This window comes from Malus domestica, chromosome 07, assembly GCF_042453785.1.
Source record: "Malus domestica chromosome 07, GDT2T_hap1".
NCBI lineage: Eukaryota > Viridiplantae > Streptophyta > Magnoliopsida > Rosales > Rosaceae > Malus > Malus domestica.
The window spans coordinates 32,890,957-33,030,749 of NC_091667.1; the positions used below are offsets into that span (position 1 = coordinate 32,890,957).

General features: G+C 38.2%; 11 protein-coding genes, 5 long non-coding RNA genes and 2 pseudogenes across 38 annotated transcripts in view; 15 read left to right on the top strand and 3 right to left on the bottom strand.

The window, feature by feature from the left end:
• Window positions 1–12,715: 12,715 nt before the first annotated feature.
• LOC103440088 (disease resistance protein RPM1-like) lies at window positions 12,716–20,125 on the top strand (annotated as a pseudogene).
• A 1,464-nt stretch (window positions 20,126–21,589) lies between these two features.
• On the top strand, window positions 21,590–24,690 carry LOC114825804 (uncharacterized). 3 transcript variants are annotated; one of them, XM_070824947.1, is made up of 7 exons: window positions 21,590–22,249; window positions 22,526–22,690; window positions 22,856–23,018; window positions 23,132–24,085; window positions 24,297–24,350; window positions 24,457–24,535; window positions 24,627–24,690. In XM_070824947.1, the coding sequence occupies exons 1-4, from the start codon at window positions 22,078–22,080 to the stop codon at window positions 23,196–23,198; spliced, it is 567 nt and encodes a 188-aa protein (XP_070681048.1). In that variant the 5' UTR covers window positions 21,590–22,077; the 3' UTR covers window positions 23,199–24,085; window positions 24,297–24,350; window positions 24,457–24,535; window positions 24,627–24,690. The 3 variants fall into 3 exon arrangements, with proteins under 3 accessions (XP_070681048.1, XP_070681049.1, XP_028960647.1); XM_070824948.1 differs by having other exon boundaries at window positions 24,297–24,338; XM_029104814.2 differs by having other exon boundaries at window positions 24,457–24,539; window positions 24,627–24,663.
• A 7-nt stretch (window positions 24,691–24,697) lies between these two features.
• LOC114826154 (uncharacterized) lies at window positions 24,698–26,724 on the top strand. 2 transcript variants are annotated; one of them, XR_011582915.1, is made up of 6 exons: window positions 24,698–24,839; window positions 25,068–25,121; window positions 25,209–25,267; window positions 25,800–25,850; window positions 25,926–25,988; window positions 26,230–26,724. It is a non-coding gene; the product is annotated as an uncharacterized lncRNA (long non-coding RNA). The 2 variants fall into 2 exon arrangements; XR_003775047.2 differs by lacking the exon at window positions 25,800–25,850 and having other exon boundaries at window positions 24,702–24,839.
• Window positions 26,725–27,893: 1,169 nt separating this feature from the next.
• On the bottom strand, window positions 27,894–34,528 carry LOC103439673 (LRR receptor-like serine/threonine-protein kinase ERL1). The gene is made up of 27 exons (XM_008378249.4): window positions 34,060–34,528; window positions 33,433–33,571; window positions 33,228–33,299; window positions 33,061–33,132; window positions 32,900–32,971; window positions 32,741–32,812; window positions 32,485–32,556; window positions 32,214–32,285; window positions 32,066–32,137; window positions 31,900–31,968; window positions 31,721–31,792; window positions 31,531–31,602; window positions 31,380–31,451; window positions 31,219–31,290; window positions 31,068–31,139; window positions 30,900–30,971; window positions 30,738–30,809; window positions 30,586–30,657; window positions 30,433–30,504; window positions 30,265–30,336; window positions 30,095–30,166; window positions 29,940–30,011; window positions 29,799–29,869; window positions 29,554–29,685; window positions 29,127–29,465; window positions 28,663–29,033; window positions 27,894–28,531 (listed from the first exon to the last, which is right to left on the bottom strand). Exons 1-27 carry the CDS (start codon window positions 34,163–34,165, stop codon window positions 28,163–28,165), a joined length of 2,964 nt encoding a protein of 987 aa, XP_008376471.1. The 5' UTR covers window positions 34,166–34,528; the 3' UTR covers window positions 27,894–28,162.
• Window positions 34,529–42,402: 7,874 nt separating this feature from the next.
• Window positions 42,403–44,875, bottom strand: LOC103439674 (cysteine and histidine-rich domain-containing protein RAR1-like). Its single transcript, XM_008378250.4, has 6 exons — window positions 44,629–44,875; window positions 44,202–44,204; window positions 44,020–44,102; window positions 43,660–43,814; window positions 42,829–43,064; window positions 42,403–42,720 (listed from the first exon to the last, which is right to left on the bottom strand). Exons 1-6 carry the CDS (start codon window positions 44,731–44,733, stop codon window positions 42,631–42,633), a joined length of 672 nt encoding a protein of 223 aa, XP_008376472.1. The 5' UTR covers window positions 44,734–44,875; the 3' UTR covers window positions 42,403–42,630.
• A 690-nt stretch (window positions 44,876–45,565) lies between these two features.
• LOC103428540 (K(+) efflux antiporter 5-like) lies at window positions 45,566–57,398 on the bottom strand. 2 transcript variants are annotated; one of them, XR_003775048.2, is made up of 20 exons: window positions 56,920–57,398; window positions 56,763–56,806; window positions 56,488–56,555; window positions 56,274–56,358; window positions 56,085–56,146; window positions 55,692–55,767; window positions 55,443–55,517; window positions 54,819–54,890; window positions 54,596–54,679; window positions 54,433–54,501; window positions 54,252–54,329; window positions 54,037–54,125; window positions 53,766–53,862; window positions 53,616–53,669; window positions 47,268–47,363; window positions 46,851–47,039; window positions 46,686–46,763; window positions 46,444–46,488; window positions 46,173–46,342; window positions 45,566–46,010 (listed from the first exon to the last, which is right to left on the bottom strand). XR_003775048.2 is itself a non-coding variant. In XM_029106124.2 (20 exons), exons 1-20 carry the CDS (start codon window positions 57,140–57,142, stop codon window positions 45,966–45,968), a joined length of 1,725 nt encoding a protein of 574 aa, XP_028961957.1. In that variant the 5' UTR covers window positions 57,143–57,398; the 3' UTR covers window positions 45,566–45,965. The 2 variants fall into 2 exon arrangements, 1 of the variants encoding a protein (XP_028961957.1); XM_029106124.2 differs by having other exon boundaries at window positions 46,247–46,342.
• Window positions 57,399–58,979: 1,581 nt separating this feature from the next.
• Window positions 58,980–60,467, top strand: LOC103428541 (embryo-specific protein ATS3B-like). Its single transcript, XM_070824949.1, has 3 exons — window positions 58,980–59,261; window positions 59,350–59,457; window positions 60,001–60,467. Exons 1-3 carry the CDS (start codon window positions 59,073–59,075, stop codon window positions 60,370–60,372), a joined length of 669 nt encoding a protein of 222 aa, XP_070681050.1. The 5' UTR covers window positions 58,980–59,072; the 3' UTR covers window positions 60,373–60,467.
• A 1,011-nt stretch (window positions 60,468–61,478) lies between these two features.
• LOC103428542 (DEAD-box ATP-dependent RNA helicase 7-like) lies at window positions 61,479–66,136 on the top strand. Its single transcript, XM_008366652.4, has 14 exons — window positions 61,479–62,206; window positions 62,407–62,541; window positions 62,622–62,762; window positions 62,858–62,969; window positions 63,356–63,426; window positions 63,562–63,716; window positions 63,829–63,940; window positions 64,183–64,284; window positions 64,358–64,418; window positions 64,517–64,685; window positions 64,760–64,856; window positions 64,957–65,051; window positions 65,250–65,383; window positions 65,570–66,136. Exons 1-14 carry the CDS (start codon window positions 61,745–61,747, stop codon window positions 65,773–65,775), a joined length of 2,052 nt encoding a protein of 683 aa, XP_008364874.2. The 5' UTR covers window positions 61,479–61,744; the 3' UTR covers window positions 65,776–66,136.
• A 533-nt stretch (window positions 66,137–66,669) lies between these two features.
• Window positions 66,670–76,958, top strand: LOC103428543 (disease resistance protein RPV1-like). 16 transcript variants are annotated; one of them, XM_070824951.1, is made up of 14 exons: window positions 66,670–67,440; window positions 67,782–68,889; window positions 69,287–69,571; window positions 69,663–70,933; window positions 71,022–71,144; window positions 71,230–71,312; window positions 71,409–71,504; window positions 71,862–72,094; window positions 72,199–72,412; window positions 72,491–72,622; window positions 73,306–73,365; window positions 74,095–74,471; window positions 74,613–75,169; window positions 76,356–76,958. In XM_070824951.1, exons 1-4 carry the CDS (start codon window positions 66,959–66,961, stop codon window positions 70,773–70,775), a joined length of 2,988 nt encoding a protein of 995 aa, XP_070681052.1. In that variant the 5' UTR covers window positions 66,670–66,958; the 3' UTR covers window positions 70,776–70,933; window positions 71,022–71,144; window positions 71,230–71,312; window positions 71,409–71,504; window positions 71,862–72,094; window positions 72,199–72,412; window positions 72,491–72,622; window positions 73,306–73,365; window positions 74,095–74,471; window positions 74,613–75,169; window positions 76,356–76,958. The 16 variants fall into 16 exon arrangements, with proteins under 16 accessions (XP_070681052.1, XP_070681053.1, XP_070681056.1 ...); XM_070824952.1 differs by having other exon boundaries at window positions 74,613–75,119; XM_070824955.1 differs by lacking the exons at window positions 73,306–73,365; window positions 76,356–76,958 and adding an exon at window positions 71,653–71,693 and having other exon boundaries at window positions 74,104–74,471; window positions 74,613–75,237.
• A 2,287-nt stretch (window positions 76,959–79,245) lies between these two features.
• LOC103428569 (uncharacterized) lies at window positions 79,246–79,664 on the top strand. The gene is made up of 2 exons (XR_011582917.1): window positions 79,246–79,498; window positions 79,589–79,664. It is a non-coding gene; the product is annotated as an uncharacterized lncRNA (long non-coding RNA).
• A 1,833-nt stretch (window positions 79,665–81,497) lies between these two features.
• LOC139197476 (uncharacterized) lies at window positions 81,498–82,047 on the top strand. Its single transcript, XR_011582919.1, has 3 exons — window positions 81,498–81,638; window positions 81,770–81,833; window positions 81,916–82,047. It is a non-coding gene; the product is annotated as an uncharacterized lncRNA (long non-coding RNA).
• A 5,552-nt stretch (window positions 82,048–87,599) lies between these two features.
• On the top strand, window positions 87,600–91,291 carry LOC103410362 (DEAD-box ATP-dependent RNA helicase 7-like). Of its 3 annotated transcripts, XM_070824966.1 has the most exons (13): window positions 87,600–87,739; window positions 87,834–87,945; window positions 88,314–88,379; window positions 88,516–88,670; window positions 88,784–88,860; window positions 89,033–89,135; window positions 89,212–89,272; window positions 89,372–89,531; window positions 89,606–89,702; window positions 89,815–89,878; window positions 89,951–90,061; window positions 90,165–90,298; window positions 90,485–91,291. In XM_070824966.1, the coding sequence occupies exons 6-11, from the start codon at window positions 89,085–89,087 to the stop codon at window positions 89,965–89,967; spliced, it is 450 nt and encodes a 149-aa protein (XP_070681067.1). In that variant the 5' UTR covers window positions 87,600–87,739; window positions 87,834–87,945; window positions 88,314–88,379; window positions 88,516–88,670; window positions 88,784–88,860; window positions 89,033–89,084; the 3' UTR covers window positions 89,968–90,061; window positions 90,165–90,298; window positions 90,485–91,291. The 3 variants fall into 3 exon arrangements, with proteins under 3 accessions (XP_070681067.1, XP_070681066.1, XP_070681068.1); XM_070824965.1 differs by lacking the exon at window positions 89,951–90,061 and having other exon boundaries at window positions 90,485–90,865; XM_070824967.1 differs by lacking the exons at window positions 87,600–87,739; window positions 87,834–87,945; window positions 88,314–88,379; window positions 88,516–88,670 and having other exon boundaries at window positions 88,723–88,860; window positions 90,485–90,865.
• A 784-nt stretch (window positions 91,292–92,075) lies between these two features.
• On the top strand, window positions 92,076–95,196 carry LOC103410361 (mitochondrial metalloendopeptidase OMA1-like; annotated as a pseudogene).
• A 7,523-nt stretch (window positions 95,197–102,719) lies between these two features.
• Window positions 102,720–107,300, top strand: LOC103440090 (disease resistance protein RPV1-like). The gene is made up of 5 exons (XM_029106140.2): window positions 102,720–103,348; window positions 103,761–104,581; window positions 104,757–105,046; window positions 105,314–105,610; window positions 105,707–107,300. Exons 1-5 carry the CDS (start codon window positions 102,867–102,869, stop codon window positions 107,285–107,287), a joined length of 3,471 nt encoding a protein of 1,156 aa, XP_028961973.1. The 5' UTR covers window positions 102,720–102,866; the 3' UTR covers window positions 107,288–107,300.
• Window positions 107,294–108,265, top strand: LOC139197834 (protein SUPPRESSOR OF npr1-1, CONSTITUTIVE 1-like; the record flags this gene model as incomplete). The annotated part of the gene is made up of 1 exon (XM_070825821.1): window positions 107,294–108,265. A coding segment is annotated over one exon (834 nt), but the record flags the coding sequence as incomplete, so codon positions are not given.
• Window positions 108,266–108,370: 105 nt separating this feature from the next.
• Window positions 108,371–109,346, top strand: LOC139197475 (uncharacterized). Its single transcript, XR_011582918.1, has 3 exons — window positions 108,371–108,508; window positions 108,626–108,708; window positions 109,209–109,346. It is a non-coding gene; the product is annotated as an uncharacterized lncRNA (long non-coding RNA).
• Window positions 109,347–109,808: 462 nt separating this feature from the next.
• LOC139197474 (uncharacterized) lies at window positions 109,809–119,406 on the top strand. The gene is made up of 2 exons (XR_011582916.1): window positions 109,809–110,305; window positions 118,745–119,406. It is a non-coding gene; the product is annotated as an uncharacterized lncRNA (long non-coding RNA).
• A 14,579-nt stretch (window positions 119,407–133,985) lies between these two features.
• LOC103439681 (disease resistance protein RPV1-like) overlaps window positions 133,986–139,793 on the top strand; it is an 8,524-nt gene continuing 2,716 nt past the window's right edge. For both annotated transcript variants that reach the window (XM_017333433.3, XM_008378266.4), the window contains exons 1-6: window positions 133,986–134,789; window positions 135,559–136,669; window positions 136,937–137,233; window positions 137,332–139,161; window positions 139,280–139,367; window positions 139,465–139,567. In XM_017333433.3, coding sequence (XP_017188922.2) covers window positions 134,116–134,789; window positions 135,559–136,669; window positions 136,937–137,233; window positions 137,332–139,161; window positions 139,280–139,367; window positions 139,465–139,567 — 4,103 coding nt within the window. In that variant the 5' untranslated portion in view covers window positions 133,986–134,115. The remainder of the gene's footprint in view (window positions 134,790–135,558; window positions 136,670–136,936; window positions 137,234–137,331; window positions 139,162–139,279; window positions 139,368–139,464; window positions 139,568–139,793) is intronic.

Consider the following 139,793-nt stretch of genomic DNA (forward strand, 5'->3'; position numbering starts at 1 on the left):
GAAATTCCGTTAAGGTCCATCACTTGAACATTATAGCAATCAGTGATCCGACCATTGGATCATCACTAAAATTTGTTATGTTATAGTACGTGATATTTGAGGACCATAGAAACTGACGGATCTGGAATTCGACGTACGGATCTTCCGGAATTGGATTTGTAAGTTCGTAAAATTAAATGTTGACCGCCACTGAAAATGGTGATTGGCGGAGATCCGACCGTCGGATCGTGGTGAAATTTTAGTATGTTGTTCTAGAAGCGTAATGTGGATCTTTAGAAGTTGCGGATCAGAAATTCGAGTTGTGGATCTTCCGGATTGAATTACTAGGATTGTGGAACGTCCTTGGGGATCTGTTTTATGTAAGTTACGTGGTTTATCACTTGGGTTCTGAGACAAGATTTGGTATTTGTTTTAGGCGACGATTGGACGTGGATGCTTGTCATTCATGCTAGGGAGTTATAGCGCAGACTCCAGGTGAATGACTTTAATATATGTGATATTGGTGATTACCCTATTTTCGTAATTGTTATCCTGTGTGGATATGATTTGGTTTTATAAATATGTTTTCTATTGAGTTGTTATTTTTAATACTTAGCCATCGATTATTTATGAAATGAGATTTGACATGTATATTTGAAATATGGTATGATTTGTATGATTGGCATGTTGTGATGATATGTGAGGGCTAGTAGTGGACCATTAAACCATTGTGATGGGGATTTGTTGCTTCGATATTGTTTCATTTTCCGCTTCGTTGATTCGTTCTAAATTAGTATTTGTGCCTTGTTTCACTTCGTTGAGCTTTTGTAAATTTAGTAACTTGTGCTTGTCTCGTTTCTTTGAGCCGTTATACATTATGGTTGTTGGCCTTCCACTTGGTTTCGTTGAGAGATCCGGAACTGGGTTTCCACTAGGGTTCCGTTGAGTGGTCAAGTTCCCTGCTCCGTCTGGATTCCGTTGAGAGGTCCAAAATCCCTCGTACTCCGCGATTCCGTTGAGTGGTCCGGAATCGTATCCAGCTCGGATTTCATTGAGTGGTTAGATATGCATTGTACTCCGCGATTCCTTTGAGTGGTCCAGAATCGTATCCACTCAGATTCCGTTGAGAGGTTTGGAATCCCTTCTACTCTACGATTCCGTTGAGTGGTCCGGAATCGTATCCTGGTTTGGATTCCGTTGAGTGGTTCGGAATCCCGTTTGGTGTTATGGTTCCGTTAAGTGGTCCGGAACCCGATTAATTGCTTTGTTGATTCTTCGGATTGAGTTTGGATTGAGATAACTTCATAGATGTAGGCTTCGGCCGAACTATGTCGCTCTAGCCCTACTTTTCATTGCGTTGTATGAGTTTATGGTTGTGAGCTTTTGTGACCTGTTTCAGATGAGCCATTGGATGTCTGGGTGACTCATTTGGGATTTTCAGTGACTTGATGATGATTTCATAAAATATGATTTTATATTTGACATTTATAAACCGGATCCATGGTTGGTTTTTATGATTATCACATACGTCGAATTATTGTCACTCACACGAGCTTCGCAACTTATCCGCGTTATTGTTTTCCTGGTGCACCATTGCCATGGTGTACGAGCGATTGTGCAGGTTTTAGTAGATACGAGAAGCTTCGGGGTAGCAGACAGAGTTCATGAAGCTTGGAGTGTTAGGTTACCCCTATACTTTCCTTAAAAAGTTGTGATTATTGTTGTTTTAAGTTTAGTATTTCAATTTGTATTTCCTGGCATCCCCTACAGTTTACCGTCACGTGTCAATTTCGGGCGTATCTCGGGATCGGGGCATGACACGTACTATCATGTTTTATGGTGTTTCAACACGATTAGAACTCCCTAATCACATGGCTAAAGACACTCCAAGCGCTAAACCAAAGTCCCCGGGCAAGTCACCACCTCTATCAAGGAGTTCAACGTTAATGAAACCCACGGCAAGTCAGCTGGCCAAGCAAAATCACTGCCGGAAAGTTCCCTCCAACCGGTTATTAAGGAGGTGCTAATTTTTTTGTCTCAGATGTTTATTTTTGGCTCTAATTATTGGTGTTTTCTCTAACTTGTGCCTTTTTCTGACTCTTGATTACACAGAGTGGCGAAAAAGCTCGGGAAACTTGATGAGAAATCACAGAATTCTCCTCCACCTACGAAACGACAGAAGTTGGAGGCTGGCTATGTACGCAACGTGCACTTGAACATTTTTTTCATTTGATAGTTTTTGCATCTCTGATCTGTTTGATCTTTGCTGAATCGGGTACTTTATTATGATCGATATGAGGTTGTTACACTCAAGTCAAATAGCGTATTTAATCCACCCAGTTGCGATTAACGAAGTTCAATAGTTTATGAACATTTTGTTGGAATTTATTAGGTTTATTTAGGAAACTAATTAGAGATTTGATTTGATTTTGTAGTAGGGTATTTTTGGCATATACGCATTAGGGTTTCTTTGGTTTATTGCTCTATAAATAGAGCTTGTAATTTAGTTAGAGAATAAGTCAGTCACAATGTAGTCTCTAGGGTTTTTGTAGCCGTCTCGGTATTCTCAATTTGTTCAATAAAATTCCTATTATTTTGTAGTCTTATTTGTTCTGCACTCTGATATTCAACTCATTTCATAAGAATTTCTGAAGGCTCTTTGTGTATTTGTGAAGCAGGTTGCTGAACAGCTCGAGCATCAACCTCTTTGGTTAAACAAGGTGCCGAAAAAGGTAACCTACATTTTACGAAAACAAGGTTATGTGCTTTTGATCGTGAAAGAACATTTTTGTTTCATTCGGAATAAGAGAAAAATAGTTTTTCGTGGGGTCGTGCAGGTCAGAGCTGATGCTGCCAGACCTGAAGTTAACGTTCCGAAGGAACCAAATTTGGAAACAGAAAATAGAGCACTAAGACGTAGGTTCATACTCCTTTTAACGCTCGAATTGAAATTGTTCATTACCCTTTTGAACACGTTCTAATTTATACGATTTTGTGATCTTTCGTTTCTTTGATATTTTGGTCTGCAGATTCACAGGGCTCCTCCATGGCCTAGCCCGAAAAAGAGCACAATTCCAGCAACAGAGTTTCAGGTAATTATAGAACATTGTACCGTATTTCGTTGGACTGTCTTTGCAAAGGATGTTGGATATAAGTCAACAATCTGTGATAATTTATATATGCTAATAAATAATAAATGCAATAGAAACTAACAAAATATAAACTAGAATATGAATTATAAAACAGACAACTTGAAGATCGAGACTTGCGTACCGCAATGTCCTTGAAACAGAAATTTCGTCCCTACTCTGTGCTTGTAGTTCTATGGACGTCTGCTTCACCAGGATTCAACGATCAAGTTAAAATTCCAACACCGGAAAATTTAACTTCTGGCGAATTTAGTGTGGTTCTCTCAGTAAGAAGATTTATGAATGTAGAAGATGAAGTTTATTATTTTTGTGTTCTAAATGCTATGCAGAAGTATGTATATATAGCAGATAGATGCCTGTTTGCAACAGGTATGAGAATGGGGTGTGACTGTTGGGAGACATCTCTTCAGAATGGTGCTTTGCTCTATGTTCAGAAAGAACTCTCAGACTTCATCTGAAATGATGAGTCTTTTCATAAAAAAAATAATTAATTAATTAAATTCGAATTTAATTAAAAAATAATTAAGTAAATCCGAAAAATAATTAATTAAATAATTTAATTATTAGAGCCCAAGGCCCATCTTTTGACAATTAAATATATATTAATTATATATTAATTACCAATTAATTATTACACCCCAAAGCCCAACGCCAAGGGTGAGCCCAATTTTAGTCTTCAGGTCTATTACTCCAATCACTTTCTTTAAAGGACAAAACCTTATAAAGTGATAAAATCTTTTGGGAATAGCCAATGTGGGACAAAGAAATTTCTACTCAAACTACTCAAATTTCCAACAGAGAAACCTCGGCAACGCCCCTAGTTAGGCAGCGTGATTCGGATAAGACCAAAATACATAATACTGCCACTCCTACTGAAGTTTTCTCTTAGCAAAATGACTTGCCTTGCGGTAACAAATGCACCACATAACGTTCTTAATTTGATTGTCATCGGATGTTTCGCCTTCGGACGTCAGCGCGAGTTATGCAACAGACATACGATCACCATGCAACCCTCTGAAACTTGTCCGATTATTTGAATTTGAACTTATTAATTTTTGTCAACTCTTACGACGAAATAATAGTCACTGCAGGTAACAAATAGACCTAATTCTAGTTATTTATCAGAAAATGAAACTACAGACAATAGAGATCGAAGGGTAACTATCTCTGCCTTTTAGCTTTTCAAATGAATCCCATCTTTGTAATTTATGTATAGTTTTACCTTGCACTCATGGAATTTTTCCATCTTCAAATTTGATATTTACTTTTAAGGTTAATAATTTCAATAGTAAAAAAAAAGGCGATCCTAAGCCAACAAGACTTTCCGCTTTACGAAGGTCGAGGGAAAGTTTATCGTACGCAACCTTACCCTTACTTTGCAAAGAGGTTGTTTCCATAACTCAAACATGTGACATTTCACTTACAAATAAGTAATATTTCCGTTGCGTCGAGCTCGCCCTCAATAATTCCAATAATAAACCCTTGAAAATCAAGAATCAAAATACATTCGATTCTCGTTCTATGTAAGTAAACATGTCACCGGATGAGAATTGTTGCAGTTATCTAAATGTTGGACAAGGAATGTCTGCCCTCCTTGTTCCCGTGCCCTCCCATGCCCTCTTGTTTGTGTGGTCACAGTTAAGCCACGTCAACATTTTATATTACTATTCATTTTTGTCTTATTATCTCTATAAAAATAACAATATAAAATGTTGACGTGGCTTAACCGTGACCACACAAAACAGGAGGGCATGGGAGGGCACGGGAACAAGGAGGGCAGACAATCCTCGTCCCTAAATGTTTTGATATTACTGTTTTGTACAGGCCAAACTCTGTGTATGCCTTAAAGCAGGAGAAAAGTGGAATGGTTTATAAATGCGTAGCTTGCTCTCTTAAAAATAAGGTAATCTAATTCTGCCTTTTTTTTATTTTTTTATGTGCATAATCTTAATGCGATGCTTTAAATTGTAAGCAGGAATTAAAGTTTGCAATCGACAAGAGATGCCTAAAGGAACCACCAACAGATTCATTTAGTAAGGTAGGAGCAATATCTAAGTTCGCTAATTTTACGTAAAAACTTACATGCAATTTGAACGTCAGGGTGAAAGTATTTCAAACAAATCATTTGATGTTATGTGAGTAAAAGTACAACACATAGTGACGCACGATAAGCATGGAATATCACCACCTGACATCTGGTTTCATGTAAGTTTCGCTTGTCGTTTTAAATTTATTTAAGTTTTCAACTTTTAACTCCTCAATATCTTTTATTTTGACATTTTCCAGGCTCTCCCTTGGATCCGAAGAACAGCATAATACAAAACCTCAGTCAAAAAGTGCCTTTGCCTGCTAAGATTAATCATTAATCTCTCTTCGTAAACGTGATACTGAAACGCCGAAGACACCAAGCTCCGAATTTGTTATATTAATACAAGATTGATTGCTTCCACTAATTGAAATAAGGCCACAAAAGTGAACAGACCAAAGCTCATTTCCGCAAGATCATGAGGTAAATTATAAGTTTATATCATTTAGTATTTTGAGGGCGATCTTTGGCGCAACAGAAAAGTTGCTTCATACCGAAAAGTCGCAAGTTCGAGTCGTGAAAACAGTTTTTTGGTAAAACAAGAGTAAGACTGTATATGATAGACGTTCTCCTCCCGACCCTCGCAAAGCAAAAAGTCTTGTTGGGTTAGGGTCATTCTTTTTATATCATCTAGTATTTTCTTTGTGGCTTACTAATTTTGTTGACGATGTAATCTAACTAAAATTGAATTCTTTTTTATACATAGGGCTCGTAGTCTCGTAGCATCTATATGGTTACCAAACGAGCTTCAAGTCGATGAAAATGACAAATGTCACGAAAGAAAAGTCGGTGGTTAAGTGGGAAGCAGATATATCATTGTTTGAGTAAAAGGAGTGGATTCCTCGATTAGAAAACAGCTGGTGGAAATCTAGATGTTAGCATGATTTTAAAGCTGGTTAATTTATATTGTGGTGCTACAGTTCGAAATGAACCTACAAGTCGACTTTTGTTTTGGAATTATGAAACGAGAAAAAGGAAAAACAAGAAATTTAAATACCTACAAATCTCAATGCACACAATAGAGCCTGGAGGGCATGAACATGGGCTATATAATTTAATTGAAAATGATATACAGTGCAAAAACTAAGGTACCAATTTTCGAACTCTCGGTTTAGTTCTAGGTATTTCAAACTGAAAATTTTGTATCATTTAATTGAAAATGCTAAATCCGTTACATAAATAATCTTTTTTATTATGTTTGATCCCTTGTTGCTCGAACTCCTCACATCAGCTCCGTTATAAGGAGTTGAGATCTTCTTCAGATCTCTGTGTCTAGAGCCGACATATCAGGAATTTCATACTCATTTTAAATCATACGGCCCTCATTAACTCATTCTACTAGTCCACCTCACACAAGTCAAGGGTCTGCATCTCTCTCTTCAACTGCCCAGATCTACTAATCTTTGAGTCATGTGAGTTGCAATGAAGATTCATATAAAATGGGATGCTAGGATGGCATTTCAAATCGATCATACAATGCCATATGGACATAAAGCACATAATGCATAACAAGTTTAGAACATCATCCGTTTCATGTAAGTATCTCTCCTATTCGAGCAAAGATTTTGCCCAATGGTAGCGTCTATTTGAAGGAGATCAAGTTTGGTCCCTCGTGTATAACTTAGTTTGGGTACAAAAACCAAGAACATAGATCTGCCTGTTACCTTGGAAAACCCCACAACTAGCCTCTCAGATAAAAACATTAATTTGATGTTTTTTCAACTTCAGAAATTATAAATTCTCTCGTGAACCCGTTTTCAGAAAGCAGATGCCTTTTCAGACATTCATCCGGAATCTTTGTGGATACTTTCACTTTTCACTTTTCACTTTCACTTTCACTTTCACTACGGTAAAAAGTAAAACATAACCAACCAACCAGAGAGGGATCATGACATAATACGACAAGTAGCATTTCTTCAACAAAATATATAAGTGGTTACAAAAACTAGTTCTTCTTACTTTTCAATCCCTGCTTATACGACGTCGTTCCAAAAGATGTGTCATAACACCTGGTGTTTACATATATTTCGTCTACTGCTACTGGTACTAGCAGATGGACCAAAACTGGGATTTTCCTTCTCAGTCCCCCACTTCATCCAATCTTATATTGTAATTTCAGCTGTTTTAAAAGCAGAGGGCTAATTTGAAGCTTCATTCAAAGCGTGTTCTTGCATATGACTTTGCCGAAGCAGAAGGCTAATTTGAAAATTGATGTGTTGCTCTTTTTGCTTCTAAAACTTTATGCTGAACTTCTATATTATTGCATTTACGAATAAATGTAGGATGTTCAATATAACCAAGATAAAATTTCAGCTTCTTCAAAGTACTGGTAATTATTTTGGATATATATGTTAATCTTCTCTTTATGCTATTTATAGTGGTTGTATAATACCTAGTGGTTGTAACTAACAAGGTCTACAAGGACAATAATAGATGTTGTTCATACAAAATAAACAAATGTGATATCAGTTGTGTTAATGACTTCCGTCCTCAAGACACTTTACTATTATAATTATACTATTAAAATGCTAAACTTGGCTCTGATACCAAATTTGCACAGCAAGGCCCGGTTAAATAGTCGGATGACCATTATAACAACTAGACATAAAACCTTGCACATGGAACTCCGACATGTTTCAGCATGACGGCCACTCACAGTACAAGTATAAGGCCTTAAAGGCTAAACTCAGAGGTACGAAGAACTCAAAGGTACCCTGGTTAATGTCCAGTTATTTGTATGGCAAGCATTCAACTATAACAGAGTACTCGAACAAAGTATGATCGTCAGTTTAGCAGGTTAATAATATAACTACAATAGTGTTTCCCTGTTTTGGACTAGAAGTCTAATTAAACAAACACACTAAAGAAAGAAAAGAAAACTTACTTAAGACTTGAAGATTGCTTGAATATGTACACTTGAACTTTTATTGATATATAGAATGTTTACAAAGATAGTTGTTTATAATAAAGTGTTTACAAGGATGCTATAAAGACTACGAATGCTTGAGAGTATGAAGATGGTGTGAGTGAGTAGGGTGTTGAGATGTTGAGGTATTGAGAGGTTGTGATGTGTGTCTCTGCTGTGTTGAGATATTGAGGTAGTGGTGTATGGGAGGAAAAGCTCCCTTATATACAAATCCTAAAATAAAATAACGTTCAAATATTTACAACTTTTTGGATAGTGACAACACACTGTTTCTGAAAGCTGTCAACACTGTTTCTGAAAGCTAGCTCTTGTCTTTGCTTGAATATCATGTGATTTTGTTGTCTTGGTTGCTGCAATGTTTGCCACATTTTCTTTTGCATGTGAATCCATGTTGTCTTGGTTGTTGCAATGTTTACCACATCATTTGCTTTTGCATGTGAATCCTTGTTTTATGAAAATGTTAGTCTTCCTTTTCTTCTTTTGAATGTATTCCACATGACCTTTACAAAATACTGACCCTATCTTATATGGATCTTTGAAGGGCAGGATCAACATTTTTGCAAAATTTTGTCCTAATGATTAAAAAGAAAATTTTTTGGGGTTTTTGGTTAGTTTTCCATTTAAATTATTCTAATTTACGAATATATAAAATTAAATTTGGTGGAAATTTTTTTATAAATTTTTTTATCTAAGTTGAAATTTTTTATTGTTATCGGAATACTAGTGGTACATCACGTGTTTTTATATAAGTGGTGAAAATTTTTACTCTTTAAGTTATTAACTTTTTAACATACATATTCCACCATTTGTATAATGACACATGGTGTACCACCCTGTGTTCCGGTCATACTGAAAAATCTCTCCTTGATGACAACGACGATAATGAAATGATTATTTATCTCTTTTTTTTTCTTTTTTTTTAATTTTATTATTTTTAGTCCGAATTAATTTCAGACTCTTTTTTCCTAATGTCACATCCCGGGCCGGGGCGGGCCACTTCCCGGGCCCGCTCTACCACCGCAGCACGATATTGTCCACTTTGGGCCCCGACCACGCCCTCACAGTTTTGTTTCTGGGAACTCACGAGCAACTTCCCAGTGGGTCACCCATCATGCGAGTGACCTCGTGCGCTACTCGCTTAACTTCGAAGTTCCTACGGAATCCGAAGCCAGTGAGCTCCCAAAAGGCATCGTGCTAGGTAGGGATGATAATATACATTTAAGGATCACTCCCCTGGGCGATGTGGGATGTTACAATCCACCCCCTTTAGGGGCTCGACGTCCTCATCGGCATACTTCCGACCAGGGATTGGCTCTAATACCATTTGTCCACAAGTAAAACATCCATTGTTGCCCCTCCTACACTCCCCAAAATGTCAATTATTACACCTGCGACATAAGGGAGCACCAGGTCCACCTGAACCACCATAATCTCTCTGCCTCTAGAGGCCCTAAGTTCCAGAGCCAAAGAAATTATGGTGGTTCAGATGGACCTGGTGCTCCCTTATGTCGCAGGTGTAATAATCGGCATTTTGGGGAGTGTAGGAAGGGCAACAATGGATGTAGGCAATTCCTCAGGGAAAACATCTGGAAAATATATGACCACACGAACATCCTCCACACTACTAGGGGCATCATCATTCAACACCACATTCAATCAATACTCTAGCAAAATGACCATGAATATTTAACGTACCCATGATTAAATCTGGATTATTATGGGCATCTTGCAGTGACATGTTGTGGATACGTGCCTGGTTCTGCCAGATAAAGAGGTGGAGTTTGTTATTAATCTACTTCCAGGTATGAATCTCATATCCTTAACTCCTTATAGAATGGCTCATGCTGAGTTAAGGGAATTAAAAGTGCAGTTACAAGAGTTAGTGAGTTTGAAGTTTTGCCCAGTTTCCAGCGCCGGCGACGGTCTCCGGAGCTGGAGGTAGGAGGTGAAGGAATATTCCGTCAAGTATGACGGAATATTCTCACGCCGTCAATTATGATTGACGGTTACCGTTAGGATTTAACGGAATATTCCTGACGCCGTTGAAGGATCCGTCAGGATCCCCTGCGCGTGGCGGCGCGTGCGGGGTCAAAAAATTATTTTGAAAATTTGGCACTCCCAGGATGGATGACCCACTGGGAAGTTGCTCGTGAGTTCCCAAAAATAAAACCGTGAGGGAATGGTAAGCCCAAAGCGGACAATATCGTACTATGGTGGTGGAACGGGCACGAGATGTGGTGGACCCGGACCGGGATGTGACACCTAACCTATTCAACTTTCTAGCCGCAGTTATTTAGGTATTATTATTCACGTGTCAATCGTATTTTTTTCTCATGTGGCACATTGATGACGACCACATCAGCAAAAAGGTGAAACACACATTTATTATGTCATCACTTAACGGTTAATTTGACAAATTAATTAATGGAGGTATGACATTACAACGAATTCGTAAGTTAATGTATGACATTATAATGTTCAAAAGATGAAACATGAGTTTGTTATATGACCCAAATTTGAGGTGGTAAATGTAATTTACCCTTTGTTTGTTTGTTTATTTATTTATTTATTTATTTTGTTTTATGTCAAGTTAACAGTGTTTAATTTGGCGTTAGTTTGTAGGACACTTGTCAGCAAAGAATGCCGGCAGAGGGTGAGCAAAGGAAACTTGGGGCACAGCGAATCTGAGCTCGTTTGTTTAGTGTTACACTCTTAGTTGTTAACCTGACCTATTGCTACTACATCGCAATTCCTAGCTCAGCTATTACGATTGCATTGTTAACCATCTCTCTAGCTCGAATTCTCATTTCTTGTCGTAGGGATAAGAGCGAATTAATCCGCTCATATATCAGCCAAATCTATAATATAAACCAGCACTGATTAATTACTGAAATTGAATCAGAAATATGATTACTTGATGGATTACACAATTAAATTAATTGAGAGCGGGCTTAGAACTAGTCAATGGTTGTTATCACGTCACTTTCAAATTTCAATCACCATGTATTATACAACGGACAAGGATTGTCTGCCCTCCCGTGCCCTTCTGTTTTGTGTGATCACGGTTAAGCCATGTCAACATTTTATATTGTTTTTTTATAGAGATAATAAGACAAAAATGAATAGTAATATAAAATATTGACGTGGCTTAACCGTGACCACACAAACAGAAGGGCATGAGAAGTCACCAGAAGTGGGAGGGCAGACAATCCTTGTTCTTATACAACATATATTAGCCAAAAGACAAATGTTGACATCTCCTTCCAATCTAGAAAGTCGTCTGCAACCTAACCAATTGTTTATCATATAGAGCACAAATCATAGATTTTCTGTACATGTAATACGCCTGCCAAAGATACAAAATGGCAGAATCAGTTGTATGCTTTGTGGCCAAAGATAGAAAATGGCAGAATCACTCCAAGCAATGAAATTGCATATATGAGTAAAAGAAGTTCGTGAATAACGAGTGGGAAAAAAAAAACACATTCGCCCGTTTAAGGGGGGCAAGGGCAAGGCAATGAAATCATTTTTACTATTTACTCTAAACAGTAATTGCATTAGTATAAGTCCACCCATTTAAGAGGAAGAAGGGTAAGAGCAAGGACGATTACCATGCTGATCGCTTGCCCGCTGACCCAAGTTTAGGCTTATTTTGCTCAGGCATTTGGACGGACTTTGCATGGCCCACAATTGCCTTTGCAAAATTGGACCACTAGACGTGATTAAATGGGTTGAAGGACACGTTTGAGTCATTGCCCTTGCCTTCAACCAACTGGTGAACATGCTCTTTAAGTCAAGAAATTACTGTAAAAAGAGGTGGAATAATCCCCATAACTAATATTGTGATGTGGTGGAGTATCTTTATTTATTTATGTAATCTTGGAATTGTTACAAGCTGTACGTAAGAATTTTTGAACTGATAATTTGAAAGGCTTCACGAATCATAGGCCTACCAACTACAAAATGGTGGTTGTTTTGTTACTTTTTAAAAGGAGACTTGGGGAGGTGTGAATGCAAAACCAGAGACAACCCGTTGACTTTGTTAAGGGCAAAGCATGCAATTTGCTAGTCAATCCCAGTTGGTGGCAATGGTTCGTTTGGAGTTTAGATCTGTGGTGCACAAGTTTCCCCTGCTCACTCTCCGTCCGCATACTTCTGCTGACAGTGTTATAGGACACTTGTCAGCAGAGGATGCAAGCACAGGAAACTTCAGCGCAGTGGATCTGAACTCGTTAATTTGGCTTTACTTGTTGACCTGACCTATTGCTACAATATTGCAATTCCCAGCTCAACTATTACGATCACATTGCTAACCACCTTTCTAACTCGAATTCTCATTTCCGGCCGTAGGGATAAGAGCTAATTAATTCGCTCATATAGCAGCCAAATCCACGGTATAAACCAGGTCTGATTAATTAATGAAATTGAATCAGAACAAGTCTGCAAAGACTGCAATATGATTAATTGATGGATTACACAATTAAATTAATTGAGAGCTGGCTTAGACGTAGTCAATGGTTGTTATCACATCACTGTCAAAATTTCAATCAGCATGTCTAAAGCTAAAAAGAAAGGTATCTGAACATTTCAATTCATCAATTCTCCCAATTTGCTTCATTGTTGCTGCTTTTCTTGATACCAAAGCCATCTGTATCACAGCATTCAATTTGCTCCTGCTTCTTGCTTCTTGTTGTTTTCAGATTTCGTTTCTCTACCCTTGATTCCCAATTTCCTTTGTTTTTCTCAGAGCAACTGTTTGCTCACCCAAACCAAACAGCTAGCATATGGTTTGGGGTTGGTGGATGCTCATATTATATGGCAGAACAAATTGTATGCTTTGTGATCGACAAGTTGATTCAACTACTCACCACCACAGAGGCAAACCTTTCAAGAGAAGTACGCAAAGAAGTTAGTTTCATCAGAGGTGAGCTACAGACCATCGGATCATTCCTCAAGGACGCAGATGCTAAGGCGGCAGCAGATGGAGAGAGGACGAATGACTGTGTCAAAACTTGGGTCAATCAAGTAAGAGAAGCAGCTTTTTGCATTGAAGATGTTATTGATGAATATTTGCTCCGTATCACACGGCATCGTCAACACCATAGATTCATTCGTTTTTTCCATAAAATTATCCGGTTGGTTAAAAAAATGAACTTACCCGATGGGATAGTTTCAGAAGTTGACGATATAAAACGATTGGTTCATGACATAAAGGAGAGAAGTGTAAGATACGAATTCAGTTCCACAGACCAGCAAGGTCAAGATAATGGCGAAAAGACTCTTCCGTGGCATGACCCTCGAGTGGATTCCCTTTTCATTGAGGAAGCTGAAGTTGTGGGGATTGAGTCTGACAGAGAAAAGCTAACTGATTTGTTGGTAGGAGGAACGCCGAGACGTGAAGTGATATCAGTGGTTGGCATGGGAGGACTTGGGAAAACCACTCTTGCCAAGAAAGTTTATGACAATCAGACGGAGATGGCGCACTTTGATTGCTACGCTTGGATTACGGTGTCCCAGACATACAGGGTGGAGGATCTTCTAAGGACTGTAATCAAAATGTTTTATAATTCAAGGAAGGAGAATTTCCCAGAGGAAATTGAAACAATGGATGCGGAGTCCCTGATCAGAAAATCAAGAGAGTATTTGCAGCAAAAGAGGTATGTTGTTGTGTTTGATGATGTGTGGAAAATAGATTTTTGGGGGGCTATAGAACATGCTTTACCGGATAATAAAGGGGGACGAATAATGATTACTACAAGGATTCAAGATGTTGCCGATTTTTGCAAAAAATCTTGTTTTGTTCATGTCCATCACTTGCAACCTCTGTCTCCAAACAAGGCATGGGAATTGTTTTGTAGAAAGGCATTTCAGTTTGAATTGGAGGGAAATTGTCCTCCAGAGTTAAAAGATATGTCACAGGAAATCGTTAGAAAGTGTGAAGGACTGCCTTTGGCAATTGTTTGCATAGGTGGTCTGCTGTCAACGAAAGTTAAAGTGGTGTCTGAATGGCAGAAGTTATACAATAGCTTAAGTTCAGAGTTGGAAAGCAATCCCCATCTTACAAGCCTCACAAGAATCATATCCCTCAGCTATCACCACCTACCATATTACCTCAAATCATGCCTCTTGTACTTTGGCATCTTTCCAGAGGACTACTCAATTAATTGCGTAAGATTGATTCGGTTGTGGATTGCTGAAGGGTTTGTAAAATTGAAGAAGGGCAAGACACTGGAAGAGGTTGGAGAGGAATACTTGACTGAGCTAATTCACAGAAGCCTGGTTCAAGTGTCAGAAGTTTACATTGATGGAAAAGCTCGAAGTTGTAGAGTTCATGATCTTTTGCTAGAAGTGCTCCTTAAAAAGGGTGTGGATTCAAGCTTCTGTCATGTGCTATCAGAATTTGAGTTCACTTCTGAATCAACAATTCGACGTCTCTCAATCGACAGCAGTCCATCTGATGCCTTGCGAAGCATTAGAGAGTCTCAAATTCGCTCTGTATTTACTTTCAACCAAGAAGAATGGCCCGAGTCTTTTCTCATTACGTTGAGTGGAAACTTCAAACTTCTGAAAGTATTGGATTTCATGGATGCTCCAATCAATCAACTTCCGAAATATATGGGGGATTTGTATCTCTTGACGTACTTAAGCCTGAGGAATACAAAGGTGGAGTTGCTTCCAGACTCCATAGGCAATCTGCTAAATTTAGAAACGCTGGATCTAAAACAGTCTTTGGTGTATGATATATTGAGAGACCTAACCCAGTCACAATTTAGTTACAACAGTAAATAGTTAGTTGTGGTATTTGTGTAATTAGTTGTAGAAGATAAGGTCACTTATGTAAAGAGTCTTAGTGACTATATATATCTCAATGTACTATCAGTTAAAATATAATGAGAAATATCTTCTTCAACATTTCTACATGGTATCAGAGAACTTTGAGCAGTGGTTTGAAAAAGACCAAAACCTCTTGATTTGGCTCAACTCGACTTTATCCGAAGATCTCATTCCCTTCACGGTAGGGGTGTCCACATCTCGAGAACTTTGGCAGAAGCTTGAACAACGCTTTGGTGGCGTCTCTGAAGCTCACATTCACCAGCTTCGTTCTCGTCTTCAATTGATTCAAAAAGGATCTCAATCGATCTCGGAATATCTACAGCAAATCAAGGAAATTTCGGATTCTCTCAATGCTGCTGGCGCCACTGTATCTGATCGTGATCTCATTGCCGCAACGCTTCACGGTCTTCCTGATGAATTTGAGTCCTTTATTGACTCCATCATGCTGCGGTTGTCTTCTACTTCTCTTGATGAATTGCATGGTCTGTTGCTGACCAAAGAGCTTTCCCTGGCTCGTCGCAAGCACACTCTGTCTCCCACTGCTACGGAGCCCTTTCAAGCTTTCTCTGTTCAGTCTCAAGCACCTTTGCTCCCAACGCCTTTTTCGCAGGCTTTTGCTGCATATAGTCAGCCTCTTCAATCTTCTTCTCGGTATAATTCTAACAGAGGCCGGAACAATCGCAATTTTTTCCGAGGCAATCGAAATGTCAGTAATTCACAAGTCAGCCTCGTACCTTTCATCAAGGCTCCCGATCTAACAACCAAGGTTCTTCATCAAATCATAAGAACACCTGTCAAATATGTGGTTCCACCAGCCACGAAGCAATTGATTGTTTTGATAGGATGAATCCTGAGATCTTTGGCCGGGTGCCACCAGCCAAACTTGCTGCTCTTTGTGCTCACTACTCATCCAAACCATCCCCATCTTGGCTATTGGATTCTGGAGCCACCTCACATATCACGAATGACATTGCAAATCTCTCTGTTGCCTCTCCTTACACTGGTGAAGACAAGGTCTATATAGGAGATGGTAAAGGTCTGCCTATTCACAATATTGGTATCTCTTCTTTAGATACATCTCATACTTCCTTCAAGTTGCGTAATGTCTTACATGTACCTGCTATGAAACACAACTTATTATCTGCCTATCAATTTTTAAAAGATAATAATTGTGCCTTGACTCTTGACCCTGATGGATCCACTGTAAAGGATCGAGTTTCGGGGAAGACGCTTTTGCGGGGACGAGTTGAAGATGGCTTATATCCTCTTCAAGGCTCTAGTCATCCCACCTCCTCATCACCCTCGGCTTTAATAAGTGTCAAAGCTCCTGTCCAAATTTGGCACCGAAGATTGGGTCATCCATCTTCCTCTATTTTTCGCAAGGTTCTTTCAGGAAATAAGCTTGTCGTGCAAGGCAAACCTGCTGGTGATCTTTTCTGCTCAGATTGTGCTTTAGCTAAGAGTCACAAGCTTCCTTTTGGTTCTGCCAGTTCTACAAGTACTCACAGTCTGCAACTACTACACTGTGATATTTGGGGTCCTGCCTCCATCACTTCTCCTAGTGGCTTTAAGTACTACTTGTTGCTTGTAGATGATTTCAGTAGATATAGTTGGTTATTTCCATTAAAGGCAAAATCTGATGCCTATTCTACTTTTGTTGTATTCAAACAATATGTAGAAAATCTCCTTGGAAATAAAATCAAAATTTTGCAGTCAGATTCAGGGGGTGAATTCATTGGTGCTCAGTTTGAGTCTTTTCTTCACACTCATGGTATTATTCATCGTTTAACCTGTCCTCACACTCCTGAACAAAATGGCTGTGCTGAAAGAAAACACCGCCATATTGTGGAAACTGCCCGCACATTACTGGTTGCTTCTAATGTTCCACATCTTTATTGGGTGGAAGCTTTTTCCACGGCTGTGTATCTTATTAACAGGTTGCCAATCTCTGGCCTCTCTACATCTCCTTGGGAATTACTCTTCTTCAAGCCACCTGATTACTCCAGACTCAAAGTCTTTGGCTGTCGATGTTTCCCGTGGCTCAAACCTTATACTCATTCCTAGCTGGACGCTAAAAGCAAAAGCTGTGTGTTTCTGGGGTACAGTTTACAGCACAAAGGTTATAGATGCCTTGATCCAGTCACTAATCGTCTCTACATTTCCAGACATGTGCAGTTTGATGAAGCCACATATCCTTTTCAGTCTTCTCCTACCATCCCTGGTCTGTCTTCAGACTCTGTTACCGCTCCCATTGATCTGCAGTTCTCCGTTTCTCAACATCCTGGTGTTCTTCCTGGCCCTTTGGTTCCAGATTCAAGTCTACACGTTGGCCATACTCCAGAGTCCATTTCTCCTACTGCTGCTCCAAGTACAGATTCTCTGAATAATGCATCTGTATCTTCTCCTGCAACAACTATGTCCCTGCCCCCTTCCAATACTCACCCCATGCTCACTCGCTCCAAAGCTGGTATCTTCAAGCCCAAAGTTTATGCAGCTACCAAACATCCTCTTCCATCTGCTATTGACTTTATTCCATCTACATATCTGCAAGCATCCAAACATGCTCATTGGAGATCTGCCATGCAAGATGAGTTTAATGCATTACAATCAACAGGCACCTGGACCCTTGTTCCTCCATCTTCCTCCTACAATGTGGTTGGCTGCAAGTGGGTGTTCCGAATCAAGAAGAAACCTGATGGTTCTGTTGAGCGCTTTAAAGCTCGTTTAGTTGCAAAGGGGTATCATCAACAGGAAGGTATCGATTTTCAAGAGACCTTCAGTCCTGTGGCTAAACCAGTCACCATTAGAATCCTTTTGTCTCTTGCTGTGCAGTTCAATTGGTTTCTAAATCAGTTAGACATCAGTAATGCCTTTCTTCATGGTGATTTGAAGGAAGATGTGTACATGCAGCAGCCTCCCGGTTTCTCTGATCCTTCTATGCCGCATCATGTCTGCAAATTAAGGAAATCCCTTTATGGTCTCAAACAAGCCCCTCGGGCTTGGTTTGACAAACTGTTTCAAGCTCTTCTTCAGCTTGGTTTTCAGCAATCTTCCTCAGATGCTTCCTTATTTGTTCTCCCTGGTCCTACTCCTGTCATGGTGCTTGTGTATGTAGATGATATATTAGTCACTGGACCTGACTCTTCCTTATGCAGTCTCTTCATTCAAAATCTCGGTACTATTTTTCCAGTCAAGGATTTGGGTCCACTACACTACTTCCTGGGTTTAGAAATTCATAGATCTTCCACAGGTCTCTTCCTCCATCAAACAAAGTATTTACTTGATCTTCTCCGGAAAACTAATATGGCTGGTGCGAAGCCTTGCTGCACTCCCCTTGGCTCTAACAAATTGGATCACAGTGGTCCTCTTTTCTCTCATCCCACTGAGTATCGTTCCATTGTTGGTGGTTTACAGTATTTGACATGGACACGTCCAGATATTTCGTTTGCTGTGAATCAAATCTGTCAGTTCATGCATGCTCCTCGAGACCAACACATGCAAGCTGCCAAACGGATTCTTCGTTATCTCAAGGGTACTGTCTCTGAAGGTCTATGGTTCAGAAAGGGTACCACTAATCTCACAGCCTTCTCCGATGCAGACTGGGCTGGCTGTCTCTTTGATCGCCGTTCTACTAGTGGTTACAATGTCTTTCTCGGATCCAATCTTATCAGTTGGAGTGCCAAGAAACAGGCTACTGTGGCACGGTCCTCCACAGAGGCGGAATACAGATCTCTAGCCCACACTGCAGCTGAACTGACTTGGATCTGTAAAAATTTTCGTGACCTTGGTTTTCCTCTCTCTCAGGCTCCCACTCTCTGGTGTGATAACATTTCAGCCATCTCTCTTGCTTCTAATCCGGTCTTTCATGCCCGAACTAAACATGTGGAGATTGACTATCATTATATTCGTGAGTTGGTCTTAGCTAATCTCATCAAGGTTCACTTTGTTTGTAGTCAGGATCAGCTTGCTGACATACACACCAAGTCTATGTCCAAAAGTCGTTTTGCTGCTCTCAAGTCCAAGCTTCCTCTTGTTTCTTCAATTGATCCCAAGCTCAGCTTGCGGGGGTGTATTGAGAGACCTAACCCAGTCACAATTTAGTTACAACAGTAAATAGTTAGTTGTGGTATTTGTGTAATTAGTTGTAGAAGATAAGGTCACTTATGTAAAGAGTCTTAGTGACTATATATATCTCAATGTACTGTCAGTTAAAATATAATGAGAAATATCTTCTTCAACATTTCTACATGATATACCAGCCAAGATTAATAAGCTTGTTAAGCTGCGGCATCTTTTGGCCTACTATCGTGACTATAACATGGGTTTTTGCGTGAATATGGAAAGAGGAGTGAAGATTCATGAAGGTATTGGATGCTTACAAGCTTTACAAAAACCAGGCCAAGTGGAGGAATCAAACTAATCAAAGAACTGGGAATGTTAAGGCAGCTGCGGAAGTTAGGCCTAAACAACTTGAAAGAGGAAGATGGAAGGGCTCTGTGCGCTTCTATTGACAAGATGAATCACCTTGAATGTCTAGATTTAACTGCTACAAGTGAAGATGAAGTCCTTGATCTAGAATCCATTTCAACTCCACCAGAATTTATTCGGTCTCTGTACTTGAGGGGGCGTTTAGAGCAGTTGCCAAGTTGGATTTCAAATCTTCAACACCTCGTCAAATTGGGGATTTATCTGTCAAGGTTGAGAGATTCCCCCTTGAAAGCCCTTCAAAATCTACCTAATTTGTTGGATCTTCGTTTGGGACAAATGGGATATGATGGCGGGCAGCTGCATTTTGAGGGAGGAGGATTTCAGAAACTTAGGGAGCTAAAACTCGGGGAAATGGAGGGACTAAATTCACTGATCATAGACAATGGGGTTATGCCTCTTCTCCAAGAGTTCCACATTGGACCCTGCCCACAACTGAAGGAGGTGCCATCTGGCCTCCACCATCTCCGAAATCTGAGATATCTTTGGATTTATGGCATGCCGAAGGAGTTTGCACGACAAATGGATCCAAATAATGACCCACAGTATTGGATTGTTAGACATATACGACATGTTGTTTTTAGTTACATGTCTGGCCTGAGATTAGGCGAATAAGAACTCCACTCCCTGTATGATTCCGGCTTTTCATTTTGGTCGAATGCCTGACTCCAACTTGTCAAAAATATTGGTGGGGGGGGGGGGGGGGCGGGGTTAGCTCTGCTATCCTTGTTTATGTGTGGTGTGGTCTTCTTAGCATTTTCCTTGTAATTTTATTGGTGGTTATAATAAATTTTTTTATTATTAAAAATTAAAATAAAAAGCTATCATCACCTCAAACTCGAAATGCTCAAATGACATGATAAAATTTCATTGATTTTTTTATGAATGAATCAAGTTTTTACAAGAGATAAGTGGCAACTATTTACCTCGTATCTTTGCTGTAAAAATGAATAAAAACCCTTCAAATTTTTGTGGGTCTTGTCCCTTGATCAACATTTCAATTAACTGAGAAAAGTAATAAGATTGAAGAACATGATTTAGTAAATTCAACTTAACCTATAGATCCAATTTTTTTTTCTATTTACCAATTCTTTACTATTTTATTTTCTTGATATTAATTTGTAGGATTGTGGATTTTAGAAATTTTGTTAACCAAAGGGTAGATTGTGAATTTTAGAAATGTGGAGTGTTGAGCCTTCTCCTTTTGCATATACATATTAAGTCAGCCACATATATTTAATATAGTTAAATATTCATGTTATGATATATTTGGAATACATAATATGCGTTTCTACATGTATCCTCGCATGCAAATGTAGAAAAATAATTCTTTATGGTTGTCAAATTTGATATACCAGTTTACATATAGAATTAAAATTCAAAAATAAATAAAATAAAATTTGCTTATTGGCTTATTTGGCTTGAATATTACAAAACTTGAGATTCTTATGTCATTTGGTCTGAATATTCTACAATTAACCGGCTCATAGTATCAAAATTCAACCGCCAAAGGTTTAAATGCATCCTATAAGTCTATAGTCTATACCCTTAAAACTCCCATTTAGTTAGGCACAACTAGGGTATAAAATATCGATGATATCAGAAATATCGGTAGTCCAAAAATATGGAAATTTCGATAGAAATATCGGAATATTATCGATATCGATAAAAATTGAATAAAAACCACGGAAATTGTAAGAAAAACTTGGAAATTTTTATTGAAACTTTGCAGGATGTTTATTTAGTTAATTATCTATTAGTTTATCACAAAAAAAATTAGAAGGAAATACATTGCATGATGGATTTAACTGATTTAAGTTGATTATATAGCGAGCTGACAAACATTGTGAGTATATAAAATATGTAGTAATTAATGAAAGAAGTTTAAACACACCATAATCATTTATATATAATGACTTAGTACAATATTTTACACTTCATACATTGCATGGTAAGATACATGAGTGACATAGTATCACATAGAGTTCCTATCAAGATCTAAAATATCGATGATATCGGAAATATCGGTAGTCCAAAAACACGGAAATTTCGATAAAAATATCGGAATAATATCGATATTTTAGACATTGGCACAACGAACGAAAATGTAAGGTGAGGGCCCATAAAACAAGCGTTTGGGGTAGAGGAATGGAGCCCACCATTTCAAAATTCTGAACCGGAGGAACATTTCTCTCAACCTTGGGCGCTAAGAAAGGTCCTCCTCCTCCTCTGTCTTCGTCGTCTTTCCTTTTGTTTCTGAGTTTGCCCTCCTAAAACCAACCGAAATTATCGCCCAAAACAAATATCCAATCTTCCATTTCTTCTTCTTCACATATCACAAATTTCAATTAAGGTTTCACATTAAGCTTTATCAAAATTTCTAAGTACATGCATACACATGTTTATATATAACCTCTCTCTCTCCTCATCTGTTTCGGAATTTTGATTTCCCGGGAAGGTTTCAAACCCGATCGTTTCGTCGGAAGTCCCGAAAGCTTTTTGAGAACGGGAGAATCAGCAATGGAATAAGACATTCCAGAATATTATGATATAAATTACTTTTAAAATTCGCTGGCTCATTTGCCTGAAAGCTGGTTCAGAGGGAGGGGGAGAGAGAGATGGACGAAGAAATGGTGGAGTTCGTTAGGGAGGCTTTCGAGGGGGGAGAAATTGACATGGACCATGAATTTGATGCGCCCAAGTTCTATGATTTCACCCAGCCGGAGACTGGTCGGGAGGCCGAGGAGGCGGAGGAATGGTTCCTGTCAGCAGGAGATTATCAGCCCTCGCGTAAGCGTTTTCAGAAACATTGGTTTGCTGTTCTCCTAGTCATGTCCCAAAACAACGAATTTTTTCATCATTTTCTATGCTTACCACATCAATTGATGATCGATTCTGCTAATTCATTTCAATATCTGTATGTTTAGTTCATGCATCTTAACTATATTACATTGTTTACGTGAACAAGTTAGAGATTAAGAGAATTATAATTATTTGTAATTTGATAAATTAACCACTAACTCTGTTTTCTCTTCGGTTAATTGTCCCTTGTTTTAAATCCATTAGCTTTCCTTGAAAAATTGTTGAATTGGCAAAAAGGGATTCATCCGGAACCTGTAAAAAACTCCGCCGAACCAAAAGACGTTGAAGAAGTTGAAGTTATCAGCTGTATTGACTCAAATAATTGCATGGAAGCGGAGGTCTCTGTAGTAGTAGACGATAATATTAGAGGTACATTTTCATTTTTTACTACTGTGTACTTCTGCATCATCTTCTCATTTCTTATTAAACTTTCGAGGCGATAATATTATTTATGTTTTCTAAATCGGCTTCGCATGAATTAGCATATGAAGTTGTTTCTTACCGTCATGCTTTATGGTGTTTCGACACGATTAGAACTCCCTATTCACATGGCTCAAGACACTCCAAGCGCTAAACCAAAGTCCCCGGGCAAGTCACCACCTCTATCAAGGAGTTCAACGCTAACGAAACCCACGGCAAGTCAGCTGACCAAGCAAAATCACCACCGAGAAGTTCACTCCAACCAGTTATTACGGAGGTGCTAATTTTTTTTGTCTCGGATGATATTTCTGTTGTCATCAATGTAGTTTTGGCTCTAATTGTTTGGTGTTTCCTCTAACTAGTGCCTTTTTCTGACTCTTGATTACACAGAGTGGCGAAAAAGCTCGGGAAACTTGATAAGAAATTGTTGGATATAAGTCAACAATCTGTGATTTAAATATATATATGCTAATAAACAATAAATGCAATAGGAATTAACAGAATATAAACTAGAATACGAATTATAAAAACAGACAACTTGAAGATCGAGGCTTGCGTACCGCAATGTCCTTGAAACAGAAATTTCGTCCCTACTCAGTGCTTGTAGTTCTACGGACGTCTGCTTCACCAGGATTCAACGATATAAGTCAGAAATTCCAGCACCGGAAAATTGACTTCTGGCGAATATTAATGTGGTTCTCTCATAAAGGATATTTATGATTGCAGGAGAAGATTTATGATTTTTATGTTTTCTAAATGTCATGCAGATGGATGTATATATAATGTGATTATACCTGTTCGCAACAGGTATGAGAAAGGGATGCATCTGTTGGGAGACATCTGCTGAAAATGGTGTTTTTGTTTCTGCGTTTTCACACTTCAGACTTCATGCTGAAAAGGGTGTTTTTGTTTCTGCGTTTTCACACTTCAGACTTCATCTGAAAAGATGAGTCTGTTGGTAAAAATAATTAATTAATTTAATTATTAGAGCCCAAGAGGCCCAAGGCCCATCTTTTGGGATTTAATTATATATTAATTATAATTAATTATATATATTAATTATCAATTAATTAATACATCCCTAAGCCCAACCTCAAAGGTGAGCCCAATTTTAGTCTCCAGGCCTATTACTCCAATCACTTTTTATAAAGGACAAAACCTTATAAAGTGATAAAATCTTTTGGAAATGGCCAATGTGGGACAAAGAAATTTCTACTCAAACTACTCAAATTTCCAACAATACCCTACATTTGAGTTGAAATTTCATTCAAACTCCAACAGAAATCACAGAATTCTCCGGCACCTACGAAAAGAATGAAGTTGGAGGCTGGCTATGTACGCAAGGTGCACTCGAACATTTTTTCATTTGATAGTTTTTGCATCTCTTATCTGTTTGATCTTTGTTGAATCGCGTACTTTATTATGATCGATATGAGGTTGTTACACTCAAGTTGAATAGCGTATTTAAACCACCCAGTTGTGATTAACGAGGTTCAATAGTTTATGAATCTTTCATAAGAATTTCTGAAGGGCTCTTTATACATTTGTGAAGCAGGTTGCTGAAAAACTCAAGCATCAACCTCTCTGGTTACACAAGGTGTCGAAAATGGTAACATACATTTTACGAAAACAAGGTTATGTGCTTTTGATCGTGAAAATAACATTTTAGTTTCATTCGAAGTAAGAGAAAAATAGTTTTTCTTCGTGGCGTGCAGGTCGGAGCTGATGCTGCCAGACCTAAAGTTACCGTTCCGAAGGAACCAAATTTGGAAACAGCAAATAGAGCACAAAGACGTAGGTACATTCACCTCTTGCATGATTTTGGTAAAATATTTTGTTTGGTGTATGAAAGTCTACCTAATGAGCTTATAACACTGATTTTCAGGTATAAGGTTAATGCCAAACCAGGAGAAGAATCAAAAGCAAGTTCATACTCCTTTTAATGCTCGAATTGAAATTGTTCATTACCCTTTCGAACACGTTCTAATTTATACGATCTTGAGATCTTTCGTTTCTTTGATATTTTGGTCTGCAGATTCACAGGGCTCCTCCATGGCCTAGCCCGAAAAAGAGCACAATTCCAGCAACAGAGTTTCAGGTAATCATAGAACATTGTACCGTATTTCCTTGGACTGTCTTTGCAAAGGAGAGAAACCTCGGCAAAGTTGCCCTAGTTAGTAGTTAGGCAGCGTGATTCGGATGAGATCAAAATACATAATACTTAACGACAAGGCCAGCCACTCCTACTGAAGTTTTCTCTTAGCAAAATGACTTGACTTGCGGTAACAAATGCACCTCATAATGTTCTTAATTTGATTGTCATTAGATGTTTCGCCTTCGGACATCAGCGTGAGTTATGCAACAGACATACGATCACCATGTAACCCTCTGAAACTTGTCCGATTATTTGAATTTGAACTTAATAATTTTTGTCAACTCTTACGACGAAATAATATTGTCACTGCAGGTAACAAATGGACCTGATTCTAGTTATTTATCAGAAAATGAAACTACAGAGATCTAAGGGTAACTATCTCTGCCTTTTAGCTTGTCAAATGAATCCCATCTTGTGTAATTTCTGTGTAGTTTTACCTTGCACTCATGGAATTTTTCCATCTTCAAATTTGATTTTTACTTTTAAGGTTAATAAGTTCAAAAAGGTCGTACCCAGTGCACAAGGCTCCCGCTTTACGCAGGGTCTGGGAGAGGTGAATGTCGGCTAGCCTTACCCCCATTTATGGAGAGGCTGCTCCCAAGTCTCGAACCCGAGACCTACCGCTCATGGGCGAAGGCACTTGCCATCGCACCAAGTGCGACCTCTTAAGGTTAATAAGTTCAATAGTAAAAAAAAAAAAAGCGATCACAAGCCAACAAAACTTCCTACTTTACGAAAGTCGAGAGAATGTCTATCGTATGCGGTATTACCCTTGCTTTGCAAAGAGCTTGTTTCCATAACTCAAACCCGTGACATTTCGCAAACAAATGAGTAATTTTTCCATTGCGTTAATGCTTGCCCTCAATAATTCCAATAACAAACTCTGCGTATGCCTTAAAGCAGGAGAAAAGAGGAATGGTTTATAAATGCGTAGCTTGCTCTCTTACAAATAAGGTTATCTAACTCAGCCTTTTTTTTTTAATTTTTTTATGTGCATAATCTTAATGCGATGCTTTAAATTGTATGCAGGAATTAAAGTTTGCAATCGACAAGAGATGCCTAAAGGAACCACCAGCAGATTCATTTAGTAAGGTAGGAGCAATATCTCAGTTCGCTAATTTTACATAAAAACTTGCATGCAATTTGAGATGAAGGTATTTCAAACAAAACATTTCATGTTATGTGAGTAAAAGTCCAACACATAGTGACGCATGATAAGCATGGAATATCACCACCTGACATCTGATTGCATGTAAGTTTCTATTGTCGTTTTAAATTTATTAAAGTTTTCAACTTTTAACTCCTCAATATCTTATTTTTTGACATTTTCCAGCTCTCCTTTGGATCCGAAGAACAGTATAATACAAAACCTCAGTCAAAAAGTGCCTTTGCCTGGTAAGATTAATCATTAATCTCTCTTCGTAACGTGATTAGTGAAACGCCTAAGAGACCAAGCTCCGAATTTGTTATATTAATACAAGATTGATTGCTCCCACTAATTGAAATAAGGCCACAAAAGTGAACAGACCAAAGCTCCTTTCAGCAAGATCATGAGGTAAATTATAAGTTTATATCACTTTGTATTTTGAGGGCGATCTTTGGCGCAACTGAAAAGTTGCTCCATATCGAAAAGTCGCAAGTTTGAGTCGTGAAAATAGTTTTCTTGTAAAACAAGAGTAAGACTGCGTACGGTAGACGTTCTCCTCCCAACCCTCACAAAGTAGAAAGATTTATTGGGTTGGGGTCGCTCTTTTTATATCATCTAGTATTTTCTTTGTGGCGTATTAATTTTGTTGACGAAGTAATCTAACTAAATTGAATTCTTTTTAATACATAGGGCTCATAGTCTCGTAGCATTATATGGTTAACAAACGAGCTTCAAAACGATGAAAATGACAGGATGTCACGAAAGAAAAATAGGTGGTTAAGTGGGAAGCAGATATATCATTGTTTGAGTAAAAGAAGTGGATTCCTCGATTAGAAAACAGCCGGTGAAAATCTAGCATGATTTTAAAGCTGGTTAACTTATATTGTGGTGCTACAGTTCGAAATGAACCTACAAGTTGACTTTTGTTTGGGAATTATGAAACGAGAAAAAGGAAAAACAAGAAATTTGAATACCTACAAATCTCAATGCACACAATAGAGCCAGGAGGGCATGAACATGGGCTATACAGTGCAAAAACTAAGGTACCAATTTTCGCACTTTCGATTTAGTTTTAGGTCTTTCAAACTGAAAATTTTATATCATTTAATTGAAAATGTCAAAACCGTTGCATAAATAATCTTTTTTGTTATTTTTGATCCCCTTGTTGCTCGAACTCCTCACATCAGCTCCTTTATAAGGAGTTGACACCTTCTTCAGATCTCTGTGTTTGGAGCCGACGAATCAGGAATTCCGTACTCATTTTAAATCATGCAACCCTCATTAACTCATTCTACTGGTCCACCTCACACAAGTCAAGGGTGTGCATCTCTCTCTTCAACTGCTCAGATCTACTAATTTTTTAGCTCTAAGCAAAGAGATTCGGAGAGGTTTCAGATCATGTGAGTTGCAATAAGGACCCATACAAAATGGGACGCGAGGAAGGCATTTCAAACCGATCATACCAATGCCCATATGAACATAAAGCACATGCATAACAAGTGTAGAACAACATCGGTTTTATGTGAGTGTCTCGATTTTGCCCAAAGGTAGCGTCTACTTGAAGGAGATCAAGTTTGGTCCCTCGTCTGTAACTTTGGGTACAAAAACCAAGAACATAGATCCGCCTGTTACCTTGGAAAATCCCACAACTAGCGCCTCTGATAAAAACATTAATTTGATGTTCTTTCAACTTCAGAAATCATAAATTCCCTCGTGAACCCGTTTTCAGAAAGCAGATGCCTTTTCAGACATTCATCCCGAATCTTTGTGGATACTTTCACTTTTCACTTTCACTTTCACTTTCGCTACGGTAAAAAGTAAAACGTAAACAACCAACCAGAGAGGGATCATGACATAATACGACAAGTAGCATTTCTTCAACAAAATATATAGGTGGTTACAAAAACTAGTTCTTACTTTTCAATTCCTGCTTATACGACGTCGTACCAAAAGATGTGTCATAACACCTGGCGATTTCATATATTATATTTCGTCTACTGCTACTGGTACTAGCAGATGAACCAAAACTGGGATTTTCCTTCTCAATCCCCCACTTCATCCAATCTTATAGTGTAATTTCAGCTGTTTTAAAGGCAAAGGGCTAATTTGAAGCTTTCATTCAAAGCGTGTTCTTGGATATGACTTCGCCGAAGCGGACAAACCACTGAGCGTCGGATGAATGGCTCTCTTGCTGAACTGGCCTCGGCTGTTGCTGCTGCGATTTTGGCCTCTGTTGTTCCTTGTCGGCCACAAACTTGGCGTAGTCAATGCCCTTTGGAATGGAACAATGTTTTGTGGCCGGCGCAGGAAGGAGGGAGACCAGAACCCTTGCAACCTCGTGCATGGTTGGTCTTTCAGTAGGGTTTCGCTTGGTGCACAGGAGGGCGAGCTGGAAGGTCTTCCTGACATGAGATAAATCCATGCAAGTAACCGAAACCTCAGGGTCGACAGACTCCATTACGGTATTGGTATCAGCCTTGGACAGTATCTGAGATAAACAGATCTCAATTTAAAGCAAGCTCAAGAAAATGATACCGAATAAACAAAGTTCGTCATGTAGCAAAATTTTACGTCGAGCAGAGTTCTTTACGTAGCCTAAACTTTGATCTAGAAACATACCAGTTGATGCAAGTTGGAATCCTGTTCCACAGCCTTTTTCCCGGTCAGTAGCTCAAGAAGCACGACCCCAAAGCTATACACGTCAGACTTTTCAGTGACACGGGAGGTTCGGGCATATTCTGGATCAATGTAGCCAATTGTTCCAAGAACATAAGTTGATGCATGAGTCTCTGCAGTTGGGATAAATTTTGCAACTCCAAAATCAGAGAGATGAGCCTCAAAATTCTCGTCCAGCAAAATGTTTGAGGATTTAACATCCCTGTGAATGATTCGGGGGTTGCAATCATGGTGAAGATAAGCAAGTCCCTGTGCTGCGCCAACCGCTATTTTCAACCGCGTTTCCCAGTCAAGTTTAACCTTCTTTGATGGTCCTGCCATGAATATTGGAAACACAGTAAGTATACGAGTACAATGGTATTCTTTCCGAAAAAACAATAAAACATGACAGTTAGAGGAGGGCTAACCGTGAAGCAGATCCCATAGAGATCCGTTCTCCATATAGTCATAGAAGAGTAGATTTCCATGGGGAGACAGTGAATAGCCATGCAGACTGACAAGATTTCTGTGCTTGATTCTGCCAACGGTTTCAAGTTCAGTCTCAAACTCCCGCATGTCATTAGGATACCGAGTGTAGAGTCGCTTAATTGCCATGGGTCGGGAATTCTTTAGTATACACTTGTACACTGTACTAGAAGCACCATAACCTATAATATACTTCTCATTTAGATTCTCAGTAATTCTCATTATATCGTCAAAGGTGTGTACAGCCATATCCATGTGAAGGATTACAAGTTTAGGAGGACCTGGAAAGAAAAACGGATCTTCATAAGGCAGTACGTCAATAATACAAAAACCAAGATAAATAAAAGATTAAAAAAAGGGAGTAAATACCTTGCCCGGACTTGCCAGAACCCATCGTTAAATCCTTTGGTTGGTTGGATTTGTAAACTGCAACTATTACCATGGATAACAATGTGATGAAGCCTAAGGCCATACAAACGACGGCTGTTCTGGAGAATAGAGCTGCAAGTATAAATCCGAAGGATACTTTGTTAAAATTTGGACTAGATATAGGAGGTCAAATACCATAGAGTTCCATTAGCGCAGCAAAATGAGAAAACAGTCTAAACTTTTACCCCTGGATTTTGTGGCAGGACTACATATCGATCCTAACCAGTTGCCACACAACAACGGGTTTCCAGTAAAGCTGAAACAGACATCTTGAATCAGCACTAGCCAATATACAAAACAGCAACTTAGTGTGTTTCCTTGCATACCTGTCTGGCAAAAATCGTGAAAAGTTCCTCATGGGAGGTACAACGCCTGATAGATTGTTGTACGAGAAATTCCTGAAACATAGATGAAACAGCATTAAGAAATGCTTTGGAAAATACAAAAATGAATATGATAAGATTCAAGAAGCAAAACTCACAAGGTGGCAAGACTGAAACAGTTGGTTAGCTGATCAGGTATTGTTCCATTCAAGTTGTTGTTATTGAGTATCCTATTGAAATTCAAACACAAATAGATTCAGCACGATGAATTATGTAGAGCATAAAAACTGAGACATGGCTTGATGAAGAAGGTGGGTAGGGAGCTTACAGTGCTGCAAGGTTCTGCAACTGCCCCAATTCTCCTGGGATGCTCCCGGAAAGATTGTTGAATGACATATCACTGTAAAGCATTCAAATAAAGGCACAAAAAAAATTAGAAAGGCACGAGTTTCTTCTACGAAATTATAAGAACTATAGTGTCCTATTAAAGGCTTACATAGTTTGAACACTCCTGAGGTTCCCAAATTCTGCTGGCAAAGAACCATTAAGATGATTACCACTCAAATTTCTGCATGTAACGATGTGTATTAAGAGTCAGGTTACACACAAAGTGAATATATATAGCAAGAACGTACAAATGTAGACGTACAAGGTCAGAAGGTGCTCAAGATCACCAACCGAAGCTGGAACAGGGCCAGAAAAGTTATTGCTCGACAGATCCCTGAAAATATTGGCAATACAATGTCACTTAAATCTGAAATAGCAGCTTTAAGGCAAAATTAATGACACCTAGAAACTCACAATGTGTCCAGATTGATGATGCGTCCCAACTCAATAGCTATTCTCCCACTAAAATAGTTCCTTGACAAGTTCCTGAAGGTTCAATCAATTGATTTTATCAATATACAATTAAGATCATCTGAAGCACAAGCAATAAACAATGTTTAAAACAGAAAAACTCACAGATAAGTCAAACTCTGCAGATTTCGGAATGTCAGAGGGATGGACCCAGTCAAGCGGTTTCCATGCACATTGCTTAAATAAAACCAGCATTCACATGAAATTTAATCAATATCATAAAGTTACACATGCCATTAAACTCAGGTGGTAGTCATGTGTAAGATATCATACAATTGATTCAAGGCGGTGCAGGAACTGATATCATGTGGAATGGGACCTTCCAGAACATTGTTGGCAAGATTCCTGACCCATAACATTGAAGTAAATAACAATAACACTAGGAACATTAAGGACCAAGAATTCTAGAACAATAAATACTCACAACTCAAACAACTGCTCCAGCTTCCCAAGCTCAGCAGGAATTCTCCCAACCAGTTTGTTGTCGTTCAATTGCCTGCATAGAGAAGTAAATTAAGACATGGAGAGTAACAACACATAGCATCTATGGGTTTGTAATTCTGAATATCATATTAGGCATCTCACAAGTAGCTAAGCTTTGACATATTCCCAAGTTCAGGAGGAATTGACCCAGTCAACTTGTTGCCATGTAGGTATCTGCACCAAAAAAGAAATGTGTCAAAACAAAATTATGAACCACTGAAGGTGACATCATCCCTCAAAGCCAAGAGCTTACAATTTCCCAGTGTAGGATAAATTGCCAAATATTGGTGGGATTGGCCCTACTAGTTCGTTCTCACTCAAATCCCTGGAAGACAGACAAAATCAATGAAAAAGATGAACCTCCGTAACATGCAAGCAAACAACAAACACTACTTCAAAATTCTACTGGAACACATTCTCACAAGATTAAACAAGGCACTTACAGGACAGCAAGAGCCTGCATTAGACCAATCACCTCAGGGATTTTTCCTGTCAGTCTATTCCCTTGAAGGGACCTAAAAGAATCCGCCATAACATTTTAGTATTTTACTAAGCTGAACTCTAGAATAACTACACTAACAGTCACAACAACAACAACAAAGTCGAAAGCAATAAAACTTACAGCGTAGCCACTTGCAAAAACCCAATGTTGTATGGAATTTCCCCTGTGATCTGATTATACGATATATCCCTATCACAGCCACCCAAAACATATTATGAGAATCAAATCCAAAAGCTTCTTTTTTATTAGGGTTGGCATGAATTTAAACTCCAAAACAAAAACTTACAGGATCTCAAAGCTTGTGCAATTTCCAATGTTTTCTGGGATCGTGCCAGTCAGATTATTGCCTCTAACATCACTGTTAAGCAGATCAAGAAAAACTATCAAGGAGAAAGCTCTAAGAGTAGTTGAATCCATGATGCATTAATACTTACAAGTACCACAAGCCTGTCAATTGACACATATCAGGTGACAGTGATCCAGTTAATGAGTTTCCGCGCAATCCACTGTAAAGCCAATTTTTAACAAAGATAATAAGAAACTCGTAGGCTTCTTAATCAAGTGCAATATACTCTTCCCACACCGGAACACATAATGTACACAACTGATGGTATATCAGCCGATACCACCAGATAAAAAACTGGAATGATACATTCAAAACTTGATAAATAAGATGCTTGTTTCCAATATGGTCAACGAACTTACAGGTACTGCAATACTTCATTCCAATATATTAGCCTTGGAATCTCGCCAGTAAGCTCATTCTGAGCAAGATCACTTCAAGAATCAAACCATCATAAAAACAACAAACTGTTAGTGAAAATTCTGCCAATACCAAAACAGATGCAAGTAGTATCCAAAAATAACACAATAATTTTAAGAAACTGAATACCTCCATGTAACATACAAACATATCAAGCCTTAAAACTTAATTCACAGTACAGATTAACAGGGAACTTACAGAGTTTTAAGGTTCGGAATTTGCGTGAGAGTCGTAGGGATGGGACCAGTCAGCTGATTGTTCTTCAAATTTCTGGATAAATAAAATCAGATTAGTTCGTATGGAAATTAAAGAATCAAGGATGAATGCTCACTGGCTTTCAATGATTAAAACACTTACAAAAGCTCCAGCTTCTTAAGCTTCGACACGGAGAATGGTATGTCTCCATACAAAAGATTGTCAGACAAATCCCTACATTGCAATATAAGAGATTAGCTAAAGCAAAACGAATTAAAGCTCCTCACAGCGGTTAAAAAAAAAAAAAGACCAAAAGAACTTACAGATGTATGAGAGAAGCACAGTCGCCAATCTCATCGGGGATTTGACCAGTCAGCTTATTCCCTTGCAAGTCTCTATCAATAACAAACACAAAATCCGTCCATCAAAATCTCTTCAACACTATAGCAGTAAGAAATTACGATGGAACAAAAAAAGAGATGAGGATTACATGTATTCCAAGTTCCCCAGGTCTCCGATGGCTGGCGAAATCTCTCCGCCGAGGTTCAGATTAGACAGATTCCTTCAAACACGAAAAAATCAAGGAACCCCGTTAACAATAAGCATGAACGAGGCAGAGTTAGCTACCATTATCAACGGAGTGTTTATGAAGAACCGGAACAGGTTTAGAGAGAGGGAGGAGAGAGAAAACTCACAAGGAGGCCACAGAGAGGCTGACATTGTCGCAGAAAACCCCGCGCCAAGAACAGAAATCACCGTCATGGGCATCGTTCCAGTCGAGCAACACGTTAGCGACGTTGCTGAACGACGCCTTAATTGACATCAACGCCTTTCCTGTGAACCCCCATTTTAATATCCCAGATAGAATTAAATAACCCCTTTAAATAATACCCAGCAACTTATTAAAAGTAAAATAATGATTTTAAAGTAAACAATAAAAAAATTAAATCTCTTAACATCCCCGGAATGTCCGAAAGAGCCTGTTCTTCGAGATTGATTGGGCTTAGCGTTTCGCTGCTGAGAAAACGTGGGACTAGTTTTCCCTTCCTTTCTCAGAAACAAGTAACCAAGGAAGAAACTTTAACTACAATGCAAAGGGGAAGTTTACAAAAATGGAAAGTAAAACACAAAAAACGCAGGAGGAGAGAGAGCATATTGGACATCGGCTTTTGGTTATTGAGAAAAATGTGGTTACGTTTCCCTAAGTTCTCTGGGCAACCAAACGAGAAGCCAAGGAAGGAACTTTGGGCTACAATAGAATTGAGTGTCTACAAATGGAAACCCAGAACTCGGAAACCCCAACAAGAGAGAGAGAGATGCACCTTCGTCGTTGAGTGGGGAGCCGAGAGGAAAGAGAACCGCCATTAAAGCTAACCCAAAGCAGAAGACGAGCTCCGTCTTCTTCCTCCATAAAACCCTTCTCTCCATTAATCTCCACAAAGCTTCTCAATTTCGCAGAACCCAAGTCGGAGAAAGAGACGTTGGAGAAGAAGGAAGAGAAAACGAGAGTAAAATGCTAAAACCGGAAGATGGTGGATGAGCTAAGGAGAGGGAGAGAGAGCAGACTTTTGGCGTGAAGTATAAGGCAGACAGAGGCCCGAGTGTTATGAAGAGAGAGAATTGAAGAACTCTTCAGAGACTCTCACTCTCTCTCTCTCTCTCTCTCTCCGTATTGTGAAAGAGATGTTTGTAAACGGCGGTGAAGCGACGTTAGTGAAGGGACGTTCACTCAGACTGTCATAAACTGCAAAGCAAACGGCACCGGCCGTCATCTCGTACCTTTCGTTTTCCAAAGCCCATGCATTTTTCGCCAGCTAGAAAAATACCACTGTTTCAATTTAATGCTCCCATTTATAAATTTACCATTCTACCCCTTCTGCAGCTCCGTCTTTCTGTTTCAATCACTGCATATGGCGCGTGGGCTGGGTCGGGAAGACCGAGTCATGGTTCGGTCTTCTGGTTCGGTTAAGCAGAAAAGAGCGGAGAAAGACTGATTTGCCACTGTCGTGTTTCGTATGCTTCCGAGGATTTTTGTCTTTTTGTCCTTGCTCGTCTCTTGTCCCATAAAGTAAAATCATATCAAATCAAAGCAGAAATGGATCTGTTTTCTTCTAAAAGTGTTTGGTTGGATGGAAAATGCAAATCCTTTTTTGGTTGTGTGGGATTCTTTTTCCCTTTTTTGTGCAACAAAACCGGCTTCAAAGTTCAATGACACAATTCTTCGTTTCCAAGAAGAAATGGAAGAAGGCCCGAACTCTGGCTTTTGATGTGTATTTGTGGTCAGCTTCAATGGTGAAAACTGCAACTCGGCCTTGACCCAAAGTTAAAATGTTGACCTTTTGTTTATGTTTGGAAGAAGGCCCGAACTCTGGCTCTTCTATCTTTTGTTATTTCTTGCATTTGGTGGGATTATAAGTTACTTACGCAGTGCAATGTTATGCAAAACAATACACATACGGCACGTATTTTACACGACAGGTCATATGTTTGATTTTGACGTTGATGAATCACACAATTATGGCAAGAGAGAGAATAAAATGTCTCTATGAATCTATCTGATTCTCAAATTAGTGAATTGTCATAACGAAGCTACCAACTGGTCCCGCTTTTAAAAAATAAGGAATTAATATATGGCTAAACTGCCAATTTGCCCCTTGAACTATCACTCAACTTTCAATTTCTCCCATGAACTTTTTAATTGGAAAATTAAGGATTTAAACTAATTTTTTTGGTCGATTTCCCGCCTACCGTTAGTTTTTCATAGATTTCATACAAATTAACGTTAACTCTTATCATGTGCACACCATGTAACTCTCCTTTGTGGACAAAAACTTCACTTAACTAGACATTTAAGCACAAAACCTATAGAATCACACATATTTGCATAGCTTTATATTTTAGAAATCTAAGGTTTTTAATTATTTTAAACCGAACTACCCACACTTGTTGTGCACATGCTTCCATTTAACAGAAATTTGGATGGAACGAATGAAGAATTAACAGCAGGGGTAAATCGGTCAAAAAATTAGTTTAAGTCCTTAATTTTTCAATTAAAAAGTTCATGGGGGAAATCGAAAGTTATGTGATAATTCATGAGGCATATCAGCAGTTTATTCATTAATATATACACACACACATACTCAGCCGATAATGTATAACCAGTTTGAAACACTGTAATAGCAACATTTTGAATGTTGACAAAGTTTATCATTTATCAAGTCAAACCACAACCACGTAACCCAACGAAAACAACTTGAGTTGAGAATTATGACTAAGGTCATCTCCAATTGAAACGGTTAAATATAACTCTGTCTAAAATTATAGGTCTACAAAACGTTATTTTTTTAATATACAATGTCAAATTAACCGTAACCACATAAAACAAAAGGGTATAAGAAAGTACGGGAAGTGAGAGGACAGATAATCTGCCTCCAAGACCACTCCTTTTGATTATGAAGTTCTAATTATCAATAATGAATCTAATCATGCAGTATACAATGATGAAGACAATGTTTAAAACACATTAAACAATAGGAATCATCATTACGTTTGTTTAGGTATTTTGAGATACGCCCTATACGCCAAAGATATATATTTTTTTAAAGTGTAATTTTTTATGAGTTTTTGCCACTTCATTTTTTTTATACATAATATTTTATAATATTAACAAAAAAATTAACGTCAAATTATATACTTCAGAAAACCCATAAAAGTCCCGAGAGTTTCCTTCACAATTGTCAGATCATCAATTTCGTTAGACAGAATGGCGCGTGAAACCCTAATAATTTCGGACTCTTTTATAATCACGTCACTAGAATATGAGGAGGAACTTCACACAGATCGATATAATAACAAATTAATTAAAAAGATGATTAATATTAATGTTAACAAGCACACAAAAGAAGAGAATAGTTGTGGGGAGAAATGGTGATTAGATTTTTTTTTAAAGTGAGATTATTTGTAGACTGTCCACCACGTAATATTTTTAACACAATTCTTATATCAACGTTAAAAAAATTGTGTAGAAAATATGAGAGATTTTTCAAGGTAATCGGAATATGAGATGATACATCACGTGTCATTATACAAATAGTGGAATATGTGTGTTAATAAGTTAATAACCTAAAAAATATAATTCCCCACCTCTTATATGAAAATACGTTGTGTACCACTCTGCTCCGGTAACAATGAAAATTTTCTCAAAAAACATGGGGTGGTTGAGAATCAATAGAGAGTCTCACTTTAAAAGCTTCTGCGTAACATTTCTCACTAAGAAATGCTAAAGAGACTCTCCATGTATTATCCACTAGTGCCACCTCATATTTGTGGCACAATTCTCATTTTTATCTTATTATAAAACAATGTACTAAAAAAATGAAATGATATAAAATTCACAAAAAAGCTTGCCTTGAGAGAAGCTCCTTAGTATTTCTCCTTCTCGGTTGTTGGATAAGTAATGTTTGGCAACAGCAGCAGCTTGATGCAGGCTTTTGCAGCAGCAGCATTCACTTAAACAAACGACAGGCCTCCTTCGTTTAAAGCTGGCCGTGCTAGCTTTTTAATTCCATTATTTTAAAACTCCTCCGTCTTGTGCATGTATTACTAGGATTTGGACCTCCTGCAATATCTATTTTCTACGGTTTCTTCTCTTTAGACTAAATCTTTTGAATTTAAAATAAATGTAGTCTCTTAATGAGCTCCATCATTAACCAGCACGTGTTTATAAATTTAACTTTTTTTAATTTTGTTATCGTAATTTTAATACGTGTCAAACAATAATTGACACACTTATTTTAGGTGAAGATTTGATCTTGATCTTCTTTTTATGTTTTTCAATATAAGATTTTCATTTTATGAGTGATTTTTCATTAAAAAATGATTCTCACACTACAAATTATTTACTATAATAAAGTATGTTTTGATCAATGTTTGAAAATTTTCGATATAGAAATATCAAAAAAATCAGATAAAGATATGAAAGGGAGTAAACTTCACTTCATATTAGAGAAACTCATAAATTTTGACTAAAATCGATAGATTTCATCAATATTTTCGACATATAAGTTAAATTAAATATTGACGAACTATCATGTCACATTTTCTAAAGTTTCATTTTGAATTTTCCCATTTTAGATCAAATTTTCATCATTTTCATCGAAGACAATAGATATCGATATATCTATCTATATGCTTATAAATTTGGATATGGCATTTTTAATAATGATTTTGGTTTATTTAATTTAAAGATCAAATAACTGCATGAGGTGAGTTGGAGTGTGAAAATCTCACCCACATTCCTATTGTCAAATCAAATGCGAATTCTGTAGATAGATGCAGTTATGAAAATCGTATAAATCAAGCAGAGCCACAGAGTTGAACCAGTGTCGCACAGCTGTGAAAAATAAAGTGTTACAAAATATTCAATGTCACGTTTCTGGCTCTACTTCGAAAAAAACTTGTGTATGAGTGACCACATTATTCACCGAAAAACTCCCACAAAAATATGAAACTGTTATGTTTTAGTCTTAATTAACCAATACTAGTTAGGAAAACTAACGAAAAGTAAAAAAAAAAATATCTTTTAATGAAAAGTCATTTTTAAAGGTATAGTAAATAATACTAGAGAAAGTTATAAATGTGATTTTTCATTAAAAATGAACAGTACCGAAAGTGTTTTGTTAAAACTCCTATACTAGTTTGACTCGATGTGAGAAACCACGTCAGCTTTATACAAATTGCGTTCATCTTCTTATAACATAGGTGAACTATTAGCGTTGGCTTCGACATTTTGAATGCTAACGAAATCAATTGGGTCGCGGGTCCAACTAAATTACCAATTGAACCGCAACCGCTCATTTTTATTTCTAACACATCTTTGTTAAGTTTTGTTTATCGATTTGCTTTAATTCATTCTATTTAACAATCGAAATAAAAAAAGGTACGTAAGAGGTTCAAATAGTTGTGTTAATAGTACTATCATATTTATATTAGGACACATAATATAAATTGTTAAATCACACAATGAGTCATGTACAGTATATAGCCTATAGGATATAGGGTGTGCTAATAGTCATATACAGTGTTATATAACCTCTGGTCGGCGACAACCCAAACCCATTAATCCAAGCCACATTAATCGTACACCAGCGAGAAATAAGAATATGTATGTATGTATGCGAGATCTTTAAGAGGATTGATCTCTATTATTTTTTAAATGAGGATATCTTGTAGAGCCCATGCCTACATCAAACTTCAATAATTCGAACAGTCAAATTTTTAAGTTGGATCTTATAGATCATTCTTGTATAATATTAGCAAATTCAAAAATATTTAAAACATCTAATTGAGTTTAAAAAAAATTGACAAATACTTTGTTTTATAAGAAACAATTAAATTTCATTGTGATAATTAAATTGACAAATGATTTTGGATTAAATTGAACTTTTGTAAAGATGATCTATCAATCAAGACTTACAAAATAGACGGTTCAGATCGTTGAAATTTGACATGAAATGAGCCATCTAACCAATCTTCATTTTTACATAAAAATGGATAACCCTTTAGATAAAGGGCCTGTATATATATGTTACCCAATAATTTGCATTATTTGGATTATAGCTAGTAAAATACATAACAAGTATAGTACGTGAACTCTTTGTTAATTTTTTTTTGTTTGAAAAACATGGCCATTTTTATAAAACTTAAAAATTTATTTACTTAAAATATTTATGCTTTATTATCGTTTCAATAATATAAGAAAAATATGTATAGAATATATGAATTTTTTATGTACCATTAAAAGACAATATAAGTAACATGGATTAAATGTGAAAAATAAGTAAGTATATGTATAAAAAGACATATCATGAAAGTTAAAAAAAAGTGCAATTTAACAAATTATTAAGATATGTACAAAAAAAAGTATTTTAAAAATACATATATACATATATATATATATAATAACATGTATCATATTTTAATGATCTGAATCGTCTATTTTGTACTTAAATACATGTATAATAAACATATCATACGTGAAAGTTAAAAAAAGGTGCAATTTAACAAATTATTAAGTTATGTACAAAAAACAAAAGTATTTTAAAAATACATATATATGTATGTTTATCAAACAAATATTATATGTTAATTTACTATGTTACAAATATAAATATATATGTATATATATATATATATAGAACACATTGAAAAATCTATGCGTGAGGGAGGCACCTACCTCTAGCATAAAACAATAAAAACAAAGCGTCAAAAAACTGAAAAAAGTGACAGACAGCTATAGCGTATATATATAGGTTAGAGCCAGACAGTCTGCGTCTGAGCCTATAAACCAAAGACAAGGCCGGCGTATAAGCAGCCGGTGACCCGCCGTCAGCAATTGTACTACCGGCGTGACAGTTGCCGAGTCCAACTTTTAAACCCATTGGCACTGTCACTGGGACCCACCTTCATCACTATCACATTTAAGATTCCTTGGGTTACCTCCCGTTCCTCAATTGTGAGATATTGTTTACTATGCTGGAACGATTCGATATATTATTGTTTGGTATACCGTATACCATACTGTTTTTCCAACGTACTAAAAAGTTTAGTAATTTTAACGAAAATGTTTCAGTATATATTATTTATTTTAACGAAAAATTATATTTTTACATACAAATATTATCATATTATACTTTAATAAAGTTACGCTACTTAAAAGACAAATGTATCATGCAGTGTGCCAAATGTATCGATTAACATACATTTCTCTTTAAATCATTGTTAAAGTCAATCTCCAGTTACGATTTTGACCGTTAATGCATTCACATGTATTAAGAGTTAGAGATAAATTAACCAGCATGCTTATGAGTTGATTTTGACTAATAATGCAAGTTGACCAAGATTAGTTTGTGTCGTCGGAGACAAAATATTATAACTTTAAATGTCATCCACATCGACCAAATATACTTCAATGTTCGAAAAACTAGCATCAATCTTTGTAATTGTTGTGAAAATTTTGAGTGTGCATGCAAACAAGAAGCAGAAAAATGGGTTTGGTCGAACGAACAATGACTCAAATCAGAAGAGATTTTTCAATGTGATCAGTACACGAGATAATACATAACATATCATTATATAAATAGTGGAATATGTATGTTAAAAAATTAATAACTTAAAAAATAAAATATCTCACAATTTCTATAAAACACTTGATATATCATCCGTGTTACCATCATAAATTTCTCTCAAACCCGCAAAGCAACGGAACTTTGTTGTTGGTGGGACATGCAAAAACTAAACTTGGTGTGGGACCCCATGCAAACAAGGAAGGAATGTGGGACCCTGAGATTTGGTTGAGATATAAAAGAGGGGGGGGGGGCATAGGGGATTGATTGTATCCATCGTAACACACGTGACAACTTCACCCTCTATAATTAATTTTAATTCTTTCGTCCTTTTTAATCATTCCAATCTTTTTAAGAGACGATATGATGAATGGATGGTCATCCACATTTTTATTTTTCAATCAATTTTTGTTATTTGATTTTTTTAAGTTTAAGTAATTAGACGTTAGAATTTGAAAAGAGTATATGAAAGATTAAAAATAAATAACATCAATCACGGTAAATTGGTCGTGTTTTCAATAAAGAACAAGATTTACTCGTCCAACAACATGAGAATTGGTTGTCTTTTTAACATTGACTTATGTGCCCATAACTGCTGATGAGTTGTGAGCCTCATATGTATCAATGTTAGAAAGCCAATTACATGAACGACTGACTCTAGCATGATTGATTAAAGAGTTGAACAAAAATGGTTGTGAATTATGTTGGACCGGTAAAAGCTTCTATCCAGATTCGGGCTTCGATCACTCTGAAAGCAGAAAATAAAAGCCCAACAATGGTCCAATATCCCAGAGCCACAAAAGGCAATTTCACATTGGAGGCGAAGGTAATTTTCGTCAGCAACAGTTTTTAACTTATTTACGATCCATCTGCAGACCTCACAAACGGATCGTGTTTATTATAGTGATGTCCTTGTTATTTTAATAAGTCATGTTATGCAAAACTCGTTATCTTAACTCATTCTTAATAGATGATCCGATAATAATCCAATTTGTTAATGAATCGTGTCATTTCATGTCGATTTAACGGATCACGTAATAGATTGTTATGTCTAATGTCTAAATCTAACTGTTGATAACTTATCTGTAATAGATTGTTATGTCTAATGTCTAAATCTAACAGTTGATAACTTATCGGATTTTTAACAGTTGATCCTGTAACGATCAAACTCATTAACGAATTCTTAACAGAAGACCCGATAACAACTAACGGGTTAACCCAAACCTGTTATTTTCGTGACATTTCGTGTTAGATTAACGGGTCGTACAATAAATTTCCAAGTATACTTCTATCACAATAATTTACTAAATAGTGGGGCGCAAACTCATTATATCAGAGCAATAGCATTGAGTGAAGAACCAGTTTCCAGTTTTCACCTGTACGAGAGGAAGATGGACCAAAACACCAACGTACGAGAGAAGAAGGTGAAACAAGCAAATCCGAGATGAACCAAATGACCGACAATCAAACGATCGGATATTCGGACGTGATTTCAGAAGAATAGGGCAAGTTTTCCATCAGACAGAAATGCAGACCTTAATATGTAGAGACGTAGTAAGTTCAATTTCGACACCATGAATTATTGTTCAACATAACAAGAACACAGGACATGACAATTCATATATTCCAAAAGTGGTACAGAGAGAAGCTAAATATTCGTGGCGGACGGTTGCATGAAATGTAATATCAGTTCAGGAACAAGAAAATTTAGGACAAGAAAGACGAGAAAAACAAATCATCCTTCACTGCGTCTGATGTTAAGATACCGGGTCAGGAATCAGCATTGTGCCAACCTTTGGTGCATGGAGGAATGCTCATAAACTCATCAAATTCCTTTACGTGTACGTCACAGCACTTCCACTGCGATACCGAAAGAAAAAATTGTTATTCAAATTATACATATTTATATATCTAGAGAGTTAAACACACAATGTTGGACCGAATTGACAATCATAGTAGTACACTCACCCCTCTCACTCTGTCGTGGAAAATAGCAGGCCCGGGATGGTAACTGCATGCACTCTCGTGGTTATCTTTCTCTTTGAAAGTTTTACCACACCCCTTATTCTTGCATGTCTGGGGCTGGTTTATGTCAACAATCTTTTTCGGTGGAGCAGAAGTGCCTTGATCATCAGTAATGCTTTCCGGAAGTGGAGTTGTTTCCACATTTACAGGCTTTGAGTTTATTTCTTTGGCTTGTGCACCTGGAAAAGGGAACATCGCTCAGAATCTCAGATGCCTTAAATGCAATACAAATTCTAATAAATCGATCAGCTATGCTATCATTGAGAAGAAGTCTTATCTTATGTAAAGATATGAAGATTAAAATACACGACTAGTTGTACTCGAGAAAGATTAAAACCCCAACAAAATCCAAATACAACAAAGCTTGGTTGTGTTTTTGCAAGACCTGAAGATTAGAATATTCACCATTTCCCTCAAATCGTGTTCCTCAGTAAATACTAAAGGGTAAAAATTCATCTTGTATCGCATCCTATTACTGTTATTTTTTAACACGCCCCTATCACTGATATCTTTCAGTGTTAAGGATCATTACCAGGCTTTGGAGATTAAATCACTCCCACTTTTCCCTAAAACTCCCAATGAGAAGGTACTATTAGACTCTCTAATAGTTGCATTGTCATTAATATTTGAGTGCATATTGATTCTTTCACATTTTCTATACACATACTTTATATCATCTCCACGCAAACCAACCAACCTCCTGACCCGTTACACAATGTATGAAGAATAGACAGTAATCGAATGCTTCAAGCAACAAGCATCAAATGAAAGTACCATGATCGGAACAGAAGAAACCCTGGCGACACCTAGAGCAGGACTGCTTTGACGATGCATCAGTAGCAGGAGCTGTAGTAGGAGAAGGAACAGGATCCTTAGGCTTTGGCTTCGCCAACACTGGTTTCTCTGTTGTGTGTTTACCTCTCTTACATCTGCTTTCACCAAATAGAGAAACGAAAGAAAAGAAGAGTTAAGTAACTTAACTGATACTAACAAAAATCTCAAATCCATAACTAACTCAGGACTCAATAATTCGACAAACAATCAAAATTTGCTTCAAATCTCAGCGTTGTGACCATTCATTCTGTTGTGGAGTTATAGGGCATGCTTAAAAATACTAGTGGAATCGGTGCTTACCCTGGTAATTCTAAAAATAAGGTGAAATCATGACTTTTTTGCTTGCAACAACTCCACTCTTTAATCCCATCATGAAATATAGGCTGGGAAAAACAAGTACATTGTGCTTAAGTTATGGCATCGACCCAAAAGCAAATCTAAAGAAACGCGATGTAACAACGAAATCAACAGGCAATACTTACTCCCTGAAAAGTTTGGAGATGCCGAAGCAATCAGCCGAGCCCAAACATGCAAGAAAAAAAAATTGAATTAACTTCCAATAACAAGGTTTTAAAATGCATAAAATTAAAAGCCTTCATAGTTTACAAAGCAAGCAAGGGAACAGATTAATTAGATACACAATGTGCAGCATTCGGATCAATTAAACCCAATTTAGTTTGAAATTAGTTTAAACTAAAAAGCAAATTTCAAGGTCATTACTTTTAAGATTCAGATGAAAATATGCATTCAAGCAAATAATAAGAGTTAAAAAAAAAAAAACAGAATTTGAGATTAATCTCAGTTGGGATATTTTAATTATGCAAATTGAACCAAAAGAAAAAGGGAAAACGATAATTTACTTTGCTTCTATCACATCCAAACCAGAGCACAGTAAGAGGGAGAGAGTACCGAATCGTGGTATTGACAGGAGCCTTCGGGATTGTCGTCCTCGGAAAACATGGCGTTGCAGCCAATTCGCTGGCATTGAAACAGAGCTGCCCGCTGACCCTCCATCCACTCTCGTCGGTCTCTGTGTCTGCCCGAGAAAAATACCAGAAAAAAAAAAGAGAAGGGAAACAAGAAGAAGACGACGCCGGAGGAGGGGACGACCGGGGGAGGAAGACCAGAAAACAAAGACTGACTGGAAAGTCCAACAGGAAACAAGAAACAGACTCGTACTTGATTATTCCCACACTCCTCTTTTTTCTTTCTAGAGAGTACGCCTGGTTGCTGGTTCTTTTACTTTTCCATCGGACTCAGAAGTCCATCGGCCCAATTTATTTGGGCTAGTCACATGGGCCGGACCGGTTGAAGCTGAACTGCTTTGATATAGCCCAGTTCAAATTCTCCTTACAGTAGTCTGGAAACTTAAGATTTTTGTATACCATTTGCCCTGGCGAAATTTAATGTGTTATAAAATAATGATAAAGGTAGAAATGTCGATATGCAAATTTATGAAAATATCGACATTCATATAGGTTACATTAGTAAAAAATTATGAAAATTGACAATGGATTAGGTATATCAACTCATTTAGGTTTAGTCAAATTAGAGAAAAATTTATCAAAAAAAACTTCAAAAGTTCAAATCTACAATGGATTCCAGCAAATTTTCTGTAGTGTATCAATAAATATCATCGATATTCATTGATTTTCTTATATCTCATTAAAATATGGTGAAGTTTACATTTCATCCCTTTTCCATATCGATGCTTGATTTTTCGGATATTTGACAAAAATATCATCAATTTCTTCGATGTTTAATTTTTCGGGTATTTGACAAAATATCAATAATTTCACACATCTTAAACATTGATTATGAATTATGTTAGCTTTTAGTAGTAGAATTGACAAAAGAAACATTAATTTAATAAGATAAAAATGTTTCAGTTGGTAGTATTTCTTCAAAAAATAATTCTGGAAGTCCATTTTTGGTACGATACAGTTTCCTAACGATCTCTAGTATTTGCAGCAACTTTTTCCCCAAATAGACTAGCATGCACACTTGAAGAGGAGCCCTACATAAACATTCCTATTTACAAAATCCTCAAAAAAATTACAAAAATGATATGCTCTGTACACGATAATGCTCGAAGCTGGAACCGAACATCTTGAAGTGTCATCTGCAACATCTACAACGATGGAATTGGCAGCGAACTGAACACCGGACATTCACAAATCATACACAACTGAATTCGTAACATGATATGAATTGTGATCGGATGGTAGATAGACATGGGAAGGAGATCACAATATGCGGTTGTGCTGTGCGTCGATCATTGAAGCTTTCTCCTGTAAAAGCGGAGGAAACAGGAAATAAGCCGAGACTTGAACTGCGGATAGCTTTCAGAAGCAAATTACAGTTTTAAGTAACTGCTGAATGCAAATCCATCCTGCTGCACGGATATGCATTTTAAAAGAGAGGAGAGGAGCCGCGAGCAATGCCTACTGTACAGTTCAAACTTCATAGGTATAACGTGCTTGCAAGTACGCATGCATGTGCTTCAAAGAGGAGGAAAGAGAGAGACCTCGTTATATGGAGTACCCTCGGAAGGAAACCAGTGCATAAGAACTCCTAGGTTCATTATGGCGGGAGTCAACTTAAACAAGAGAGGAGTTGTAACCTGTAACATCATTTACTAGGGTAAGTTTTTGACAGAGAGTGCACGAGAGAGAAAATTATTGGACTCGTTCTCCACAAAAGGTAACATCAAAATAAAATTACCAGGCTAAGCGCTGTTGTTCCGAGAAGAAGCAGGTACATTTTTCCCTGTGAGAAATAGTTTGAAAAGACAATGATAAGAAAATCAACATGAAATCGAGGAAAATATGTAGATTCTATTTTGTGAACCCAAATTGACTGCAAGATGTGATTTCCTTCATTCAGGAATCAGGACCCTAACAGCTGGGATTCAAAACTGAATCCAGGTGAAGAAATTTAGACTAACCATAAGAGAGCTAAGTTACCTCAACAAGTTTAAGATTTGAGGCCCGACTTAAGAGGACAAAAGCAAATTCTCCAATTTGAGCAAGTGAGACTCCAACCTATAAAAAATAATCGAGGTTAAATAACTACAAATTAGCTTATCTGCAACAAATAAGATACGATTCGAATCTTATAAATCCACTTACCACAAATGACGTCCTAAAGCTATATCCAAAGGCCTTAGTAACAATAGTAGCAACAGCAGTCTTTACAACTATAACTAGAATTACAGATGCTAGCAGTATGTCGACGTGGCTCCACAAGAAATGTACATGTATGAGCATTCCAATACTTGAAAGGAAGAGAGCTGCAAATAGGTTACGAATTGGTTCCACCTGCAATGTACAAAAATATCAAATACAAGCATTACACATGAATCATAGTGTGATGGCTACGCATTTTTTCCAAGCTACTAGGATTATCAAACACGTAGTTAAAGAAGCCCCAAAAGAATCCAACACCATTACTTCTTAAGCACAAGTGGGGGAAAACAAAAAGGAAGCAAATAAACATGACTGCAACAGATTACGTAATACGTAACTAGTAGAAATCCAGAAGAGTACCTGGTCTAAAGTATGTTGTGCAAGGTCAGTGGTTGATATCATAACTCCAGCCACAAATGAACCCAACTCAAGGCTAAGGCCCAACTTATCACTGCACTGAAAAGGTTACAAGAGATTCACTAGAATTAAAATAGCATTGAGAATTACAAATATGTAGAAAGATCCCTGCATTAGAACCGTGTTACTGTTATTGTGTAACCAGAAATTCTGGAAATTCAAGTTGCGCAACAACTCAGCAGCCAATACTCAGCCAACATTGGACCAATAAGCGACTATGGTAATTATAATGTGTAAAAAGTCGGAACAGCACTTAAAAGCATGCAGATTGAGCAGGAAAACTAAATTTGGAGTCCATTAGCATTTTGAATAGTATTAACCCTTGATATGAGACAACAACAACAACAACAACAACAACAAAGCCTTTTCCCACTAAGTGGGGTCGGCTATATGAATCCTAGAACGCCATTGCGCTCGGTTTTGTGTCATGTCCTCCGTTAGATCCAAGTACTCTAAGTCTTTTCTTAGAGTCTCTTCCAAAGTTGTCCTAGGTCTTCCTCTACCCCTTCGGCCCTGAACCTCTGTCCCGTAGTCACATCTTCGAACCGGAGCGTCAGTCGGCCTTCTTTGCACATGTTCAAAATCACCGGAGCCGATTTTCTCTCATATTTCCTACAATTTCGGCTACTCCTACTTTACCTCGGATATCCTCATTCCCAATCTTATCCTTTCTCGTGTGCCCACACATCCCACGAAGCATCCTCATCTCCGCTACACCCATTTTGTGTACGTGTTGATGCTTCACCACCCAACATTCTGTGTCATACAACATCGCTAGCCTTATTGCCGTCCTATAAAATTTTCCCTTGAGCTTCAGTGGCCTACGACGGTCACACAACACGCCGGATGCACTCTTTCCATCCAGCTCGTATTCTATGGTTGAGATCTCCATCTAATTCTCCGTTCTCTTGCAAGATAGATCCTAGGTAGCGAAAACGATCGCTTTTTGTGATCTTCGCTAGATTGCTCCGGTCATTAGTGTGGATAAGTATATAAATGGATAGAGATAGGAAAGCAAACACAAGATGTACATGGTTCACCCAGATTGGCTACGTCCACGGAATAGAAGAGTTCTCATTAATTGTGAAGGGTTTACACAAGTACATAGGTTCAAGCTCTCATTTAGTGAGTACAAGTGAATGATTTAGTACAAATGACATTAGGAAATATTGTGGGAGAATGATCTCGTAATCACGAAACTTCTAAGTATCGGAGTGTGGTGTCGTCTTGACTTGCCTTATCTGTCTCATAGGTAGATGTGGCATCTTCTCTGGAAGTACTCTTCCTCCATCCAGGGGTGGTATCTTTAACTGGTGGAGATGCACAAGGTAATGTATCAATTTCACTTGAAGCTTACTTGTAGTTTCAGGCTTGGTCAAGCGCGATACAAACCATGTAGTAGGAGTCCCCCAAGTCGCCGAGCTAGGGGGTCTGCTGAAAGAGGTGACAGACAAGGTAAGCAATCAGAGCTCCGACTGATTGTTCACCTTCTCCCCATCTTGCAGCAGCATGAAGGATAAAGAGAAGAAAAATGAGAAGAGATGATATGAGATACTTTTGCTTTTGAAGAAGTAACTTTCCACAGGCTTATTCTTGAACTGGTTTTCTGGTTTCCTCCAGAGTATAAGGCCGACTGAAGAATTTGAGGGTCAAAACAAGTCCATCAAATCTAGAGTACGTTCCACCCTGCTGATATGGGATACTTTTGCTTTTGACAGAGTAATGAATGTATCGGTACGTGTGCTGTTACGCTTGTCTCCACATGCTTCCTTGTATCCTTCGCACTTGCCCTATCTGTTCCTCAAGCAGATGCGGAATCTTCCCTGGAAACATAAGATGTTGAAGATGAGTACTCGAGAGCAATGCCAGGTAAGTAATCAGGTAAGGGGTTCCAGGCAGTCAGTTCCTGGCTGGAAGCTTGATTCCAAGTGCTGACTGATTGCTCTCTTTCTCCTTGTCTTGCAGGTAAAAACAAGGCCAAAAGAAAAGACAGGGAAAAAGCATGATATGGGATACTCTTGCTTTTAACCCTGATGATATGAGATATTCTTGCTCTAGTATAGCTTGTTTGCAGAGGTATTATCGGGGGGAAAGAAAGCTGAATATTTCGAAAGGCTTCGTTGGGAGTGCCCTCTCAGATATGATGAAGGGTTGAGCATTTTTGCAGGTCTGCCTGTCCGTTGGGGATGGAGGTCGACATATATAGGAGTCTTCCTAACAACAAGTAGTAATGCTATTCCTTTACCCTGCTTGGTCATAGCACGGTAGTGGGAGCTGCCAGTTTCACATGTTTTAACTCTGTCATAGCACTTTGAAAAAGTGGTCTGTGGTATCTGGCTCTCGAGATTCGGAGAACAATGACTTTTCGATTTTTGAGAAAGCAATCATGCTGGGGGTATGACTCTCGAGATTCGGAGAGCAGTGTCTCTTCGATTTTTGAGGAAGTAATCATGTTGGGAGTCTGGCTCTCGAGATTCGGAGGGCGGTGCCTCTTCGATTTTGGAGCAAGCAATCTTGTTGGGAGTGTTGTCTCGAATGTGAGTAAAGGTTGGACATGTTTGCTAGTCTACCTTGCCACGAAGCACAAAGGTTGACACACAGGGACTTTCCAATTATCCAGCAATGGTACTGTTCCTTTACCCTCTCTTCGATTTTGAGAAAGTAGTCATGTTGGGAGTCTGGCTCTCGAGATTCGGAGGACGGTGCCTCTTCGATTTTGGAGCAAGCAATCTTATTGGGAGGGTTTTCTCGAATGTGAGTAAAGGTTGGGCATGTTTGCTAGTCTACCTTGCCACGAAGCACAGAGGTTGACACACAGGGACTTTCCAATTATCCAGCAGTGGTACTGTTCCTTTACAGTTGTGGGTAATAATATGGTAGCTAGACCTTCAAAATTTATGTGTCTAAACTTTTGTTAGTGCTGTTTCTTTGCTATTCTTTTACCTTTCTTGGTCAGAGCGATGTAGTGGGAGCTGCAAGCTTCACGTGCTCAACTTTGGCAGAGAACTTTGGCAAAGTTATTTGTGGTACCCATGAGCTATTGTTGCGTGTGGGAAGTGGGTGATTGAACAGTAAGATTCATGTGCTTTCTACTTCACCAGAAGTCTTCGACAGAATGCCCATAATTTCTGCAAAGCTGAGTGTGCGTGTGACAGCACAAGGCTAGAAAAGTAGGTGCCTCTTCGATTTCTGAGATCGGCCCTCGTGGTCTCTGAGCAGCCCAGCTTTTGAGAAAGCGAGCGCCTCTTCGATTGATTCGGAGAACGATGCCTCATCGATTTTTGAGAAAGCAATCATGCTGGGGGTCTGGCTCTCGAGATTCGGGGAGCAGTGTCTCTTCGATTTTTGAGAAAGTAATCATGTTGGGAGTCTGGCTCTCGAGATTCGGAGGGCGGTGCCTCTTCGATTTTGGAGCAAGCAATCTTGTTGGGAGTGTTTTCTCGAATGTGAGTAAAGGTTGGGCATGTTTGCTAGTCTACCTTGCCACGAAGCACAGAGGTTGACACACAGGGACTTTCCAATTATCCAGCAATGGTACTGTTCCTTTACCCCCTCTTCGATTTTTAAGAAAGTAGTCATGTTGGGAGTCTGGCTCTCGAGATTCGGAGGACGGTGCCTCTTCGATTTTGGAGCAAGCAATCTTATTGGGAGTGTTTTCTCGAATGTGAGTAAAGGTTGGGCATGTTTGCTAGTCTACCTTGCCACGAAGCACAGAGGTTGACACACAGGGACTTTCCAATTATCCAGCAGTGGTACTGTTCCTTTACCCTTGTGGGTAATAATATGGTAGCTAGACCTTCAAAATTTATGGGTCTAAACTTTGTTAGTGCTGTTTCTTTGCTATTCTTTTACCCTTCTTGGTCAGAGCGATGTAGTGGGAGCTGCAAGCTTCACGTGCTCAACTTTGGCAGAGAACTTTGGCAAAGTTATCTGTGGTACCCATGAGCTATTGTTGCGTGTGGGAAGTGGGTGATTGAACAGTAAGATTCATGTGTTTTCTACTTCCCCAGAAGTCTTTGACAGAATGCCCATAATTTCCGCAAAACTGAGTGTGCGTGTGACAGGTGCTGACAAGGCTGGAAAAGGCTGGAAAAGTAGGTGCCTCTTCGATTTCTGAGATCGGCCCTCGTGGTCTCTGGGGAGCCCAGCTTTTGAGAAAGCGAGCGCATCTTCGTTTTTTGAGATCGGCCTTCGTAGTCTTTGAGCAGCCCAACTTTTGAGAAAGCAAACACCTCTTCGATTTCTGAGATCAACCCTCGTGATCTCTAAGCCGCCCAGCTTTTGAGAAAGCAAACGCCTCTTCGATTTCTGAGCAGGCGCCTCTTCGATTTCTGAAGCTTCGTCGAGTGCAGATTTTTATAGGGGCTGGCATTAAGTTCCAAAGCACACTTGAATCTCCACCAGTAGAAGCTTCATTCTTGCACTTCTAAGATCTTGATTTGTCCGACCTCTTCTCTCTTCAACACCTTTGAAAATGTCTGGCCCCTCCGACCGTCGTTTTGACTTGAACCTTGTTGAAGAGGCAGCCCCACCTTCTCCAGACAACATATGGCGCCCATCCTTCGTCTCCCCTACTGGTCCTCTTACCGTTGGGGATTCCGTGATGAAGAATGATATGTCCGCTGCGGTGGTGGCCAGGAACCTTCTCACTCCCAAAGATAACAGACTACTTTCCAAACGGTCTGATGAGTTAGCTGTTAAGGATTCGCTGGCTCTCAGTGTTCAGTGTGCAGGTTCTGTGTCTAATATGGCCCAACGCCTATTTGCTCGAACCCGCCAAGTTGAATCATTGGCGGCTGAAGTGATGAGTCTCAAACAGGAGATTAGAGGGCTCAAGCATGAGAATAAACAGTTGCACCGGCTCGCACATGACTATGCTACAAACATGAAGAGGAAGCTTGACCAGATGAAGGAAACTGATGGTCAGGTTTTACTTGATCATCAGAGATTTGTGGGTTTGTTCCAAAGGCATTTATTGCCTTCGTCTTCTGGAGCTGTACCGCGTAATGAAGCTCCAAATGATCAACCTCTGATGCCTCCTCCTTCTAGGGTTCTGTCCAGTACTGAGGCTCCAAATGATCCCCCTCCGGTGCCTTCTCTTTCTGGGGCTCTACCGACTGCTGAGACTTCTCCTAAGCAACCTTTGTGAAGGCTCCCTCTTGTGTGCTTATGTTGACTCATGTATATGTACATATTTGTAGCTTATCAGGGATATCAATAAATAAGCTTTCCTTCATTTCAACGTATTGTGTTAAATACACCAAAGCCTTCTTCGCTAAGTTCTTTGAATTTTCTTTTGTTAAAGCTTGTATGTTGAAGCTTTCTGAGTGGAGCATGTAGGTTAGGGTAGTGTTCCCTTAATTTCCCGAGTGAGGAAAACTTCTCGGTTGGAGACTTGGAAAATCCAAGTCACTGAGTGGGATCGGCTATATGAATCTTAGAACGCCATTGTGCTCGATCCTGTGTCATGTCCTTCGTTAGATCCAAGTACTCTAAGTCTTTTCTTAGAGTCTCTTCCAAAGTTTTCCTAGGTCTTCCTCTACCCCTTCGGCCCTGAACCTCTGTCCCATAGTCGCATCTTCTAATCGGAACGTCAGTAGGCCTTCTTTGCACATGTCCAAACCACCGTAACCGATTTTCTCTCATCTTTCCTTCAATTTCGGCTACTCCTACTTTATCCCGGATATCCTCATTCCTAATCTTATCCTTTCTCGTGTGCCCACACATCCAACGAAGCATCCTCATCTCCGCTACACCCATTTTGTGTACGTGTTGATGTTTCACCGCCCAACATTCTGTGCCATACAGCATCGCCGGCCTTATTGCCGTCCTATAAAATTTTCCCTTGAGCTTCAGTGGCATACGGCGGTCACACAACACGCCGGATGCACTCTTCCACTTCATCCATCCAGCTTGTATTCTATGGTTGAGATCTCCATCTAATTCTCCGTTCTTTTGCAAGATAGATCCTAGGTAACGAAAACGGTCGCTCTTTGGTATTTCTTGATCTCCGATCCTCACCCCTAACTCGTTTTGGCCTCCATTTGCACTGAACTTGCACTCCATATATTCTGTCTTTGATCGGCTTAGGCGAAGACCTTTAGATTCCAACACTTCTCTCCAAAGGTTAAGCTTTGCATTTACCCCTTCCTGAGTTTCATCTATCAACACTATATCGTCTGCGAAAAGCATACACCAAGGAATATCATCTTGAATATGTCGTGTTAACTCATCCATTACCAACCCTTGATATGAGAAACTTGAAAAAAAATAATAAATATTTCCACTTACCCAAGCAGATAATAAGCAGAAAGCCACAACAGCAAGCTGATAGAGCTCATTTGTCTGATCCACCATAAGAATTATAAATGAGCCAATGAAGTTATTAAAAGTCAAGACAGAAAGCTAACTATCTTACTCTACTAGACCAACAAAACTTACTTGAGAGGACAACTGCATCATCAGTTTCAGAAAGCGAGGAACAAATGACCAACAGAATACCGACACAGCACCAAGATATAGTGACAGCACCAGCAACCTGAAGTAGCGACAAACTAGGATGTTGGACTACAAAATAACCACTTAAAAAAAATAAAAATAAAATAAAACGACCCTCATTTTTATTATGGCAGCAAAGCAAAAGAAATTTTCAGAACAGAAAGAATAAAAGGAAAAAAGAAATATGCCATACAAGCTGCAGAAGCAGACTTACAGCTTCCCTACTGATACCATTCCTTGGAAAAGGCCGCTATGACCACCCAAAACTGGGAGCAAAGCAAACAATAAACCAACAGCACAGTCCTGAAATAAGCCACATGATGGGATGTATGGATATGCATCAGAGATTTAGAAACCAGGGTTATAACGTAAAAGGTCCATCAGTTATCAATAAACATACCATCTAAGTTTTCAGACTTCAAAACCTACCTGGAAAATGAGCGTTCCAATTGTTACTTGACCGTGAAGAGCACTATTACTATTCCTTTCTGCAAGAAATTTCACCACCTGGTAAAAGGAAATGAGAGATGAATGAAGTGCAGTTGAGATTCAGAAACAAGCAACCAAGGAAGTAAAGTGGCATCATATTACTAAAGGTTAGAAAACCTACCACCGCTGTTGAGGACATTGAAAGGAAGGAACCGACAAAAATTCCCTCAGACAACTTTGCTCCACATAACTGAAAAATAAGAAAAGGGCAAGCTTGGTGTTCATTTTGACATGTTAACGAGTTACTTGTAAGAAAATACAGTTAGCAAGATTAAACACCATACCACAGCAGTTATGGCACACAAGAGCATAAATGTCATTATTTGAAGAAGGCCTCCAAGAACAGCTACAGGGCCCACAGCTTTTAACTGCACCACCGACAAATTAAATGGCTTCCGTAAACAAAGGCAAGTTTCATCCTCTCCCTCCCTCAGGACATCAAACAGAAATCTTCATAATTTTACAGCATAACAGACTGTAAACTTAAACTTCCCAAGTCTAACATACCTTAGCCAAAGAAAACTCCAAACCTAGAGCAAAAAGAAGAAATACAACACCAAACTGTGCAACAGTTTCAACCTGTAATGAAAGAAAAAGGAATTTAACAAGATTACATATAGAAGAAAACTGATACCAAAGCTCGGATGTAAATGGTTGACCAACACCAAATAGTTAAACATGGATTTCCAGGAAAACAAGTGACTAATGCTAGTTTTCTACTATTATTTTTTTATTAGGAGGAATTGACAATCTGATATGGATAAATGGCATTAAATTTTGAAGAAATCTAGATAAGGAGCAATCTTTTGACACTTTTGACATCCTAAGTTTTACCAAATTTGAAGTTTGAATCCTTCTACTGATACTCCAATGCATATTGAAAGCATTTACAGGACAGTAGGGTTTTCTTTTAAGAATAAAGTTATCCAGTCTCCAAAACAGACGCAAGAGGGCATTAATATAGTGTTGCTGAATAACAGATACTGCTGATAAGTAATAGTTCAAAGAGGCCAATTTAAATGGAGATGAGAATGAATGAAAGTTTGAACAAAGTAGATGAGGAAAAACTATACTGAAACCAAACTCTAAAGAAAACATAAAACTTTTAACTGATCATAATCAACTACGTACCTGCACCATTTCAGTGATGATTGTAAGACCTCCAGGTCCAATGAGAGAACCAGCAAGCAGGTATCCGACAATAACCTATCATATGCATATAAATTAGAACAGAAAATCTGAGTCACATCATTTAAATCACTATGCTGAAAATTTTATAAAGTTGGATCATATAGGTCATGAACTAAGAACTATACAGGAACATTAAGCTAGAGATGAAGAATAAAATATGAAAAGAGTGGCTAGGATTTAAAGTCAAACCGGTTGTCCCAAACAAGAAAACAGAATTCCACCAATGGCAGCAGATACTATGATAACCACCAGATCAGAAATTAATCTGCCAAAATATCAAGTGTTACCCATCAGTAATATATGCATCAAGAAGACAAATATAAACTTGGAAACTGCAATTAGCTGTTCATAGGGCATATGTGTGGAGTATCTTTAGCTTTCAAACGAAGAAAAGCCTTACGGCTCTTTGAGAGAAACCATACTGTGTTATAGGAATTCGAGATCCATAATCAATTAAAAACCACCAAAGACTTAAAAAGTTTTGACTTCCACAAACATTTGAGACACTCGTGTTTGAGTCAAGAACCAAATGGGCCCCGAATTTATTCATGTAACAGTCAGGAAAGGGATATGTAAAGATACCTTAAATCTACTTGAAGTACTGGATATTTAGATTTCTTGTTTGACATCACAAACACATTATCCTATCATAAACAAATGAAAAAAGTTAATAGGGTTAAATTATAGCTAAAATCAATTATAATTACGAGCGGGAATCCCTGCCAGAGTTGTAAACTTCAAATATTCATTACTAATAGCTTTTCAAAGTACCTTTTTGTCAATCAAGGTTGTTGTTTCTTCAGAATCTTCATTCTCCAATGAAAAAACACCTTCAAAATCATAAGGCTTCGTGCCGCTGACAACCAAAAAAAGGGGCATCCATTATTACCATATCGCAAGATCACATCTTATTCCGCTACGAATTTAATATCTTGTCACAGCACAACCATATTAGGATCAAAAGACTATCCTAACATTCACATACTTTCCCACTTGTGTATCATTTTTCTTGCCCTTCTCGTGAGTGATTTTCGCCACAGTCTCTAGTACAGCCTGCAAAACATAATCACAACATAGAATTGTTTCGGTATAAATAAACGAAGGGTTTTAGAAATGAGACATTAAATACAATCAAAGATTAATTTTGCATTTAAAGCTAGAGCAGATAAATGCTTCACTACAGAATTGTTTCGGCCTAAAAATAACCGAAAAGTATCGCATTTCGGTACATGAAAAATCATACGAGTAACAAAAACCTACTTGTTGATCGGCCACACTGCTGTTAAAGCTGGCCCCATCAGATCCTACACAAAGTTGAAGGTGAAAAAATGTTAACTAACTACAATTAAGACAATAAACGAGAAATTAACTACAAAATGCAAAATGCAAGTTAACAAAAATGGCAAAGGAGCTAAACCTTCGGGCTGATCGTTCTCGGAGAACTCCTTCTCGAGGACGCGATCGAACATTTTGGCAATGGTGCCGTCGCCGGAAACCGGCGCGGAGGAGTTCATCATGTTGCCGTAGAACCTCTCCCTGACTTCCTTATCAGATCTCGCGGAAAACGAAACCCTAGCGTAAACCAAAATCGTCAAAAGAGAATAGCAGAATCCAAACACGCATCGTCTTCTCTTCGCCATCAAATGTGGAAGAAAAGCTACACCAATCCAATCTCTCTCTCTCTCTCTCTCTCTCTCTCTCTCTAGATTTCTGGAACGGGAATTTGGAAATTTTCAGAGGGAGAGAGGGATAGGGGTTGAGAGGAATTGAATTGAACTGAATTGGAAGCGTGAGATAAATGGAAGACGAAAGCTTTGTCTGAGATTGCAAAAGAGGAAGAAAAACGACTTGGTTTAAAGTCAGTGTGGTTGTTGATTGGGATTTTTTCAGTCGTAGAGGGCGGGATCGCACGCCTCAAAATATATACTTTGCGTTTTTTAATATTTATTTTTGTTTTCTTCTGGAAAATCGATTGTTTTTTTTTTTTTAAATGACAAGGTGTAGAAAAATAGATTCATATTTTTCCGGTTACTTTACATTCGTGTTCATGTTCATATCGTATTCGTGTAATATTTACGAATGACTTTGAAATAATGTGTCATTTGCATGTGGTTTTGTAATGCTCACGTGTGTACTTTGATTTGTTGATGTTGATTTTTACTTTCGTAGCTGTAAAGATAAATAAGTGCAAGACATCGTGAACAAGGACAAAAGCCATCTTGAGCCCATGGAGCAGATGTTTCCACTTACTTTTTTGTTGAAAAAAATGTGCAAACTTGTGATTTTAGTACAGTATATTACTACTTATGATATTAGCACTAACTTTTTTAGTTGTTATTGTCGAGGTTGAAAGAGCATTTTCAGCTATGAAAAGAACCAATTGAGAAATAAGATGGGAAATCAATGAATGAATAATAACATGTTTTTTATTTTTTAGACGAAGAGATATTTGATGGTATTAGTAATGAAGTTGTTATGCAATACGAAAGCGTGTTGAGGAATTATATAATATGTTGTATGAAAAATTTTATGAATTAATATATAAGTATTTTGTTTAATAAATGCTTTGAGTTTTTAATTTGCAACTTTGTTGTTTAAAGATGCTCACATCTATACAGATCTCTTAGGTCATCCCATGAATTAAAATGATTTTAATACTCGTATGTTGGTATATCGAAGAAGTCACACATTGTCAAATCTCAATTTTCATCAATGCAACAAAATAACTTAGAAATTTGGGTTCAGTAGGAAGGTGAAATGTGAATGATTAAGAGTGTTTATGTCTAGTACTAATTGTTTGCATCCAATTTTTGTATTCCACCCGGCACACTTTACAATTATCTCCAAATATTTATCGGTATAATTTGTTTTTACTACAAAAAGAATTTTTTTTCCCTATTTAAAAGAACTAAAAAAAATATGGGTTTTTTTTAGCTAGAATAGTATTTGAAATTGATATAATTTCTCATTTTGGTTCTTGATATTTAAGATCAATAGAAATGGTTCTCAACTTGTCCACCGTCAAATATTTTGGTAATTCCGTAAAAAATCTTGTTGAATAAGATCAAAATGACAAAAACACCATCATATTTTTTCAAATCATTTTCGCATTTTGTTTAGTAAATTAAGGGTATTATTTTAATTTTGGTTCTCACTTGACTGTGATTTTTTACGAAAAAAATCGAAATGATTGATAGTGGATAAGGGCTACTTCTATCAATTTCAAGTCTCACTGAACGAAGTGAAGGGTTATACATCATTTTAATTAAAATGTCATAAACATGCCAAATATTTTTGAAAGATGGATTTGGCCTTGCATCAACACTTGATTAATAATCCAATAATCAATAACCACATCATTTGATTTACACAATTCGGTTTTAAAATTTCATCTCTCTAATATTACATTTTCATTAAACAAAAAAGAAAGTTCAGATTGTACGTATCATCCATGTAGTCATAGAGAAGTCTTAACTCTTAAGGTGACCTAAATCATAAAAGAATATGACGGACATAAATGATTTACTAACATTCGGTCTCCACAAGATATCATCTTCCATCCCCTGACGCATGCTTTTCTTTGACTCCTCCGCATACCGCAAGTCGTCGTCGCATTCTCTCTGCGCCAAATCATCAAACATGTTCGGAGCACCCTTTCTTCTTCTCCAAGTTTGCTTTCTCTTTACGCTCTCAGAAGCCAAGCTAAGCATCATACAGCCGGAAGCCGCCGCCAAGGACTTCAACGTCAGCAACATCCCGGTAACAGCGATTTGCAAAGCTTATTTCTTTTTATTTAATTTATTTTTACAAAATTTTGTTGATAATTTTGATGTTTATGGTTTTAAAGAACGCGGGGACTTGTTCTTATACGGCGATTATAACTACGAGCTGCTCCTCGACGAGGTACACGAGGGATCAGATCAGTATCTCCTTTGGGGATGCTTATGGCAATCAGGTTTGTTCTTCTACCTACTCAGTTTTTCATGTTAATTTATCATAAAACAGCGTTAAGATCTTAATCATGTGATATGATTGTGTATAGAAATTAATCTTCGAACATGGGTTTTCAAAGAATTAAGAAGAAGAATTGAAATTGAAATCAAATTTGTATTTGGTACGACATAAATCTATTTTCGTCAAATCAATTCCTCATCTCAAACTGGTAGTCTGTTCAATTTAATGAATATTTTTCACATAATGACCAAAATGATGACGACGGATAATCTCAAAAGACCACTTCTTTCATTTTTAAATCTTAAGGATCAAAATGAGGAGTTATGACAACGTAGAGAACATTTTATTGCTAAAAGCATATTGCAAATTGCACTTTTTCGACGTTGTGAGTTTGGTATGTTGAATGCAAAACCAATGTAATCGAATTTTATAATAGGTTGCTTGTTTATCTAAACTGTTTATAATCAACTTAGTGCGAATGAATATGAGTTATCATGTTAGATGGTTGCACATACAACTTATAAGGATCATTTTTCTTGGTCAGATTTATGCGGCCCGACTGGACGATCCATCTTCGAGAACATTTGAACGGTGTTCTACAGACACATTCGATATATACGGCCCCTGTGCATACCAAATCTGCTACTTGTACCTCTACAGAACCGGACCGGATGGTTGGAAGCCTGAGAATGTGAAAATCTCCGGTCACAATTCCAGGGCAGTTACATTTACCTACAACACCTTCATTCCCAATGATCTTTGGTACGGGTTTAACTGGTGCAACGCCCCCCCCCTCTTCCGCCCAGAAATCTGTTCAGAGGTGGCCTGTGTTTGCCATAGCTGGGCTTCTTGTTTTTCTTATATTGTAAATCTTTGCATTTGCCCCTATGATCATAGCCTCTTACATTTTGCTTAGTTTTATTCGTATGTCACTATTTTAGAAGAAAAATAAGTATAAACACTTTGTACTTGTGGATTGGGCGATATATGAATCCCCTTGTTAGCAGATTACTCGGTGACGAAGTCAAATTTTAATCAGTGTCGATGATTATCCTCGGTGTATTTTTGATACGTTGAGGGAGAGTCAATTCACGTGGGACTGTCTCTTGGTGGATTGAATTGGATAAGGGTTGTCCTAAACCGAAAATGAGATCTTGAATCTCAAACTGAAAATTTTTGGGACGGGAATTTGGAGACCAACGTATTCCCAATTTTTGGAATTCCCGAAATGTTTTTCGTATTTCGGGATAGATCGGGACTGGATTTTCGAATTTGGGCTGAAATTTGAGATTTTTTTGTTATGGGCTAAAATTTGGGCTTTTAGCCTAAAATTTTGTTCCCCAATTTCATATGAATTGAAATTTAAGTTTTTTACCTCGTACCAATTTGAAATTTCATACCAATTGAAATGTCAATTCATTCATACTAAGTCAAATTGATGTTCCAAAGTTCTAAATTACTTAATTTCATACTTCTATTTCTAATATAAATAGTATATTATTAAACTACTTAAATTTAACATTCAACATACATGCAACCAAAATAAATACATATATATTTTTTGGTTCGGTTCGGGATTTTCGAACCATTGAATATATAGTTCTGATTCTCATACCGAAAATATCGGGATCGGCTTGGTATGGATCCCAAAGATTTTGGTATTATTTGTTTGGAAATTTATTTTTGTTTTTAAAATTGGAGAGAGATAGAGAGTAAGAGAGAAGGGAGGAGAGAGGGAGGTTTATTTTTTATTTATTTTATAAAAAAAATTAAAATTAGAAATGTTAAAATCACATGTAGATAATGTTTTCATCGTTTTTTTTGTTGACAAAGAAAATTTTATTGATATGTAATTTAAATTTAGAAAAATCGAACCAAAATCCAAATTGTCAGTCAAACCATTTTTCCTAGTAGGGTTTAGCATTTGGTTATCTTTTGGGCCTTGGGCCGGCAGCAATCGACGTCTTACTCGGGTGCTGCGTTTTATTTGCGTGCGTGGAGTCGTTGGCAAGGTACGTTAGATATTTTCAAACGGACCGAAATCCGACGGCTCAAAACCAAAATTCGTCTCGGTCCACGATCCAACCGCTCAAGAACCCTCCACTGCTAAAACCATAAAATGCGCAAAACCCTAATTCTGTTTCTCCTCTCTTTCTCCTGCTAAACGCAAATCACTGCCATACCTTTTTGTAGCAGGAGAAAACCAGAAACCCCTCTCTCTCCGCCGCGCTCTCCGTCTCTTTCTCTCTCTAAATTCACAAACGTACACGTTCTCTCTCTAGAAAACCATGCCTTCGATGGACGTGTCCGATTATCTACTCGCGGGAACCACTCCGAAGGACAAGAAGGAGAAGAAGAAGAAATTGAAAAGCGAAACCCTAGACGACGCCGCCGACTCGCCCACTACTGAGAAGAAGTCGAAGAAGGAGTCTAAGCACAAAAAGCGGAAGGCTTCGGATGACGAGGACAGGAGCGAGACGAGCTCCGAGATGGGCGAGCCCGTGAATGTGAAGCCGCCGAAGAGCGAAGAGAAGAGCAAGAAGAAGTCGAAGAAGGCGAAGGTGGAGCCGGAGGAGGAGGAGGAGAAGCCCAAAGAGGATCCTAATGCGGTGTCAAAGTTTCGGATTTCGGCGCCGTTGAGGGCCAAATTGAAGGAGAATGGGATCGAATCCTTGTTCCCTATTCAGGCCATGACATTCGATACCATTTTGGATGGATTGGATTTGGTCGGTCGGGCTCGAACTGGACAGGTAAATTTAATTTACTCAAGAAGCACAAATGTTTACTCAGAAATCCCGAATTTTTATCAGAAATCCCGAATTTGTACCAAAAATCACAAATTTCTACTCTTTTTTTTGTGGTTTGTTGAATTGGATTGGAATATTTAGCTTATTGATGTGATTTTTGTTCAGTTTCTGAATTGCATGCTCGTTGTTTTGCAATATTGCAGGGTAAAACTCTAGCTTTTGTGTTACCCGTTTTGGAGTCCTTAACAAATGGGCCTGCAAAAGCATTTAGAAAGACTGGTTATGGTAGGCCTCCAACTGTTATCGTGCTTTTACCCACTCGGGAACTTGCCAAACAGGTAAGTTTATTTTCCCTGGACCTTATGCTTGCAATGGTTTGGCTTTTAGAGTATCCACTTGACAATTTTTGTTCACTTAGGTTTTCGCCGATTTTGAAGCTTATGGTGGTGCTGTGGGGCTAGCAGCATGTTGTGTATATGGTGGATCTCCTTACGGGGCTCAAGAAAGTAAGTTAAGGAGAGGGGTGGATATTGTTATTGGAACGCCTGGCCGTATAAAGGTATTGACCATTTCTCATTATAGCTGAGTTCTTGTGTCAAATTGGTATTATGCAATATACTTATGATGCTAAAATAATTTTTTGGAAATATGTAGGATCATATAGAGAGGGGCAATATCGACTTGAGTACCTTGAAAGTTAGGATCCTTGACGAAGCTGATGAAATGCTGAGGATGGGCTTTGTTGACGATGTTGAACTCATTCTAGGTATGTTTTTTTGGTAATCCCAACATCTGTTTTCTGTACCATGTTTGCCTATTTCTGCATATCTTCTATATGGTGTTTTGTATCCATGTGTTGGTTACTAATGTCCATCTGAAGCTTTGTTGATAATGTCCATTTGACGCTTGGAATCATTTTTATCTTTGTGTTTTCAAAAAATTCTCTTGCTATTTGACTCCTGTCAAATCAATGTTATTCTTATATTACGCTGTCAAGGCATCTTTGGTTGACGGGTAACTGTAGTTTAAAATTTTTTGCAATGTTACTTTAATTGTGCAAAATTTCTGTGTCTGTTGCTGGTTACATTTCTGAAGTGTTATGCTGTGTGTACTGCACAACTTCTTGTTAACTTCTATTCTTTGGTTTTTCAGGCAAGGTGAAGGATGTAAGTAAAGTTCAAACGCTACTTTTTAGTGCAACCTTGCCAAGTTGGGTGAAAGGCGTAAGTATCTTTGCTGAGATCTTGAATTTGGATGTTCTTCTGAATTCAGTTAAACATAAATGGATTATATTGCAATGTTATACCTTTCCATTCATTGTCGACACATGAATGAAATTTTCTTTTTCTTTTTCCCAGATTTCTTCTAGGTTTCTCAAACCTGATAAGAAAACTGTAGATCTTGTTGGTAATGAAAAAATGAAGGCCAGCACCAATGTTAGGCATATTGTTCTTCCTTGCTCCAGTTCAGCAAGATCACAACTTATTCCTGATATCATACGTTGTTATAGTAGGTTGGTTGTTTTCTAGTCCACAACTACAATATGCTTCCTATTTTTACTTTTGGGTAAAATTTGTCTGGGAATCATTTTCATGTACTTGACATGTTTGTTTCCGACTCATCAGTGGAGGACGCACAATCATTTTTACCGAGACAAAGGAAGCTGCTTCTGGACTTGCTGAGGCATTGCCTGGAGCCCGAGCTTTGCACGGGGACATACAGCAGGGCCAACGTGAGGTTAGTTGTTCGACTATGCAATCCCCCCCACACAACACCCCCCCCCCCCCCCAAAAAAAAAAAAAATTAAAACTCCCAAAAAAAAAAATCCTCCTCCACTCCCCGTGTACAACTGTACTGAAATATGATATTTCAGGCTCTTTTTCCTTTCAGTAGTGATATTTTTTTTAAAAGCTAGTTTTTTTTTTTTTTTTTTACTAATGGCAGAATATTTTGTTTCCCTTCCTGTTTTGTGTTTTCAGGTCACACTTGCTGGTTTCAGATCTGGCAAGTTTTTGACATTAGTTGCCACAAATGTGGCAGCGCGTGGACTGGATATCAATGATGTTCAATTAATTATCCAGGTTTGTCAGTGTGCATAATGGTAAACTTTGTAATATTTGTCAATCTGTATAACTTTTATTGTTTATGGTTCAGTGTGAACCCCCACGTGATGTAGAAGACTATATCCATCGATCTGGACGCACAGGGAGAGCAGGTAAATCTTGAAAAATGTTGCATTTCTTGTTTATTCGTATTGTATTAAACAATGTCTTTGATGTTATATGGTACTTAGAGGTGTGTCCATATTTTCAGGCAATTCCGGAGTTGCTGTCATGCTTTATGATCCAAGAAGATCAAATTTTTCAAAAATCGAGAGGGAGTCCGGGGTGAAATTTGAACACATTTCTGCTCCTCAGCCACTTGATATAGCTAAAGCAGTAGGTCAAGATGCAGCAGAAATGATAACCAAAATTTCTGATAGGTATACTTGACAGTGCAATGCTTGTTACATTTTGATGCAATCATGTTCATATATTAATACAATTTTTATTGTAGTGTAATTCCTGCTTTCAAGTCTGTTGCCGAGGAGCTACTTAACACCTCTGGCCTATCTGCAGTAGATCTACTGGCAAAAGCACTTGCTAAAGCTGCTGTAAGATTTGCTATTTCTTCCCTACTTGATGTGCCTTTTAAGTTAATTAATGTAAATGTTTGTTTATTAGTTTATAAGTTGCTTATTGTATGGTGTGCAGGGCTACACCGAGATAAAGAAGAGATCACTTCTTAGCTCTATGGAGAACCATGTGACAGTACTTCTTGAGGCTGGAAAGCCCGTTTATTCACCGTCGTAAGCAGTTATCACTCGTTTTCTTGTGTCCTACCATTATGTCTTATGTTCTTTGTCATTCCAAGAAACTATGAGCTGTTTAAATATAGATATCCGTAATTATATCTTTTATTGATTTAGTTTGTGTTCTTGTTTTAGAGTTAGCGGTTTGATTTGTTGATAATGTTTGACCCTTAGTTTCCACCAACCTTGTCTCAGTTTTGCTTTTGGGGTCTTGAGGAGATTCTTGCCCGAGGAGAAGGTTGAGTCAGTGAAGGGTATGGCACTAACTGCCGATGGAAATGGTGCAGTTTTTGATGTGGCAGCTGAAGATTTGGATTTGTTTCTTGCTGGTATTCTTCTTTTCATATCTCTATAGGATCATGTATTACGTTCTCATCAAGCACGATAGTTTATTAAGATTCTACCAGCAACTGATGTTTTTCAGTTCTTTCCTTTTAGACATGGAATGTATCATTCATTTTGTTGTATTGATGTCTTGAAGTCTGATTATTTTGGTCGTATCATGTTGGGTGCAGGTCAGGAAAATGCAGCTAATGTGAGCATAACGGTGTTGAAATCACTGCCTGATTTACAAGAAAAAGAATCAAGGAATACAAGATTTGGCGGTGGTGGAAGGTTTGGCCGTGGTGGTGGTGGAGGTTTTCGAAATGATAGGTATTCCAACAACCGATCCGGTGGTGGTGGTGGTGGTGGTGGGAGAGGTCGCGGCAACAGATGGTGAAGCGCAATATAAACCGGCTCCTTTCAAGTAAGCTGTTGTGAGCAACAAATAATATCAAAAGGTTGCATTCACAATGGTTTCAACTGGTGGAGGTACTAAAAGCCAGTTGATCTGAGTGGAGGGGCAGGAGTATATTTTGGCAATGAAGAAAATATTCGGTAGATTGAGGGCCTCCATTGGCGCGTTACAACGACATCATTTTTTCTGCGTATAGCATATTCTGTCAACCCCATTCTCTATTTGATCGTTCAATTTTGTTCGGTTTTCCTTTTCTGTATTTTTTTATGCTCTTAATAGTGCAAGAACACTTTTTTGGAGTGTAAGAACATTATTTTATCGTTCAATTTTGTTCAGTTTTGTTTTTCTTTTCTTCTAATGTTATTTGTGCTGTACGTTTACTTTAGAGTGCTGATAACAATTTTCTTATTAACGCTAATATAATCGTGCGAGCATATATGCCATTATAAAATTGTATTCTCTACATGTAATTGAAACCCTGTATTCGTATTCTATGATTTTGCATGCGCTGAAAGTAGAACTGTAGAACTACTACCAATCATCGGATGGTTGCCTTTTTAGAATGAATCTAAATACTAACTGTATAGGCTTAGGAGAGAGTTGATCAGTGAAGGGTATGTGGCCAACCACTGATGAAAATGGTACAATGTAATATCGTAACAACTGAAGAAAATGAGATGTTTACATTTTACCTTGACATCAGATTAGAAGTCAAAAAATCATTAATCTCCTACTTTTCACCCACAATTCCGTTGGAAGTATAACACACATATGAGATGTTTACATTTTACCGGAAATACTTTCGATCCCCCTAACTCACTCTTCATGTGAATATGGAGATTGGTATATATTTCTTTACAAAAAAAACTGTTAGGTAGGAAGTCTAGATTCAACATACTACTGTGACCCCTTCCTTGGCATTTTCTTGGGTCAAAAAATCAAAATTATGCACATCCCTTTCGCACAGAAATTTCCTTGAAGAAGATGTGAAAAGACATCAAGCATAATTTCCTTTTTCCCTTTACCCTTTTGCATTGACTTATTGGCTTGGTATCGATCAGGCCATTTTCCGGTGATCCAGTTTGTAGATCAATTGAGTATTTCTGCTCTTACATTCCTCTTAATCTTAGCTGCTCGATCATCGCTGATCAGGTGCGATCGATTAATGGCTGCTTCTTCTTCTTCTTCTGACCATCGTTGGAAATACGATGTGTTCATCAATTTCAGAGGGGAAGACACTCGCAGGGGCTTCGTCAGCCATCTCTACAAAGCGCTGCGTCAGAAACCAATCAACACCTTCATTGATGCCGAAGACCTCGGAAAAGGGGACCGTCTTTCCGAGCTCCTGACAGCGATTCGAGAATCAAGGCTTTCGCTTGTAGTTTTCTCTAAAAACTATGCTTATTCCACGTGGTGCTTGAAAGAACTCGTGGAAATCTTGGAATGCCACCATACCAAGAACCATATTGTGCTCCCCATTTTCTACGAAGTCGATCCATCCGATATTCGTAAACTCAAGAGAAGTTTCGAGGAAGCTTTTGCAAAGCATGATAATGATTCTAGCGCCGAAATTGAAGAGGTTCGGAGCTGGAGATCCGCTCTTACAACGGCCACCAGTTTTTCCGGCTGGGATTCACGAAACTATGAGTAAGTTCTAATTTGTTTTAGTTTCCTATTAATTTTTGGGATATTTGTAATGTGTAGGAGTCATTTGATAAATATTTTGTTTTAAGTTTTTAATTTTAATTTTTTTAACTTGTGACCTGGACATAGTATGAAATACTCATACGAGTCTTATGCTACCGGTTGAAAAAAACTTTGAATAACTTATTTGATAACTACTTTAAATGAAATTAAAAACTGAAAACTAAAAGCCCAAAATTTGAAATTCTAAATACGAATTTTCAGAAAAAAAAATGAAATAATTATCAAAACGACCTATTAATTGTATTTTGTGTTGGTATTATATGGTTTTCAAAATTTGACAGGAATGACATAAAGCTTATTGAGAAAATTGTAGAAGATGTTTATAAGAAATTGATCCACATCTCATCAAGTTCAAGCAAAGATAATCCTTTGATTGAAATGGATTCTCATATGCATGAAATGCATTTATTATTACATCCTCCTGGAGTTGAAACAAATGATGTTCGGGTTATTGGAATATGGGGTATGGGTGGTTTAGGCAAAACAACCATCGCTAGAGCTGTTTATGATGAAATCGCTTGTCAATTTGAAGCTTCTTGCTTTCTTGAAAACGTCAAGGAGGGTTTCATTAAGCATGGCAAACTACATATGCAGACACAACTTCTATCGAGTCTCTCGAACAACAAGGTGGGGAGTTCCCACATTTTGGATAAAGGTTTCCAGGTGATGTTAAATAGTCTAGCTCAGAGAAAGATCCTTATTGTTATTGATGATGTGGACAAATTAGAACAAATAGAAGCTTTACTTGGAGAGCAACATTCTTCCTTTGGTGGTGGAAGTAGAATTATTATAACAACTAGAGATTTGCAATTACTAAGCGGAACTGATGCGATATATAAGCCCAAGATTTTCAGTGATCCCGGAGCTGTAGAACTGTTTAGGCGTTACGCCTTCAGAACAAACCAACCCACTAGAGATTACGATGTTCTCACGAGGCGTGCCGTAAACTATGCTCAAGGTCTACCTCTAGCACTCAAAGTCTTGGGAGCTTCTCTTTATAACAAAACTATACTTGAGTGGAAAGGTGTCTTAGAAAAATTAAAGGAAGTCCCGCAAAGAAGGATTAATGATGTGCTTAGAACAAGCTTCGATGAACTAGATCGTACAGAGAAGAACATCTTTCTAGATATTGCATGTTTTTTTAAAGGAATGAAAAAAGACTATGCAACCGAAATCCTGGACGGTTGTGGTTTCCATCCTCATGCTGGTATTGGAGTTCTAATCGATCGAGCTCTCATAACTGTCTCAGTGTATGGGAAACTGGGGATGCATGATTTACTAGAGGAAATGGGTCGGGAAATAGTTCGCCAAGAATCTATCGAAGAGCCTGGAAGACGAAGTAGGTTGTGGAGTTATGAAGATGTTTATCGTGTGCTAACTCAAAATACGGTGAGAAATATTTTTCTTATGCAATTTTTAGTAGAAAGCTTCAACTTTTGATCAAAATCTATTTCTTAGGCCCGTTTGATCAGTTTTTAATTATTGAAAATTGAAAGTTGAAAATTGAAAATTGAAAGTTGAAAGTTGGATTTGTCGTTTGATAACCATTTTTGTTTCCACTTCTTTATTTTTAGGTATAATTTTTTTTTTAATAATTGAAAATTGAAAAATTACCAAACAAGTTATGTGTTTTCAATTTTCAGATTTCAAAAAAAAAAACATAAGCAAAACAAAAAGTTGAAAACTGAAAATGAAATGATTATCAAACAGCTCCTTAAGAAACAAGCATTAACTTCATAATCTAAACTAAGGTCCTTTGTTTTTTACTTCCTTTTGATTTGCATAGACTACAAAAGCAGTTGAAAGCATAATCCTGGATTTGTCGAACTCAGATGAGGCATGCGTAAATGCTGAAGCTTTTGTTAGTATGACTCAACTAAGACTTCTCAAAATTGTTGCTTACGGCAACAAACACCTAATTGGGAACTTAAGGTTTCTATCTCATGAGTTGAGGTGTCTCTTATGGAATAGATTCCCCCTTAAGTCTTTGCCGTCCAACCGTCAATTCAAAAATCTTGTTGACCTTGATATGCAATATAGTCTCATTGACCGACTTTGGGAAGGAACCCAGGTATGTACAATCATTTACATGTATATGTTTCTTTTAAATGTTTAGGTTCTAAGATGTCTCATTAAGTATGTTTTCTTGTATGTTTTGACAGACGCTGGAAAAGTTAAAATTCATCAATTTAAGTTCCTGTCAATACCTTAAGGAAACCCCTGACTTCACAAAGATGCCAAATCTTAAGAACCTAATTCTTCGAAGTTGTATAAGATTAGTTGAGGTTCACCCGTCTATTTCGACTCATGCAAACCTTGTTTTATTGAATCTGAGTGGGTGCAAGGAACTTAAGAGTCTTCCAAGCAGCATTCGTATGAAATCTCTCACAACCCTTGATCTTTGTGACTGCTCGAGTCTTGAGATGTTTCCAGAGATTCCAGAAGTGATTGAGGGGTTAGAAGAGCTTGATTTATCCGGATCAAAAATTAAAGAACTGCCCTCGTCAATTAATAATCTCACGGGGTTGAGTTATTTGATCCTAGAAGATTGCAAGGAACTTATAAATCTTCCAAGCATCATTCGTATGAAATGTCTCCAAGTCCTTGATCTTTTTGGCTGCTCGAGTCTTGAGATGTTTCCTGAGATTCCAGAAGTGATTGAGGGGTTAGAAAAGCTTGATTTATTCGGATCAAAAATTAAAGAACTGCCCTCGTCAATTAATAATCTCACATCTCTCAAAACCCTTGATCTTTCCGGCTGCTCGAATCTTGAGATGTTTCCAGAGATTCAAGAAGTGATTGAGCGGTTAGAAGAGCTTGATTTGTCCGGATCAAAAATTAAAGAACTGCCCTCGTCAATTAATAATCTCACGGGGTTATTTTATTTGGGGCTGCAAGATTGCAAGGAACTTATAAATCTTCCAAGCAGCATTTGTCAACTTAAATCCCTATATCATCTCTATCTTTCTGGTTGCACAAAATTTGAGGTGTTTCCAAGCATTGTAGAAAATATGGAAGGATTAAGGGAGCTTCACTTGGATGGAACATCTATCAAAGAGCTTTCCCCCTCAATTGAACGGCTTCAGAGTCTTGAATATTTAAATCTGAGAAACTGCAAAAGCCTTGTACATCTTCCTGACACTCTCTGTAATTTGGCACACCTTGACGCTCTCAATCTCTGTGGGTGCCCAAACCTTTCTCAATTACCTGTCAACCTTGAGGATTTGGGACGCTTGTGGGATAATGCAGTAAAAAGGGATTTAGAACGCTTGTAGTTGTGGGATAGTGCAGAAGAAAGTGATGGATAGTGGGGGCATCCGTTACAGAGCCGTTGTGAAAGTTTGACGCGTGTACAACGCTCACAAAGATAATCGGCATCCACGTCGACTACACGCTATATCACAGAGCTCCACCCCAACCCCCCAATTTCCAGGTAATCAAATTTCAAACCCAATTTTTGATTGGGAATTAAATTTCAAAATTGGGAGATTATATTACCTGAAAAAAGAAACAATTTTCAGGGGTTTTGGGTACACTGCTGATAAACACATGGATACGAAGCTCTGTTTTGAAGCAATCGATCGGTCACTACGCCACATGCGGCGGCCTTCAATTGCGTATTGTGATTGTGTCGCGAGGGAGAGGTACGTATCTCTACATGTGGAATACATTTGTTACCTGTCTTTTCGTTCGGGTTTGGCTGGTTTCAATTGCTTTGTGCTTGTGCAGAAACCGTGAAGATATTGCTATCCATGTCAATTCCCGTTGCTAACTTGCTAATGCCACCGGTGCTCCTCCAATTTGGATGAAAGGTACTTTGCTTTCCTTTTATCTTAACTTTTCTATATCTGCAATTTCGTTGCAAATGAGTCTCCTGGTGGTCCTCCTGACGATCCTTACATTCTCAGCTCCTTAAGCAACAGCCTCAGCAGGCGATCACAGCTACAATGTAGGAGATCTGCCCCCTTCTTCGTGAACAAAGTTGGCCTCTTGAACAACCCCAGGTACCCTTATCTTCCTCACCGCCGATTGAATACAAATTGTTTAAATTCTGTAAATTTTTTTAGAGGAAAACGCTAACAGTTTTAAGTTCTTGCTTCATATGGTCTCCTAAAACTCCTTTTTTGTTTTCGTTTACTTCCCAATTTTCAGAAACAGTGAATTTGAAGATGGATTAAGAAACCATTTGAATGGTGCACAACAAACTGATTTTGTAGCGTTTGATCAAAACAAAGTTTGAAAAGCAAAAAATCTGATGATATGTTTAACTTTTTCCTTACATTCTTTATGTAGTGCAAATTTTTGTGATATTTAATGATGAAAAACTCATTGTTCTGATATTGCATCGTATGTACTTGCAGAAAACCTGGGCACAAGTTACAACTAATTATTGATATAAGGTTTCAGTTACTTCTTCGACTAAGCAATACAAAGCTGGAGAGAGCCTGTGTCCGAAGAAGCTTAAAGTTGTTGAAGTTGTGAAGTTCAGGGATGTTATCAGTAATGAATTTTACTTCCAGATGTATTGTGATGATCTTCCAGTCTAGGGGTACATCCGAAAAGTTGAAGATGAGAGCTGGGAAAAAGGGACCAAGTATTATCTGTTCACACATTTTCTTTTTGATGTTCTTTACAATGGAAACCAAGTAATAGAAATACATGCTTTTAGTGATCCAAATCATGCTGTTGATGTAACAGAAGATATTGATATTGACGTTGAGTTCACTTATTCGGTTAACTGGAAAGCCACATCAACTCAGTTCCAGAACAGGATGGACAAGTACTCAAAGGCTTCATTAATGCCAGTCCGCCAGAAAATTCATTGGTTGTCATTCATTATTATCATCATTGTGCTTTTGATGGGATTGCTTGCTTTGCTCATAGTACGCCGCCTCAAGAATGAGATGAAAAAGTAAAACATTATTCACAATCTTGTCCAACTACATTATATTTTTACTTGGTCAGCCTAGTGTAATTAATCTTGTCATAGGTTCTCAAACAGTGACGAAGAAGAAGACAAGGAGGTTGGCTGGAAATACATTCATGGTGATGTTTTCAGATATCCCCCAAACATGTCATTGTTTTGTGCTGTCTTGGGCGTGGGTACCCAACTGCTTGCCATGTAAGCTAATTTATCATTCTTCAGTCACTTCTCTTCTTGTTTCATAGCTTTATGTTCTGTAGATAGCATGGTGACAGATATTTTACTCTGTTTTTACCTTGAAGGGAACACCTATAGAACAGAGGGACATCATAGCCTCTGTAAATGTTGAACACCTACACATAATTTCATGTGCACATAAGATGTAGGACTATAAGAGCAGTTAGGCAGACAAGAAGATATTTGGACTCACTCCATCCTTTGGCATCCCCCAGAAGGTGCCTTGGAAACACTCCAAGGTTAATGTGCCTACACACTAGCAGAAAATCCAAGATTTCTTTCCACTAACACTGATTTTGAAAGCTAACAAGCTAGCCCCTTTTAGGCTAATTGGTACATGAATCTTGAAAGATCTACATTAATATACTTAGGAATTCTAAAGACTAATTTATGATACTTACTGCATTAATATTGCAACTCAAAGACATTGAACTTGCAGACTATGTGTAAACTGCACTTATTACAGAAGAGACCAGTAATACTCTAATTTATTGAATTTTGAACTTGGCTCCTCCATTGGTGTATGAATCTCGAGTAGAATATTGTGATTATTCAGTACTGTTTAAAAAAAAATGCAGACTCTATGAGTGTCAACTTTTAAACTTTGTTTTAGTTTTAACTTTGACTTTTTTTTAAATCTTCAGGCTGTTTATCTTATTTTTGCTAGCATTTTTTGGAGTCCTATATCTGAATTTGGGTAAAAGGTACTTTGCATTTCCTTTTATCTTAACATTTCTATATCTGAATTTGTGTACATGACTATATTAGTCTAGATTAGATTGCTTTTTTGGCGTTAGTGGGGTATAATGACGGGTTTTTCAATCTAGTCGTATGTATCATCAGCACAATCTGCATTCATCAGTAGCTTAGGTAGTTACAAAATTTTGAACACCTTTTCCTGTGGAGGAAATCAAAGAGAAATGAAGCCTTTCTCGCTGAGTGAAACCATGGTATTCAATACATCAAACAAGAGCTGCTACACAGCCTTTCTCGTTTGTTGGTTTTCTTAGCCAGTTAGCGAGTCTAGATTTCATGTGTTACTCACACGTTTGTCTAGCCAATTTCTCCAGTTATTGGTAGGGGACATTTGTTAACAAAGCTTGACCGACTTTCCTCGACTCATCCCCAAATACTCAAAGTCCCCTCAGCGACCAATGTCTGTCTCTCACAGTCACTCACAGTCACTCACAATTCCACCGAATGAATAAGTTGCCACGACTCAATCCACTGCAAGCACACCTCAACGCCCCAAACCCTCTCTCACTATGAACTCCAGAGTTTCACTTTTACTTTTTTGGAATTGAAGTGCAGTTCACTTCTTTGGAGTTGTTCTTTTATCTATTATTGTTTTGAAATGAATGAAGAGAGGAGGTTGATGTTGTATATTTGAAGCAATTCAACTTGCCCTGATCACACCTCCTTGTGTTTGGAAGGAACTTCAGATTGCAGCGTTGTTACCGGGAAGATTGTGATTTGTGACTGGTATTAGACCCAGAGTGCAGGAGGGACAGGTGGGACAGGTGGTGAAAGATGCAGGAGCCATTGGTCTGATTTTGGCATTCACAGCTGCTAATGCAGAACGAATGTCTGTTTTGACTCTTCAAACAACTGTCGCTGATGTTGGCTCTGCGGTTTCGAATTACCACACCATAGTTTCACAGTCCAGAGGTGCTTATGTGAAAGTCGAGCCTCAGACGTTTAACTTCACCAGAGCAAACGAAAAGCTTTCTCATAAGATCACCTTACCATGAAATCCCGGCAGGCGGTTCCAGAATTTGGAGGATTGGTGTGGAAGGATGGAGTGCAAGGGGTGAGAAGCTCTGTTGTTGTAGTTTGGCTACCTCCACTGTGAATCATGCACTGGAGTTTATTTTTTCTTTTTGGCATGATTTAATTTCAATGTATATTTATATTAATTATTCATGCTTTTTATTCTGTCCGAGCATTTCAGTCCTTGCATTACATGAGCTAGTCAATCATCGCTTACAGAGTACTTTCTGCGATCAATCCCGTGCATGCGAATGGCTGCTGCTGCCGCTTCTTCGTCTTCATCCGACAGTCATTGGAAGTACGATGTGTTCCTGAATTTTAGAGGACTCGAGGCTGCTGCTTCTTCTTCGTCGGCCATCTCAACAAAGCTCTGGATCAGAAAGCAATCAACACCCTTATCGACGCCGAAGAGCTTCAAAAGGCAACGACCTTTCGGAGCTCCTGGCAGCTATTAGCTACTCAGGCTTTTGACCCTAGTTTTTTTTTCCGAAAACTATGCTTCTTTGACGTGGTGCTTGAAAGAACTTGTCCAGATAATGGAATGCGTGGATGCACACAAGCAGATAGTGGTTCCTGTTTTATACGGAGTCGATCCATACGGTTGGGATTCGAAAAATTATAAGTTTAATTTTTTTCACATGCACTTGCTGTTAAAGTATTTTTACTGTAGAAATATCATAACTTGAAAGTGTTCATTTTCTTTATCAAGATTAGCTGGAGATTGTTAATTACCTATATGTATCGAACAAATCAACGATTTTGGTCACTTCTAACATCCTTAAATTTAAATGGCTAATGTTCACCAATTTGATTGATTCACCAATTTGGCGAAATATATGCTCAAGAACATGAACAATTCAGATTATGAAATTTGTGCGGTTAAAGTATGTTAATTTCAATTTGCAAGCAAGTGAACATGCATTCCTTTGACTCTTTTGGGCTTGTTATAAAACATAGGGGTGGGTTCGGTTTAAATCGGTTCGGTTTTTTGCCAAAACCGAAACCAAACCGAAATTTCGGTTCGGTTTTTTGCCAAAACCGAAACCAAACCGAAATTTCGGTTCGGTTCGGTTCGGTTCAATTTTTTTTCGGTTTTTTTCGGTTCGGTTTCGGTTTTTTGTTTTTATTTTTTTTTTAAAAAATGAAAAACATTGAAATTTTAAATTTTAACATATCCAACACAATCATAACATAAACATTCTAACTAGAATCAAAGACAATGAAAATAAACATTTAAAGTTGAACTAAAATCATCAATCAAGTCTTTCAAAGTCCAAACTAACAACCTCACAACACAAAAATCACACAAAAATCGTATAAATGACTTAGAAAAGTTAAATTGTATGATGTTGTTCAAAGATCAGTGTTGTTTGCTTGTAACTGCATGTTGACAACTTGATTAGTAAAGGTAATGCGTGGGTGGATTTATTTAGTGTGTGTTGGATTCTTTTCCATCACAAATTACCCAAGTAATCTACTCGAAATAAATGTTTATGGATTATGTTACATGTTATATGAGAGTAGATTTGGAAAAGAAAGCTGGCGCAGAAGTAGACAGTGCTATGGAGATGGATGTAGGTATTTCGGGAAGAGGTTTGGTTCCGGAACCTTATATGGGGGAGAAATAATAGGTTAGGGTTTAGAGTTTTTATAGGCCTTTTTAAATATTTTGAGCTTAAAGTTTGGCAACACATTGGGTTAGCACATTTTAACTTACAAATTGGGTTTAGAAAATAATACCTAAAACAAATAATTAAATAAAAAAATTAATTTAATTAATTCGGTTTGGTTCGGTTTCTAGATCACTAAAACCGAACCGAACCAAAAGAATTCGGTTCGGTTTGGTTTTCGGTTTTTTTCGGTTTTCGGTTTTTTGAACCCACCCCTAATAAAACATAGGTTTGATAATTCTATAACTTCACAGGGATGATGCCAATTTGAAGCTTTGACTCTTTTATGATGAAATCGCTTGTCAATTTGAAGCTTGCTGCTTTCTCGAAAATGTCAAGGAAGGCTTCTCAGATAATGGTGATGTAAATCGCTTCAGATAACCACTCCTTTGCTAGGCAGCGTTTGGAATGGCCGAGAGCGGACCTTTTTGGGATCTACGTGAGAAAAGGTTTTAGCACCAGTGTATCCATGCATGAACTGCTTCTTTCTTAATGATGTTGAAAAATAATCCCAAATTGAAGCCTTACTTGGAAAGCAGCATTCATTTGGTGGTGGAAATCAGGTCATTGTTGAATTTGAGGCCGAATTACATTGGGCCTTTGCGTTTGATAAGCCCAGTAGCCCAAAATTAGTTGGGTGTTTAATGGCCCATGTGAAAGCCCACAATTGGGGCATGTGATTAGCTTTGTGTTTTGTATAAAGAGGAAATTAATCACTGTATTTCCTTCTCTATTTGTTTCTTTGGTGTGTGAGAGTTATTGGGTGTATTGGGATTTTGGATTGTGAGATTGCCAAACACTTTGTAAACACTCTCATTTCCATTTGGTTTATAGTGGATTATTGGTGAGCTCCTACAGCTCCGAGGACGTACTCCAGTTACACTGACTGTTAAGGAACCTCGTTAAATCTTGGTGTCTTTTCAATTTTATTCTTGTATTTTATTTGGTATATTTCCTATCAGTTAGCTTGAGTTGGTTTCCAATTCGTTTGGTCTATTCGTGCACAACAATTATAACAACTAGAGATATGCAATTACTAAGTGGAGTTGATGCTGTAATTGTATATAAGCCCAAAAACTTAAGTGAGTCAGAAGCTTTTGAACTCTTCAAGCAGTATGCCTTGAACAAACCAACCCACAAGAGATTATGATTGTCTATCGAGGCTTCCCATAAACATGTTCTTGGCGTGCTTGTAGCACTTAAAATCTTGGGAGCTTTGCATGTTTCTTTAAAGGGATGGAGAAAGACTATGTAACTAAAATTCTTGATAGCTGTGGCTTTTATCCCCATAGTAGATTAGGAGTACTAGTTAACAGAACTCTCATCACCATCTCGGATTACAACGATACGCTTGAAATGCATGATTTACTACAAGAAATTGGGTTGGAAATAGTTTGCCAAGAATCTAATAGAGGGTTTGGAAGATGAAGTAAGTTATGAATTGATGACGATGTTCATCATGCATTAACTCAAAATACGGCGAGATATATTCATTATCTCTTCTTTTTAAGTATGTGATATTGAGTAGAAAGCTTAAGTATGACAAAAATCAAATTCTGAATATTTTCACTCGCTGAATTTTCATTGTTGGATTATACAGGATACAAAAGCAGTTGAAGGCATTGCAACCGATCCATGGTAAACGCATCATGGGAGGATCGTTCAAGGGTGTAGCTCGGAATGTTCCCAAAAAGAAACAGTCAGCTTGGCCTAAAGTCGATTAACATCAACGTGTACAATTCCCCAAAAAAAAAGGGTAAAAAAAATTTGATATCTTTATTAATAAAAGAAGGGGTGTGCTATCCACACATCCCAAATTACTTCTCACACACTCTTATTAATTTATATCCGTTGATCTTCTTCAATTCATCCGATCTGACGGGCGAAAATTAGAAATGTGTGTGAGAAGTAAAATGGGGTGTGTGGATATCACACTCCTAAAAGAAATGTGAAGTGAGCAACTAATCAAGTGGCTGTGTACTAAAAAAATTAGAGAGTTTTAACGGAAAAACCCGCAGTATTGTTCACTTTAAGGAAAAACCATATTTTTACACTAAAAAGTCAAATTTGATACTATTCACTTTACCATTTATTTTGTCTTTATCGTTAAAACTCAAAATTTTCAAGCTATTTTCATTAATTTTCTTAAAAAACTAAAGAATCCAATCATTTTGCAATAATTTGCAAATACATGTATCAACCAATTAATTAGTTGTCTAATAAATCTTAATTATTTCCCTCCATATTATTATATTATGTTTACTAGTTGGGACTTCAAATTTACAGGAGCAGGATAATTTCATGCGAACCCAGATCCTCTCCGGATATAATGATTTTGAGTTTAAGGATCAAATGATCCGGACCATTGAAATTTGATCAAATGGTTACAAACAGAAGACCCCTTTAAAAATTATAATAATTATAACCGTTGAATCAAATTTCAACGGTTCGGATCATTTAATCCTTAGGCTCAGGATCATTAGAGAGCATCTGGATTCATTTCATGCCAAGTTACCTTTGGGAGATGGACGTTATCGCTAGTGGGGACACGACGATGCTCCGGAACTAGAATCCAGATCGTTTATTAACCATGATCTCTTCAAAATTCAAAAGCATTGTTTGGTGTGTTTTATACAGATTGGGGTGCACTTTTTAATTCGTATAGATGGTTTTTTGTACTTTCACATATTTCTCTTCAAAATTCAATTAGTTTGCGTAAATGAAAGTTTGGCTTTTAATTAATAAATAGTCACTTAGTATTACAGTTTAGTAGTATTAGATTTGATTCTCGTCAAAGGCGAATCTGAATCACATTATTACTAGTCTTCTAGCCCATCATGAGGTTAACTTATGATAGAACTATCGGAGCTTAATTTATCTGCGTACAAAATTAAAGAATTACCCTCGTCAATTATTAATATTACGGATTTGCATCGTTTGGACCTAGAAGATTGTAAGGAACTTGAGAGTCTTCCGAGCATCAGATTTCAACTTGAATCCCTTAGAAATGTTAATCTTTCTGGTTGTACAAAAGTTGAGCTTCATTTGGATGGAACATCTATCGAAGAGCTTTCCCCCTCGATTGAACGGCTTCAGGGGCTTGAGGTATTACATCTGAGAGACTGCAGAATCCTTGTGCATCCCGGTGGGTGCACAAATCTTTCTGAATTACCTGTCAACTTTGAAGATTTAGTACGCTTGTAGGCTAGTGCAGTAGAAATTGATAATTGGGATACTGACATTTTGACACGTGTACTATACTCCTAAACATCATCGGCATCCAATCGGTCGGTACGCTGATTGTGGGATACGAAGCTCTGCCTTGAAGCAATCGATCGGTCGTTGTGCCGCGTGCGGCGGCTTTCAATTGCTTATGTGATTATGTCGCCAGGGAGAGGTACACTGTTGCCTATCTTTTCGTTTGGGTTTGGCAGGTAAACTAACAACTCAAACTGTTAAGTTTCCCAACGTCTGCCAAAATACACAGATGTCAAGATTTTAAATCCCTTTGTGCACCATTTATTCTGCTGCAGAAAGCCGCCAAAGAGCGAGGAGAAGAGCAAGAAGAAGTCGAAGAAGGCGAAGGTGGAGCCGGAGGAGGAGGAGGAGAAGCACAAAGAGGATCCTAATGCGGTGTCCAAGTATCCGATTTCTGCTGTTGAGGGCCAAATTGAAGGAGAATGGGATCGAGTCCTTGTTTCCTATTCAGGCCATGACATTTGATACCATTTTGGATGGTTTGGACTTGGTTGGTCGGGCTCGAACTGGACAGGTGAATTTAATTTACTCAACAAGCACAAATTTTTACTCTGAAACCCCAAATTGTTACCAAAAAGCACAAAGTTTTATCATTGTTTTGTGGTTTGTTGAATTGGATTGGAATATTTAGCTTATTGATGTGATTTTTGTTCAGTTTCTGAATTGTATGCTCATTCTTTTGCAATATTTCAGGGTAAACTCTAGCTTTTGTGTTACTCGTTTTGGAGTCCTTAACAAATGGGCCTGCAAAAGCATTTAGAAAGACTGGTTATGGTAGGCTTCCAACTGTTATCGTGCTTTTACCCACCAGGTAATTTGCCGAACAGGTAATTTTAATTTACCCTGGAGTCTGGACCATATGCTTGCAATGGTTTGGCTTTTAGAGTATCCAACAACAACAACAACAAAGCTTTTTCCCACTAAGTGGGGTCGGCTATATGAATCCTAGAACGCCATTGCGCTCGGTTTTGTGTCATGTCCTCCGTTAGATCCAAGTACTCTAAGTCTTTTCTTAGGGTCTCTTCCAAAGTTTTCCTAGGTCTTCCTCTACCCCTTCGGCCCTGAACCTCTGTCCCGTAGTCACATCTTCGAACCAGAGCGTCAGTAGGCCTTCTTTGCACATGTCTAAACCACTGTAACCGATTTTCTCTTATCTTTCCTTCAATTTCGGCTACTCCTACTTTACCCCATATATCCTCATTCCCAATCTTATCCTTTCTCGTGTGCCCACACATCCCACGAAGCATCCTCATCTCCGCTACACCCATTTTGTGTACGTGTTGATGCTTCACCGCCTAACATTCTGTGCCATACAACATCGCTGGCCTTATTGCCGTCCTATAAAATTTTCCCTTGAGCTTCAGTGGCCTACGACGGTCACACAACACGCCGGATGCACTCTTACACTTCATCCATCCAGCTTGTATTCTATGGTTGAGATCTCCATCTAATTCTCCGTTCTCTTGCAAGATAGATCCTAGGTAGCGAAAACGGTTGCTTTTTGTGATCTTCGCTAGATTGCTCCAGTCATTAGTGTGGATAAGTATATAAATGGATAGAGATAGGAAAACAAACACAAGATGTACGTGGTTCACCCAGATTGGCTACGTCCACGGAATAGAAGAGTTCTCATTAATTGTGAAGGGTTTACACAAGTACATAGGTTCAAGCTCTCCTTTAGTGAGTACAAGTGAATGATTTAGTACAAATGACATTAGGAAATATTGTGGGAGAATGATCTCGTAATCATGAAACTTCTAAGTACCGGAGTGTGGTATCGTCTTGACTTGCCTTATCTGTCTCATAGGTAGATGTGGCATCTTCTCTGGAAGTACTCTTCCTCCATCCAGGGGTGGTATCTTTAACTGGTGGAGATGCACAAGGTAATGTATCAATTTCACTTGAAGCTTACTTGTAGTTTCAGGCTTGGTCAAGCGCGATACAAACCATGTAGTAGGAGTCCCCCAAGTCGCCGAGCTAGGGGATCTATTGAAAGAGGTGACAAACAAGGTAAACAATCAGAGCTCCAAGCAATCAGTCCCAGATCAGAACTTTGATTTCGAGTTCCGGCTGATTGTTCACATTCTCCCTATCTTGCAGGCAGCATGAAGGATAAAGAGAAGAAAAATGAGAAGATATGATATGGGATACTTTTGCTTTTGAAGAAGTAACTTTCCACATGCTTATTCTTGAACTGAGCTGAAGGGTTTTCTGATTTCCTCCAGAGTATAAGGCCGACTGGAGAATTTGAGGGTCAAAACAAGTCCATCAAATCTAGAGTACGTTCGACCCTGCTGATATATGATACTTTTGCTTTTGACAGAGTAGTGGATGTATCGGCACGTGTGCTGTTACGCTTGTCTCCACATGCTTCATTGTATCCTTCTCACTTGCCCTATTTGTTCCTCAGGCAGATGCGGTATCTTCCCTGGAAGCATAAGATGTTGAAGATGAGTACTCAAGAGCAATGCCAGGTAAGTAATCAGGTAAGAGGTTCTTGGCTGGAAGCTTGATTCCAAGTGATGACTGATTGCTTTCTTTCTCCTTGTCTTGCAGGTAAGAACAAGGCCAAAGGAAAAGACAGGGAAAAAGCATGATATGAGATACTCTTGCTTTTAACCCTGATGATATGAGATATTCTTGCTCTAGTATAGCTTGTTTGCAGAAGTATTATCGGGAGGAAAGAAAGCTGAATATTTCAAAAGGCTTCGTTGGGAGTGCTCTCTCAGATATGAGGAAGGGTTGAGCATTTTTGCAGGTCTGCCTGTCCGTTGGGGATGGAGGTCGACATATATAGGAGTCTTCCTAACAATAAGTAGTAATACTATTCCTTTACCCTGCTTGGTCATAGCACGGTAATGGGAGCTGCCAGCTTCACATGTTTTAACTCTGTCAGAGTACTTTGAAAAAGTGGTCTGTAGTATCTGAAAAGCTGATGTTGTGTGTGAAGATTACAGACAAGCTTTATCTAAGGAGATCCGGCTCTTGAAGTTGGGAAAGTGGTGCCTCTTCGATTTTCGAACAAGCAATCCTGTCGAGGATCTGGCTCTTGAGATTCGAAGAACGATGCCTCCTCGATTTTTGAGAAAGCAATCCTGCTGGAGGTCTGACTCTCGAGATTCGGAGAGCGGTGTCTCTTCGATTTTTGAGAAAGTAATCATGTTGGGAGTCTGGCTCTCGAGATTCAGAGGGCGGTGCCTCTTCGATTTTGGAGCAAGCAATCTTGTTGGAAGTGTTTTCTCGAATGTGAGTAAAGGTTGGGCATGTTTGCTAGTCTACCTTGCCACGAAGCACAGAGGTTGACACACAAGGACTTTCCAATTATCCAGTAGTGGTACTGTTCCTTTACCCTTGTGGGTAATAATATGGTAGCTAGACCTTCAAAATTTATGTGTCTAAACTTTGTTAGTGCTGTTTCTTTGCAATTCTTTTACCCTTCTTGGTCAGAGCGATGTAGTGGGAGCTGCAAGCTTCACGTGTCTCAACTTTGTCAGAGAACTTTGGCAAAGTTATATGTGGTACCCATGAGCTAATGTTGCGTGTGGGAAGTGGGTGATTGAACAGTAAGATTCATGTGCTTTCTACTTCACCAGAAATCTTCGACAGAATGCCCCTAATTTCCGCAAAGCTGAGTGTGCGTGTGACAGGTGCTGACAAGGCTGGAAAAGTAGGTGCCTCTTCGATTTCTGAGATCGGCCCTATTGGTCTCTGAGCAGCCCAGCTTTTGAGAAAGCAAGCGCCTCTTCGATATCTGAGATCGGCCTTCGTGGTCTTTGAGCAGCCCAGCTTTTGAGAAAGCAAACGCCTCTTCGATTTCTGAGATCGACCCTCGTGGTCTCTGAGCAGCCCAGTTTTTTAGAAAGCAAACGCCTCTTCGATTTCTGAAGCTCCGTCGAGTGCAGATTTTTATAGGGGCTTGCATTAAGTTCCAAAGCACACTTGAATCTCCACCAGTAGAAGCTCCATTCTTGCACTTCTAAGATCTTGATTTGTCCGACCTCTTCTCTCTTCAACACCTTTGAAAATGTCTGGCCCCTCCGACCGTCGTTTTGACTTGAACCTTGTTGAAGAGGCAGCCCCACCTTCTCCAGACAACATATGGTGCCCATCCTTCGTCTCCCCTACTGGTCCTCTTACCGTTGGGGATTCCGTGATGAAGAATGATATGACCGCTGCGGTGGTGGCCAAGAACCTTCTCACTCCCAAAGATAACAGATTACTTTCCAAACGGTATGATGAGTTGGCTGTTAAGGATTCTCTGGCTCTCAGTGTTCAGTGTGCAGGTTCTGTGTCTAATATGGCCCAACGCCTATTTGCTCGAACCCGCCAAGTTGAATTATTGGCGGCTGAAGTGATGAGTCTCAAACAGGAGATTAGAGGGCTCAAGCATGAGAATAAACAGTTGCACCGGCTCACACATGACTATGCTACAAACATGAAGAGGAAGCTTGACAAGATGAAGGAATCTGATGGTCAGGTTTTACTTGATCATCAGAGATTTGTAGGTTTGTTCCAAAGGCATTTATTGCCTTCGTCTTCTGGGGCTGTACCGCGTAATGAAGCTCCAAATGATCAACCTCTGATGCCTCCTCCTTTTAAGGTTCTGTCCAGTACTGAGGCTCCGAATGATCCCCCTCCGGTGCCTTCTCTTTCTAGGGCTCTACCGACTGCTGAGACTTCTCCTAAGCAACCTTTGTGAAGGCTCCCTCTTGTTTGTTTATTTTGACTTATGTATATGTACATATTTGTAACTTATCGGGGATATCAATAAATAAGCTTTCCTTCATTTCAACGTATTGTGTTAAATACACCAAACCCTTCTTCGCTAAGTTCTTTGAATTTTCTTTTGTTGAAGCTTGTATGTTGAAGCTTTGTGAGTGGAGCATGTAGGTTGAGGTAGTGTTCCCTTAATTTCCCGAGTGAGGAAAACTTCTCGATTGGAGACTTGGAAAATCCAAGTCACTGAGTGGGATCGGCTATATGAATCTTAGAACGCCATTGTGTTCGGTCCTGTGTCATGTCATCCGTTAGATCCAAGTACTCTAAGTCTTTTCTTAGAGTCTCTTCCAAAGTTTTCCTAGGTCTTCCTAGGTCTTCCTCTACCCCTTCGGCCCTGAACCTCTGTCTCATAGTCGCATCTTCTAATCGGAGCATCAGTAGGCCTTCTTTGCACATGTCCAAACCACCGTAACCGATTTTCTCTCATCTTTCCTTCAATTTCGGCTACTCCTACTTTACCCCGGATATCCTCATTCCTAATCTTATCCTTTCTCGTGTGCCCACACATCCAACGAAGCATCCTCATCTCCGCTACACACATTTTATGTACGTGTTGATGCTTCATCGCCCAACATTCTGTGCCATACAGCATCGCCAGCCTTATTGCCATCCTATAAAATTTTCCCTTGAGCTTCAGTGGCATACGGCGGTCACACAACACGCCGGATGCACTCTTCCACTTCATCCATCCAGCTTGTATTTTATGGTTGAGATCTCCATCTAATTCTCCGTTCTTTTGCAAGATAGATCCTAGGTAACGAAAACGGTCGCTCTTTGGTATTTCTTGATCTCCGGATCCTCACCCCTAACTCGTTTTGGCCTCCATTTGCACTGAACTTGCACTCCATATATTCTGTCTTTGATCGGCTTAGGCGAAGACCTTTAGATTCCAACACTTCTCTCCAAAGGTTAAGCTTTGCATTTACCCCTTCCCAAGTTTCATCTATCAACACTATATCGTCTGCAAAAAGCATACACCAAGGAATATCATCTTGAATATGTCCTGTTAACTCATCCATTATCAACGCAAAAAGGTAAGGACTTAAGGATAAGCCTTGATGTAATCCTACAGTTACGGGAAAGTCTTCGATTTGTCCTTCATGAGTTCTTACGGCAGTCTTTGCTCCTTCATACATATCCTTTATAGCTTGGATATATGTTACTCGTACTCCTTTTTTCTCTAAAATCCTCCAAAGAATGTCTCTTGGGACCCTATCATACGCTTTTTCCAAATCTATAAAGACCATGTGTAAATCCTTTTTCCCATCTCTATATCTTTCCATCAATCTTCGTAAGAGATAGATTGCCTCCATGGTTGAGCGTCCTGGCATGAACCCAAATTGGTTGTCCGAAACTCGTGCTTCTTGCCTCAATCTATGCTCAATGACTCTCTCTCAGAGCTTCATTGTATGACTCATTAGCTTAATACCCCTATAGTTCATGCAATTTTGTACGTCGCCCTTATTCTTGTAGATAGGCACCAAAGTGCTCGTTCGCCACTCATTTGGCATCTTTTTCGTTTTCAAAATCCTATTGAAAATGTCAGTGAGCCATGTTATACTTGTCTCTCCCAAAACTTTCCACACTTCGATTGGTATATCGTCTGGGCCTACTGCTTTTCTATGCTTCATCTTCTTCAAAGCTACAACCACTTCTTCCTTCCGGATTCGACGATAAAAAGAGTAGTTTCTACACTCTTCTGAGTTCCTCAACTCCCCTAAAGAAGCACTCCTTTCATGTCCTTCATTGAAAAGATTATGAAAATAACCTCTCCATCTATCTTTAACCGCGTTCTCTGTAGCAAGAACCTTTCCATCCTCATCCTTGATGCACCTCACTTGGTTAAGGTCCATTGTCTTCTTTTCCCTTGCTCTAGCTAGTTTATAGATATCCAACTCTCCTTCTTTGGTATCTAGTCGCTTATACATATCGTCATAAGCCGCTAACTTAGCTTCTCTCACAGCTTTCTTCGCCTCTTGCTTCGCTTTTCTATACCTTTCACCATTTTCATCGGTCCTATCCTTGTATAAGGCTTTACAACATTCCTTCTTAGCCTTCACCTTTGTTTGTACCTCCTCATTCCACCACCAAGATTCCTTTTGGTGTGGGGCAAAGCCCTTGGACTGTCCAAATACCTCTTTTGCTACTTTTCGGATACAACTAGCCATGGAATCCCACATTTGGCTAGCTTCCCCCTCTCTATCTCACACACACTGGGTGATTACTTTCTCTTTGAAAATGGCTTGTTTTTCTTCTTTTAGATTCCACCATCTAGTCCTTGGGCACTTCCAAGTCTTGTTCTTTTTTCTCACTCTTTTGATATGTACATCCATCACCAACAAGCGATGTTGATTAGCCACGCTCTCTCCTGGTATAACTTTGCAATCCTTACAAGTTATACAATCCTCTTTCCTCATTAGAAGAAAATCTATTTGTGTTTTTGACGACCCACTCTTGTAGGTGATCACATGTTCTTCTCTCTTCTTAAAGAAGGTGTTGGCTAAGAAGAGATCATATGCCATTGCAAAATCTAAGATAGCTTCCCCATCCTCGTTTCTCTCCCCAAAACCATGGCCACCATGAAAACCTCCATAGTTGCCTGTCTCCCTGCTCACGTGTCCATTTAAATCTCCTCCTATAAATAACTTCTCCGTCTGAGCAATTCCTTGCATCAAGTCTCCAAGGTCTTCCCAAAATTTCTCCTTCGAACTCGTATCCAACCCTACTTGAGGTGCGTACGCACTAATCACATTGATAAGTTCTTGTCCTATTACAATCTTGATTGCCATGATTCTATCTCCTACCCTCTTGACATCTACAACATCTTGTGTCAAGGTCTTGTCCACGATGATGCCAACACCGTTTCTCGTTCTATTTGTGCCCGAATACCAAAGTTTAAACCCTGAGTTTTCTAGATCCTTTGACTTACGACCAACCCAATTAGTTTCTTGTAGGCACATAATATTTATCCTTCTCCTCATCATAACTTCCACTACTTCCATAGATTTGCCCGTTAAGGTTCCTATATTCCACGTTCCTAAACGCATTTTGCTCTCTTGAACTCTACCCTTCTGTCCTAGCTTCTTCACCCTCCCCCCCCCGTCTAATAGGATCAAAGTACTTCTTTTGTGTGTCCCGTGTAAAGTTGATAGGAGCATATGCTCCCAAACAACTTTGAATGGAGTCGTTCGAAAAGAAGTTTCTATGGCCCCCTTGCTCATTTAACACTGCATCCGGGTGCCGATGGAGATACAGCGACCCTTGCTCACTTATCACTGTGCTCGGGCCACACAACGTGCCACTTACGGATGACGCCTTAGCTTTAGCGCGATTTCGTTCTGTATTCATTTTCATAAGGATTCGACGTAATCATGGAGTGCCGGCTGTCGACTACCTGACGCCCTCCCCCTCCTCCTTTATCCGGGCTTGGGACCGGCAATGTAAGATAAACTTACACAGGCAGAGTTTGGCTTTTAGAGTATCCACTTGACAATTTTTGTTTCATTTATGTTGTGTATACGGTGGATCTCCCTACGGGGCTCAAGAAAGTAAGCTAAGGAGAGGGGTGGATATTGTTATTGGAACGCCTAGCCGTATACAGGTATTGACTATTTCTCATTATAGCTGAGTTCTTGTGTCAGTTCGATACTATGCAATATACTTATGAAGCTAAATAAATTTTTGGAAATATGTAGGATCATATAGAGAGGAGCAATATTGACTCGAGTACCGTGAAAGTTAGGATCCTTGACGAAGCTGATGAAATGCTGTGGATGGGCTTTGTTGATGATATTGAACTCATTCTAGGTATGTCTTTTTGGTAATCCCAACATCTGTTTTCCATACCATGTTTGCCTATTTGCGTTACAGCTGCATATCTTCTATAAAGTATTTTGTATCCATGTTTGTGGTTAGTGCAAACGACGAGGCACTTTTTTAATTTTGTCATGTCCATCTGAAGCTTGGAATCATTTTATCTTTGTGTTTTCAAAGAATTCTCTTGCTATTTGACTCTGGTCAAATCAATGTTATTCTTATATTGCACTGTCGGCATCTTTGGTTGACAGGGGTAACTGGAGTTTCAATTTTTTTACAACGTTACTGTAATTGTGCAAAATTTTTGTGTGTACTGCACAACTTCTCAGTAACTTCTGTTCTTTGGATTTTCATGTGAGGTGAAGGATGTTAGAAAAGTTCAAACGCTTCTCTTCAGTGCAACCTTGCCAAGTTGGCTGAAAGGTGTAAGTATCTTAACTGAGATCTTGAATTTAGATGTTCTTCTGAATTCAGTTAAACATAAATGGATTATGTTGCAATGTTAGACCTTTCCTTCCATTCTTGACACATGAATGAAATATTTTTTTTTCTTTTTCCCAGATTTCTTTTAGGTTTCTCAAACCAGATAAGAAAACTGTAGATCTTGTTGGTAATGAAAAAATGAAGGCCAGCACCAATGTTGGGCATATTGTTCTTTCTTGCTCCAGTTCAGCAAGATTGCAACTTATTCCTGATATCATAGATTGTTATAGCAGGTTGGTTGTTTTCTAGCGAGCAATAACTATGCTTTCTGTTTTTAGTTTTGGGTATAATTTGTCTGGAAATCATTTTTCATGTACTTGATATGTTTGTTTCTGACTCGGTGGAGGCCGCACAATCATTTTCACCGAGACAAAGGAAGCTGCTTCTGGACTTGTTGAGGTGTTGCCTGAAGCCTGACGTGAGGTAAGTTGTTTAACTATGCACTTTTTACCGCTGTTTTGTACAATATTGAAATATGATATTTCAGGTCCTTTTGCTTTCCATAGTGATATTTCTTTTTAAAAAAAGCTTAGATTTTTTTGTTTTTCTAATGGCAGAATTTGTTGTTTCCCTTCCTGTGGTCTTGTATTTTCAGGTCACACTTGCTGGTTTCAGGTCTGGCAAGTTTTTGACATTAGTAGCCATAAATGTGGCAGCGCACGGACCTGGACATCAATGATGTTCAATTAATTATCCAGGTTTGTCAGTGTGCTTATTCGGAACCTTTGTAATATTTGTCAGTTTATATACTTACTTTTATTGTTTATGGTTCAGTGTGAACCCCCACGTGATGTAGAAGATTATATCCATCGATCTGGACTCTCGGGGAGAGCAGGTAAATCTTGAAAAAATGTGGTATTTCTTGTTTATTTTTATTTTATTAGTTAATGTCTTTGATGTTATGTGGTACTTAGAGGTGTGTCCATATTTTCAGGCAATTCTGGAGTTGCTGTCATGCTTTATGATCCCAGAATGTCAAATTTTTCTAAAATCGAGTTAGAGTCGGGGGTGAAATTTGAATACATATCTGCTCCTCAGCCACTTAATATGGCCAAGGCAGTAGTAGGTCATGATGCAACCAAAATCTCTGATAGGTATGCTTGACAGTGCAATGCTTGTTACATTTTGATGCAATCATGTTCATATATTAATACATTTTTCATTTCAGTGTAATTCCTGCTTTCAAGCCGGTTGCCAAAGAGCTACTTAATACCTCTGGCCTATCTGCAGTAGATCTACTGGCAAAAGCACTTGCTAAAGCTGCTGTAAGATTTGCTATTTCTTCCGTACTAGATGTCCTTTTTAAGTTAATTAATGTAAATGTTTGTTTATCAGTTTATGAGTTGCTTATAGTTGCTTATATTGTATGGTGTGCAGGGTTACACCGAGATAAAGAAGTCACAGTACTTCTTGAGGCTGGAAAGCCCATTTATTCACCGTCGTAAGCAATTATCACTAGTTTCCTTGTGTTCGAAACCAATATGTCTTATGTTCCTTTGTTTTATTTTCACAGGTGGATACAAGCACTAGCTAATAGTGGGAACAATATTGATTGTGTTCTGAAGGAGTCACATTGTGCTTTGTCATTCCAAGAAATTATGAGCTGTTTAAATATAGATATCCCGTAATTATACCTTTTATCGGTTTAGTTTGTGTTCTTGTTTTAGAGTTAGCATTTTGATTTGTTGATCATGTTTGACCCTTAATTTCCTCCAACCTTGTCTCAGTTTTGCTTCTGGGGTCTTGAGGAGATACTTGCCCGAGGAGAAGGTGGAGTCAGTGAAGGGTATGGCACTAACAGCTGATGGAAATGGTGCAGTCTTTTATGTGGCAGCTGAAGATTTGGATTTGTTTCTTGCTGGTATTCTTCTTTTTATATCTCTATATCATCATGTATTACATTCTCATCAAGCATGATAGTTCATTAAGATTCTACCAGAAACTGATGTTATTCAGTTCTTTCCTTTTAGACAGGGAATTTATCATTCATTTTGTTGTATTGATGTCTTGAAGTCTGATTGTTGTGGTCGTATTATGTTGGGTGCAGGTCAGGAAAATGCAGCTAATGTGAGTGTAACGGTGTTGAAATCACTGCCTGATTTACAAGAAAAAGAATCAAGGAATACAAGATTTGGCGGGGGTCATGAAGGAGGTTTTTGAAATTATAGGTATTCCAACAACCGATCTGCTGGGGGTGGTGGGAGAGGTCGCGGCAACAGATGGTGACACGCCGGCTCCTTTCAAGTAAGCTGTTTTGAGCAACAAATAATATCAAACGGTTGCATTCACAATGGTTTCAACCGGTGGAGGTACTAAAAGCCAGTTGATCTGAGCGGAGACAGGAGTATATTTTGACGATGAAGAAAATATTCGGTAGATAGAGGGCCTCGTTTGGCTCGTTATAAAGATACCATTTTTTTTCTGCGTATAGCGTTTTCCGTCGGACTTGGATTGTCTGCCCTCCCATTTCAGTGCCCTCCTCGTGCTCTCATGTTTGTGTGGTCACGTTTAAGCAACGTCAGCATTTTATATTACTATTTCTTTTTGTTTTATTATTTTTATAAGAAAATAATATAAAATGTTGACGTGGCTTAACCGTAACCACACAAAACAGGAGGGCACGGGCAGGAGGGCACGGAGAGGGCACCAAAATGGGAGGGCAGACAATCCAAGTCCTTTTGCGTCAACCCCTTTCTTTATTTTATTGTTCAATTTTGTTCAGTTTTGTTTTTCTGTTTTCTTTATGCCCTTAATAGTGGAAGAGCACTTATTTGGAATGTAAGAACACCATCTAATTTTTGTAATTTTTCTATTTACTAGTGAGAAGGACAAGTGTTTGTTTCTTTTCTTCTAATGCTATTTGTGCTGTTAGTTTACTTTAGAGTGCCGATAATAAATTTTCTTAATAATGCTGATATAATTGTGCATGCATAAATGCCGTTACAAAATTGTAATTCGGTGACAATTTCTGCATTGTTTTATATATTTGTCAATGATTCATGTTATATTATGTTTATATACTATTAAATAACTATTGAGTCTTATGTTAAAATTCTGACAAGGCAATCTTCTAAACTAAATGAATTTGAAATAGAATACAAAGAAAATTGGCTACACTCAAATACAAGAGACGATTGAACCGCCAAAATCAAATGGCATAACGTACACGTGCAGTGCTACACAAGCAAACTATGGGATGTACTATTTATATACCTCTTTTTACTTCTCACACGTGTACTATCTACACACCTCTTTTTACTTCTCACACACCTCTTGTTAATTTATGTCCCTTGATCTTTTTCAATTCATCTGATCCGAAAGTCGAAAATTAGAAGGGTATGAGAGAAATAAAATAGGTAAATATCACACCCCCAAACTATATTAAGAGACTTAACGTCGTCGTTTTGGCACTCTCTCACCGCAATTTTTTTTAGAAACACGGCAATTCCTTCTTGTATCTCTTTCATGCGGCAACATAGACCGTCCTAGCTTCTTTTCCAAGTTCCTAGTTCACGCTCATCCCAAAGCTTAAACCCACAAAATCCGCCGATCCAAAACCCCATTTCTCTCCAAAATTTCAAATCTTTGTAAAAAAAACCATTCGTCTTTCTCGTTTGTATGATACACCCAATTCGTGATGGGATCGTACAGAAAGAGCAAAGCTCGCACTCGACGCCTTCCGCGGCTTTACGGCGAGGATTGCCCCCAAAGCCGCAGGCAGAGAACCCATCTCTCGCGTTTTTTCAACTGGGTCTTCCGCTCCGGTCTTCAGCTCAGCTAAGTTTTCTGGGTTTTCTTCCAGTTCTTCAATTTTACACAAATCAATTCCACAACTTGGTAGAATCACAAGAACAACACATGACAAAAGCTCCTTTCTTTATTGCACTAAGAGATATTACTACGTCGACCGAATCCGGGTTCACCACTTCAAGCCGAGAGGCCCCCGGAAGTGGTTTGAGAATCCTAGGAACGTTTTGATTGTGGGTCTTGTAGGTTCTGAGTTTTTTATCTCTGTATTTTGGGAATTTGGAGACGATTCCGTACACGAAGCGAACCCATTTTATAATTTTGTCCAACGCCTTGGAGAAGAGGTTGGGGGAGTCCCAATTCCAGCAAATCAAAGAGAGTTTCAAAGGGGATATTTTGCCCGCCATATACCCGGATAGCGTACGGGTTCGGTTGATTGCCAAGGATATAATTGAGGCTTTGCAGAGAGGGTTGAGCCATGAGGTGACCTGGACTGATGTGGACTATGCGTCTGGTAAAGTGGAGCCGGCGCATGAAGGTGGTGGGAAGGATACTTTGATGGCACTGCATGACGCTCCGGAGAAGGGGAAGTGGTCCCGTGAGGATGAGATTCTTGATGATCAGTGGATTGAGGAGAGTAGGAAGACGAGTAGGGAGAGAGGTTTGAAAGCTGCCACTTCGTATTTGGATCAATTGAATTGGGAGGTTTTGGTAGTGGATCGGCCTGTTGTCAATGCATTTTGCTTGTTGGGTGGGAAGATTGTCGTCTTCACGGGGTTGCTCAAGCATTTTAGAAGCGATGCCGAGATTGCGACGATCATTGGTCATGAGGTAAGAAGATTTTCATTGTTTGGTATTGGTTAGTTCTTTAGTGTTGTGAAAGCAGTTTTTGTGTTTAATTGTAATTTGATTTGTTTGGTTAATAGTTGTAGAATTGTGGGAAGATAAGACTAAAAAGTTGATCTTTTTTTGATGTGCATAAAATATAGGTTGGCCATGGTGTGGCTCGACATTCTGCAGAGACTATTACAAAGAACTTGTGGTTTGCAATCCTGCAACTGGTACTTTATCAATTCTATACGGCTGATGTTGTCAACACAATGTCCAATCTTTTCTTGAGGCTTCCTTTCTCCGGAAGGTACATTACAGTTCTTTATAATTTAGTTTCTAGCCCTTTTTAGTTATAATGTTGTGATTTTTCTGAACATTTTTTGTTAGTGCTCTCTTGTTCTGAGGCTTAATGAGGATGCATGCGTGTTCTGGTTGCAAAGATACAATGGTATGGGTTAGTAACGGAGCCACATATTGCCCAGGGGGCATGTTTCCCCTCTCAAGTTTTCAATGGGCAATTGGAAAGAAGGGAAATGTATTTTTACAAAAACCCTTGACACTCCCTATCACAAAAAAAAAAAAAAAAAAAAAAAAGAAGAAGGTATTGTGGTGATCATAGTTTAGAGCTTTTGTTTGTTGATGCTTCCTCGGAAAAGAGGATAGTGACCTCCAATGTTACCTTTATATGCTCTGTGATACCGTTGGATTGGTTTTGTTGGTACTTGCTGGTAGCTTACTCGCATTATCAGTTGTAGTGAATCTAGTGATTCATGTTTGTTTTTCTACCCTTTCATGTTTCACGTGTAAAGTAGTAGTAGTAGTCTTAGGGGGATGTTGTAAAATAGTTGGATAGGTTGAGTGTTTTTGGACTAACCGAATGGTAATCAATTAGCTTTGGTACCAGCTGATTGCTTGACAAAATGCTTGTTGTGTTTGGCTCATATACTTATGAGTTGGCAACAATTTTGTAAGTGTAAGTTTGTGAATGCTACAAGGAAATGGCAGCAGCCATTTGTGACTGTGTTTTGCTTTCGGTTGTGGCATGGAAGTATTCGTTGAAGAGAAGACATGGTGACTGCCACAAGCAAAGTTGGAAGCAAGAGCAAGTCTTGACTTTGTGGGATTACATGCAATTGTGCATTCTTTCTTTTCTATGCATTAAATGGCAGATGGAGAAAAAGGTTGCACTCTATAGGCTAGGTACCGCAATGGGTTTTTGGCATAATTGCTGGTGTTTGCCCATAAGAGAAGGCAGTAGTCTTGCATTGGGATATGCTTGCCGAGTGAGAGGGCAGCATCCGAGAAGCATCCAAAGAGATGGTGAGAGCATTTGGCTCTCCCATGGGCACGGTTTAGAGAAATCAAGAGAGCTAGAGTGAAAGATCTTCTAGTGAAAGAACTCTTGGGTTAGAGCGAGGCTCCTATGAGTGGGTGTACAAGGAATTTGGCGTTGGGTTGTGTCGATTTAACTCACGTGTAATTTGTACTATTATTCTCATAGTGAAGAGCAATATCTCTCTGGGAATGTAGGCAGGTTTTTGCTGAACCTCGTAAATTTCTCGGTGTCTTTATTTCTTGTATTTTTATTATGTTTAACTGTTGTGATTTGGTGATGTTGTAACCTGAATCTCGGTTCCGCACGCACCTAACGGGCCAAAGCACAACAATGCTCTCTCTTAATCAGGATGGAAATTGAAGCGGATCACATTGGGCTTCTGTTGGTTGCTTTAGCTGGATATGATCCCAGAGTGTGTCCATCTGTGTACGAGAAGGAGCAAGGTTACTAGTGGTGTCACTGCACTCAGAGATTATCTTTCAACCCATCCATTTGGGAAAAAGAGAGCTGAATTGCTGGCTCAAGCAAAGATCATGGAAGAAGCACTTGCTATATACCGGGATGTAAAAGCAGGACACGGGGGTTGAGGGCTTTCTTTGGGACAGTTAGTAATCACCATGCAACTACTGACACAGTTCCACTTTTTCATTTTTTATTTCTTCCGAAGATGATTCCTGTACTAGTATGTAACTCTAGCATGTCCGAGTACAAGTTATTGCAGGAGAAGTTGTAAAAAAAGGGAGAGATTATACGGCTAATAATATAGTATGGTAATTTGACCCTCGTTGGTTGAGATGAATTCTCATGTCACTGGTTGTCTACAATCACATGCTCTCTTTTTGTCATCCTTATGATTCAGTCATGCGTCGTTTGTATATAAATGATACGACTTAAGGTTTCTTTTCTTCATCTTCTCCATAAGTGCCATGGATTTTCTATCCACTACTTTACCCCCATAGCATTAAGTTTGTCTTATAAATATAAGACACATTTTGAAAGGTACAACAACAAGAAGACATTAGGATCACAAATATAATGAATCGAATTAATATAAAATAGCGATGAACTAATTATATTAAACTTATCTATAGAATGCGAAAGGCACGACTTTTGCAGATGAGAAGAGGGTCTTCTACTCTTAGCACTCAAAAAGTGTTCTCGGCCAAGTGAATAAGGTTTTGGTATTGTGTATGAGAATGATCGTTGTGAGAGCAGAGACATGCCTTTTATATTGACTAGGGTTTCTCTCCATCCATCCTATTATAGGAAGGAGAAATTTACCAAAGCATAATCTAATCATTCAATGTCCCACTATAATAAGTCTTAATAAATATGGATCACGTAATATGTTAATTAGAGGGTTAAGACTCTATTAACTTAACAATTTTTTTAACGGAAGTATAAAATTGAAATACAATAATAAGTAACGCATGAGATTAAAATGTTTTAAAAAAATATTGCATAAAATTGAAATGTGAAAACCTAGAGGATAAAATGTAATTTATCCTTAAAAATTACAAAACCAAGTGCTTTGAGGATATACCAATATCATCCTCTAAGCATTCCAACATTTTTAATTGACATAGGATGAGACCAATGTGAAGTCTGAACCGTTGAGGTTCCACCATTCCAATGGTATAGAAAGTTGAGGCTCCTCGTGCGCTTGCATCAATAAATATTGAAGAAAACTAAGATTTTATCGTAAAATTAATTGACAATAAGATGAATAATTTAACCTCTTATAAACTTTTTGCTAGACTTGTTCCTCGCTAATGCGGGACAAATTGTTCTCACATTTTCAACTCTTGACACGCCATTTCACGTGTGACTAATTTTCAAGCTTACATATCGACAACAAATTGGGTGATGTGTGAGCACGTGTAACCCTTGAGACTTTTACACAAAAGACAACCTGCTCCGATACTATATAAAAAAATAAATAAGAATTTATTTCCATTGATATTGAATTACAACAAAACACTTCTTATATAGCAGTTGTCCTATAAACAGCTCTCTTTGTTTTCTTTGTGATTTTATCACGCATTTGTATATAAATGATACGATCTAGGATTTCTTTTCTTTATCTTCTCCATGAGTGCCAAGGATTTTCTTTCCACGACTCTACCTCCCATGGCATTAAGCATAGCTTTGATTTTAAGCTTTAATCATGATTAAATCGTATGCTGGAAGAGTGAGGAGTTTTTATCGATAATAGTCAAAATTTAACACCAAATTTCATAAATGTCATATTTTATAAAATCTTTAAAAATAACAGAAATTCACTTAAATAGACTTAAAGTACCCTCAAAATTAAAACCAAATAAACATGAACTAAATTCAATGAATTAAACTCTCAAAATTAAAACCAAATAAACATAAACCAAAGAATTTTAATTCAGTTTGCATTATTCTTTGGGCTGTTTGGCTGGAGAGAAATTCTAGAGTGTGGAATGGCAGGACCGGTCACCCACTTCTTGTTGTTCAGCGGGCTACTGCATGGTTACAGGAATTTATGGCAACTGTCTCTCGCTCGTCGTCGCCGCTGCAACTGTTGCAGCATAAGTAGAAGACTCCTAGAGAGGGTTGGGTTAAGATGAACGTGGATGGAGCTACAAGGTTAGAAGAGAATAGTCTGAGAGGAGTGGGCGTAATTATTAGGGATTGGCAAGGTGCTTTTGTTGCTGCTGGTGCATGGAACAAGGTAGGATTTAGGTCTATTGCCCAGATTGAAATGGCGGCGACACTTGAAGGTATTAGTCTTGCAAGGAGAATGGGTTTCGCTTTAGTTGAATTAGAGAGTGATTGATCTCAAACAATCAACTTACTCAACCAGTTCTCTGTGGAACTCACGACATTGGGTTTGATTGTAGAGGATGTTTACTTTTTGTAGCGTCCTTACCTTCAAGATCCTTCTCTGGCGGCCTCACACTTTGAACAACAGTGCCGACGAGATCTATTCAACTGTTTGGTTTTGGATCTTGAGGGTATTTAGGTTTATTCACGTGCGTTTTCTGCTATATTTGAAAGTTTATTAAAACAATGACATTTATAAAATTGGGTGTTAAATTTTGGCTATTAATGATAAGGGTAAATACCCAAGAGAGAGAGTGAGGAAAAAGAGATACCATCATTCCTTCCACTAAACTACTTTTCATTTAAATATGGATAAATTACATAGTAACCCCTCAGGTTTGAAGTTTATTACAACCTCATACAATATCTTTAAAACATTTCACTTTCATACCTCAAGTACTATTTTATTTCAAAATAATATATCCGTTACATTTTCTATCCATTGATCCGTTAAGTGTTGACGTGGTTGCCACATTTATGCCACATAGCTGCCAAATATGTGCCACGTGGTAAAAAAAATTTGAAACCCGCAACCCCCCCTCTGCATTTCTCTGCTGCTTCCCGTCTTCTCCCTCCCTCGCTGATCAAATCCAACGATCCAAACCCCCAACTTTTCTCTCCGCACCCCAAACCCCACTCTTCCCCCCCCCCCCAAAACCCTCAATCCACACCCACAAATTCCTAAATAGACAATCGCCGGCCTCCCCGCACAGTCAACGACCCTCGCCGGTTCTTTTTTCTGCGGTTCCCGCCTTACTGGCCCGCTGTGCGATTCCCGCCTCAACTGGCTCCAATGCGGCCCCTGCTCCTATTACTACCAGCAATCTGACCCAGTTTTCAACCCGGCCGGATCTTGCAGGAGTCGCAGAGCTTGGAGGGAGGAGAGGGAGGGGATGAAGGTCGGGGAAGATGGGTTGCCGATGAGTTCGCAATGGCGTGGGGGGGGTTGCGGGGGCGTCGGCCGTGGAAAAAGAAGGGAGGGAGGGTTGTTTGGGGGTTGCGGGGGTGGGGGGATGGGGTGTTAGGGTTGCAGGGAAAGGGAAGGGCTTGGGAAAAAGATAGGTTTTTTTTTTGAGAAGATTCAATTTTTTTTTTAAATTAAAAAATTATTTTTTGCCACGTGGCATATAGGTGGCAACCACGTGGTACAAATGTGGCAGCCACGTCAGCACTTAACGGATCAATGGATGGAAAATGTAACGAATGTACTATATTAAAATAAAATAGTAAGTGAGGTATGAAAGTGAAATATTTTAAAGATGTTGTATGGGGTTGTAATAGACCTCAAACTTGAGGGGCTACTTTGTAATTTACCCTTTAAATATATTAAATCAAGGATAATGTTAGGGAGTTCAAAATTTTAAAACTAAATGATGTGTCACAAATAAGAAACAAGCCTAAATGATGTGTCACAAATAAGAAACAAGCATGTTAATCGACACTTAATTAATAATCCAATCATCTACAGCCACATCATTTGATTTGCAAACTTGGTTTTAAAAAATACTTTTCGTTTAAACATTGGGTAAATTACAGTTTACACCCTCAAGTTTGGGTAATATTGCAACATCTTCAACATCTTTAAAACATTTCAATCTCATACATTACTTATTATTTTATTTCAATATCATACATTACGTTAAATTTTCTATTAGTTTACCAGTTAAATAATGGCGTGGAAATTATAGGGCTCACATGCATCTTATCATCCAATCATGCTTCGCCATGTGGCCATTAAGTTAAAAAAAAATTGTATGACAAGGAAAATGATTTTCAATATGCTTCCTTCTTAATATTTTTCTTAAAAAAAATTAAAAATTAAAAACAAACTAAAAACAAATATGTGCCTTTTGAAACATATTACCCAGAAAACAAAAATAGCTAGGGTTTTGTCTGCAAGTCGTTCCTCCGTTCCCGATCTCCCGAATATGCCGTCACACAAGTCTTTCATGATCAACAAGAAGCTGAGGAAATTGGTATTCCCTTTGTAGTTTAATTGTATTTCAAGTATTGGGTTGGACCAATTTTTGGAAAAAAGGGTGAACCAATCAAGTTGGAAACTTCCCTGATAAACCGCGATCTTCAACGCCAGCAGCTCCGATAGCCATGTCTACGCCTCCTACTTCTATCATAACCGCCACCAGCCTCACCGACTTGTGGTGGTCTAGAACCGCGCACACCATCGTCATCACATACCGTCCGTACAAGCTGAGGGCGCTGACGGTCAAAAACGTCATCAAGACGACCAAGATGATGAACATCAGACCCTCTGTCACCCAAAAAAAACCCAGTTTCGTCAACGACCGAAGATCTCAAAAAAGTGTAGACTCGCAGGATGAACCACATCATCGCTTAGAGAGATTTGGATTTGGATTTGGATTTGGCAGCAAAAAGATGATGGGTTTTGGGTTGGTTTGGGGAGATTTTTGCAGAGAGGGATTTAGATTTGGATTTGCTGGGTTTTGTTTCAAGCCATGGTGCGTGGAATTGTAGGGATTTGCAATGTTTGGTCCATGGCGAGGAAGGGATGAAAGGTGCAGGAGGGAGGAAGGTGCGTGGAGAGGAAGGGATGAAAAGTGCAAGGAATGAGGGAGGCAGGGGATGAAGATTATAGGGTGTGGGGCCCACTATTCTTCTTTCTTAGAATTATATTTTTATTTTTTTCTTTCCTAGAATTACATTTCCAAAAAATATATAAATATTTTGTCATATGTGGCATATTATGACTGCCATGTCAGCTAAGGGGTGGGACCTGTAATTGACACATCACCACTTAACGATTAAACTAACAAAAAAATTAACGGATGTATGACATTGAAATAAAATAATAAGTGATGTATGAGATTGCAATAGTACGTAAACATAAGGGTGTAAATTGTAATTTACCCATAAATATATTAAAGGGTAAATATCAGTTTACTACCTTCAAGTTTCGTGGTTTTCAACAATTGGTACATGAAGCTTTTTCGTCCCAAAGTCATACCTAAAGTGTTAATTTTGGGATAGTCTCATACATCCGTTAGTTTGACAGTTAAATCAGCCGTTAAATAATGACGTGGTGCCCACATGGACATGACTGAGAGCAACGTGTCAATATGGGGCCCACATAAATATTAAAAATTTTAAAAATTAAAAAAATTAAAAAAATTAAAAAAATTAAAAACTTTAAAACTTTAAAAAATAAAAAAATAAAAAAATCTGGGTGACCTCACCCCTCATGCACCCATCCTCCCTCCTTCTCCCTCCCTTCTCTTCCTGTGTCTCTAGCCCTTTCTGAAAACCAAAAACCTAAATCAAAATCCAAAACTTCCGAATTTGATTCAATAAAAAAAGAAGAAGACATCTCTCTCAATGTAAACAATCATGTTATCAGTCAACCATTAATATCTCATTTCATCATTTTCTTTGATGAGTGATATATCATATTCATTTCATCATTTTCTTTGATGAGTGATATATCATATGTGGCATCTAATTATCCTGTTAATCGGATTTAAAAACTTAGCTAGGAAAACTCGAACAAATAGATCACCAAAACATAAGTAATCACACTTTAATTATAACTTTAAATTATATTGACAAGGAACAAAAATAGTGGGATTTCAATATAGTTAAAATTTTAGATTTTGTGTTGTTGGAATACATGTGACATTAGTCTTTTATTTCAACGCTTCTACTCATGCCACATGTATTATACTAACACGAAAAGTTAAAATTTCACTATTTTTATTTCTTGTTAATATAATTAAAAGTTGTAATTATACTTTGATTAATTAAAAATTGTGGAACCTAGAAGGGTCTTGCAGTGTGGTACAAAATAACATGATTTAAATGAAAGTAGTGGGTTTGCCAAACGAAATGGACGGTCAAGATAAAGAAAATGAAACACTAACCATTCAAGTTTTAACATAATCGGGGTGCGGGACAAGTGTGGTCCCTGCTGTTTTGTTTTATTTATTTTTTTGTCATTAGTTAAATTTGGGGGTGTGGGGGGCGGGGGGGGGGGATTCGAACCTTGGATGAGGTGGGAGTTTTCTTGGCTCTAATGCCACTGCACTAGGCCCCCATCCTCGAAAACGGTCCCTTTTACTTTGGCTGTCTACGCACTGTTTCACTTAATTCTACCTTTCCACAACTACGCCATTTGCCTGGGATTTAAACAAAGAAACCAGAAACGTAGCGGCGCCGCGCAGAGTACCAAAACTAGCGCCGGCAAAGCAGAGCGGCAGCAGCTAGCAGAGGGGCGAAAATCTGGATCTTAGGCATGAATTCCGACGACCGGAGGGGCGGCCGCACCTGCTCGCGCCTCTGTGGCTTCGCCACTTCGTGCGGTACGGATCCTGATCCGGGTCGGATGTCATTGGACGAGCCTGGGCTTCTTGGGACCGGTATTTGGGTCCGAGAGGCCCCCACCGAGGCTGACTCCGATGGTTTCGGTTATGGAAGAGAGCTGGGAGAGGAGTCCAGGCGGCTCAGCTCAGACCAAAGACTATTACAACTCGCAGCGGCGGTGGAGCTTCGAACGGTCGAGTTTCGATCTGTCCGCAACGGCGGAGGTTGATGAGATGAAGTTGGGATCAAATGCTAGAGTCTCCCCTGCCACTTCAGAGTTGTTCTATGGGGCCAAGCTGCTGATTACAGAGAAAGAATTGATGAGTTCGATGGGTTCGAATTCGAAGTTGAATTCTTCTGAGGATGATGAGCGTGCGGAGGAGGGCGGCGGCGTTGGGATTGGCACTGAACCTGTTTGTAAAAATGCGGCTTCGGAATCAACCAATGGGGAATGGGTGAGTGCAGACGAGAGAAGGAGTGATGGGGCCCAGAATTTTTTTTGATTTTTTGATTTTTTAAAGTTTTTTTAATTTTTTAATATTCATGGGCCTTATATTGACACTTGACGTCCAATTATGTTTACGTAAACGCCACATCATCAGTTAATAACTGATTTAACAATCAGACTAATAAATGTATAAAATTATCTCAAAATTAACACTATGACTGTTGGACGAAAAAAACTTCATGTAGCAAATGTTGAAAATCACGAAAATAAACTGATATTTACCCTTAAATATATTAAATCGAAGAAAAACGCTTTTCTGTTTACCCAAAAAAAAAGAAAAATGTTTTCTTTTTCTGTTTTTTGGCGGCCATCCGTATGCAGACCAAGTCCAGGGTTTTGAAGAGCAGAACTGTAAAAACTTAAGAACACTCAAGGTTTCTCTTCAATTGCATTACCCAATCAGTGATGGGCTGCATGTATTTATACTGCATTCCAGATTACATCAGGGAATTGAAATCCCTATTTACAAGGCTATTTGAAATTCAAAAATACAACAGAAAAATCAAACTTTGATGTACACGGAAAGAAATATTTGACTTGATCACGAACTCTTGAAACCGCACACAGACTATGACTTGGTCTAACAAGAACAACATCTTTTCAACTTTTCGCATTTTCTTGGGTCACCGAAATTTCCTTGAAGAAGGTGTGAAAACCCATAAAGCATAATTTCCTTTTTTCGCTTTTGCCCCTTTGCATTGAGTCATTGACTTGGTATCGATCAGACCATTTATCGGTGATCCAGTTTGTAGATCTACTTGTGTTCTTGCATTCCTCTTAGTCCGAGCTGCTCGATCATCGCTGACCCGGTGCGATCGATTAATGGCTTCTTCTTCTTCTTCTTCTGGCCTTCGTTGGAAATACGATGTGTTCATCAATTTCAGAGGGGAAGACACTCGCAGGGGCTTCGTCAGCCATCTATACAGAGCTCTGCGTCAGAAACCACTCAACACCTTCATTGATACCGAAGAACTCAGAAAAGGCGACCGCCTTTCCGAGCTCCTGACAGCGATTCGAGAGTCAAGGCTTTCAATTGTAGTTTTCTCTCAAAACTATGCTTCTTCCACTTGGTGCTTGAAGGAACTCGTCGAAATTTTGGAATACAACGATAACAAGAACCAAATTGTGGTCCCCATTTTCTACGAAGTCGATCCATCCGATATTCGTAAACTCAAAGGAAGTTTCGCTGAAGCTTTTGATCGGCATGAAGGCCATTCTAACGCCAACATGGAGGAGGTGCGGAGCTGGAGGTCCGCCCTTACTCGAGCCACCAATTTATCCGGCTGGGATTCGCGAAACTATGAGTAAATTCTAATTTGCTTTACTTTCCTATTAATTTTTGTAACGTTTAGGCGTCACTTTTTGTTTTAAGTTTTAATTTTTAATTTTTAGTTATTTGAAATTAATAGATGAAAACTTGTGATGGGGCTACAATGGTATGGAATACTCAATACAAGTTTTATGCAAAACGATTGTAAAGACCCATTAGATCTCTATATGCAAGATCTAACTCATAATTTTTTATACTATTATATACCATGGAAGAAAAATTGAAAAACTCATTTAATAACTACTTTTAAAGAAACTAAGAATTCATGCCCAAAATTTTAAAATTCAAAATTTAGATTTAAAAAAAAATGAAAACAAAATAACTATCAAAACGACCCATTAATTATTATTTGGTGGTGCTATTATAATATTTTTAAAATTTGACAGGGATGATGCAAAGCTTATTGAGGAAATTGTAGAAGATGTTTATAGGAAATTGATCCTCATCTCATCAACTTCAAGCAAAGATAATCCTTTGATTGAAATGGATTCTCACATGCATGAAATGCATTTATTATTACATCCTCCTGGAGTTGAAACGAATAATGTTCGTGTTGTTGGAATATGGGGTATGGGTGGTTTAGGCAAAACAACCATCGCTAGAGCTGTTTATGATGAAATCGCTTGTCAGTTTGAAGCTTGTTGCTTTCTTGAAAATGTCAAGGAAGGTTTCAAGAAGCATGGCCAACTAGATGTGCAAACACAACTTCTATCTAGTATCTCGAGCAACAAGGTAGGGAGTTCGGACATATCAAATAAAGGTTTCCAGGTGATGTCAAAAAGCCTTGGTCAAAGAAAAGTTCTTGTTGTTGTTGACGATGTGGACAAATTAGCTCAAATTGAAGCCTTACTCGGAAAACGGCATTCTTTTGGTGATGGAAGTAGAATCATTATAACAACTAGGGATGTACAATTACTAAGTGGAGCTGATGCGATATATAGGCCCAAGATTTTTAGTGATCGTGGAGCTCTGGAACTCTTTAGGCAGTACGCCTTTAGAACAAACCAACCCACCAGAGATTATGATGATCTTTCGAGGCTTTTCACACAATATGCTCAAGGTCTGCCTTTAGTACTCTCAGTCTTGGGAGCTTTTCTTGATAACAAAACTGTACACGAGTGGGAAGATGTGTTAGAAAAAATAAGAAAAATCCCGCAAAGGGGAATTTATGATGTGCTTAAAACAAGCTTCGAGACTTGTGCACTTGGTGCGATGGCAAGTGCCTTCGTCCATGAGCGGTAGGTCTCGGGTTCGAGACTTGGGAGCAGCCTCTCCATAAAATGAGGGTAAGGCTAGCCGACATTCACCTCTCCCAGACCATGCGTAAAGCGGGAGCCTTGTGCACTGGGTACGACCTTTTAAAACAAGCTTCGATGGACTAGATGACACAGAGAAGGACATCTTTCTAGATATTGCATGTTTCTTTAAAGGGATGAAGAAAGACTATGCAACCGAAATTCTGGACGGTTGTGGTTTCCATCCTCATACAAGAATAAGGGTTCTAATCGATCAAGCACTCATAACTGTCTCAGGGGAGGGGGAACTGGCGATGCATGATTCACTAGAGGAAATGGGCCGAGAAATCGTCCGCCAAGAATCTATCAGAGAGCCTGGGAGACGAAGTAGATTGTGGAGCTATGAAGATGTTCATCATGTGCTAACTCAAAATTCGGTTAGAAATATTTTTCTTATGCAATTTTTGGTAGAAAGCTTCAACTTTTGATCAAAATCTATTTCTTAGGCCCGGTTTACTACCCATTTTTGTTTTCAATTTGTAATTTTTAGTTTTCATTTTTTTAATAATTAAAAATTGAAAACAATTACCAAAGTTGAAAACTAAAAAGAAATGATTATCAAACTGCTCCTTAAGAAACAATCATTAATTTCATAATGTAAACTAAGGTTCTCTGTTTTCTTTTCTTTACTTTGATTCGCACAGGCTACAAAAGCAGTTGAAGGCATAATCCTGGATTTGTCGTGCTCAGATTGGGTATGCTTAAATGCTGAAGCTTTTGTTAGTATGACTCAACTAAGACTTCTCAAGATCAGTCACTCCATTTGTGAACATGATTACTGCAAACACCACCTGATTGGGCACTTCAAGTTACTTGAGTTGAGGTATCTCTCCTGGCTTGGATGCCCTCTTAAGTCTTTGCAATCTACCTTTCAATTCAAAAATCTTGTTGCACTTGATATGCAATATAGTCTCATTGACCGACTTTGGGAAGGAACCCAGGTACGTACAATCATTTACATGTATATGTTTCTTTTAAATGTTTGGGTTTTAAGATGTCTCATTAAGTAATGTATGTTTTCCTGATTGTTTTAACAGAAGCTAGAAAAGTTGAAGTTCATCGATTTAAGTTATTGTCAATACCTTAAGGAAACCCCTGACTTCACAGAGATGCCCAATCTTGAGAACCTAATTCTTCGAGATTGTATAAGTTTAGTTGAGGTTCACCTGTCTATTTCAACCCTTACAAAACTTGTGTTATTGAATCTTTTTGGGTGCAAAAAACTTAAGATTCTAGCCAACATCATGCGTATGAAATCTCTCAAAACCCTTGATCTGTCTGGCTGCTCGAGTCTTGAGATGTTTCCAGAGATTTCAGAAGTTATGGAGAAACTATCATGGCTTAGTTTGTCCGGGTCAAAAATTAAAGAATTGCCCTCGTCAATTAATAATCTCACGGGGTTGAGTGATTTGGCCGTAGTAGATTGCAAGGAACTTAAGAGTCTTCCAAGCAACATTCATATGAAATGTCTCAAAACCCTTAATCTTTATGGCTGCTTGAGTCTTGAGATACTTCTAGAGATTTCAGAAGTTATGGAGGAACTATCATTGCTTGATTTGTCCAGATCAAAAATTAAAGAACTGCCTTCGTCAATTAATAATCTCACGGGGTTGAGTGATTTGGTCTTAATAGATTGCAAGGAACTTAAGAGTCTTCCAAGCAGCATTCGTATGAAATCTCTCAAAACCCTTAATCTGTCTGGCTGCTCGAGTCTTGAGATGTTTCCAGAGATTTCAGAAGTTGTGGAGAAACTATCATGGCTTAATTTGTCCGAGTCAAAAATTAAAGAACTGCCCTCGTCAATTAGTAATCTCACGGGGTTGAATCATTTGGTCCTAGTAGATTGCAAGGAGCTTCAGAGTCTTCCAAGCAGCATTCGTATGAAATCTCTCAACACCCTTAATCTTTCTGGCTGCTCGAGTCTTGAGATGTTTCCAGAGATTTCAGAAGTTGTGGAGAAACTATCATGGCTTAATTTGTCTGAGTCAAAAATTAAAGAACTGCCCTCATCAGTTAGTAATCTCACGGGGTTGAATCATTTGGTCCTAGTAGATTGCAAGGAGCTTCAGAGTCTTCCAAGCAGCATTCGTATGAAATCTCTCAACACCCTTAATCTTTCTGGTTGCTTGAGTCTTGAGATATTCCCAGAGATTTCAGAAGTTATGGAGGAACTATCATGGCTTGATTTGTCCAGGTCAAAAATTAAAGAACTGCCCTCGTCAATTAATAATCTCACGGGGTTGAATCATTTGGTTCTAGTAGATTGCAAGGAACTTAAGAGTCTTCCAAGCAGCATTCGTATGAAATCTCTCAATACCCTTAATCTTTCTGGCTGCTCGAGTCTTGAGATGTTTCCAGAGATTTCAGAAGTTATGGAGAAACTATCATGGCTTAATTTGTCCGGGTCAAAAATTAAAGAACTGCCCTCGTCAATTAATAATCTCACGGGGTTGAATCATTTGGTCCTAGTAGATTGCAAGGAACTTAAGAGTCTTCCAAGCAGCATTTGTATGAAATCTCTCAAAACCCTTAATCTTTCCGGCTACTTGAGTCTTGAGATATTTCCAGAGATTTCAGAAGTTATGGAGGAACTATCATGGCTTGATTTGTCCAGGTAAAAAATTAAAGAACTGCCCTCGTCAATTAGTAATCTCACGGGGTTGAATCATTTGGTCCTAGTAGATGGCAAGGAACTTAAGAGTCTTCCAAGCAGCATTCGTATGAAATCTCTCAATACCCTTAATCTTTCTGGCTGCTCGAGTCTTGAGATGTTTCCAGAGATTTCAGAAGTTATGGAGAAACTATCATGGCTTAATTTGTCCGGGTCAAAAATTAAAGAACTGCCCTCGTCAATTAATAATCTCACGGGGTTGAATCATTTGGTCCTAGTAGATTGCAAGGAACTTAAGAGTCTTCCAAGCAGCATTTGTATGAAATCTCTCAACACCCTTAATCTTTCCGGTTGCTTGAGTCTTGAGATATTCCCAGAGATTTCAGAAGTTATGGAGGAACTATCATGGCTTGATTTGTCCAGGTCAAAAATTAAAGAACTGCCCTCGTCAATTAATAATCTCACGGGGTTGAATCATTTGGTCCTAGTAGATGGCAAGGAACTTAACAGTCTTCCAAGCAGCATTCGTATGAAATCTCTCAATACCCTTAATCTTTCTGGCTGCTCGAGTCTTGAGATGTTTCCAGAGATTTCAGAAGTTATGGAGAAACTATCATGGCTTAATTTGTCCGGGTCAAAAATTAAAGAACTGCCCTCGTCAATTAATAATCTCACGGGGTTGAATCATTTGGTCCTAGTAGATTGCAAGGAACTTAAGAGTCTTCCAAGCAGCATTTGTATGAAATCTCTCAAAACCCTTAATCTTTCCGGCTGCTTGAGTCTTGAGATATTTCCAGAGATTTCAGAAGTTATGGAGGAACTATCATGGCTTGATTTGTCCAGGTAAAAAATTAAAGAATTGCCCTCGTCAATTAGTAATCTCACAGGGTTGAGTGATTTGGTCCTAGTAGATTGCAAGGAACTTAAGAGTCTTCCAAGCAGCATTGGGTTTTGGGTAAAACCCAAAACAGAGCCGTTGTGAAAGTTTGACGCGTGTACAACCCCCAATTTCCAAGTAATCAAAATTCAAACCCAATTTGTTATTCGGAATTAAATTTCAGAATTGGGAGATTATATTACCTGAAAAAAGAAATAATTTTCAGGGGTTTTGGGTACACTGTGCTGATAAACACATGGATACGAAGCTCTGTTTTGAAGCAATCAGTCGGTCACTACGCCACATGCGGCGGCCTTCAATTGCTTATTGTGATTATGTCGCGAGGGAGAGGTACATATCTCTACATGTGGAATACATTTGTTACCTGTCTTTTCGTTCGGGTTTGGCGGGTTTCAATTGCTTATGTGCTGCTTTTCTTTCTTATACTTCAGATTTTTGCTTGTGCAGAAACTGTGAAGCTATTGCTATCTATGTCAATTCCCGTTGCTAACTTGCCAATGCCACCGGTGCTCCTCCAATTTTGGGGAAAGGTACTTTGCATTTCCTTTTATCTTAATGTTTCTATATCTGAATTTGTGTACATGACTATATTAGTCTAGATTAGATTGCTTTTTTAGCGTTAGTGGGGTACAATGACGGGTTTTTCAATCTAGTCGTATGTTTCATCAGTACAATCTGCATTCATCAGCATAATTTGTTAACAAAGCTTGACCGACTCTTCTTGACTCATCCCCAAATACTCAAAGTCCCCTCTGCGACCAATGTCTGTCTCTCACAGTCACTCACAATTCCACCGAATGAATAAGTTGCCACGACTCAATCCACTGCAAGCACACCTCAACACCCCAAACGCATCCTCACCATGAACTCCAAAGTTTCACTTTTACTATTTTGGAATTGAAGTGCAGGTCACTTCTTTGTAGTTGTTCTTTTATCTACTATTGTTTTGAAATGAATGAAGAGAGGAGGTTGATGCTGTATATTTGAAGCAATTCAACTTGCCCTGATCCCAGCTTCTTGTGTATGGAAGGAACTTCGGATTGCAGCGTTGTTGCCGGGAAGATTGTGATTTGTGACAGTGGTATTAGGCCCAGAGTGCAGGAGGGACATGAGGTGAAAGATGCAGGAGCCATTGGTATGATTTTGGCAAACACAACTGCTAATGCTGAACAAATGTCTCTATTTTGACTCTTCATACAACTGTCACTAATGTTGGCTCTGCGGTTTCGAATTACCACTCCATAGTTTCGCAGTTCAAAGTTGCTTATGTGAAAGTCGAGCCTCAGACGTTTAACTTCACCAGAGTAAACCAGAAGCTATCTTGTAAGATCACCTTACCATGAAATCCCAGCAGGCGGTTCCGGAATTCGAAGGGTTGGTGTGTGGAAGGATGGAGTGCAAAGGGTGAGAAGCTCTGTTGTTGTAGTTTGGCTACCTCCACTGTGAATCATGCACTGGAGTTTTTTTTTTTTTTTTTTTTTTTTTTTGTTGCCCTTTTTGGCATGATTTAATTTCAATATATGTTGTTTATATTAATTATTAATGCTTTTTATTCCGTCCGAGCATTTCAGTCCTTGCAGTACATGAGGCTAGTCAATCATCGTTTACATAGTACTTTCTGCGATCGATCCCGTGCATGTTAATGGCTGCTGCTGCTGCTTTTTCTTCTTCGTCTTCATCCGACAGTCATTGAAATACGATGTCTTCCTGAATTTAAGAGGACTCGAGGCTGCTGCTTCTTCGTCGGCCATCTCAAGTCTCAACAAAGCTCTGGATCAGAAAGCAGTCAACACCTTCATCGACGCCAAAGAGCTTCAAAAGGCAACGACCTTTAGGAGCTCCTGGTAGCTATTTGCGACTCAGGCTTTCGATCCCGAAAACCATGCTTCTTCGACGTGGTGCTTGAAAGAACTTGTCCAGATAATGGAATGCATGGATGCACACAAGCAGATAGTGGTTCCTGTTTTATACGGAGTCGATCCATCTGATATTCGAAAACAGGAAGTTTTGCAGAAGCTTTTGCTAAACGTGAACGTCATTATAACGCTGGCGTGAAGGAGGTGCAGGGCTGGATGTCCGCTATTGTTAGAGCCATCATTTATTCGGTTGGGATTTGCAAAATTACAAGTAAGTTTAATTTTTTTCAGCACTCCATGATCACGTCGAATCCTTATGAAAATGAATCCAGAACAAAATCGCGCTAAAGCTAGGGCGTCACCCGTAAGTGGCACGCTGTGTGGCCCGAGCACAGTGATAAGTGAGCAAGGGTCGCTGTATCTCCATCGGCACCCGGATGCAGTGTTAAATGAGCAAGGGGGCCATAGAAACTTCTTTTCGAACGACTCCACTCAAAGTTGTTTGGGAGCATATGCTCCTATCAACTTTACCCGGGACACACAAAAGAAGTACTTTGATCCTATTAGACGGGGGGGGGAAGGGTGAAGAAGCTAGGACAGAAGGGTAGAGTTCAAGAGAGCAAAATGCGTTTAGGAACGTGGAATATAGGAACCTTAACGGGAAAATCTATGGAAGTAGTGGAAGTTATGGTGAGGAGAAGGATAAATATTATGTGCCTACAAGAAACTAAGTGGGTTGGTAGTAAGGCAAAGGATCTAGAAAACTCAGGGTTTAAACTTTGGTATTCGGGCACAAATAGAACGAGAAACGGTGTTGGCATCATCGTGGACAAGACCTTGGTACAAGATGTTGTAGATGTCAAGAGGGTAGGAGATAGAATCATGGCAATCAAGATTGTAATAGGACAAAAACTTATCAATGTGATTAGTGCGTACGCACCTCAAGTAGGGTTGGATACGAGTTCGAAGGAGAAATTTTGGGAAGATCTTGGAGACTTGGTGCAAGGAATTGCTCAGACGGAGAAGTTATTTATAGGAGGAGATTTAAATGGACACGTGGGCAGGGAGACAGGCAACTATGGAGGTTTTCATGGTGGCCATGGTTTTGGGGAGAGAAACGAGGATGGGGAAGCTATCTTGGATTTTGCAATGGCATATGATCTCTTCTTAGCCAACACCTTCTTTAAGAAGAGAGAAGAACATGTGATCACCTACAAGAGTGGGTCGTCAAAAACACAAATAGATTTTCTTCTAATGAGGAAAGGGGATCGTATAACTTGTAAGGATTGCAAAGTTATACCAGGAGAGAGCGTGGCTAATCAACATCGCTTGTTGGTGATGGATGTACATATCAAAAGAGTAAGACAAAAGAACAAGACTTGGAAGTGCCCAAGGACTAGATGGTGGAATCTAAAAGAAGAAAAACAAGCCATTTTCAAAGAGAAGGTAATCACCCAATGTGTGTGGGATAGAGAGGGGGAAGCTAGCCAAATGTGGGATTCCATGGCTAGTTGTATCCGAAAAGTAGCAAAAGAGGTATTAGGAGAGTCCAAGGGCTTTGCCCCACACCAAAAGGAATCTTGGTGGTGGAATGAGGAGGTACAAACAAAGGTGAAGGCTAAGAAGGAATGTTGTAAAGCCTTATACAAGGAGAGGACCGATGAAAATGGTGAAAGGTATAGAAAAGCGAAGCAAGAGGCGAAGAAAGCTGTCAGAGAAGCTAAGTTAGCGGCTTACGACGATATGTATAAACGACTAGATACCAAAGAAGGAGAGTTGGATATCTATAAACTATCTAGAGCAAGGGAAAAGAAGACAAGGGACCTAAACCAAGTGAGGTGCATTAAGGATGAGGATGGAAAGGTTCTTGCTACAGAGAACGCGGTTAAAGACAGATGGAGAGGTTATTTTCATAATCTTTTCAATGAAGGACATGAAATGAGTGCTTCTTTAGGGGAGTTGAGTAACTCAGAAGAGTGTAGAAACTACTCTTTTTATCGTCGAATCCGGAAGGAAGAAGTGGTTGTAGCTTTGAAGAAGATGAAGCATAAAAAAGCAATAGGCCCAGACGATATACCAATCGAAGTGTGGAAACTTTTGGGAGAGACAGGTATAACATGGCTCACTGACCTTTTCAATAGGATTTTGAAAACGAAGAAGATGCCAAATGAGTGGCGAACAAGCATTTTGGTGCCTATCTACAAGAATAAGGGCGACGTATAAAATTGCATGAACTATAGGGGTATTAAGCTAATGAGTCATACAATGAAGCTCTGGGAGAGAGTCATTGAGCATAGATTGAGGCAAGAGACACGGGTTTCGGACAACCAATTCGGGTTCATGCCAGGGCGCTCAACCATGGAGGCAATCTATCTCTTACGAAGATTGATGGAAAGATATAGAGATGGGAAAAAGGATTTACACATGGTCTTTATAGATTTGGAAAAAGCGTATGATAGGGTCCCAAAAGACATTCTTTGGAGGATTTTAGAGAAGAAAGGAGTACGAGTAGCATATATCTAAGCTATAAAGGATATGTATGAAGGAGCAAAGACTGCTGTAAGAACTCATGAAAGACAAACCGAAAGCTTTCCCATAACTGTAGGATTACATCAAGGCTCATCCTTAAGTCCTTACCTTTTTGCGTTGGTAATGGATGAGTTAACAGGACATATTCAAGATGATATTCCTTGGTGTATGCTTTTCGCAGACGATATAGTGTTGATAGATGAAACTCAGGAAGGGGTAAATGCAAAGCTTAACCTTTGGAGAGAAGTGTTGGAATCTAAAGGTCTTCGCCTAAGCCGATCAAAGACAGAATATATGGAGTGCAAGTTCAGTGCAAATGGAGGCCAAAACGAGTTAGGGGTGAGGATCGGAGATCAAGAAATACCAAAGAGCGACCGTTTTTGTTACCTAGGATCTATCTTGCAAAAGAACGGAGAATTAGATGGAGATCTCAACCATAGAATACAAGCTGGATGGATGAAGTGGAAGAGTGCATCCGGCGTGTTGTGTGACCGCCGTATGCCACTGAAGCTCAAGGGAAAATTTTATAGGACGGCAATAAGGCCGGCGATGCTGTATGGCACAGAATGTTGGGCGGTGAAACATCAACACGTACACAAAATGGGTGTAGCGGAGATGAGGATGCTTCGTTGGATGTGTGGGCACACGAGAAAGGATAAGATTAGGAATGAGGATATCCGGGGTAAAGTAGGAGTAGCCGAAATTGAAGGAAAGTTGAGAGAAAATCGGTTACGGTGGTTTGGACATGTGCAAAGAAGGCCTATTGACGCTCCGATTAGAAGATGCGACTATGGGACAGAGGTGCAGGGCCGAAGGGGTAGAGGAAGACCTAGGAAAACTTTGGAAGAGATTCTAAGAAAAGACTTAGAGTACTTGGATCTAACGAATGACATGACACATGATCGAGCACAATGGCGTTCTAAGATTCATATAGCCGATCCCACTCAGTGACTTGGATTTTCCAAGTCTCCAACCGAGAAGTTCTCCTCACTCGGGAAATTAAGGGAACACTACCCCAACCTACATGCTCCACTCAGAAAGCTTCAACATACAAGCTTCAACAAAAGAAAATTCAAAGAACTTAGCGAAGAAGGCTTTGGTGTATTTAACACAATATGTTGAAATGAAGGAAAGCTTATTTATTGATATCCCCGATAAGCTACAAATATGTACATATACATGAGTCAAAATAAACACACAAGAGGGAGCCTTCACAAAGGTTGCTTAGGAGAAGTCTCAGCAGTCGGTAGAGCCCCAGAAAGAGAAGGCACCGGAGGGGGATCATTTGGAGCCTCAGTACTGGACAGAACCCTAGAAGGAGGAGGCATCAGAGGTTGATCATTTGGAGCTTCATTACGCGGTACAGCCCTAGAAGACGAAGGCAATAAATGCCTTTGGAACAAACCCACAAATCTCTGATGATCAAGTAAAACCTGACCATCAGTTTCCTTCATCTGGTCAAGCTTCCTCTTCATGTTTGTAGCATAGTCATGTGCGAGCCGGTGCAACTGTTTATTCTCATGCTTGAGCCCTCTAATCTCCTGTTTCAGACTCATCACTTCAGCCGCCAATGATTCAACTTGGCGGGTTCGAACAAATAGGCGTTGGGCCATATTAGACACAGAACCTGCACACTGAACAGTGAGAGCCAGCGAATCCTTAACAGCTAACTCATCAGACCGTTTGGAAAGTAGTCTGTTATCTTTGGGAGTGAGAAGGTTCCTGGCCACCACCGCAGCGGTCATATCATTCTTCATCATGGAATCCCCAACGGTAAGAGGACCAGTAGGGGAGACGAAGGATGGGCGCCATATGTTGTCTGGAGAAGGCGGGGCTGCCTCTTCAACAAGGTTCAAGTCAAATCGACGGTCGGAGGGGCCAGACATTTTCAAATGTGTTGAAGAGAGAAGAGGTCAGACAAATCAAGATCTTAGAAGTGCAAGAATGAAGCTTCTACTGGTGGAGATTCAAGTGTGCTTTGGAACTTAATGCCAGCCCCTATAAAAATCTGCACTCGACGGAGCTTCAGAAATCGAAGAGGCGCCTGCTCAGAAATCGAAGAGGCGTTTGCTTTCTCAAAAGCTGGGCTGCTTAGAGATCACGAGGGTTGATCTCAGAAATCGAAGAGGCGTTTGCTTTCTCAAAAGTTGGGCTGCTCAAAGACCACGAAGGTCGATCTCAGAAATCGAAGAGGCGCTCGCTTTCTCAAAAGCTGGGCTCCCCAGAGACCACGAGGGCCGATCTCAGAAATCGAAGAGGCACCTACTTTTCCAGCCTTTTCCAGCCTTGTCAGCACCTGTCACACGCACACTCAGCTTTGCGGAAATTATGGGCATTCTGTCAAAGACTTCTGGGGAAGTAGAAAACACATGAATCTTACTGTTCAATCACCCACTTCCCACACGCAACAATAGCTCATGGGTACCACAGATAACTTTGCCAAAGTTCTCTGCCAAAGTTGAGCACGTGAAGCTTGCAGCTCCCACTACATCGCTCTGACCAAGAAGGGTAAAAGAATAGCAAAGAAACAGAACTAACAAAGTTTAGACCCATAAATTTTGAAGGTCTAGCTACCATATTATTACCCACAAGGGTAAAGGAACAGTACCACTGCTGGATAATTGGAAAGTCCCTGTGTGTCAACCTCTGTGCTTCGTGGCAAGGTAGACTAGCAAACATGCCCAACCTTTACTCACATTCGAGAAAACACTCCCAATAAGATTGCTTGCTCCAAAATCGAAGAGGCACCGCCCTCCGAATCTCGAGAGCCAGACTCCCAACATGATCACTTTCTCAAAAATCGAAGAGACACTGCTCCCCGAATCTCGAGAGCCAGACCCCCAGCATGATTGCTTTCTCAAAAATCGATGAGGCATCGTTCTCCGAATCAATCGATGAGGCATCGTTCTCCGAATCAATCGAAGAGGCGCTCGCTTTCTCAAAAGATGTGTTGCTCAGAGACCACGAGGGCCGATCTCAGAAATCGAAGAGGCACCTACTTTTCTAGCCTTGTTAGCACCTGTCACACGCACACTCAGCTTTGCAGAAATTATGGGCATTCTGTCGAAGACTTCTGGTGAAGTAGAAAGCACATGAATCTTACTGTTTAATCACCCACTTCCCACACGCAACAATAGCTCATGGGTACCACAAATAACTTTGCCAAAGTTCTCTGCCAAAGTTGAGCACGTGAAGCTTGCAGCTCCCACTACATCGCTCTGACCAAGAAAGGTAAAAGAATAGCAAAGAAACAGCACTAACAAAAGTTTAGACACATAAATTTTGAAGGTCTAGCTACCATATTATTACCCACAAGGGTAAAGGAACAGTACCACTGCTGGATAATTGGAAAGTCCCTGTGTGTCAACCTCTGTGCTTCGTGGCAAGGTAGACTAGCAAACATGCCCAACCTTTACTCACATTCGAGAAAACACTCCCAACAAGATTGCTTGCTCCAAAATCGAAGAGGCACCGTCCTCCGAATCTCGAGAGCCAGACTCCCAACATGACTACTTTCTCAAAATCGAAGAGAGGGTAAAGGAACAGTACCATTGCTGGATAATTGGAAAGTCCCTGTGTGTCAACCTTTGTGCTTCGTGGCAAGGTAGACTAGCAAACATGCCCAACCTTTACTCACATTCGAGACAACACTCCCAACAAGATTGCTTGCTCCAAAATCGAAGAGGCACCGCCCTCCGAATCTCGAGAGCCAGACTCCCAACATGATTACTCCCTCAAAAATCGAAGAGACACTGCTCTCCGAATCTCGAGAGTCAGACCCCCAGCATGATTGCTTTCTCAAAAATCGAAGAGGCATCGTTCTCCAAATCTCGAGAGCCAGATACCACAGACCACTTTTTCAAAGTGCTCTGACAGAGTTAAAACATGTGAAACTAGCAGCTCCCACTACCGTGCTATGACCAAGCAGGGTAAAGGAATAGCATTACTACTTGTTGTTAGGGAGACTCCTATATATGTCGACCTCCATCCCCAACGGACAGGCAGACTTGCAAAAATGCTCAACCCTTCATCATATCTGAGAGGGCACTCCCAACGAAGCCTTTCGAAATATTCAGCTTTCTTTCCCCCCGATAATACCTCTGCAAACAAGCTATACTAGAGCAAGAATATCTCATATCATCAGGGTTAAAAGCAAGAGTATCCCATATCATGCTTTTTCCCTGTCTTTTCTTTTGGCCTTGTTTTTACCTGCAAGACAAGGAGAAAGAGAGCAATCAGTCAGCACTTGGAATCAAGCTTCCAGCCAGGAACTGACTGCCTGGAACCCCTGACCTGATTACTTACCTGGCATTGCTCTCGAGTACTCATCTTCAACATCTTATGTTTCCAGGGAAGATTCCGCATCTGCTTGAGGAACAGATAGGGCAAGTGCGAAGGATACAAGGAAGCATGTGGAGACAAGCGTAACAGCACACGTGCCGATACATCCATTACTCTGTCAAAAGCAAAAGTATCCCATATCAGCAGGGTGGAACGTACTCTAGATTTGATGGACTTGTTTTGACCCTCAAATTCTTCAGTCGGCCTTATACTCTGGAGGAAACCAGAAAACCCTCCAGCTCAGTTCAAGAATAAGCCTGTGGAAAGTTACTTCTTCAAAAGCAAAAGTATCTCATATCATCTCTTCTCATTTTTCTTCTCTTTATCCTTCATGCTGCTGCAAGATGGGGAGAAGGTGAACAATCAGTCGGAGCTCTGATTGCTTACCTTGTCTGTCACCTCTTTCAGCAGACCCCCTAGCTCGGCGACTTGGGGGACTCCTACTACATGGTTTGTATCGCGCTTGACCAAGCCTGAAACTACAAGTAAGCTTCAAGTGAAATTGATACATTACCTTGTGCATCTCCACCAGTTAAAGACACCACCCCTGGATGGAGGAAGAGTACTTCCAGAGAAGATGCCACATCTACCTATGAGACAGATAAGGCAAGTCAAGACGACACCACACTCCGATACTTAGAAGTTTCGTGATTACGAGATCATTCTCCCACAATATTTCCTAATGTCATTTGTACTAAATCATTCACTTGTACTCACTAAAGGAGAGCTTGAAACTATGTACTTGTGTAAACCCTTCACAATTAATGAGAACTCTTCTATTCCGTGGACGTAGCCAATCTGGGTGAACCACGTACATCTTGTGTTTGCTTTCCTATCTCTATCCATTTATATACTTATCCACACTAATGACCGGAGCAATCTAGCAAAGATCACAAAAAGCGACCGTTTTCGTTACCTAGGATCTATCTTGCAAGAGAACGGAGAATTAGATGGAGATCTCAACCATAGAATACGAGCTGGATGGAAAGAGTGCATCCGGTGTGTTGTGTGACCGTCGTAGGCCACTGAAGCTCAAGGGAAAATTTTATAGGACGGCAATAAGGCCAGCGATGTTGTATGGCACAGAATGTTGGGTGGTGAAGCATCAACACGTACACAAAATGGGTGTAGCGGAGATGAGGATGCTTCGTGGGATGTGTGGGCACACGAGAAAGGATAAGATTGGGAATGAGGATATCCGAGGTAAAGTAGGAGTAGCCGAAATTGTAGGAAAGATGAGAGAAAATCGGCTCCAGTGATTTGGACATGTGCAAAGAAGGCCGACTGACGCTCCGGTTCGAAGATGTGACTACGGGGCAGAGGTTCAGGGCCGAAGGGGTAGAGGAAGACCTAGGAAAACTTTGGAAGAGACTCTAAGAAAAGACTTAGAGTACTTGGATCTAACGGAGGACATTACACAAAACCGAGCGCAATGGCGTTCTAAGATTCATATAGCCGACCCCACTTAGTGGGAAAAGGCTTTGTTGTTGTTGTTGTTGTTGTTGTTGTTGCACTTGTTGCTAAAGTATTTTTACCGTAGAAATATCATAACTTGAAAGTGTTCTTTTTCTTGATCAAGGTTAGCTGGATATTGTTAATTACCTACCTATATGTATCGAACAAATCCACGATTTTGGTCACGGCTAACATCCTTAAATTTAAATGGCTAAACGTTAACCAATTTGGCCATATATATGCTCAAGAACATGAACAATTCAGATTATGACATTTGTGCGGTTAAAGTATGTTAATTGCAACTTGCAAGCAAGTGAACATGCATTCCTTTGACTATTTTGGGCTTGTTATAAAACTCAGGTTTGATAATTCTATAACTTCACAGGGATGATGCCAATTTGAAGCTTTGACTCTTTTGTGATGAAATCGCTTGTCAATTTGAAGCTTGCTGCTTTCTCTAAAATGTCAAGGAAGGCTTCTCGGATAATGGTGATGTACATCTCTTCAGATAACCACTCCTTTGCTAGGCAGCGTTTGGAATGGCCGAGAGCGGACCTTTTTGGGAGCGATGACCCCAACAGTTTGGAAGATATGTTGAGAAAAGGTTTTAGCACCGGTATATCCATGCAGGAACTGCTTCTTTCTAGAATCTTGAAGGGAAAATGCGGAGTTTTCATTGATCTTGATGATGTTGAAAAATTATCCCAAATTGAGGCCTAACTTGGAAAGCAGCATTCATTTGGTGGTGGAAATCAGGTCATTGTTGTTGAATTTGTGGCCGAATTACATTGGGCCTTTGCGTTTGATAAGCCCAGTGGCCCAAAATTAGTCAGGTGTTTAATGGCCCATGTGAAAGCCCACAATTGGGGCATGTGATTAACTTTGTGCTTTGTATAGAGAGGAAATTAATAATTGTATTTCCTTCTCTATTTGTTTCTTTGGTGTGTGAGAGTTATTGGGTGTATTGGGGTTTTGGAATGTGAGATTGCTGAACATTTTGTAACACTTCCATTTCCATTTGGTTGATAGTGGATTATTGGTGAGCTCCTATAGCTCCGAGGACGTACTCCAGTTACACTGACTGTTGAGGAACCTCGTTAAATCCTGGTGTCTTTTCAATTTTATTCTTGCATTTTATTTGGTATAATTCCTACGAGTTAGCTTGAGTTGGTTTCCAATTGGTTTGATCTATTCTTGCACAACAGTTATAACAACTAGAAATATGCAATTACTAAGTGGAGTTGATGCTATAATTGTATATAAGCCCAAGAACTTAAGTGAGTCAGAAGCTCTTGAACTCTTCAAGCAGTATGCCTTCAGAACAAACCAACCCACAAGAGATTATGATTGCCTATCGAGGCTTGCCATACAACATGCTCATGGCGTGCCTTTAGCACTAAAAATCTTGGGAGCATTGCATGTTTCTTCAAAGGGATGGAGAAAGAATATGTCACTAAAATTCTTGATAGCTGAGGCTTTTATCCCCATAGTGGATTAGGAGTTCTAGTTAACAGAATTCTCATCAATATCTCAGATTACGATATGTTTGAGATGCATGATTTACTGCAAAAAATGGGGTTGGAAACAGTCCGCCAAGAATTTAATAGAGTCTGGAAGACGAAGTAGGTTATGGATTTATGAAGATGTTCATTGTACATTAACTCAAAATACGGTGAGATATATTCATTACCTCTTTGTATGCAATATTGAGTATAGAAAGCTGAAATATGATTGCACAGCTTTGGAAACAGTTTCAACACCAAAGCCTCATAATATGAATCCTTACTTCACATTTGCTACATTCCTACAGCTGGTACAAACAATTCAGGGATATTGTGGAAACTTTCTCATCATCAGGTCTCCGTCTCTCTCTTATGTACACAAGTAGAACACAAATTAAGTAAGCCGTTGTTTGTATTGTTGCAGCAGGGTAATCAGCTCCAGCTTCTTTCCTTAAATTTGTCTCTTCCAGGAAGTGAAATTCATAACAAGGTATTGGGGTTCGCTATATGCGCTGTTAGTAAATTCAGGGGTGCTCATTATTGTGCATCTTATCTCTGTTCGATGTTTTTGCACCTTCAAAGGAGATCGTGGTGATTTCAATTACAATTTCTATATGGTCGATAGGGGATCCAGAGTCAGATTCCTTGAATTTTTTTTTATTTCACAAGCAATTTGTGAAGTTCTAGTAGTTTTGTAGCTAAAATCATATACATCAAAGATTTCGGAGTAGTACCGTTACTACCGCAACATCAAATTAGAAGCCAAACAACTATTAATCTCTTGTTTTCTGCCGACAATGCTATTGGATATGGTACATATGTAAGATACTTACACTTAACCGGCAATATTTATGTTCACCCTAACTCACTCTTCATGTAAATACGGAGATCGGGATATATTTCCAGTTTACAAAGAAGTTGTTGGGTAGGCAAGTGTAGATTCAACATAGTACTTTGACCCTTCCTTCGCATTTTCTTAGGTCAAAACCAAAGTACGCAAATTTCTTTTACACTGAAATTTCTTGAAGGAAGATGCAAAAATACATAAATAAATTTTCCTTTTTGGCGTGAATTGATTCCATATGTGTTTTATTAATGTTTTTGAATAAACAAATTTTCAATGTAAAGTAATGCATTTTTCGTGTGCTAATCAATCATCTGATGAAATATATATCAGATATCAAGTTGTTATCAAATTGCATATTAAATGGCATGACATGGTTTGTGCATTAGAGTTGTCAGGATTTCCATCTTGCCTGCAGGTGTTGGAAATCACTATGAAAGTACCTGGTATGGTGCATAGATCAGTGTCAAAAACATATTAATTCATCTTGCTCACAAGTGTTGAATTAATTTATTTTATGAAGTTTTGGGATATTTTACTTGGACATGTGCCTATTTGGTATTTTCAGTTGTGTCTGTTGGTTACAAACATTGTTTGTATTGTTATTGGTCTAATGAAAGTGATGTATGATTGTTTTGGAGATGTATTCACACCTACAGGTTATGGTGATTTCATTAGATGAAGGATATCTGCATTGGCAGATTTAAGGCTTCAAAGAAGCATAAAGTGTAACTTGTGAGTTACAATAAGGTGAACCTGAGATGATATAAAGTAAGACATTCTGATTAATTTAAAGTTTAATTTAAAGTTTAATCTCTTGATCATAATTTGTATTTCATGTGAATATGAGGATCTTAGCATGTGTGATTATGAAGGTTCTAGGTTGTGTCAACTCTACAACTTTATTAGTTCCACGTTAAGAAATGCATTTGACAGAAGCTGCATTAAGGACGAGATTTAATCACTGTTACATGGCCACTAAAGTGACATTAGTCTCCAATCTCAAGTATAAACATGAATATTACATTTTGTAGACCAAGTGGGAGAATGTTGGATTTATCCAATATAAATCAACCTTTAAGTGGTTTACTACATGTAATAGGAATGTAATATTGGAGAATAATGTTAATTGTGATTTGATCTCTTAAAGATATCAATCCTATATAAGGTGTCTTATATTGGAAATAGGATTGATGGAATCTTTAATTGAATATGATTATGATACTTGACTTGGAGGCTAATAAAATAAGTTTAGGTTTCCTTTATGGATGGAAACCCTAGCTTTTAGCTTATATAAAAACACCGGTCTCTATAAGCTCTAGAACACACAACATAATGCTTCCCATAGAGTAGTTGTATTCGGCTAGGAGTTTATAGAAGATCTTGATGTTGCCATGCTTTGCTACTTTTGTGTTCAACTTCCATGGCCGCCGTTGGAATCAGGTCAGTCAATCCTTCATTTGTGTTTTAATTATATAACCTTATAAGTTTGCCGTATGGGTGGTTTAGGCAAAACAACCATTGCTATAGCTGTTTATGATGAAATCGCTTGTCGTTTTGAAGCTTGTTGCTTTCTTGAAAATATCAAGGAAGGTTTCATGAAGCAAGGCAAACTACATATGCAGGCAGAACTTCTATCTAGTATCTCGAACAACAAGGAGGGGAGTTCCGACATTTCGAAGAAAGGTTTCCAGGTGATATTAAGTAGCCTAGGTCAGAGAAAAGTTCTTATTGTTATGGATGATGTGGACGCATTAGAACAAATTGAAGCTTTACTTGGAGGGCAACGGTTCTTTGGTGGTGGAAGTAGAATCATTATAACAACTAGAGATTCGCAATTACTAAGCTTAGTTGATGCTATTATACATATAAACCCAAGATTTTGAGTGAGCCACGAGCTCTGGAACTCTTTAGGCGGTACGGCTTCAGAAAAAACCAACCCATAAGAGATTATTATATTCTCTCGAGTCGTGCAATAAAATATGCTGAAGCTCTGCCTTTAGCACTCAAAGTCATAACAAAACTGTACGTGAGTGGGCAGATGCATTAGAGAAATTAAAAGATACCCCGCAAAGCGGGATTAATGAAGTGATAAGAACAAGCTTTGATGGACTAGATCATAAAGAGAAGAAGATCTTTCTAGATATTGCATGTTTCTTTAAAGGAATAAAAAAAGACTATGCAACAGAAATTCTGGATACAATCCTCATGCTGGGATAAGAGTTCTAAGGGATCGAGCACTCATAACTGTCTCATGGGAGGGGGAACTTGAGATGCATGATTTACTAGCGGAAATGGGTTGGGAAATAGTTCGCCAAGAATCTATCGAAGAGCGTGGGAGACGAAGTAGGTTGTGGAGTTATGAAGATGTCCATCATGTGTTAACTCAAAATAAGGTGAGAAATCATTTTCTTATGCAATGCTTAGTAGAGAACTTCAACTTTTGACCAAAATCTATTTCTTAGGGCTATTTGATAAACATTTTTGTTTTCAATGTTTATTTTTCATTTTTTTTAATAAGGGGGTTTTTAACTTTAATCATTCAAGAAGATTGAAATTTAAAATAAACCTGGTGCTAGATTACATATTGATTATAATCCATTGATGTGTCCTCAATTCAAAATAATTAACGTGCATTTTATTTAATGTATATAAATTTATTAATATACAAATATTCATTTATTTTTTGACCAAAAAAGAGTTTTTTAATTTTTAATTTATTAATTTTATTTAACATTCTTCGACTCAATTAATGTACCGAAATGTATTATATTGAACTAATGTTAGTACCGAAATGTATTATATTAAATTAATGTACCTAAATATGTGTACCGAAATGTATGCATCAAAATGTATTATATTGAATTAATGTACCTAAATGTTTGTATCGAAATGTATGTACCTAAATGTATGCATCGAAATCTATTATAATGAATTTAATGTACCTAAATGAAGAAAACAAAATACATCGAAATATATTGTAGAACAAAAATTAGTTTCTCTAAATGTTTACAACAAAATATATTACGATAAATAAAATGAAAATGAAATAAAATTAATAAATTAAAAATTAGGAAGAAAAAATGAAATAATTAAAAAATCAAAATATAATTAATAAATGAGATTATTAATGTATCAAGGGACTAAAATTAGATTTTGATCTTACTCATGATTTTAATCTAAAGGTTATCTTTGCCAAGGATTAAAATGAAGTTTTCTATTTTAATAATTGAAAATTGAAAACAATTACCAAACAAGTTGTGTGTTTTCAATTTTTAGATTTCTAAAAAAGATAATCAAAACAAAGTTGAAAACTGAAAACGAAATGATTATTGAATGGCTCCTTAAGAAACAAGCATTAACTTCATAATCCAAACTAAGGCTCTCTGTTTTTACCTTCATTTTTATCTGCACAGGCTACAGAAGCAGTAGAAAGCATAATCCTGAATTTGTGGAACTCAGATGAGGTATGCTTAAATGCTGAAGGTTCTGTTATTATGACTCAACTAAGACTTCTCAAGATCACACAAAATCGTTACTGCAAACAACACCTGATTGGGCACTTAAAGTTTCTTTCTCGTGAGTTGAGGTGTCTCAGCTGGATAGGTTCCCCTAGGCCTGGCAATTCCTGACACGACCCGATAACCCGACACGACACGACACGAAATTAACAGGTGTTCGGGTCGACACGATAACGAAACGGGTCGTTATCGGGTAACCCGATAAGCACCTGTTAAGATAACGGGTTTGTTCGGGTATACACGTGGGTAACACGATACACGATAAACAGAATATTAATTTAATAATTTATAACCCTAAAAAAATACTATAATAATTATATATATATTAATTTAACAATTTTATACCCCTAAAAACTATAATAATTATATATATATATATTAAATTAACTATAATAATTATAATAATTATATATACTACAATAATTATACCCAAAATATTAACTATAATAATTATATATATATGTATATATATATATTAAATTTTATACCCCTAAAAACTATAATAATTATACATACAAAATAAATAGATTTAAATCTACTTAATAAATAAATATATATATACACACACACACCATTGAACTTCATGGGATACGAATTATACGAAACTAATTTCAACGATCCAACCGTCAAACATGTTTGTATATACTTCGAGATCGCATACGCCAAAAGTTGAAAAAAACAAACATTCAGAGAGCAAGTAACGGGACAAAACTTTTCGACGGTTATAAACGAAAAATCACGATTTAACGGTCATTTTAACTCTGATTTTGATGATTTTTTACAACCACACTCCTTGACCCTATATGAATACAATGATTGAATTCGATCTTCAATTTCAAATATTTACACTAATTTTATACTTAATAAAAGTATGAATAAACTCTTAAGTATTAGTGAATCTATTGTTTTGATGGGATACTCATTCTACAAAACTAGTTTCAATGATCCAACCGTCAAACATGTTTGTAAATACTTCGAGATCGCATACGCCAAAAATTGCAAAAAACAAACATTCAGAGATCAAGTAACGGGACAAAACTTTTCGACGGTTATAAACAAAAAATCACGATTTAACGGTTATTTTAACTCCGATTTTGATGATTTTTACAACTACACTCCTTGACCCTATATGAATACAAGTAATGAATTCGATCTTCAATTTAAAATATTTACACTAGTGGATACCACAAAATCTTATGTTATACTTAATAAAAGTATGAATAAACTATTAAGTATTAGTGAATCTATTGTTTTGATGGGATACTCATTCTACGAAACTAGTTTCAAAGATCCAACCGTCAAACATGTTTGTATATACTTCGAGATCGCATACGTCAAAAATTACAAAAAAACAAACATTCAGAGATCAATTAACGGGACAAAACTTTTCGACGGTTATAAAAAGAAAAATCACAATTTAACGGTCATTTTAACTCTGATTTTGATGATTTTTTGCAGCTACACTCCTTGACCTTATATGAATACAATGATTGAATTCGATCTTCAATTTAAAATATTTACACTAGTGGATACCACAAAATCTTATATTATACTTAATAAAAGTAGGAATAAACTATTAAGTATTAGTGAATCTATTGTTTTGATGGGATACTCATTATACGAAACTAGTTTCAATGATCCAACCGTCAAACATGTTTATATATACTTCGAGATCGCATAGGCCAAAAATTGCAAAAAAAAAACATTCAGAGATCAAGTAACGGGACAAAACATTTGACGGTTATAAACGAAAAATCACGATTTAACGGTCATTTTAACTCCGATTTTGATGATTTTTTACAACCACACTCCTTGACCCTATATGAATACAATGATTGAATTCGATCTTCAATTTAAAATATTTACACTAGTGGATACCACAAAATCTTATGTTATACTTAATAAAAGTGTGAATAAACTCTTAAGTATTAGTGAATCTATTGTTTTGATGGGATACTCATTCTACGAAACTAGTATCAATGATCCAACCAACAAACATGTTTTTATATATTTCGTGATCGCATAGGCCAAAAATTGCAAAAAACAAACATTCAGAGAGCAAGTAACGGGACAAAACTTTTCGACGGTTATAAACGAAAAATCACGATTTAACGGTTAATTTAACTCCGATTTTGATGATTTTTTACAACTACACTCCTTGACCTTATATGAATACAATGATTGAATTCGATCTTCAATTTAAAATGTTTACACTAGTGGATACCACAAAATCTTATGTTATACTTAATAAAAGTATGAATAAACTCTTAAGTATTAGTGAATCTATTGTTTTAATGGGATACTCATTCTACGAAACTAGTTTCAATGATCCAACCGTCAAACATGTTTGTATATATTTCGAGATCGCATACGCCAAAAATTGCAAAAAAAAAACATTCAGAGAGCAAGTAACGGGACAAAACTTTTCGACGGTTATAAACGAAAAATCACTTTAACGGTTAATTTAACTCCGATTTTGATGATTTTTTACAACTACACTCCTTGACCTTATATGAATACAATGATTGAATTCCATCTTCAATTTAAAATATTTACACTAGTGGATACCACAAAATCTTATGTTATACTTAATAAAAGTATGAATAAACTATTAAGTATTAGTGAATCTATTGTTTTGATGGGATACTCATTCTACGAAACTAGTTTCAAAGATCCAACCGTCAAACATGTTTGTATATACTTCGAGATCGCATACGTCAAAAATTACAAAAAACAAACATTCAGAGATCAATTAATGGGACAAAACTTTTCGACGGTTATAAAAAGAAAAATCACAATTTAACGGTCATTTTAACTCTGATTTTGATGGTTTTTTGCAGCTACACTCCTTGACCTTATATGAATACAATGATTGAATTCGATCTTCAATTTAAAATATTTACACTAGTGGAAACCACAAAATCTTATATTATACTTAATAAAAGTATGAATAAACTATTACGTATTAGTGAATCTATTGTTTTGATGGGATACTCATTCTACGAAACTAGTTTCAAAGATCCAACCGTCAAACATGTTTGAATATACTTCAAGATCGCATACGTCAAAAATTACAAAAAACAACATTCAGAGATCAAGTAACGGGACAAAACTTTTCGACGGTTATAAACGAAAAATCACGATTTAACGGTCATTTTAACTCCGATTTTGATGTTTTTTTACAACCACACTCCTTGACCCTATATGAATACAATGATTAAATTCGATCTTCAATTTAAAATATTTACACTAGTGGAAACCACAAAATCTTATATTATACTTAATAAAAGTATGAATAAACTATTAAGTATTAGTGAATCTATTGTTTTGATGGGATACTCATTCTACGAAACTAGTTTCAATGATCCAACCGTCAAACATGTTTATATATACTTCGAGATTGCATACGCCAAAAATTGCAAAAAACAAACATTAAGAGATCAAGTAACGGGACAAAACTTTTCGACGGTTATAAACAAAAAATCACGATTTAACGGTTATTTTAACTCCGATTTTGATGATTTTTACAACTACACTTCTTGACCCTATATGAATACAATTAATGAATTCGATCTTCAATTTAAAATATTTACACTAGTGGATACCACAAAATCTTATGTTATACTTAATAAAAGTATGAATAAACTATTAAGTATTAGTGAATCTATTGTTTTGATGGGATACTCATTCTACGAAACTAGTTTCAAAGATCCAACCGTCAAACATGTTTGTATATACTTCAAGATCGTATACGTCAAAAATTACAAAAAACAAACATTCAGAGATCAAGTAACGGGACAAAACTTTTCGACGGTTATAAACGAAAAATCACGATTTAACGGTCATTTTAACTCCGATTTTGATGTTTTTTTACAACCACACTCCTTGACCCTATATGAATACAATGCTTGAATTCGATCTTCAATTTAAAATATTTACACTAGTGGATACCACAAAATCTTATATTATACTTAATAAAAGTATGAATAAACTATTAAGTATTAGTGAATCTATTGTTTTGATGGGATACTCATTCTACGAAACTAGTTTCAATGATCCAACCGTCAAACATGTTTATATATACTTCGAGATTGCATACGCCAAAAATTGCAAAAAACAAACATTAAGAGATCAAGTAACGGGACAAAACTTTTCGACAGTTATAAACGAAAAATCACGATTTAACGGTCATTTTAACTCCGATTTTGATGATTTTTTACAACTACACTCCTTGACCCTATATGAATACAATGATTGAATTCGATTTTCAATTTAAAATATTTACACTAGTGGAAACCACAAAATCTTATGTTATACTTAATAAAAGTATGAATAAACTCTTAAGTATTAGTGAATCTATTGTTTTGATGGGATACTCATTCTACGAAACTAGTTTCAATGATCCAACCGTCAAACATGTTTGTATATATTTCGAGATCGCATACGCCAAAAATTGCAAAAAACAAACATTCAGAGAGCACGTAACGGGACAAAACTTTTCGATGGTTATAAATGAAAAATCACGATTTAACGGTTAATTTAACTCTGATTTTGATGATTTTTTACAACTACACTCCTTGACCTTATATGAATACAATGATTGAATTCGATCTTCAATTTAAAATATTTACACTAGTGGATACCACAAAATCTTATGTTTATACTTAATAAAAGTATGGTATAGTATTATTGTTTTATTTTTTTTCATAATTATTTTGGTAAACTTCTCATAATTTGAATGATTTTTAATGTTTGGTTTTTCTATGCTTAGTTTATGCAGAAGATAGTTATGACGTGGAAAACCTTACTGAAAACATCATCAACATAACTCTTGAAGGCAATAGATCAAGCCAAAGTTCCAATGCAATTTCATGATGATCGATGTAAATCGAGGATTTTGTAAATTGAGGTTTAAACTTTTGAGAAAGATTTTACAACCTTGAAAACAAAAACTGTTTCATTTTGCATATCCTTGCACATTTAAAATTTGTAATAGATTAGTAGTGTATGTATTATTTTTTTATTAGGCTCTTATTTTCGAGTGTAAATGTAGTACTTAAACGATAAATGTGTTTTAATGTTATTGGATATAGCCCATACATGCAATGTTTATACTTAACCGGAAATATTTTCGTTGACCCTAACTCTCTCTTCACGTGAAATAAGGAGATCGGGATATATTTCCGATTTACAAAAAAGTTGTTGGGTAGACAAGTGTTTATGCAGATTCCTTTCACACTGAAATTTCTTCCAGACCTGAAAACACATAAAGCATAATTCTCTTTTCCCTACTGCCGTAGCCCATTCCATTATTCCACTATCTCAAATCTGAACTCTTTGACCGAGACAGTTCTCTTTTTGAAGGAGATGTGGAAACATATAAAGTAGATCAATAAAAGCATGGAATATTTGAAGGAAAGTTAAGAATACTAAATTTATAGTTAAAATTTAGAAAATTTTAATGAAAAGTTTCCGGTATTATTTAATTTAACGAAAAATCATATTTTTACACTAAAAAGTCAATTATGATACTATTTATTTTATCTTTTATTTTGTCCTTATCATTAAAACTCAAAGTTTTCAAACATTTTTCATTAATTTTCCTTGAAATTTATACATTAAATGATGTATTATCAATGAGTATGCTCTTCAAAAAATAATAATCTAATATTCAATTTTCATGTTATTTAATTTACAAAATTTTATTTATAAATTAAATCTTTCTAATATTACTCTCCGCTCACCTATGCCTCTTCTTTGAAAAACTCAATATTGAATATGGGTCCCTTCATTAACACAACAAAAATTTAACTCAAAGATTTTCTCTCCCTCCGCCTTCTCTTACTCCCCAAACCCATGAATTCCCGTATTTTCATAAAGATAAAGATAGTACAAAGATTTATGAGAATATGGGAGAAGGTTTGGCAATTAAAAGTTACAACAATAAAATTATTAACATAAAAAAAAATCTAAAAGGAAGGAACAATCAATGCTAAATCTAAATGTGTTTGCTTCTCGAATTCCACATCAACAACACTCGTCATCTCATGCCAGCAGAAGCTGATGGAGTAGACATAGAAAAACTAAAATTTGGGGGGAGGGGAGAGAGAGAAAAATGTAGAGGGAGATTTAGATCTTTGGGAATTTTTTTTTTTTTTGGGCTACAGATTCAAACTTCATATTTTTATATCTGATTACACAATTCAGATTTGGGGTTTAGAGAATTTTTTCATGATTTTTTTACAACTTTGCAGCCATGTTTACCAATTTCATGGTCGGAGAGAGGAGTGAAACGACTGAAATTTGGGAAGCACTGCTGCAGGTTTCCATCAGGCAGAGGGAAGACGAAGTGGGAGAGAAAGAGAGAAAATATCAAGTTTAATTGTAATTTTAAGTTATTTTATTGTGTTAGTGGCGGAATCCATCTGCAGTATTGATTTTTCAGAGTAGAGGCATACTTGGGTGGAAAGTCCGCTCCCGTAGCATTTCCCATATTTGAATATGTTTTATTCTGTTATTTATGCGGTCCAAAGGAATCATGTTTTACATATTCCCCATCTTGTTATTAAATTGCTTCTTCATGTGTCACATTCCTTGGAATTGAATTTCGATGCACTATAAATAAAGAGAAAAAAAATTTGTTTAATAGGGGCTGGCTTTACCATTGAAAATGACTATAAAGTATGAATTAAAGAACACGTCTTTACCAAAACTATTCCTTTTTTCATATTTCTTATTTAATAGTTGTCCCGCTTTTAGTCTAGTGGTAGTTATTTTCATCCTCGACTTTAGAAGAGAATCCAAGTTGGAACGTGGCATCTCTATTTGTTATAAAGAAATAGATGTGTGTTTTTCTTTTCTTTTTTTAATCTATGAAGCAAATGTGTGGTTGTTGCCATGTTACTTCTCATATGCTTCCACATTTCAACATAAAATAATGCATTATTGATAGTTGAATAGTCATTGTTATAATCTATTGGATAATCTTTGTCATTTATGTTCGTTTCTTTCCTCTTTTCCTCTCTCTTTCACTACACATTCCTAGGCGGCGGTATGTCGTTTCTCAAGTCCATATGCCAACATTATTATATTATAAACTTCTGTTTTTGTGGACTGAAGGAGCTTGACTTGGGATTAGGTATTTCAGTATCATCCATTTGGCAACACAACCACTGCCATTTTTTCATACATATATAATCTCTATACACACTTTTTGTTATACTGAGTGTATCTTATATTGAAGTCACCATTTACGGTGGGGATATTGATATCATAGACAAGAACCACTAGGACTTGAGTTGACGGAAGCAGTGGCGAAGTTAGGAATTATCTTGGAAGGGACGAAATTTAAAAGAGTAAATGTTCCAAGAAATTGTAGACAACAAAATCCTTTTAGATAGTAGAGAATATTAATGTCATTCATAATTTATTAATACAAACAAGTTGCAATTGTTGTTGGCGAAATTTCATGCCTTGAAAACGTCGCATAATAAGCTAATTAACAATAAAAGCAAAAACATCTCTCTCAATGTAAACAACCAAACCATCACTTGATCATTGAGCTCCCATTTTGTTATGCAGTGGTGTTTTGAAAAATATTCATAGCAGAAAACACCATTTCAACCTAACCAGTTGCAATTGGTAATACAAAAGCCAATGTAAGAATGTATAGGGTGAGAAGCCCTATTGTTGTAGTGTGGCTGCCACCACTGTATTTTTTTTTTTGGCGTGAAGTAATATCAATGTTTGTTTTTATTAATGCTTTGGAATAAACACATTTTCTGTAATATTTGGTCTCCTTTGCTTGCTGCTGCGATGTTCAAATCCGGTTTCAGCCTTAGACCAGTTCCACCGGGGAATTGATAGGCCAGCACCCAGCCAAAAAACTAGCCCGGCACCTAGGCTATCCACTCCAGCCCAGCATTTTGACTGGCAGCTAGCCCAAGCCAGGCAAGAGATCGGCCTAAAATCGACAGACCCACATGCTGGGCCATCTGACGTCAACCGGGTCATCAACTTCCTGCACGATCAACGCGTCGCAAAGAGATCTTGGTGTAGAGCTCCTCAAGGCTGAGGTTGATTCTAGGTTCTTGGTGCAGAGCTCCTCGGGGCTAAGGTTGATTCCAGGGCGGAGGGAGATCAAAGACGACAGAAGAAGAAGCTCTGCAACCATCGCCAAGAAAACCAGAACCGGGTATGAGGAGGGGGCTTCTCTTCTGCAACAGTGATGATGTCCCATCAAAGATTCAATGGCCTTTGTCAATGGAAGTTGATGTTTTTGTAGAGAAACAAAGTGGATGGAATTTGAAATTTGAAACCTAATTGACATATAAACAAGGACTTTTGTATATTAGGGAAGAAAAAGGAGTCCAGAGAGACCCTTTTGAGAAAAGTGGGAAGAAGAATTAAAAATTAAATTATTATTTTATAATAAAAATTAATAATATTTTAATAAAATTGACTAGGTTATTTAGTTTTAGGGATGGAGATGCATTTGGCCTATTACTGTTTATTGGGGTCTATCATTGTTCATTGAGTGGAGAAATGCGCTGGGTGCTGGCGCATTTGTGTTAGGGGTAGAACTGCTCTTAGAACACGAGCCAAACAACGATGTGTAGTGGAAATGTAGATTATGCAAATTCAATCTAGTCAATATTTTTTTATTTCATACGCAATTTGTGAAGTTCTAGTAGTTTTGTAGCCAAAAGCATATACATCAAAGATTTCAGAGTAATATCGTTACTACCACGACATCAGATTAGAAGCCAAACAATTATTAATCTCTTACTTGCCGCTCACGATGTCGTTAGATATGACATATATGTGAGATGCTTACATTTAATCGGGAATATTTCCGGTTTACTAAGAAGTTGTTGGGTAGGCAAGTGCAGATTCAAAATACTACTTTGACCCTTCACATTTTCTTAATGGTACAATGGTCCCTTAACTTTAATCGAATTTGAGCAATGGTCCCTTAACTAAAAATCCATTACTATTGGTCTCTCAACTCATCAAAATGTGTAGTTATGATTATTTTCATCAATTTTGTTAGAATTTTGTCAAAATAAGTTATGTTGGAAGGACCATTGCTACAATTGGGGTCCCTCAACTCATCAAAACATATAGGTATGGTCATTTTTGTCAACTTCGTCAGAATTTTGTTAAAATGAGTTATGTTGGAATGACCATTGCTACAATTGGGTTAAAGTTGAGGGACCATTGATTAAATTCGGTTAAAGTTAATGGACCATTTATTCAGTTGGATTAAAGTTGGGGGAACAATGATAATATATTTTTAGTTGAAGGACTATAACTGCATGTTTTGATGAATTGATGGACCAATAATAATGAATTTTTAGTTGAGGAACCATTGCTTCAATTAAGTTAAAGTTAATGGACCATTGCTACAATTTACACATTGCTAAGTTAGTATTTTTTTAATTAAAAACTAAATAAATATGTGTCAAGACTCTATTAAATATATTAAATCAAAAGGCACAAAGAAATTACTTTTCATTTAAAAATATTAAATCAAAGAAAAAGGCTTTTTCTTTTTATCGTTTTTGGCACCCACTCATATGCAGACCCGGCCCAGCAGAAACCTCGCCCAACGTAGAGAGTGTAGATCACTCAACATACTACTTTGACCCCTTTTTTGGCATTTTCTTGGGTAAAAAAAAATTAAAAAATGCACACTCCTTTCACACCGAAATTTCCTTGAAGGTGTATAAAGCATAATTCCCTTTTCCCTTTTGCATTGACTCATTGACTTGGTATCGATCAGACCATTTTCTGGTGATCCAGTTTGTAGATCTATTGAGTATTTCTTTTCTTACATTCCTCTTAGTCTTAAGCTGCTCGATCATCGCTGACCAGGTGTGATTGATTAATGGCTTCTTCCTTCTCCCTCCTCCTCCTCCTCCTCCTCCTTCTTCTTCTTCTTCTTCTTCTTTTTCTTCTTCTTTTCAGAGGGGAAGACACTCGCAGGGGCTTTGTCAGCCATCTCTACAAAGCTCTGCGTCAGAAACCAATCAACACCTCTTCTTCTTCTTCGTCGTCTTCTTCTTCTTCTTCTTCTTCTTCTTCTTCTTCTTCTTCTTCTGGCCTTGGTTTGAAATACGATGTGTTCATCAATTTCAGAGGGGAAGACACTCGCAGGAGCTTCGTCAGCCATCTTTACAAAGCTCTGCTTCAGAAACCAGTCAACACCTTCATTGATTCCGAAGAGCTCAGAAAAGGCGACCGCCTTTCCTCCGAGCTCCTGACAGCGATTCGAGAGTCACAGCTTTCGATTGTAGTTTTCTCTCAAAACTATGCTTCTTCCACTTGGTGCTTGAAAGAACTCGTGGAAATCCTGGAATGCAGCGATAACAAGAACCAAATTGTGGTCCCCATTTTCTACGAAGTCGATCCATCCGATATTCGTAAACTCAAGGGAAGTTTTGCAGAAGCTTTTGCTAAACATGAACGCCATTCTAACGTTGACGTGAAGGAGGTGCAGAGCTGGAGGTCTGCTCTTGCCAGAGCCACCGATTTATCCGGTTGGAATTCACTAAATTATAAGTAAGTTAATTTCTACACACTCCCACGCACTTGCTATTAACGTATTTTTACTGTACAAATATCATAACTAGAAAATGTTTATCCGGCTGGGATTCACGAAACTATGTGTAATCACTAATTTGTTTTAGTTTCCCGTTAATTTTTGTAATCATATGATGAACATTTTACTTTTAGTTTTTAGTTTTCATTTTTTATTTTTCATTTTTTAAACTAACAGAAGAAAATTTGTGATCGGCTACAATGGTACAAAATACTCAGTACAAAACGGTTGTAAAGACCCTTTAGATCTAATTGTTGATTTTTAGGACTACTATATACCATGAGAGAAAAATTGAAAAACTTGTTTAATAACTACCTGCAGTGAAACTAAAAACTGAAGGCCAAAAATTTGAAAACTCAAAATCTGGACTTAAAATGTTAAACCCCTCCCCAAATTTCTCTGTATTTGTACAATGTCCCTCAAAATTTATTGAATTTTTACATTTTGGTCCCTCATTTCTTACCCTATCCGTATCAACTTTTTGGATTCCCTCAATCCTCTCATCCTATCACTGCTTTTGAAGGAATCCAAAAAGTGGATCTGGATAGGGTAAGAAATGAGGGACCAAAATGCAAAACAATTCAATAAACTTTGAGGGGCATTGTACAAATACAGAGAAATTTGGGGAGGGGTTTAACAATAAAAATTAAATGAAAACAAAATTGTTCACAAAACGACCCATTAATTTTTATTTGGCGTTGTCATTATATTGTTTTTTAAATTTGACAGGGATGATGCAGAGCTTATTGAGAAAATTGTAGAAGATGTTTTTCGGAAAGTGATCCACATCTCATCAACATCAAGCAAAGATAATGGCTTGGTTGGAATGGATTATCATATGCATGAAATGCATTTACGATTACATCTTGATCCTCCTGGGGTGGAATTGGATGATGTTCGCGTTGTTGGAATATGGGGTATGGGTGGTTTAGGCAAAACAACCATCGCTAGAGCTGTTTATAATGAAATCTCTCGTCGATTTGAAGCTTGTTGCTTTCTTGAAAATGTCAAGGAAGATTTCATGAAGCACGGCAAACTACATATGCAGACAGTACTTATATCTAGTGTCTCGAACAACAAAGTGGGGAGTTCCGACATTTCGAAGAATGGTTTCCAGGTGATGTTAAATAGCCTAGGTCAGAGAAAAGTTCTTATTGTTCTGGATGATGTGGACACATTAGAACAAATTGAAGCTTTACTTGGAGGGCAACATTCCTTTGGTGGTGGAAGTAGAATCATTATAACAACTAGAGATTCGCAATTACTAAGCTTAGCTGATGCTATATATAAACCCAAGATTTTGAGTGAGCCACGAGCTCTGGAACTCTTTAGGCGGTACGCCTTCAAAAAAAACCAACCCACTAGAGATTATTATATTCTCTCGAGTCGTGCCGTAAAATATGCTCAAGGTCTGCCTTTAGCACTCAAGGTCTTGGGAGCTTTTCTTTATAACAAAACTGTACGTGAGTGGGAAGATGTCTTCGAGAAATTAAAGGACGTCCCGCAAAGCGGGATTAATGATGTGCTTAGAACAAGCTTCAATGGACTAGATCATAAAGAGAAGAAGATCTTTCTAGACATTGCATGTTTCTTTAAAGGAATGAAAAAAGACTATGCAACCGAAATTCTGGATAGCTGTGATTACAATCCTCATGCTGGGATAAGAGTTCTAATGGATCGAGCTCTCATAACTATCTCAGTGAATGGGGAACTGGATATGCATGATTTACTAGAGGAAATGGGTCGGGAAATAGTTCGCCAAGAATCTATCGAAGAGCCTGGAAGACGAAGTAGGTTGTGGAGTTATGAAGATGTCCATCATGTGCTAACTCAAAATAAGGTGAGAAATCTTTTTCGTATACAATGCTTAGAGCTTCAACTTTTGACCAAACTCTATTTCTTAGGCCCACTGAAAATTAAAATTGGAAACTAAAATGGTTACCAAACGAGTTATGTGTTTTCAATTTTCATATTTCTTAAAAAAAATAATCAAAACAAAAGTTAAAAACTGAAAATGAAATGATTATCAAACGGCTCCGTAAAAAATAACCATTAACTTCACATTCTAAAAAGCTCACTATTTTTCCCTTCACTTTCATTTGCACAGGCTACAAAAGTAGTTGAAAGCATAATCCTGGATTTATCGAACTCAGATGAGGTATGCTTAAATGCTGAAGCATTTGTTAGTATGACCCAACTAAGACTTCTCAAAATCAGTCACGAGAAGTACAATTACTGCAAACAGCACCTGATTGGGCACTTCAAGTTTCTTTCTCGTGAGTTGAGGTGTCTCTCCTGGCTTCGATTCCCCCTTAAGTCTTTGCCATCCAACTTTCAATTCAAAAATCTTGTTGACCTTGACATGCAATACAGTCTCATTGAGCAACTTTGGGAAGGAATCCAGGTATGTACAATCATCATTTACATGTATATGTTTCCTTTAAATGTTAGGTTATGAGATGTCTTATTAAGTAATACATGTTTTCCTGAATGTTTTAACAGACGCTGGAAAAGTTGAAATTCATCAATTTAAGTTATTGTCAATACCTTAAGGAGACCCCAGACTTCACAAAGGTGCCAAATCTTGAGAGGCTAATCCTTCAAAATTGTATAAGTTTAGTTGAGGTTCACCCATCTATTTGGACTCTTACAAAACTTGTTTTATTGAATTTGAATGGGTGCAAAGAACTTAAGATTCTAGCCAGCAACATTCATATGCGCTCTCTTAAAACCCTTGATCTTTCTGGTTGCTCAAAGCTTGACAAGTTTCCTGAGATTTTAGAAGTTATGGAGGAACTATCACATCTTAATTTATCCGGGTCAAAAATTAAAAAATTGCCCTCGTCTATCGATAATCTCACGGGGTTGAACTATTTGAACCTAAAAGATTGCAAGGAACTTAAGAGTCTTCCAAGCAGCATTCATATGAAATCTCTCAAACACCTTAATCTTTTTGGCTGCTCGAGTCTTGAGATGTTTCCAGAGATTTCAAAAGTTATGGAGAAACTATCATGGCTTGATTTGTCTGGGTTAAAAATTAAAGAACTGCCCTCGTCGATTAATAATCTCATGGGGTTGAGTTCTTTGTACCTAAAAGATTGCAAGGAACTTAAGAGTCTTCCAAGCAGCATTCGTATGAAATCTCTCAAAACCTTTAATCTTGATGGTTGCTCGAGTCTGGAGATGTTTCCAGAGATTTCAGAAGTGATTGAGGGGTTAAAAGCTCTTAATTTATCTGGGTCAAAAATTAAAGAACTGCCCTCGTCGATTAATAATCTCACGGGGTTGAGATATTTGGACCTAAAAGATTGCAAGGAACTTAAGAGTCTTCCAAGCAGCATTCCTATGAAATCTCTCAAAACCTTTTATCTTTGTGGCTGCTCGAGTCTTGAGATGTTTCCAGAGATTTCAGAAGTGATGGAGAAACTATCATTGCTTGATTTGTCCGGGTCAAAAATTAAAGAACTACGCTTGTCGATTAATAATCTCACGGAGTTGAGATATTTGGACCTAAAAGATTGCAAGGAACTTAAGAGTCTTCCCAACATCATTCGTATGAAATCTCTCAACACCCTTGATCTTTGTGGCTGCTCGAGTCTTAAGATGTTTCCAGAGATTTCAGAAGTTATGGAGAAACTATCACGACTTAGTGTGTCCGAGTCAAAAATTAAAGAACTACCCTCGTCGATTAATAATCTCACGGGGTTGAAGTATTTGGACCTAAAAGATTGCAAGGAACTTAAGAGTCTTCCAAGCAGCATTCATATGAAATCTCTCAAAACCCTTAATCTTTGTGGTTGCTCGAGTCTTGAGATCTTTCCAGAGATTTCAGAAGTGATGAAGAAACTATCATGGCTTGATTTGTCTGGGTCAAAAATTAAAGAATTGCCCTCGTCGATTAATAATCTCACGGGATTGAAGTATTTGGACCTAAAAGATTGCAAGGAACTTAAGAGTCTTCCAAGCAACATTCATATAAAATCTCTCAAAACCCTTGATCTTTGTGGCTGCTCGAGTCTTGAGATCTTTCCAGAGATTTCTGAAGTGATGGAGAAACTATCATTGCTTGATTTGTCTGGGTCAAAAATTAAAGAACTATGCTTGTCGATTAATAATCTCACGGGGTTGAGATATTTGGACCTAAAAGATTGCAAGGAACTTAAGAGTCTTCCAAGCAGCTTTCCTATGAAATCTCTCAAAACCCTTGATCTTTGTGGCTGCTCGAGTCTTGAAATGTTTCCAGAGATTTCAGAAGTGAAGGACAACAAAGACGACGGCGGCGATGCCAAGAATAAGCCGCTGGAGAAATCCAATTACGAAAAAACCAAAGAGGTGCGTACTTCCAACGGCGCACTGGTGCACTGGTTCCCCTTTCGCTAACGTGCGCCTGCCTCAATATTTTCAATTATTTAATTTTTAATTAAATGGGTTTGTATATTTGTGTGTGCAGCATCCGGTGAGGATGGCGGTTCTGAAGCTGAACCTCCACTGCCAGGGATGCATCCATAAGATCCACAGGATTGTCACCAAGACGAAAGGTGAGCTTATCATCTCCCACTAATTGGCAACTTTTCGCAGTAAAACGCCGCCGTTTTTGTGATTTTGGTTTGGTTTTTAACGTGGGTGACGTGGCAGGGTTCACCTACATGAGCATCGACAAGGAGAATGAGCTGCTGATGGTGAAGGGCTCGATGAACATGAAGGTTCTGGCCGAGAGCTTGAAGGAGAAGCTGAGGAGGTCCGTCGAATAGAAATACATGCTTTTTGTGATCCAAATCATGCTGTCGATATAACAGAAATTGATATTGACGTTGAGTTCACTTATTCGGTTAACTGGAACTGAGTTGAAAGTAGAAGACGGATTAGCGGCGAAGGAAACTTAGCCGTGTAATTCCCACAAAAAATGGTAGGATTGGGAAGGATAAGTTTCCTCGTCGCTAATCCATCTGATGGGTTATCCAATC

Bases quoted from the DNA above. Each gene is read 5' to 3' on its own strand.
- LOC103428540 (XM_029106124.2), bottom strand. From the start codon at position 57,142: ATGGCGAAGAGAAGACGATGCGTGTTTGGATTCTGCTATTCTCTTTTG. The intron at 54,330-54,432 runs GTAGGTTTTCTA...TCCTTTTACCAG, and splicing joins CAATGTCCTCAACAGCGGTG to GTGGTGAAATTTCTTGCAGA. The intron at 47,040-47,267 runs GTACTCTTCTGG...TGTACATTGCAG, and splicing joins CACAACATACTTTAGACCAG to GTGGAACCAATTCGTAACCT.
- LOC114825804 (XM_070824947.1), top strand. From the start codon at position 22,078: ATGGACGAAGAAATGGTGGAGTTCGTTAGGGAGGCTTTCGAGGGGGGA. The intron at 22,691-22,855 runs GTACATTTTCAT...CGACACGATTAG, and splicing joins AGTAGACGATAATATTAGAG to AACTCCCTATTCACATGGCT. The intron at 23,019-23,131 runs GTGCTAATTTTT...TTGATTACACAG, and splicing joins TCCAACCAGTTATTACGGAG to AGTGGCGAAAAAGCTCGGGA.
- LOC103440090 (XM_029106140.2), top strand. From the start codon at position 102,867: ATGGCTTCTTCTTCTTCTTCTTCTGGCCTTCGTTGGAAATACGATGTG. The intron at 103,349-103,760 runs GTAAATTCTAAT...AAAATTTGACAG, and splicing joins TGGGATTCGCGAAACTATGA to GGATGATGCAAAGCTTATTG. The intron at 105,611-105,706 runs GTACGTACAATC...TTGTTTTAACAG, and splicing joins GACTTTGGGAAGGAACCCAG to AAGCTAGAAAAGTTGAAGTT.
- LOC103428543 (XM_070824951.1), top strand. From the start codon at position 66,959: ATGGCTGCTTCTTCTTCTTCTTCTGACCATCGTTGGAAATACGATGTG. The intron at 67,441-67,781 runs GTAAGTTCTAAT...AAAATTTGACAG, and splicing joins TGGGATTCACGAAACTATGA to GAATGACATAAAGCTTATTG. The intron at 68,890-69,286 runs GTGAGAAATATT...TGATTTGCATAG, and splicing joins GTGTGCTAACTCAAAATACG to ACTACAAAAGCAGTTGAAAG.
- LOC103428541 (XM_070824949.1), top strand. From the start codon at position 59,073: ATGCTTTTCTTTGACTCCTCCGCATACCGCAAGTCGTCGTCGCATTCT. The intron at 59,262-59,349 runs GTAACAGCGATT...ATGGTTTTAAAG, and splicing joins TCAACGTCAGCAACATCCCG to AACGCGGGGACTTGTTCTTA. The intron at 59,458-60,000 runs GTTTGTTCTTCT...TTTCTTGGTCAG, and splicing joins GGGATGCTTATGGCAATCAG to ATTTATGCGGCCCGACTGGA.
- LOC103410362 (XM_070824965.1), top strand. From the start codon at position 89,085: ATGTGGCAGCGCACGGACCTGGACATCAATGATGTTCAATTAATTATC. The intron at 89,273-89,371 runs GTAAATCTTGAA...CCATATTTTCAG, and splicing joins TGGACTCTCGGGGAGAGCAG to GCAATTCTGGAGTTGCTGTC. The intron at 89,879-90,164 runs GTAAGCAATTAT...ACCTTGTCTCAG, and splicing joins AAGCCCATTTATTCACCGTC to TTTTGCTTCTGGGGTCTTGA.
- LOC103428542 (XM_008366652.4), top strand. From the start codon at position 61,745: ATGCCTTCGATGGACGTGTCCGATTATCTACTCGCGGGAACCACTCCG. The intron at 62,970-63,355 runs GTATGTTTTTTT...TTGGTTTTTCAG, and splicing joins CGATGTTGAACTCATTCTAG to GCAAGGTGAAGGATGTAAGT. The intron at 65,384-65,569 runs GTATTCTTCTTT...TGTTGGGTGCAG, and splicing joins TTTGGATTTGTTTCTTGCTG to GTCAGGAAAATGCAGCTAAT.
- LOC103439674 (XM_008378250.4), bottom strand. From the start codon at position 44,733: ATGGAGGGTCAGCGGGCAGCTCTGTTTCAATGCCAGCGAATTGGCTGC. The intron at 43,815-44,019 runs GTAAGCACCGAT...TGGTGAAAGCAG, and splicing joins TTATTTTTAGAATTACCAGG to ATGTAAGAGAGGTAAACACA. The intron at 42,721-42,828 runs GTGAGTGTACTA...TCGGTATCGCAG, and splicing joins TCCACGACAGAGTGAGAGGG to TGGAAGTGCTGTGACGTACA.
- LOC103439673 (XM_008378249.4), bottom strand. From the start codon at position 34,165: ATGGAGAGAAGGGTTTTATGGAGGAAGAAGACGGAGCTCGTCTTCTGC. The intron at 31,793-31,899 runs GTAAGTTTTATT...GGATTCTTTTAG, and splicing joins TTTTTGCAAGTGGCTACGCT to GTCCCTTCAAGGGAATAGAC. The intron at 28,532-28,662 runs GTATGTTTCTAG...TGTTTATCTCAG, and splicing joins ATTCCAACTTGCATCAACTG to ATACTGTCCAAGGCTGATAC.